The 136,283-nt window shown below is 45.8% G+C and overlaps 2 protein-coding genes across 2 annotated transcripts in view; one reads left to right on the forward strand and one right to left on the reverse strand.

Annotated features, from left to right (window-relative positions):
- Window positions 1-17,707: 17,707 nt before the first annotated feature.
- LOC115474358 (rho GTPase-activating protein 20-like) lies at window positions 17,708-107,143 on the forward strand. Its single transcript, XM_030209803.1, has 15 exons — window positions 17,708-17,806; window positions 24,151-24,233; window positions 42,247-42,417; window positions 43,078-43,227; window positions 47,333-47,374; window positions 51,638-51,722; window positions 54,777-54,854; window positions 56,880-56,946; window positions 71,428-71,616; window positions 76,688-76,863; window positions 83,045-83,206; window positions 88,866-88,975; window positions 94,088-94,277; window positions 97,331-97,448; window positions 104,887-107,143. Exons 1-15 carry the CDS (start codon window positions 17,708-17,710, stop codon window positions 106,605-106,607), a joined length of 3,441 nt encoding a protein of 1,146 aa, XP_030065663.1. The 3' UTR covers window positions 106,608-107,143.
- A 23,870-nt stretch (window positions 107,144-131,013) lies between these two features.
- Window positions 131,014-136,283, reverse strand: part of LOC115473715 (adrenodoxin-like) — a 21,690-nt gene continuing 16,420 nt past the window's right edge. The window contains exons 3-4 of the mRNA XM_030208761.1: window positions 135,437-135,566; window positions 131,014-132,260 (exon numbers count right to left, since the gene is read on the reverse strand). Of these exons, the coding sequence (XP_030064621.1) occupies window positions 132,140-132,260; window positions 135,437-135,566 (251 nt within the window). The 3' untranslated portion in view covers window positions 131,014-132,139. The remainder of the gene's footprint in view (window positions 132,261-135,436; window positions 135,567-136,283) is intronic.

Here is a 136,283-nt window from a genome sequence, read left to right on the forward strand (position 1 = left end):
CTACTACTACTACTACTATTTAGCATTTCTATAGCGCTACAAGGCGTACGCAGCGCTGCACAAACATAGAAGAAAGACAGTCCCTGCTCAAAGAGCTTACAATCTAATAGACAAAAAAGTAAATAAAGTAAGCAAATACAAATCACTACACTACTACTACTTAACATTTCTAGAGCGCTACTAGGGTTACGCAGCGCTGTACATTTTAACAAAGAAGGCCAGTCCCTGCTCAAAGGAGCTTACAATCTAAAGGACGAAATGTCAAGTTGGGGCAGTCTAGATTTCCTGAATAGAGGTGTAGTGGTTAGGTGCCGAAGGCGACATTGAAGAGGTGGGCTTTGAGCAAGGATTTGAAGATGGGTAGGGAGGGGGCCTGGAGTATGGGCTCGGGGAGTTTATACAAATCACTACACACATCTACCTTCACATACCTCTGCACAAAATCATGGATTAAAATACCGAATGCTATAAAAACAACGCAAGACTTGACAACCTTCCGGAAGTTATTGAAGACGCACCTGTTCGAAGAGACTTACAATAAAAATCCTCCTTAATGACTTGATTCCATTCTACATCTCAACCAACTAATACTGATCCCTTCTACTTTGATTATGTTAATCACATTATCACTATTGGTCATTATATCTTACCTGTTTTGTTTTGTGTTATGTAAATAATTCTACTGACCTACCTACCTAATTTCTTACACAGTAATATGTTAAATTAGACCAAACCTCTTACTCTGTTTATGATCATACCTTTTGCAACATAGTGTAAGCCACGTTGAGCCTGCAAATAGGTGGGAAAATGTGGGGTACAAATGCAGCAAATAAATATTAACTAATGTAAATGCAGCAAATATATTAACTAATGTAATGAATTCTGGAGTGAACTGGTGAAGAAATGAGTTTTTTGCAATTTTCGGAATTCTAATGTCGGAATTCCAACATTATCACTGGCTAGCAGAAGTCTGCTAAAGCCAGGGCATTTTTTTTTAGGGGGTACTCGGGGGTATTGAGTGCCGGCACCTTTTCCAGTGTCTGCTAAAATTGACCCATGGACCACAAGTTTTAATGAAAGAGCTCAGGCTCTACACACCAATTCTACCTTGTCATAGATTCTGTGACTGGTTGCAGGGGGCCTGGCTATTGTGGAGTGAGTCCCTCAGTGATCACCCCACCCCTGAAGGGTAGCCTAGCATTTGAGTACCGGCACCTTTTTCGCTAGAAAAAAACACGCTGCTCTTTAGGATTCCAGAATCTTGCTATTCTTTGGGGTTCTACTTGGAATGTTGCTGCTGTTTGAGATTCTGCATGGAATCTTGTCACTCTTTAGAATGGCTTTTTTTGAGGGGGTACTTGGGGGTACTGAGTACTGGCACCTTTTCCATTGTCTGCTAAAATTGACCCATGGACCCTAAGTTTTAATGAAAGAGCTCAGGCTCTACACACCAATTCTACCTTGTCATAGATTCTGTGACTGGTTGCAGGGGGCCTGGCTATTGTGGAGTGAGTCCCTCAGTGATCACCCCACCCCTGAAGGGTAGCCTAGCATTTGAGTACCGGCACCTTTTTCGCTAGAAAAAAACACGCTGCTCTTTAGGATTCCAGAATCTTGCTATTCTTTGGGGTTCTACTTGGAATGTTGCTGCTGTTTGAGATTCTGCATGGAATCTTGTCACTCTTTAGAAGGGCTTTTTTTGAGGGGGTACTTGGGGGTACTGAGTACTGGCACCTTTTCCATTGTCTGCTAAAATTGACCCATGGACCCTAAGTTTTAATGAAAGAGCTCAGGCTCTACACACCAATTCTACCTTGTCATAGATTCTGTGACTGGTTGCAGGGGGCCTGGCTATTGTGGAGTGAGTCCCTCAGTGATCACCCCACCCCTGAAGGGTAGCCTAGCATTTGAGTACCGGCACCTTTTTCGCTAGAAAAAAACACGCTGCTCTTTAGGATTCCAGAATCTTGCTATTCTTTGGGGTTCTACTTGGAATGTTGCTGCTGTTTGAGATTCTGCATGGAATCTTGTCACTCTTTAGAAGGGCTTTTTTTGAGGGGGTACTTGGGGGTACTGAGTACTGGCACCTTTTCCATTGTCTGCTAAAATTGACCCATGGACCCTAAGTTTTAATGAAAGAGCTCAGGCTCTACACACCAATTCTACCTTGTCATAGATTCTGTGACTGGTTGCAGGGGGCCTGGCTATTGTGGAGTGAGTCCCTCAGTGATCACCCCACCCCTGAAGGGTAGCCTAGCATTTGAGTACCGGCACCTTTTTCGCTAGAAAAAAACACGCTGCTCTTTAGGATTCCAGAATCTTGCTATTCTTTGGGGTTCTACTTGGAATGTTGCTGCTGTTTGAGATTCTGCATGGAATCTTGTCACTCTTTAGAATGGCTTTTTTTGAGGGGGTACTTGGGGGTACTGAGTACTGGCACCTTTTCCATTGTCTGCTAAAATTGACCCATGGACCCTAAGTTTTAATGAAAGAGCTCAGGCTCTACACACCAATTCTACCTTGTCATAGATTCTGTGACTGGTTGCAGGGGGCCTGGCTATTGTGGAGTGAGTCCCTCAGTGATCACCCCACCCCTGAAGGGTAGCCTAGCATTTGAGTACCGGCACCTTTTTCGCTAGAAAAAAACACGCTGCTCTTTAGGATTCCAGAATCTTGCTATTCTTTGGGGTTCTACTTGGAATGTTGCTGCTGTTTGAGATTCTGCATGGAATCTTGTCACTCTTTAGAAGGGCTTTTTTTGAGGGGGTACTGGGGGTACTGAGTACTGGCACCTTTTCCATTGTCTGCTAAAATTGACCCATGGACCCTAAGTTTTAATGAAAGAGCTCAGGCTCTACACACCAATTCTACCTTGTCATAGATTCTGTGACTGGTTGCAGGGGGCCTGGCTATTGTGGAGTGAGTCCCTCAGTGATCACCCCACCCCTGAAGGGTAGCCTAGCATTTGAGTACCGGCACCTTTTTCGCTAGAAAAAAACACGCTGCTCTTTAGGATTCCAGAATCTTGCTATTCTTTGGGGTTCTACTTGGAATGTTGCTGCTGTTTGAGATTCTGCATGGAATCTTGTCACTCTTTAGAATGGCTTTTTTTGAGGGGGTACTTGGGGGTACTGAGTACTGGCACCTTTTCCATTGTCTGCTAAAATTGACCCATGGACCCTAAGTTTTAATGAAAGAGCTCAGGCTCTACACACCAATTCTACCTTGTCATAGATTCTGTGACTGGTTGCAGGGGGCCTGGCTATTGTGGAGTGAGTCCCTCAGTGATCACCCCACCCCTGAAGGGTAGCCTAGCATTTGAGTACCGGCACCTTTTTCGCTAGAAAAAAACACGCTGCTCTTTAGGATTCCAGAATCTTGCTATTCTTTGGGGTTCTACTTGGAATGTTGCTGCTGTTTGAGATTCTGCATGGAATCTTGTCACTCTTTAGAAGGGCTTTTTTTGAGGGGGTACTTGGGGGTACTGAGTACTGGCACCTTTTCCATTGTCTGCTAAAATTGACCCATGGACCCTAAGTTTTAATGAAAGAGCTCAGGCTCTACACACCAATTCTACCTTGTCATAGATTCTGTGACTGGTTGCAGGGGGCCTGGCTATTGTGGAGTGAGTCCCTCAGTGATCACCCCACCCCTGAAGGGTAGCCTAGCATTTGAGTACCGGCACCTTTTTCGCTAGAAAAAAACACGCTGCTCTTTAGGATTCCAGAATCTTGCTATTCTTTGGGGTTCTACTTGGAATGTTGCTGCTGTTTGAGATTCTGCATGGAATCTTGTCACTCTTTAGAAGGGCTTTTTTTGAGGGGGTACTTGGGGGTACTGAGTACTGGCACCTTTTCCATTGTCTGCTAAAATTGACCCATGGACCCTAAGTTTTAATGAAAGAGCTCAGGCTCTACACACCAATTCTACCTTGTCATAGATTCTGTGACTGGTTGCAGGGGGCCTGGCTATTGTGGAGTGAGTCCCTCAGTGATCACCCCACCCCTGAAGGGTAGCCTAGCATTTGAGTACCGGCACCTTTTTCGCTAGAAAAAAACACGCTGCTCTTTAGGATTCCAGAATCTTGCTATTCTTTGGGGTTCTACTTGGAATGTTGCTGCTGTTTGAGATTCTGCATGGAATCTTGTCACTCTTTAGAAGGGCTTTTTTTGAGGGGGTACTTGGGGGTACTGAGTACTGGCACCTTTTCCATTGTCTGCTAAAATTGACCCATGGACCCTAAGTTTTAATGAAAGAGCTCAGGCTCTACACACCAATTCTACCTTGTCATAGATTCTGTGACTGGTTGCAGGGGGCCTGGCTATTGTGGAGTGAGTCCCTCAGTGATCACCCCACCCCTGAAGGGTAGCCTAGCATTTGAGTACCGGCACCTTTTTCGCTAGAAAAAAACACGCTGCTCTTTAGGATTCCAGAATCTTGCTATTCTTTGGGGTTCTACTTGGAATGTTGCTGCTGTTTGAGATTCTGCATGGAATCTTGTCACTCTTTAGAATGGCTTTTTTTGAGGGGGTACTTGGGGGTACTGAGTACTGGCACCTTTTCCATTGTCTGCTAAAATTGACCCATGGACCCTAAGTTTTAATGAAAGAGCTCAGGCTCTACACACCAATTCTACCTTGTCATAGATTCTGTGACTGGTTGCAGGGGGCCTGGCTATTGTGGAGTGAGTCCCTCAGTGATCACCCCACCCCTGAAGGGTAGCCTAGCATTTGAGTACCGGCACCTTTTTCGCTAGAAAAAAACACGCTGCTCTTTAGGATTCCAGAATCTTGCTATTCTTTGGGGTTCTACTTGGAATGTTGCTGCTGTTTGAGATTCTGCATGGAATCTTGTCACTCTTTAGAAGGGCTTTTTTTGAGGGGGTACTTGGGGGTACTGAGTACTGGCACCTTTTCCATTGTCTGCTAAAATTGACCCATGGACCCTAAGTTTTAATGAAAGAGCTCAGGCTCTACACACCAATTCTACCTTGTCATAGATTCTGTGACTGGTTGCAGGGGGCCTGGCTATTGTGGAGTGAGTCCCTCAGTGATCACCCCACCCCTGAAGGGTAGCCTAGCATTTGAGTACCGGCACCTTTTTCGCTAGAAAAAAACACGCTGCTCTTTAGGATTCCAGAATCTTGCTATTCTTTGGGGTTCTACTTGGAATGTTGCTGCTGTTTGAGATTCTGCATGGAATCTTGTCACTCTTTAGAATGGCTTTTTTTGAGGGGGTACTTGGGGGTACTGAGTACTGGCACCTTTTCCATTGTCTGCTAAAATTGACCCATGGACCCTAAGTTTTAATGAAAGAGCTCAGGCTCTACACACCAATTCTACCTTGTCATAGATTCTGTGACTGGTTGCAGGGGGCCTGGCTATTGTGGAGTGAGTCCCTCAGTGATCACCCCACCCCTGAAGGGTAGCCTAGCATTTGAGTACCGGCACCTTTTTCGCTAGAAAAAAACACGCTGCTCTTTAGGATTCCAGAATCTTGCTATTCTTTGGGGTTCTACTTGGAATGTTGCTGCTGTTTGAGATTCTGCATGGAATCTTGTCACTCTTTAGAAGGGCTTTTTTTGAGGGGGTACTTGGGGGTACTGAGTACTGGCACCTTTTCCATTGTCTGCTAAAATTGACCCATGGACCCTAAGTTTTAATGAAAGAGCTCAGGCTCTACACACCAATTCTACCTTGTCATAGATTCTGTGACTGGTTGCAGGGGGCCTGGCTATTGTGGAGTGAGTCCCTCAGTGATCACCCCACCCCTGAAGGGTAGCCTAGCATTTGAGTACCGGCACCTTTTTCGCTAGAAAAAAACACGCTGCTCTTTAGGATTCCAGAATCTTGCTATTCTTTGGGGTTCTACTTGGAATGTTGCTGCTGTTTGAGATTCTGCATGGAATCTTGTCACTCTTTAGAAGGGCTTTTTTTGAGGGGGTACTTGGGGGTACTGAGTACTGGCACCTTTTCCATTGTCTGCTAAAATTGACCCATGGACCCTAAGTTTTAATGAAAGAGCTCAGGCTCTACACACCAATTCTACCTTGTCATAGATTCTGTGACTGGTTGCAGGGGGCCTGGCTATTGTGGAGTGAGTCCCTCAGTGATCACCCCACCCCTGAAGGGTAGCCTAGCATTTGAGTACCGGCACCTTTTTCGCTAGAAAAAAACACGCTGCTCTTTAGGATTCCAGAATCTTGCTATTCTTTGGGGTTCTACTTGGAATGTTGCTGCTGTTTGAGATTCTGCATGGAATCTTGTCACTCTTTAGAAGGGCTTTTTTTGAGGGGGTACTTGGGGGTACTGAGTACTGGCACCTTTTCCATTGTCTGCTAAAATTGACCCATGGACCCTAAGTTTTAATGAAAGAGCTCAGGCTCTACACACCAATTCTACCTTGTCATAGATTCTGTGACTGGTTGCAGGGGGCCTGGCTATTGTGGAGTGAGTCCCTCAGTGATCACCCCACCCCTGAAGGGTAGCCTAGCATTTGAGTACCGGCACCTTTTTCGCTAGAAAAAAACACGCTGCTCTTTAGGATTCCAGAATCTTGCTATTCTTTGGGGTTCTACTTGGAATGTTGCTGCTGTTTGAGATTCTGCATGGAATCTTGTCACTCTTTAGAATGGCTTTTTTTGAGGGGGTACTTGGGGGTACTGAGTACTGGCACCTTTTCCATTGTCTGCTAAAATTGACCCATGGACCCTAAGTTTTAATGAAAGAGCTCAGGCTCTACACACCAATTCTACCTTGTCATAGATTCTGTGACTGGTTGCAGGGGGCCTGGCTATTGTGGAGTGAGTCCCTCAGTGATCACCCCACCCCTGAAGGGTAGCCTAGCATTTGAGTACCGGCACCTTTTTCGCTAGAAAAAAACACGCTGCTCTTTAGGATTCCAGAATCTTGCTATTCTTTGGGGTTCTACTTGGAATGTTGCTGCTGTTTGAGATTCTGCATGGAATCTTGTCACTCTTTAGAAGGGCTTTTTTTGAGGGGGTACTTGGGGGTACTGAGTACTGGCACCTTTTCCATTGTCTGCTAAAATTGACCCATGGACCCTAAGTTTTAATGAAAGAGCTCAGGCTCTACACACCAATTCTACCTTGTCATAGATTCTGTGACTGGTTGCAGGGGGCCTGGCTATTGTGGAGTGAGTCCCTCAGTGATCACCCCACCCCTGAAGGGTAGCCTAGCATTTGAGTACCGGCACCTTTTTCGCTAGAAAAAAACACGCTGCTCTTTAGGATTCCAGAATCTTGCTATTCTTTGGGGTTCTACTTGGAATGTTGCTGCTGTTTGAGATTCTGCATGGAATCTTGTCACTCTTTAGAAGGGCTTTTTTTGAGGGGGTACTTGGGGGTACTGAGTACTGGCACCTTTTCCATTGTCTGCTAAAATTGACCCATGGACCCTAAGTTTTAATGAAAGAGCTCAGGCTCTACACACCAATTCTACCTTGTCATAGATTCTGTGACTGGTTGCAGGGGGCCTGGCTATTGTGGAGTGAGTCCCTCAGTGATCACCCCACCCCTGAAGGGTAGCCTAGCATTTGAGTACCGGCACCTTTTTCGCTAGAAAAAAACACGCTGCTCTTTAGGATTCCAGAATCTTGCTATTCTTTGGGGTTCTACTTGGAATGTTGCTGCTGTTTGAGATTCTGCATGGAATCTTGTCACTCTTTAGAATGGCTTTTTTTGAGGGGGTACTTGGGGGTACTGAGTACTGGCACCTTTTCCATTGTCTGCTAAAATTGACCCATGGACCCTAAGTTTTAATGAAAGAGCTCAGGCTCTACACACCAATTCTACCTTGTCATAGATTCTGTGACTGGTTGCAGGGGGCCTGGCTATTGTGGAGTGAGTCCCTCAGTGATCACCCCACCCCTGAAGGGTAGCCTAGCATTTGAGTACCGGCACCTTTTTCGCTAGAAAAAACACGCTGCTCTTTAGGATTCCAGAATCTTGCTATTCTTTGGGGTTCTACTTGGAATGTTGCTGCTGTTTGAGATTCTGCATGGAATCTTGTCACTCTTTAGAAGGGCTTTTTTTGAGGGGGTACTTGGGGGTACTGAGTACTGGCACCTTTTCCATTGTCTGCTAAAATTGACCCATGGACCCTAAGTTTTAATGAAAGAGCTCAGGCTCTACACACCAATTCTACCTTGTCATAGATTCTGTGACTGGTTGCAGGGGGCCTGGCTATTGTGGAGTGAGTCCCTCAGTGATCACCCCACCCCTGAAGGGTAGCCTAGCATTTGAGTACCGGCACCTTTTTCGCTAGAAAAAAACACGCTGCTCTTTAGGATTCCAGAATCTTGCTATTCTTTGGGGTTCTACTTGGAATGTTGCTGCTGTTTGAGATTCTGCATGGAATCTTGTCACTCTTTAGAAGGGCTTTTTTTGAGGGGGTACTTGGGGGTACTGAGTACTGGCACCTTTTCCATTGTCTGCTAAAATTGACCCATGGACCCTAAGTTTTAATGAAAGAGCTCAGGCTCTACACACCAATTCTACCTTGTCATAGATTCTGTGACTGGTTGCAGGGGGCCTGGCTATTGTGGAGTGAGTCCCTCAGTGATCACCCACCCCTGAAGGGTAGCCTAGCATTTGAGTACCGGCACCTTTTTCGCTAGAAAAAAACACGCTGCTCTTTAGGATTCCAGAATCTTGCTATTCTTTGGGGTTCTACTTGGAATGTTGCTGCTGTTTGAGATTCTGCATGGAATCTTGTCACTCTTTAGAATGGCTTTTTTTGAGGGGGTACTTGGGGGTACTGAGTACTGGCACCTTTTCCATTGTCTGCTAAAATTGACCCATGGACCCTAAGTTTTAATGAAAGAGCTCAGGCTCTACACACCAATTCTACCTTGTCATAGATTCTGTGACTGGTTGCAGGGGGCCTGGCTATTGTGGAGTGAGTCCCTCAGTGATCACCCCACCCCTGAAGGGTAGCCTAGCATTTGAGTACCGGCACCTTTTTCGCTAGAAAAAAACACGCTGCTCTTTAGGATTCCAGAATCTTGCTATTCTTTGGGGTTCTACTTGGAATGTTGCTGCTGTTTGAGATTCTGCATGGAATCTTGTCACTCTTTAGAAGGGCTTTTTTTGAGGGGGTACTTGGGGGTACTGAGTACTGGCACCTTTTCCATTGTCTGCTAAAATTGACCCATGGACCCTAAGTTTTAATGAAAGAGCTCAGGCTCTACACACCAATTCTACCTTGTCATAGATTCTGTGACTGGTTGCAGGGGGCCTGGCTATTGTGGAGTGAGTCCCTCAGTGATCACCCCACCCCTGAAGGGTAGCCTAGCATTTGAGTACCGGCACCTTTTTCGCTAGAAAAAAACACGCTGCTCTTTAGGATTCCAGAATCTTGCTATTCTTTGGGGTTCTACTTGGAATGTTGCTGCTGTTTGAGATTCTGCATGGAATCTTGTCACTCTTTAGAAGGGCTTTTTTGAGGGGGTACTTGGGGGTACTGAGTACTGGCACCTTTTCCATTGTCTGCTAAAATTGACCCATGGACCCTAAGTTTTAATGAAAGAGCTCAGGCTCTACACACCAATTCTACCTTGTCATAGATTCTGTGACTGGTTGCAGGGGGCCTGGCTATTGTGGAGTGAGTCCCTCAGTGATCACCCCACCCCTGAAGGGTAGCCTAGCATTTGAGTACCGGCACCTTTTTCGCTAGAAAAAAACACGCTGCTCTTTAGGATTCCAGAATCTTGCTATTCTTTGGGGTTCTACTTGGAATGTTGCTGCTGTTTGAGATTCTGCATGGAATCTTGTCACTCTTTAGAATGGCTTTTTTTGAGGGGGTACTTGGGGGTACTGAGTACTGGCACCTTTTCCATTGTCTGCTAAAATTGACCCATGGACCCTAAGTTTTAATGAAAGAGCTCAGGCTCTACACACCAATTCTACCTTGTCATAGATTCTGTGACTGGTTGCAGGGGGCCTGGCTATTGTGGAGTGAGTCCCTCAGTGATCACCCCACCCCTGAAGGGTAGCCTAGCATTTGAGTACCGGCACCTTTTTCGCTAGAAAAAAACACGCTGCTCTTTAGGATTCCAGAATCTTGCTATTCTTTGGGGTTCTACTTGGAATGTTGCTGCTGTTTGAGATTCTGCATGGAATCTTGTCACTCTTTAGAAGGGCTTTTTTTGAGGGGGTACTTGGGGGTACTGAGTACTGGCACCTTTTCCATTGTCTGCTAAAATTGACCCATGGACCCTAAGTTTTAATGAAAGAGCTCAGGCTCTACACACCAATTCTACCTTGTCATAGATTCTGTGACTGGTTGCAGGGGGCCTGGCTATTGTGGAGTGAGTCCCTCAGTGATCACCCCACCCCTGAAGGGTAGCCTAGCATTTGAGTACCGGCACCTTTTTCGCTAGAAAAAAACACGCTGCTCTTTAGGATTCCAGAATCTTGCTATTCTTTGGGGTTCTACTTGGAATGTTGCTGCTGTTTGAGATTCTGCATGGAATCTTGTCACTCTTTAGAAGGGCTTTTTTTGAGGGGGTACTTGGGGGTACTGAGTACTGGCACCTTTTCCATTGTCTGCTAAAATTGACCCATGGACCCTAAGTTTTAATGAAAGAGCTCAGGCTCTACACACCAATTCTACCTTGTCATAGATTCTGTGACTGGTTGCAGGGGGCCTGGCTATTGTGGAGTGAGTCCCTCAGTGATCACCCCACCCCTGAAGGGTAGCCTAGCATTTGAGTACCGGCACCTTTTTCGCTAGAAAAAAACACGCTGCTCTTTAGGATTCCAGAATCTTGCTATTCTTTGGGGTTCTACTTGGAATGTTGCTGCTGTTTGAGATTCTGCATGGAATCTTGTCACTCTTTAGAATGGCTTTTTTTGAGGGGGTACTTGGGGGTACTGAGTACTGGCACCTTTTCCATTGTCTGCTAAAATTGACCCATGGACCCTAAGTTTTAATGAAAGAGCTCAGGCTCTACACACCAATTCTACCTTGTCATAGATTCTGTGACTGGTTGCAGGGGGCCTGGCTATTGTGGAGTGAGTCCCTCAGTGATCACCCCACCCCTGAAGGGTAGCCTAGCATTTGAGTACCGGCACCTTTTTCGCTAGAAAAAAACACGCTGCTCTTTAGGATTCCAGAATCTTGCTATTCTTTGGGGTTCTACTTGGAATGTTGCTGCTGTTTGAGATTCTGCATGGAATCTTGTCACTCTTTAGAAGGGCTTTTTTTGAGGGGGTACTTGGGGGTACTGAGTACTGGCACCTTTTCCATTGTCTGCTAAAATTGACCCATGGACCCTAAGTTTTAATGAAAGAGCTCAGGCTCTACACACCAATTCTACCTTGTCATAGATTCTGTGACTGGTTGCAGGGGGCCTGGCTATTGTGGAGTGAGTCCCTCAGTGATCACCCCACCCCTGAAGGGTAGCCTAGCATTTGAGTACCGGCACCTTTTTCGCTAGAAAAAAACACGCTGCTCTTTAGGATTCCAGAATCTTGCTATTCTTTGGGGTTCTACTTGGAATGTTGCTGCTGTTTGAGATTCTGCATGGAATCTTGTCACTCTTTAGAATGGCTTTTTTTGAGGGGGTACTTGGGGGTACTGAGTACTGGCACCTTTTCCATTGTCTGCTAAAATTGACCCATGGACCCTAAGTTTTAATGAAAGAGCTCAGGCTCTACACACCAATTCTACCTTGTCATAGATTCTGTGACTGGTTGCAGGGGGCCTGGCTATTGTGGAGTGAGTCCCTCAGTGATCACCCCACCCCTGAAGGGTAGCCTAGCATTTGAGTACCGGCACCTTTTTCGCTAGAAAAAAACACGCTGCTCTTTAGGATTCCAGAATCTTGCTATTCTTTGGGGTTCTACTTGGAATGTTGCTGCTGTTTGAGATTCTGCATGGAATCTTGTCACTCTTTAGAAGGGCTTTTTTGAGGGGGTACTTGGGGGTACTGAGTACTGGCACCTTTTCCATTGTCTGCTAAAATTGACCCATGGACCCTAAGTTTTAATGAAAGAGCTCAGGCTCTACACACCAATTCTACCTTGTCATAGATTCTGTGACTGGTTGCAGGGGGCCTGGCTATTGTGGAGTGAGTCCCTCAGTGATCACCCCACCCCTGAAGGGTAGCCTAGCATTTGAGTACCGGCACCTTTTTCGCTAGAAAAAAACACGCTGCTCTTTAGGATTCCAGAATCTTGCTATTCTTTGGGGTTCTACTTGGAATGTTGCTGCTGTTTGAGATTCTGCATGGAATCTTGTCACTCTTTAGAAGGGCTTTTTTTGAGGGGGTACTTGGGGGTACTGAGTACTGGCACCTTTTCCATTGTCTGCTAAAATTGACCCATGGACCCTAAGTTTTAATGAAAGAGCTCAGGCTCTACACACCAATTCTACCTTGTCATAGATTCTGTGACTGGTTGCAGGGGGCCTGGCTATTGTGGAGTGAGTCCCTCAGTGATCACCCCACCCCTGGAGGGTGGCCTGGCATTTGAGTACCGGCACCTTTTTTGCTAGAAAAATTGCACTGGCTAAAGCCTCACAGCTTCAAAGATAAAAACTACTAGCTAAACTTTGTGCAGACGTGCCTTCGATTAAATGATCATTTATGTCTTTTAAAAAAGTTTGTGCAAAATCAATTTAATGAATTAACATGTTTGCAGTCAATGTATGGACATTAAAAAAGCTCAAACAGGTTTTAAAAGGTTTATTTACGTAAATATGTGAAATGAACCTCGAAAATCTACAAGAATCATCAGAAAAGTGACACCTCACTCTTCGCAAGGGCTGTTACTGGCATTTTCAGCACATGGATGACAGGGACGCACAGTGGGTTTTCATTTCCAGTTCAAAAAGTTTTATGTGCATCAAACATGTATACTGAATTGACTTTACATGCATAAACCCTCTAGATTAAAGAATGTGCAGCTTTCAATTTTCACACACATTAATTTCTGAAACGAACTGAAAAATACCTGAAAATTTGAGAAAAAATGACAAGGATCTGAAAATGAATCAAATCTTTTTTTTTTTTACCCTCTATGAAATCACATTTGAGGCTCCTTTATGAAAACCATTGGGCACCTGTGCATCTTATTATTTATGCAAAACAACTGGTGCGACTCTGTGTAGAATGCAATTTAGCAAATTCACTGAAATGCACCCGTCTGTGAAAATATGCAAATCAGCTGCCTGAGCATTTTTACTCACAAAATTTTCCACTGCCTCCGCAGCTTGGGTTGTAGGGAAGTTCAACTTCTCCTTCCCGGTTGGCTGCAGGAAGCAGTGAATGATACCACAACAGAAGAGAGGGGGTGGCTATGAGTACACAGATGAGACTGCATGTGAGTAAGGGTGGCACAGAGAGCAGGGCCAAGAGAAGGAATGTGGTAGTGGAACCGGGGGGGGGGGGGGGGGGGGGGGGGGGGGGGTGGCTAGCCATTTGGACAAAGGGTGCCAGAAAGGATGACCTAGGTCAGTGCTTCCCAATCTTTTTGCGGCCAAATAAAATTGTGGGCCCCTTTTACTAAGCCACGTAGGCCCAACACGCGCCAAAATAGACTTTCTGCCTGCTCTTGCAGTAATTTCATTTTTAACACACGTCCACTATGCGCATCTGAAAAATAATTTTTATTTTGGGGAGCGCGTAGCGGATGCACGCCAAGTGGCATTACCACCCAAATTCTTTACCGCTAGGTCTATGGCTGGTTGTAAGGTCAGAGATCCAAAATGGATGCGCGGCAATTTTGATTTTGCCGCACGTCCATTTTGGGGGGAAATAAAAAAGAGGCCTTTTTTTCAGGCGCGCTGAAAAATGATTCTGCGCGCGCCCCAAACCCACACCTACACTACCGCAAGCCACTTTTCAGTGCACCTTTGTAAAAGGACCCCTGTGTGACCCCCCCCCCCCCCTGGAGGTGCAGAATAATGATGCACCTATGGAAAGCCCACCTAGATTGTGACCCCCAAAAGCAAGTTTTATGACCCCATTTGGGGTTCCGATCCACAGTTTGGACAGCTAGCCTGGGAAAATACACACATCCAAAAACAACCAACACCTGAAATTTCAATCTAACAAAATAGTTTCATTGGAAGGCCTGAAAAGACATCAGTCTCTGAACCAACAAACTTGGCATGTTTCATTATACAGGAAAACAAAAGGAAAGCAGCCTGCAGAACAGAGCAGAGTCCAGAGCAGCCAGACCTGTTGTTCCTTCAGAGAAAGTTACATGCACTCTCTCTTATAATATTACCTATCTACACATCCCCATTACTCTGCTAAACTTAGCCTGTTTTTCTCTGCATTATACTTTGTAATCCTACTACTACGTAAGCCGCATTGAACCTGCTATGAGTAGGAAAGTGCGGGGTACAAATGTAACATATAAATACATAAATAATACACACTGTAACTTAGACCAGTTCTTTATCTCTTGCTTAACTATACAAAGAACTTGCCTTGATTTTAGATAACAATCAAACTATCCCAATCTGACTCTGGTACCACTCATCTTGTTCCCATCATATATCTGCTCTTGGTCCCTCAGCCATATGGTAAGCCATATTGTAGAAAATCTTTAGCATCATATCTATGTTAGTTGAATGTTCTAATGCTGCTTATTAGGTGTATCATTAGTATTATGCTAAACATTGTATTATCTCTCTGGTATTTGAATTCCAGTGCTGTTAAATGTGTATATTTTTGATCAGTGGCATAGCTACGAGGGTCACAGGGGCCTGCCCTCCCCCCATATTGGCTCTGGGGCCCCTGGTATGGCTGGTGGGGGTCCCCAACCCCCGACAGCTGTAACGTTTGTCCAGCACTGGTCTCCGCCACATTGCCTGCCCTGCTCTTCCCCTTACGTCGTGTGCATGCTCGTTTTAGTGAAACGAGTGTGCCATTAAAACGAGCGTGCATGCGATGCGAGGGGAAGAGCCGGGCAGGCAATGCGGCGGAGACCAACCCTAAACCAAGGCTTCAGCTTTGGTTTAGGACCCCCACCAGCCAAGGTATGTGAGGAGGCGGGCCGAAATGTGCCCCTCCACTTTGGGCTCTGGACCCCCCTCGACATCGAGGTCTGGCTACACCGTTGCTTTTGATACTGTTTCACAGTAGCTCTATTATTAGGTTTCAATTTACTGTTTTCAAGTTTATCTCATTTATTGTATTTATGTTTATTCTTGGTTATTTTACTATTGTTATGCAGTTAACAAAATTATAAGTTTTGTGTTAAACTGTGTACACCGCCTTGAATGAATCTCTTCATAAAGGCGGTTAGTAAATCCCAATAAATAAATAAATATACAGATCAGCTTGTCTCAAAGCAAAACGGAATAAGGAGTCACCCAGCAGTTCAAGACTTACAGGCTACGGGCCTAGTTCGAACCACCCAGCTCTGTCCCTGGCTGGCAGCAGCGCTGTCCAAAAGATACACCCCTAGGTGTACAGTAGCCGCAGACAGGATCCTCAGTCAGAGAACTACAGGTCAGTTCAACTTGCAGACTCTAGTCTGGGGTGGTATTTTTGCCTGGAGTTCTTTCTTTTTTTTTTTTTTTTAATCATTTATTTATAATTTTTTCATTTTACAAGGATCACTTGCAAAACAGTAAAACAGAGATGATTGTACATTAAACCAATATTAGAAGAAAACAATCTCAACAAGATAAATGGATTTTATACAATCTTTCTCTTTCTTAGACCACAAAATAAATAGGGAGAGTGAAACAAGACAAGGAGATCAATTTAAGCAACAGCAAACAAAGAAAACGTGGTATTAACCCGATTATCCCCGGTTATTATTTATCTAAATCATTATTCCACATTGATCATCTAGTTGGTTTCTTGAAGACCATAACGGTGCATAGTCCATCAATTTCATTGGAAACATACTTATTGTCCAATATTAGTGAAAGTAATACACCTGATTTCATTTTTTTCCCCTTTTAAAACCAGAAATTGTTTAACAATACAAACCCTTGAATCTCCAATCCAATTCCCGCTGATTAAAGTAATCCCAGTTTCACAGGCTTCACTCCTTTTGAATTAATATATTAAGAGGAATCATTTCAGAGGAAAAAAAAACATTAGGAGTCATACCCGGAACTCTGGGAAAACAACAATCTCGATATTAATCATCTGTAACAATATTCATTTTGTTCAAATTTTTCTGGTCTTTTATCATTTTCAAATCTTAACCGTTTCCCACTTCAGTAGAACTTCATTTGCTGTATATTCTCAAAGGATTCGATTAGATTATCCATGTGGCTCATTAACAAGACTATATCTGAAGCAAAGTCATTCTCTACCACCGCAAGGTCCTGGAGCACCCTCCAGATGACATTCAATGCAACCTCCACGGGAGCCAAAAACTCCAAGTTGATAACTCTTAAGGGTTTAGGAGTAGCACCGCCGACACGGGTTCAGCTGTAAACGACTTCCGTTTCAGCATACACTCCTGACTCACTCCACCACTCCTTTGGGCATGGTGGTTAAATGATTTTTGAGTGATGAAGTTGTTTCCAGGTCCAAGAGCATCGACGCTCCTTTTTCGACGCTAATCAAAGGACTCATCAACCCAGTCATCTATGGGCAGCTCGTCACACAGCGGTCCCACACTTGCTGCACAGGGGACAAAACGCTGGTCATCGGCAGTTGACCCCCCATTGTCCCCTTCCTCTGTTAAGGCAACTGCAATGCAGAGAGGAAATTTCAAGTGAACAAAAACTGAACTTCAAAGTACAGCTGGGCCGTTGAGTGTACGAGTTTCAGGTCACCATCTTTCCCTTCTCCCTAATTTGGGACACTCTTTGTCTGGTTTCTCCTCAGAGGCCTGTCTGATATGGGTAACCCTTCAGCATAGCCCTCTGAGTCATTGAAACACGGAAGCCCCTCCACCACTTACAAGGTGGTGTCCCTTCGGAGGGGGAGTTCTTTCGTTTTTGACTTATCTTTTCCGCAGCCTGTGGCAGTGCTTTAACACCTACACAGCAAACTGACGTATACTGCTCGTAGCTGGAGTTTAGAGACTGTTGAGGGAAGAGAAGCCTTCTAGGTCACTTTTCTTCCTCCCTTGTACTCTGACAACAATGTGATTTGCCCATCAATCTGCCATTTGATGAAGCATAAGATTTTATAGTTGATCCAGACAGGATATGGAACCAATTTTGGAGCTCCCACCTGCAGAAAGATATAAACAGGATGGAGTTGGTCCAGAGGGTGGCTACTGCAATGGTCAGTGGTCTTCATCATAAAGCTTATGGGACAGACTTAAAGATCTCAATACAGTAGAGTCTCAATTATCTGATGTAAAAGGGACTGACAGATGCTCAGATAAATGAAAAGTCAGATACTGTAGAAAAAGTGGATGAGGGATAAAAGAGACGCCTCTACTACTACTACTACTTATCATTTCTAAAGTGCTACTAGATGTATGCAGCGCTGTACACTTGAACATGAAGACAGTCCCTGCTCGACAGAGCTTACAATCTAATTAGGCCAGACAAACAGGACAAATAAGGGATAAGGGAATATTAAAGTGAGGATGATAAAATAAGGGTTCTGAACAAGTGAGTAAGGGTTAGGAGTTAAAAGCAGCATCAAAAAGGTGGGCTTTTAGCTTAGATTTGGAGCTTGACGTACCGGCTCAGCAAGTCTATTCCAGGCATATGGTGCAGCAAGATAAAAGGAACGGAGTCTGGAGTTAGCAATGGAGGAGAAGGGTGCAAGCTTACAAACACCTGCCCGAGAATCTTACATAGCACTGCTGTCTTTAAATGCGACGCCAGGAGACAGAGAAGAGAAACAGGTATGCATCTAAATGACAATGCCATGATGTCACCTAGGTATCGTTTATTGTTTATCGTTTATTTATTTACTATACCGTTTCTTATTGCATTCGCAAAACAACGGTTTACATCATAAAAACTAAAATTTATATTAAAAAACATAAAAAAATCCATTAATTTGATAGGAAAGCACCGCAAAACACTGACATTCATACTAAAAATATATAGACAATAAACAACCATCCATGCCAAAAATATAATTAAGCATATTACTTATTAAAACGTATTCATTCTGTCTGTTTTTTTCCCTTTCATCCCAGATTATTATCGAACGTATTTTGAAACAAATATGTTTTCAGGAGCTTACGGAAATGAGTATAAGACTCTTCTCTTCTAATAATTTTTGGAAAGACAGTTCCAGAGTGAAGGGGCTAGAAAAAAGAAAGCTGAAGTTCTTGTGGACTCCCACCTAGCCTTTTGGGGTGACGGAATTACTAATCTATTATCTGTAAGGGATCGAAGTGTCCGTATGGGAGAGTATGCTATAATAAGATTAGCTAAGTATGATGGAGTCAGTAAATGTAAGGCTTTATGTGTCAATACAAGAATCTCATGTCACATAATTGGATAAGCGAGGTAGAGGATGTGAAGATAAGAAGACGGGAGAGTGGTAAAATACCACAGGAGCTACGCTGCAGGTTGCAAACGTTGCAAGGAAACATCTGCCTGCCTTCACGACACATACATCTGCCGGCACTCGAAATTTAGAGGCGAGGAAAAGGACGGATCCTAATCTACCATTAAAATCCGCTGAGGTTCAGAAGCTTTTTTGAAGGGAGAGAATGGAAAGAGGGGGAATACTTCCTTTGTGAGAGGATGAACCCCACCAAAAGTGCGGAGCCCCCAAAGCCAGTGTTAGGTTCAGATTCTGACTGTTGTCTAGTCCCAGTGACATCACCAGGGTTGTGGAAAGTCCTAACGATGTACCATATCATACGAGGTCAATGGAAGTTAGCTTGGCTGCAATTCAGGTATCAAACCCAGTATATGGAGTATTAGAGTCATTAATCCCCCCAGAGATGTGCTGAGGTTTTCCCTTCTAAGAACTAAATATCGTCTCATTTATTAATCCCCAGCGTTGCAACTTTTTTTGAGATAACTTTAACTTGCTTCCATTTTCCCTTCTTAAGGGCATTTCTGTCCCATCAGGTCATCTCTTGAGAATCCAGATGTTCCCTTCAAGTGTTCCTTTTCTAAACAAATAAGGTTACACCAATGTTATTTTTAGCAATCCCCCCTTTCTATAACGAGGGCTGAAAGCGATATTGTCCTGTGTGCAAGCACAGATCTCATGCACATTCTGATTCATTTAAGCACACCAGGAGCAATCGCATTAGATCAGCACAAAATGTACTCAATGGTGTCCTTCATCTGCAGCTAAAATAATAAACCCGACCCCGACAGACTGCACCTCCCAGCTTCTAACAACAGAGGGTCCCCCCACCAATTCCTTTACTATTATGTCAGCATTTACAGAGCACCCTAATCCGGGGGCTTCAGTATAAATTACTGATGTGGAAAACCAGTTCCTGCCCCAAAGAGAAACTAATAGACATTAGGGAACTTAATGGAGGAACCTAGGAATGATGATTGCATGTGGACTGGGAGAGGGGTAAGGGTCCAGAGCCCAAGTTGTCGTATTGAATGTGAGGAGAGAGGGAGGAAGGAAAAAAAAAAACCTTTGGTGTTCCCATCTTCCCCAAGTCCCCAGAGCCACAGCTAGGTAGTAACATAGTAGATGACGGCAGCGAAAGACCTGTACGGTCCATCCAGTCTGCCCAACAAGATAAGCTCATATGTGCTACTTTATGTGTATACCTGACCTTGATTTGTATCTAGTCACAAAACAGAGGGAAAACAGCATACAAAAGCAACCAAACAAACAGAAAAAGTAAACACTGGGCCTTCAGGAATGAGAAAAATGCAATCCTTTATTAATGATGAATACCCGACACGGGCCGTGTTTCGGCGTACAAACGCCTGCATCAGGGGTCTTTCCTTTAACAGCACTTCCACCAGCTCTGTCACTTGCAAGGCTGGTAGCACACCTCCCTCTTGATTTGTATCTGCCATTTTCAGGGCACAGCACTAGCCCCGCCCCCACCACCGGCTCTGCCACCCAATCTCGTCTAAGCTTCTGAGGATCCCTTCCTTCTGAACATGATTCCTTTATGTTTATCCCACGCATTTTTGAATTCTGTTACCGTTTTCATCTCCACCACCTCCGGCGGGTGGTACATCTTTTCCAGTAGATGTCCAGTTCCTCACCACATTCGATTGAACACTATTTCTTTAGCTGCTCCTGCTCATCCGGGTTTTTTCTAGGCTTGGGTGCATCCGCAGCTGTGACAAGTTTGACACTGTATAGAAGTAACTGGGGTGCTATCAAACATAAATTGCCTAATTCTAATGAGCAGGAGTGAGGACCTAACATGTCCTGCCAAAGCAATACAACAATGAACAATAGAGGTGGCTCTCTAACATCATTCAACTGTCCTCTACTCATTAATAGTCAGAACAAAAGAACATCGATGTTGGGGGATGGGTGGGATCAAAAAATGCTGTCAGGTACCGAAGAGAACTGGCTCGGGCCCTGGCAATCATTTAAATCGTGCCCCACTGCCACTGAGGATATGCTCTGCCCCCTTCTCAACCTCGCTCCAATCATCAAGTGAATCCCCAATGATGCAGTGGCTGTGTCATTGGCTCAGGCCTGGAGCAAGGGGCGGAGAAAAGAAGCTGAGGGATTGAGTGCAACAGCCACCAGAGCGCTCGCAGGCCGCCATGTCTAAATAATTCCTTACATGTTTGCTCGACTGCCGCTCACATTGAGCTAAAGATTTCAAAATATTATTCACAAGGGCCCCAAAATCTTTTTCCTGGTGGTGGCTTAATATGAAACCTTGCTATGGTTTACTGTTGTTCTTTCGAGTTCATCTAATTAGGTTGAAACTCAGAATTGTGTACCTGTAGACAGGATTGTTTTTCATTCTATATATCACTTTGCACTTCGCCACATTAAATTTCTTTTGCCATTCAGATAGTCGGTTCTCCAGTCTGGCAAAGTCCTTCTGCTGTTCCTCACAGTCTGCTTGTTTTTAAATATGTTGAATATTTTTGTGTCATCAGCAAATTTGATCAATTCCAGATATTAAGGAATATGTTAACACCCATCCCTGCACAGATTCTGCAGCCCTCCACCATTTACCCCTTTCCATTGGGAAAACTGAGCATTTAGTCCTACTGTTCGCTTCCTATGACTTTTTAATTTCCTAAGGAGTCATGGGGGACTTTATGAAATGTCTTCTGAAAATCCAAATGTACAGCATTAACTGGTTAACTTTTACCAGCAGGCTTATTCTCACATTCGAAACATTTTAATAGATTAGTAAGAAATAACCTTGTTTTCTAAATCCATTCTGGCTTTTCTGATTAAGCCATGTTGACATCAGCATCTCCTTCCCTTTGGCTCCTGCGGTCACCTCCACTTTGACCAGCTCAGACCGCATTCACATACATCTAGGGGAAGGGACTCAACCCACTTGCCTTACTTTTCCTGTTGCCTCTTCCTCCCCCCCCCCCCCCCCAACCTGGTTCCCCAGGCAAGTGTCCATTCCGTCTGGCCATACCAACAACCTTTATTCTATAGGAAGCTGAGCACTGCCCTAGGGCAGGATATCTCAACCCAGTCCTAGCCAGTCAGGTTTTCAGGATGCCCCCAATGAATATGCATGAGATAAATTTGCATGTATTACCTCCATTCTTTGGGGGTATCATGAAAAGCTGACTGGCTAGGTGTGGCCTGAGGACTGGTGTGAGAACCCCTGTTGTAGGGTCAGTGATCAAGTACTGAGTAGCAACATAAATGGATAGAATTCAGCCATGGGAAGCAACAATTTAAATACCTGTGTGGCATAAATGCGTAGGAGATGGGTCTCTTTCAACTGAAAGGAAGCTCTGGAGTGAGGGGACCTTCTTTATATCAGGGGAGAGAGGAAGAGGGATTAAGATCTTGGGAGAGGGGCACCCGTAAAGAAATATGGAACAGAAACAGATCATCTCGTAATTATATGAATCTTCATTATCCCAGTTGTATTGGTCTTAAATACAAAACCACCTACGTGTCTAATTTCTCCTACTTAGGAACGCAGATGTGGAATGCATTACCGAACTGTGTGAAAACGCTGCATGATCATCAAGACTTTAGGCGCTCTTTAAAGACCTATCCATTGTGTAAGGCCTACCCTACAATAGACTCTACATTAAATTGCCTCAAAGGACCATTTTATTCCTTATTATTTTGTACCTTATTTTACACATGTACCCCTCCCTTACCTGACCCTATTTCTTATTGACTTGTAAGCCACATTGAGCCTGCTTGTGTGTGGGAAAATGTGGGATACAAATGCTGCAAATAAATAAATAAATAAATAAAAAAGTTGATGTTGAAATATGAAAGTTAACCGAGCACCAGCCTTTTTGCTATCCTAACTTTAGCCGTTACTTAACCGGTTAGAGGTCTGAATATGGCTGTTCCCATGCTCCGCCCATAGACCAGCCTGGCACTAACCGATCAGTGGAGGGGAGTTTTGTGGGCATATTCAGTGGCATCGTCTGGTTAACAGCTGCAGAATATCAACACTTACGTGGTCTCTAGTGATTCGACCTAGCAGCCTCTCCTGTCCAGTTACATTGCTTTAAATAGCAGATGGATATTTTCTCCGATTTGTTTTAAATGTATTACTTAGTGACTTAATGGTGTGTCCCCCTAGTCTTTGTACTTTATGAAAGAGTAAACAATCGATTCACATTTACCCATTCTACTCCACTTAGTATATTACACCTCCCCAATTGCAGAGGTCTCAAATACAAAACCTACTACGCATCCAATTTCTCCGTTATAGGCAGCCAACTCTGGAACGCCATACGAAGACACATCCGAACAACCAACAAACACCTACCATTCCGAAAGCTGCTGAAAACTTACCTCTTCAAACAAGCCTATCCTAACGACCCAACTTAATTTACGATCCAAATCACACCACTAATATTACCCATACTTCAATCTTGCCACCCACATCTCTTCCTCTTGTTCTACTCTATACAACGATGTTATCTTTGTGATACTTTGTACCCATACATTGTAAGCCGCACTGAACCTGCTATCGAGCGGGAAAGAGGGGGTATAAATGATACAAATAAATAAATATTATAGACCTCTTATCATATCTCCCCTCAGCCATCTGTTCTCTAAGCTGAACAGCACTAACCTCTTAAGCCTTTCCTCATATGAGAATTGGTCCATCCTCTTACTCATTTTGGTCACCCTTCTCTGCATGGGTATAGTTTGGGGGGGAGGCGAGGGGGGACGCTGCTGGACCGGGTGCATCCCTCATTTTCGCCTTCCCCAGGTGCCCCAGCATAAGTCCTTCTTTCTTCTCTCTTTTCTCTTTTCCTGTCAGCACTATCCCTTCTGGCTCCCCCCACCTCTCGCAGCCCGCTCCTCTCTCCCCCCTCCCCTGCTTCAAATCCGTGACTTTCCCGCAGCGGTTCTGAGCTCTAAAAAGAAAAAAGAGCTGCCAGAACAGCCAGCCAGGCTCTGCCGGAACCTCCCCCTGTGACGGCAATTCCTGCTGCTATGGGGGAGGTTCCGGCAGAGCCTGGCTTTCAGTGTTCCACAAGGTGGCGCTGTACTGGTAGCTGTTTTTGTTTTTAAAGCTCAGAACTGCTGCGGAAGGAGCTGAGGGTTTGAAGCGAGGGGCAGGGGGAGACGGACTGCGGGGGGGCGAGGGAGAGGTGGACCACAGGGGGGAAGATGGACCGCAGGGGGGGGAGACAGATTGCGGGAAGTGACGGACCGCGGGAGGTGGGGGAGCCAGAAGGCATAGTGCTGACAGGAAAAGAGAGGAGAAAGAGGGATTTATGCTGGGGCACATGGGGAAGGGGAGAGACACTGGACCAGTGGAGGTAGGGAGACAGAGATGCCAGATCACGGGGGTCAGGGTTGGAGGTGAAGGAGGAAGGGGAGCTACAGATGCTGAACCTTGGGGGAGGGAAGCAGAGAGAGCCAGACACCTAAGCAAAGGGGAGGGGGCAAGAGCTTTGACCTGGGGAGGTGAACGCAGAGGACCCCTTTATCTGTGCCAAGTTAATTGGTTGTTTCATGTTATTACTAACTCCCAGAAGAGAAGACAAGGGCTGATGCCCAGGTAACTAAGGTCTCTCACTCTTGTAAGCATCTACAGATAAATTAAGCACCCAGCTTACTGTAAAAGTCTTAATGATTGCCACTTTTCTCCCACAGAAGATGAAGACCACTGTCCAGCAAAGATGCTCAACTCCTTCGGCCATCACCAAAGCTCTCGCCAAATCCAAAGCCCACTCGAGGTAAGGGCGGTTCTTTCAATCTCACTGGCTCATTGCTTATCATTTTCTTTTTTTTTTTTGCTGAATTCAAATATACTCAGGTCAATATTTTAACTCAGCAGCAGCTGGCATTTCTTTTAAATGTTGGTTGCGGTGTTTAGAGCATCCCCCAGTACCTCTTGCACCACTTTCAACAGTTCTCAAGACGGCCTGCATGTGCCAGTTTCTAGCGGCTGGAAGAAAAACGAGAAAGAAGGAACCACTAGGCCAGAAACTGTAGAATTTTGAAATAATCTTGGGATTCATAGGTGGTCTGTGAACTCTCCACTCTTGAGTTGGTTTGAGTTAAGGATATCATTGGCCTGGTTTCTGGATCCAGATCCAAATATTTTGACACCCACCAGACAGGACTTAACAAAGATCTGGGTTTTTCTAGCCTATTATAAACCATAATTCTGTTACCCGGAAATGGCAACCGCCGTTACGGCAAATGTAAGCCACATTGAGCCTGCAAATTGGTGGGGAAATGTGGGATACAAATGCTACAAAGAAATAAATAAATAAAATTGTACTGCTTTGTCACCCTCCTGTCTCCATGCATATCTCCCTGTCCCTCATCCACCCAGCTCTATCTATCTATCTATCTATCTATCTATCTATCTATCTACTTATCATTTCTATAGTGCTACAAGGCATACACAGCGCTGTACACCATACACAAAAGACAGTCCCTGCTCAAAGAGCTTACAATCTAGATAAGACAGTTAAACAGACAGAACAATTAAGGGTAAGGGAATAAAGAGGTGAGGATAAAGGACAGGGTAAGTGAGTTAGGAGTCAAAAGCAGTGGTAAAGAGGTGGGTTTGAGTTTGGACTTGAAAATGGCTAACGACAGGGCTAGACGTACAGAGTCAGGAAGTCTATTATGTATCTGAATTTAGCTCCCACCTTTCCCCGTTGTAACTGTAGCTCAAGGTGAGTTGCATTCGGCTATAGTGGGTATTTTCCTGTCTCCAGAGTTTCTGCCTGAGGCAATGGAGGGTTAAATCACTTGCCTAAGGTCACAAGGAACTGGGGGCAGAACAGGAGAAATGCTTCAATTATATACATGTAGTATTTCCTCAGATTACTCCTGAGTCTCTTCTCTCTCACCTTCATCCTATGCCCCCTCATGCCAGAGTTTCCTTTAAATTGAGACTCATCTTCTGTACATTTATGTCACGGAGGTATTTAAACATCTCTATAATATCTCCACTCATTTCTTGTGACCAAATCTCCCACTCTTGTCCATGTAGGCCTGTATGGAGAAAGTCTTTGCAAACAAATCAGAGAAAATATTTCTTCACTCAACATGTAATTAAACTGTGGAATTCATTGCCATAGAATGTGGTAAGCAGTTAGCTTAGCGAGGTTTAAAAAAGGTTTGGCTAGCTTCCTAAAAGAAAAGTCCATAAACCATTATTAAAATGGAGTTGGGAAAATCCACTGCTTATTTTTTGCATAAGCAGCATAAAATGTATTGTACTGTTTTGGGATCTTGCCAGGTACTTGTGACCTGGATTGGCCACTGTTGGAACCAGGAAACTGGGCTTGATGGACCTTCGATCTGTCCCAGTATGGCAACACTTATGTACTTATAAGAATATTTCCCATGTTTCTGGTGCTCCTGGCCTCAGTATCTGAACTATTTTCAGCAATATCTGAAACAGGGAATCGTGCAAGGCAGTGTATCTTGTGATATGTATAACATGATGATACTCTTGGAGACCAAATAGCTTGCGTCACATCAGTAGAGGTCAAATGTAGACTGAGGTGCAAAGGAGGAAGCGAACATACATCTCCCTTCCCTGCAGGTTGCGTGTTTGCTGATATTAAGCTGACACATTCAGTTCTTGGATGCTGCTATCTAAGCAAGGCTCAGGATCAAAGCAGAAGTGGGTCTAAAACAAGGAAGTACCATCTACACCAGTGACGGGCAAGAAATACAGATCTTAGAGCAGGAACAGACCTCAAAGCAAATAGTGTGACCACCTGAACTGACTTTGGTTCTTCTAGTCTGGCTGTCTGATGACACAGTTTATTCCCACTTGGAATCTCTTTCAGTGGGTGACGGTCACTGAAGAGTTAAATTGGACTTTGGAGAGCCAGAGGGAGTGTTTCGTCCAAGTTTTGGCCCAGAATAGGAATCTTTTCATGAGAAAAAAAAACCTAGGTGTAAAGAGTAAGATAAGAACATTAGCATTATCATAATGGGACAGACCGCGAAGGTCCATCAAGTGCAGCGTCCTGTTTCCAACAGTGGCCAAAAGCAGATCACAAGTACCTGGCAAGATCCCAGTAAAACAGATTTTGTGCTGCTTATCCTAAGCAGTGGATTTTCCCATCCTAATAATAGCTTATGGACTTTTCTTTTAGGAAATTATCCAAACCTTTTTTTTTTAAACCCTGCAAAGCTAACTGCTTTTACCACATTCTCTGGCTACGAAATCCAGAGTTTAATTAGTCATTGAGTGAAGAAATAATTTCTCTGGTTTGTTTTAAATTTGCTACTTAGTAGCTTCATTACGTGCTCCCTAGTCCTAATACTTTTGGAAAGACTAAACAAGCGATTCATGTCTACCCACTCCACTCAACATTCTTTAGTCCTCTATCATCTCTCCCCTCAGTCGTCTCTTCTCCAAGCTACAATGTGAGACATCCTTTGTAATGCCCTAAGATCTGAAGACCCACCAGAACTAGAACTAAAGCTAGACAATATGTAAAAGTTATATAAATACATAAATAAATGTATAAAATATATGTGTAAGGATGGAAGCAAAGAGGAATTCCATTCCTCATCAGGCAAGGATAGGCAGTAGTGCCTTGGAAAACACCAAGCAGAGGGTGTCTGCCTCGGCTGAGATCGGCCGGACTCAAACATCTGGCATCTCTAGATCAGGTCAGTCAACTCAATTGGTTCATTTCCCTCCCCCGTCTTGTCAGCAGGTGGTTAATTCATCTTTCGCTGTCTTATTTAACTTTATCTGCCTCAGGTTTCTCCATTAGTCTCTTCCTACCCCTGTTTCCCCGAAAGTAAGACATCCCCCGAAAATAAGACCTAGTAGAGGTTTTCCTGAACTGGTAGATATAAGGCCTCCCCCGAAAGTAAGACCTAGCAAATTTTTGTTTGAAAGCAGGGCCGCCGAGAGCCGGACAAGGCCGCCCCCACAACCGAGGTCGCCGGGCCCCCCCTCCACCCACCCTCTGTCGCTCCCGGAACTAACCTTAAACGCCTCCTTTCACCTTTGCAGCAAGCAGCAGCAGGGCAGACCTCTCCTTCCTTCCGTGCCCCGCCCTGGCGGACGTTACGTCAGGCGAGGGCGGGACACGGAAGGAAGGAGTGGCCTGCCCTGCTGCTGCTTGCTGCGAAGGTGAAAGGAGGCGTTTAAGGTTAGTTCCGGGAGCGACGGAGGGCAGACGGGCCAACCCCTATCCAACCCCGATGTTTCCCCGAAAAATAAGACAGCCCCTGAAAATAAGACCTAGCACATTTTGGGGGGCAAAACGTAATATAAGACAGTGTCTTATTTTCGGGGAAACACGGTATTGTGCTGTGGAAGCCTGGAAGAGGTGATATGGTAGATAAGCTCTTCCTGGTTTGGAGATGCCCTGGGACTTTTCCAAAGGTCTGCTGTTTTTTCCCTTTCCTGACGTGGCCAAGCGCTGACCCAGGGTGTCTCTTGGAATAGTGCTTGTATGATAGGGGAAGAGGCGTTCCGGGGGTCTTTTACAAAGGGCCGCTAGTGGTTTTTAGTGCACACTAAACGCTAGAGATGATCATAGAAATACATGAATATACAAAAGGCACCAAATATTATTACAATTGAAGGGAGCTCACAGTCACTTAATTCAAAATACGCTCTGCTTCATCATATTAACCGCAAACATTCAAAAGGTCAATTGAGTCAAGTAGTAGGATCTCTCAAACCAGCGTTTCTTTCAAGAGTAGTATCGCAATCCTCATCAATCCTGAGATGTAACTCTTTATGCTTATCATGTTTTAGTACTCTTTAGCATTTTCAGCCTTTTACTTTCAATTTTTTTTCAAAGGAGGAGTGGCCTAGTGGTTAGGGTGGTGGTCTTTGGTCCTGGGGAACTGAGAAACTGAGTTTGATTCCCACTTCAGGCACAGGCAGCTCCTTGTGACTCTGGGCAAGTCACTTAACCCTCCATTGCCCCATGTAAGCCGCATTGAGCCTGCCATGAGTGGGAAAGCGCAGGGTACAAATGTAACAAAAATAAAATAGATACTATTGGAGATTCTACATGGAATGTTGCTACTATTGGAGATTCTACATGGAATGTTGCTATTCCACTAGCAACATTCCATGTACAAGGCTGCACAGACTTCTGTTTCTGTGAGTCTGACGTCCTGCACGTACGTGCAGGACGTCAGACTCACAGAAGCAGAAGCCTGCGCGACCACATTGCTGATCTGCAAGGGCCAACTTCTACATGGAGAATCTCAAATAGTAGCAACAGTGGAGGAGTGTCCTAGTCGTTAGGGTGGTGGACTTTGGTCCTGAGGAACTGAGTTCGATTCCCACTTCAGGCACAGGCAGCTCCTTGTGACTCTGGGCAAGTCACTTAACCCTCCATTGCCCCATGTAAGCCGCGTTGAGCCTGCCATGAGTGGGAAAGCGCAGGGTACAAATGTAACAAAAATAAAACAGATACTATTGGAGATTCTACATGGAATGTTGCTATTCCATTTAGAAGGCTGCGCAGGCTTCTGTTTCTGTGAGTCTGACATCCTGCACATACGTGCAGGACGTCAGACTCGCAGAAGCCTGCGTGGCCACATTGGTGAACTGCAAGGGCCGACTTCTACATGGAATGTTGCTAGTGGAATAGCAACATTCCATGTAGAATCTCAAATAGTAGCAACAGTGGAGGAGTGGCCTAGTGGTTAGGGTGGTGGACTTTGGTCCTGAGGAACTGAGTTCGATTCCCACTTCAGGCACAGGCAGCTCCTTGTGACTCTGGGCAAGTCACTTAACCCTCCAAAGCCACATTGAACCTGCCATGAGTGGGAAAGTGCGGGGTACAAATGTAACAAATATATATATATACTATATCCATATAAGGATTTCATAGTGATACTTAGCTTTTACTAAGTTCTCAATATTGGAGACAAGTTGTCACCTTTTTTGTCACCATAGAAATATAAGCTCTATTGAGCAGGGACTGTCTCTCTGTGTCAGGTGTTCAGCGCTGCGTGCGTCTGGTAGCGCTATACAAATGCTAATAATAATAATAAATATATGGGCATCTCTGATGTTTAGCATGTGCTTATTTTTAGCATGCGCTAAAAACGCTAGCGTGCCTTTGTAGAAGGACCTCGTCATCTTTAAAAATAAATTAATCATCTCTATGCAACAACTTTAGGGCAGAATTCTAGAAAAAGGACGGGCTCGGCTTGTGCCAATTCTGCTGCCCAACTGGCACATACTGAGGGCCAGTTCTGCAACGGGACCTTGGTACCAAGATTCCATTATAGAATACTAATGCAAGCCAACATCGTCACACCAAAACGTAATGTGTTATCCATAGACATGCAGGCTTATTTTCGAAAGAGAAAGACGCCCATATTTCGACCCAAATCGGGAGATGGGCGCCTTTCTCTCATGGGCGCCCAAATTGGTATAATCAAAAGCCGATTTTGGGCACCTCCAACTGCAGTCTGTCGTGGGAACGAAGTTGACGGGGGGGGGGTGTCGGAGGCATAGTGAAGGCGGGACTGGGGCGTGTTTATCAGCCGAGGAGAGATGGGTGCGCTTGGTCGATAATGGAAAAAAGAAGGGCACCAGAAGCGAGAATTTGGGTCACTTTTTTATGGACTCTTTTTTCTCACGAACAAGTCCCCAAAAAGTGCCCCAACTGCCCAGATGACCACTGGAGGGAATCAGGGATTACCTCCCCTGACTCCCCCAGTGGTCACTAACCCCCTCCCAGCATAAAAAAACACAACTTTTTTTTGCCAGCCTCAAATGTCATACCCAGCTCCATCACAGCAGTATGTAGGTCCCTGGAGCAGTTGTTAGTGGCTGCAGTGGACTTCAGGCAAGTGGACCCAGGCCCATCCCCCCCCCCCCCCCACCTGTTACACGTGCTGGTAAATGGGAGCCCTTCAAACTGCCCCCAAAACCCACTGTACTCACATCTAGGTGCCCCCCTTCACCCATAAGTGCTATGGTAATAGTGTAGAGTTGTGGGGAGTGGGTTTTGAGGGGGATTTGGGGGGCTCAGCACCCAAGGTAAGGGAGCTATGGACTTGGGAGGTATTTTAATTTTTTTTTTAATTGTTACAGGTGCCCCCTAGGGTGCCTGGTTGCTGTCCTGGCCCCTCCCACGACCCAGTGCCTTGGATTTGTTTGTTTTTGAGCTGGGCGCCTTCGGTTTCCGTTATCGCTGAAAACCGATACCGCCCAGCTCAAATCCGCCCAAATGCGATGCATTTGCCCGGCACAAACTGTATTATTGAAACAAAAGATGGATGCCCATCTTTTTTGAAAATACGATCTGGCCCGCCCCTTCGCGGACCCGTCCTCGGAGATAAACGCCCATAGAGATGGACATTCGCGTTCGATTATGCCCCTCATGGTGTATCCGTTGTCACATACCCCCATATTCTATAAATAGTGCTCAAAATTGCGTACACAATTTAATTGAATGACGAGCCGTTTAGTGTCAATATTTGGGTACTAACAATCAATTATTGGCATTAATTGACAACAATTTGAATTTACGCTATTACGCTATTCTATACAGATGTGCACATACATTCTTTAGTGGAAAGGGAGGTGTGACCATGGGAGGGGCATGAGCGGATCAGGGGCATTCAGTTAAGATGCATGCACTATTACAGAATTTGGGGGATTCACTCCTAATTCAGGTGTGAGGATTTACACCAGGGTTCTGTTGGTGTAAATCAGGTTTGTCCAATTTATGACCTGGGGTCCAGAACCCGGCCCACCAAGTGCTTTTTTCTGGCCCTTGGAAGCTTGGCAGTTCTTGTGCTGCTTACATTCAGGATTCCTGCTCCCCACCATGACTCGACTCTCTGTAAGCAAGAGCTGCGCAGTGCCTGACGTTCGGGTTGAACCTCTTATAGCGCGCAACTATTTCAAGCCCAAGTCCCCAATAATGTTTTTAAATCATTTGTCATTCTTTCACTATACTACTATGAACTGCTACTACTGTCTCAACTAGACTACTGCAATGCAGCTTATGCTGGGTGCAAAGAAAACACATTAAGATCGCTGCAGACCATTCAGAACACAGCAGCAAGACTGATATTCCAAAAATCAAAATGCGAAAGAGTGACATTACTACTCAAAAAGCTACACTGGCTCCCAATCAAGGCAAGATTATTTTTCAAAACCAGCACTCTTATATTCAAAATACTGTTTGGCATGTCGCCGAATTACATGCTAGACCTGACTGAACTATCCCCAAAAAATGCAAACCCAGGTACCAGAAGCTACTCGACACTTCACCTACCAAACTGCGGAAACATAATATACAAATACAAAACACGACTGGTTTTAGTTATCTGGGTTCAGGGGCATAGCCAGACTTTGGCGGGAGGGGAGTCCAGAGCCTGAGGTGAGGGGGCACATTTTAGCCCCCCCTGGCTCCGCCAATCCCCCCCCATTACCGACCCCCCCCCCCCCCCACCGCCACCACTACCACCAATTTTGATGACCCCTGCCGACGACCCTCTCGACCCCCCCCTCTCGCCGCCAACCCCCCCCCCCCCCCCACCGTCGCCTACCTTTGCCGGTGGGGGACCCCAATCCCCGCCAGCCGAGGTCCTCTTCCCGTGAAGGCTTCGTTCTGTTTCTGACGTGCAGGACGTCAGACTCACAGAAACAGAACGAAGCCTTGCAGATCAGCCAGCGAGGTCCTCTTCTTCCGGCGCAAGGCTTCGTTCTGTTTCTGTGAGTCTGACGTCCTGCACGTACAACCGGTTTCGGTTATGGCAGTTAGAGATAGTATTCAGTGACACTGGCCGGGGAAAGTGCAGTTGTCTATTCCCTCAGGTCTCACTCAGGGCCAGATGCACTAAAGTTAAGGAGCCAGCAACGTGGTTTTTAAACTGGTTCTAGCCAGTTTAACGCTCAAGTAGTAAACCAGAACATGCACAAAAGGGCATTGTCCTGTCACGGTAGCAGCTAACGAAAATGGAATGCAGACGAGCAAATTCGTATTATAATGTGTATAATTCGTTTTCCAATCCCCTTACCGTGGAAAACCTAACGGGAGGTCTGCACCTCTCGTTGGGGCTGCTGTGAGGGAATCGGAAGGCGCAGCTCGCAGGACTGCTCTCTACTCTATAGGGATAGGCGGTGGGGTGTGTGTTTATATTTCATACCTTTAAAAATGGCAGCAAAGTGGGTAAAAAAAACGTTATAAAAAAAACGGGGAGACATTAAAACGTAAGTGGAAAGGAAGAAGTGAGCTATGTGAGGAGGAAAGGCAGAGCCGGAGGGAGACGGATGGCGCACCGCTTGTCTGCAGGATCTCGCTGTGCAGGCCGCCCGTGTCCTCGATCAGCTCCTGCAGGCCGCGCTCGCACTGCTGCCCGTAGCCGCTGAATTTCTGCAGCACTTTCTCCAGCTCCCGCTCCGTCGTCACGCACTGATCCATGGCCGCCACCGCTGCAGCCTCTTCTTCCTTGGCCTTCTCGCAGCTGCCGAGCACCTACCCTTCACCGCGGCCGCACAGGACCCCAGCCCCGCCACTGCCACGCAAATCCACTGCTGCCACAGCTGTTTTTGGGCTAGTTTTTAACGAAGCTAAAGGACGACCATGCTCAGCTGGCCAGCTGGCTTGGAAGGAAATCCCATGCAAATGAGCTAGCAGCGACCAGCTCATTTGCATGCGATTTCCTTGATGCATGCCCGTTTCTTACCGATTCGCTAAGGAATCGGGAAGGGAAGGGCTTTAACGTTTTGGTTAGTGCATCTACCCCTCAGTGCCAGATAACTGGACACGAGGCTCCCTTTGCTGATTAACTGACTTTGAACATCGACCCCTAAAATATTCTGGGATTTTCAGTTGACAAGGACAGGACAGGAGCCTGTAAGAGCTCACAAGCCTATACTGAAAGTCTCCACGGATGTCCCCTTCTCTAGAAACTTCATACTGTTGTGCAATATTTACAGACAGAGAGATTCATAAGATGATTCTCTTTTTTTTTAAATTTGACTTTGCAGTTTCGGGCTTCCAGCTCATTTGAAACCACAGCTACAATCTGGCATCATAAGCTTCCATTTATAACTACTCAGGGATTTTCCTGCTATTTTTATATCCCCTCCCAGCCTTTGTAGTGACAGTGCTCAACTTGAAGCAGGATCTCATGCTCCGGGGCTCCTTCTAGGACCCTGCAATCACAGATACTGCATATGCATGGAATTTGACTTTCATCAGCTAATGGCAGTGAGCATCTGAGCATCGCCTCTGCAGCGGAACAGAAGATCTGAAGCAAGAACTGAGCCCAAGGCCCTGTGCAGTAACACCACTGAGCTACAAGGCCCATCTAGTACACTGACCAGATGACTCAGCAGCAGCGAGCTGTCTGACCCAAACCTTGGCATTCACAGGCAGGAGGTCCAGTCATGGTTGGCTACAGGGCACATGAGCACCAGGCTCGGAAAGGAGTTGCATCTGTGACTCTTGGTCAAGCTGGAGTAAAGGAGGGGGTCTGATCAGGCTGACGTTCCTAGTTGTCCCGTCTAGATTTGGATTTAGCTCTGGCCAAGTCACTTAACCCTCCAATGCCCCACGTGCAAATAAGTACCTGTATATACTATGTAAACCGCTTTGAGTGTAGTTGCAAAAACCACAGAAAGGCAGTCTATCAAGTCCCAGTTCCCTTTCCCTATTTGAGATTCTAGATGGAATGTTGCTACTATTGAGATTCTGTTGCTACTATTTGAGATTCTACATGGAATGTTGCTATTCCACTAGTAGGTGCAGGACGTCAGACTCACAGAAACAGAAGCCTGCGCGGCCGCGTTGCTCATCTGCAAGGGCAGGCTTCTACATGGAATGTTGCTAGTGCAGGAGTAGCCTAGTGGTTAGTGCAGCGGACCTTGATCCTGGGTTCCATTCCCACTACAGTTCCTTGTGACTCTGGGTAAGTCACTTAACCCTCCATTGCCCCAGGTACAACTAAGTACCTGTATATACTATGTAAATTGCTTTGAACGGAATTGCAAAAACCCAAGAAAGGTGGTATATCAAGTCTCATTTCCCTTATGCCCTTCCAGTAGGTCAAGGTCAATGTGAGTTACAGTTGGTATTTCTCTGCCCTTGGATGGCTCATGGTCTAAGTTTGTACCTAAGGCAATAGAGAGTTAAGTGACTTGCCCCCAGATCACAAGCAGCAGGAGTGGGATTTGAACCCTGGCTTCTCCAAGTCTCAGCCCACTATTGTAACCGTTAGGCTACTCCTTCACTCCTGTGACCCCTCAGCCCAGGGTCAGTGTTAAACAAGCTGTGCTTTCTTCAGCTTCAGGCAGGCTGCTGCCTGGGCTGCACCCCTTCAACACCAGCCCTGCTCTTACCCTGGTTATGAATGGAGGAGGAGTGGCCTAGTGGTTAGAGCAGTGGAACATCCAACGTTGCTACTATTTGAGATTCTAGATGGAATGTTGCTATTATTGGTGATTCTACATGGAATGTTGCTGAGTGGAGGAGTGGCCCAGTGGTTAGAGCACCGGTCTTTCAATCCAGAGGTGGCCGGTTCAAATCCCACTGCTGCTCCTTGTGATCTTGGGCAAGTCACTTAACCCTCCATTGCCTCAGGTACAAACTTAGATTGTGAGCCCTCCTGGGACAGAGAAATATCCAGAGTACCTGAATGTAACTCACTTTCAGCTACTACTGAAAAAGGTAAGAGGAAAATCTAAATGAATAAATAAAGATTCTAGAATTCTAAAAGAATAACAAGATTCCATGCGGAATTTCAAAGTGTAGCAACATTCCATGTAGAACCCCAAAGAGTAACAAGATTCTTTGGGGTGGAGGAGTGGCCTAGTGGGTAGAGCAGGGGTCTTGCAATCCAGAGGCGGCCAGTTCAAATCCCACTGCTGCTCCTTGTGATCTTGGGCAAATCACTTAACCCTCCATTGCCTCAGGTACAAACTTAGATTGTGAGCCCTCCTGGGATAGAGAAATATTCAATACAACTTACCTTGAGCTATTACTGAAAAAGGTGTAAGCAAAAATTTAAATAATAGCAGGAGGATTCCAAGCCTAGTAGAGGAAAAAATTGAACCAGACCAGAACTCTTAGTGTCCCTTAAATTTGAAAGCTGTTCTGTACATCTGTATCAAATCTGTTACTTTTACAAGGCCACAGCTTGTGGGTAAGGGTGGACAGTTTCAGCGCAGCTCAGGAATCTTTGTGAGATAGCTCTGAGCTGCAGAATTGGCACGTGGTATCTCTCCTGCCGCGCTGTAATGTTTTTCGACTGTTAAGTTATTCTAATGCTTGTGTAAATCATTGGCCTGTAATGGTTTATTTAGTTTTTTTTTTTTTAAATAAGAAATAAGGTTAAGTGACTTGAGCTTTGAAGCAAACAAACCCTCTTGTTTATCTCTGGGTCAGAAGCAGTGCAGAAATCTCTCACCAAATTGTCAACTCTGGGCGTAAGCCAAGAGCAGTCCGAGTTTTCTAAAACATTACTTCACATTGTATAAAAATGTACTAATGACTTGAAGCAGCGATGCTGGCAAAATTAGCCTTCAGTAAGTGAGTCCATAAAACTGACAAACTCGAGAAGACAATTCTCTTCATCTTTCTAAGGTGATTCACCTCCTGAAAAAGAGTGGGTTGAAGGTTTTCCAGCTTTCCTCTGGCTTAGATACTTGAGGCATTGTAGAGCAGTCGGCAGGGTGCTACTGTGCTGCTTGTCATTAGAGTTGATATCCTGCACCTACATTGCTAAATGTTTGCGACAGATATCAGTGCGCTGCAATCTTTGTCCCTGCTATTTGTGTAACTGGGGGTCCAGGGACGAAACTGCTATTCGGATGTCGAGCTCAGCGTTTGTTTTAAATGTCGACTGCCACAGTTAAGTCAGGGCCAATATCCGGAATTAACTGCCAGAGCCAGGAGGTACCGGGAGACTGACAGTGTTCAGCACTGTTACCCGGGTACCATTCCGAATAACCTAGAGCTGCTCTCCGGGTAACTCCCAGCTCCTCCCCTGGACCACCTAGCCACTATCTGGAGAGAACCAGGGTGGTCTGTAGAGATCTCCAACAGCATTATCTGGCCAATGCCACTGAAGGTCCAGCCCCGGTCAGTGACGTCTCGTCCCAGGATAGATCCCACTGAATATCAGGTGCTACATGTATATAATTGAAGCGTGCCTGTTCTGCCCCCATATTCATAAAGGGAAAGGGAAAGGGAAATTGGACTTGATATACCGCCTTTCTGTGGTTTTCGCAACTACTTTCAAAGCAGTTACATAATATGTACAGGCAACGGAGGGTTAAGTGATTTGCCCAGAGTCACAAGGAGCTGCAGTGGGAATTGAACCCAGTTCCCCAGAATCAGAGTCCCTGCACTAACCTCTAGGCTACTCCTCCACTAGCAACATGTAGAAGCCTGCCCTTGCAGATCAGCAACGCGGCCACGCAGGCTTCTGTTTCTGTGAGTCTGACGTCCTGCACATACGTGAAGGACGTCAGACTCACAGACACAGAAGCCTGCCCTTGCAGATCAGCAACGCGGCCACGCAGGCTTCTGTTTCTGTGAGTCTGACGTCCTGCACATACGTGGGCTTCTGTTTCTGTGAGTCTGACATCCTGCACATACGTGAAGGACGTCAGACTCACAGACACAGAAGCCTGCCCTTGCAGATCAGCAACGCGGCCGCGCAGGCTTCTGTTTCTTTCTGTTTCCGATGCAGCGCGAACCCCCTCGTCACCCCCCCACCCCGGCGAAAGAACCCCCCCCCGGGTGCACGCCGCTGGGGGGGGGGGGGGTGCCGCGCGCCAGTCAGCTTCGTTGTTTCCATGCTCCCTCTGCCCCCGAACAGGAAGTAACCTGTTCCAGGGCAGAGGGAGCATGGAAACAACGAAGCTGACCAGCGCGCGGCACCCCCCCAGTGGCATGCACCCGGGGCGGGCCGCACCCACCGCCCCCCCCCCTTAGTACGCCACTGGGAGGAACACAAGGACTGAGAAAGTTACACTGCCACTCTCACACTGTCTGAAATGCAAAAAAAGGCCTGAGTGACCAGCTGAATCTTCACGGCTGACCAAAACTTTTTATAGGATGATTCCACTGGAAGCAGTAGGGGGGTGGGGAGGGGGGAGTGAATTCCAGAGGGCCGGTGCAGTGAAAAAGAAATCACTGTGTCTGGTGGACTTCAACGTATACGTGAAACCTGTGGGATGGCCACATGAAGCCCCTGTGATGCACAAAGCCAGAGGGCAGGAATACAGAGTCCCCGAGTACGGTCCTTTGTGAACAACTGTTCTGGCTTTTCCCTTAACCCCTCAGCAGAATCTACCTCCACCTCCTCTCCCAGGCTGGGCAGTGGGGTGCCTGCCAATACAGCAGCAGTCACCTTCCTTCCCTGTCATCCCAGATCTGTGCTGCTTCCAGAACACAGGCTCCGAACCTGTCTGTCCTACCCTGCATTGCTTGATGGAGCTAGCCCTTCGTGATTAATTTAATGTACCATGGCATATTTATTTTTGTTACATTTGTACCCCGCGTTTTCCCACTCATGGCAGGCTCAATGCGGCTTACATGGGGCAATGGAGGGTTAAGTGACTTGCCCAGAGTCACAAGGAGCTGCCTGTGCCTGAAGTGGGAATCGAACTCAGTTCCTCAGGACCAAAGTCCACCACCCTAACCACTAGGCCACTCCTCCACTTGAGGTTCTACATGGAATGTTGCTATTCCACTAGAGAAGTCGGCCCTTGCAGATCACCAATGTGGCCGCGCAGGCTTCTACATGGAATGTTGCTAGTGGAATAGCAACATTCCATGTAGAATCTCCAATAGTATCTATTTTATTTTTGTGACATTTGTACCCTGCGCTTTCCCACTCATGGCAGGCTCGATGCGGCTTACATGGGGCAATGGAGGGTTAAGTGACTTGCCCAGAGTCACAAGGAGCTGCCTGTGCCTGAAGTGGGAATCCAACTCAGTTCCTCAGGACCAAAGTCCACCACCCTAACCACTAGGCCACTCCTCCACTGTTGCTACTATTTGAGATTCTACATGGAATGTTGCTATTCCACCCGAAACCTCCGTTCACAGGACAAATCCCTCCTCTCAGTACCCTTCTCCACCACCGCCAACTCCAGGCTCCGCTCATTCTGCCTCGCCTCACCCCATGCTTGGAACAACCTTCCTGAGCCCTTACGCCAAGCCCCCTCCCTACCCATCTTCAAGTCTTTGCTTAAAGCCCACCTCTTCAATGCCGCATTCGGCACCTAACTCTTACCGTTCAGTAATCCAGACTGCCCCAATTTGACTGCCCCTTTCGGACTGACTGTTCACTTGTCTCTTAGATTGTTAGCTCCTTGAGCAGGGACCGTCCCTCTATGTTAAATTGTACAGCACTGCGTAACCCTAGTAGCGCTTTAGAAATGTTAAGTAGTAGTAGTAGTAGTACATGGGGCAATGGAGGGTTAAGTGACTTGCCCAAAGTCACAAGGAGCTGCCTGTGCCTGAAGTGGGAATCAAACTCAGTTCTTCAGTTCCCCAGGACCAAAGTGCTCCATTGCCTCAGTCACATTCCAGCTGATATTAATACCTCCTGATTTCAAGGATGCAGAGGACAACTGCTGCTCTTTCCTCTTAGTGCAGAGTCTCAACCTGAAGGAAACAATACTTCAGCCAGCTGTGATTTCCTGCCCAGTCCCTTCCCCAAGCTGCCCTGTCTTCAGCCAGTAATAGTTTCGGAAGACTGGCAGTAGTATAGACATATCACGCGTCTCCTGAGGAGCTATTCTCTAGCAAGGCCTACCATTTGCATATAAGTACGTAAGTGTTGCCATACTGGGACAGACCAAAGGTCCATCAGGCCCAGCATCCTGTTTCCAACAGTGGCCAATCCACCTGGCAAGGTCCCAAAAATGTACAAAACATTTTATGCTGCTCATCCCAGAAATAGTGGATTTTCCCCAAGTCCAATTTAATAATGGTCTATAGACTTTTCCTTTAGGAACCCGTCCAAACCTTTTTTTTTTTAAACTCTACTAAGCTAACCACTTTTACCACATTCTCTGGCAACGAATTCCAGTTTAACCTAAGCTGTGCTTTCTAACCATCCCAGAGCATTCTCTGTTAGAAGGACAACATTAGTCTCTTCCTACAAAATGCAGCTCTCAAGCATCTCTTCCGATCACAGCCCCAGCCTAACGGCTGCTCTTTTCTTAATGGTTTCTTTTATTTGGCTACTGCAAGTCCAAAATTTGATGAGACTCTCCAAGAGGACTAGTAAATAATGAAAGATTCTGGAGGCTTGAGAAATTATAACATTCCCGGATGGAGATCAACGATGGAAACACAACCCGTGTAGGGTGCTGAGAAATGTTGGTCCCTGTTTGATGCTAAATTAGCATTGTTGGTATTTTCACGCTTTCTTGTGGGCTTATGATGAGTGAATTAATGTGTGCCAGACCAAATGTGTGTATCTATTTATAATATATTAATTGCTGTGCGAGTCGAAAGGATGGAAGTTGCAGATTTCAAATCTAAAATAGGATTACAGTTTCAGAACATCTGGAGCCCATTTCTTAATACACTGTCCCCGAATGCTAGGAGCAGACTGTTGAACTTCTAATGGGACCTATATGGCTGGACTCAGAAAGACTGGAAGGGGGGAGGAAATTGGAGAGGGGGGGAAATGGGGGGGGAGATTTCTCAGGGGGGGAAGGGAAGGGGGGATGGGAGGGAGGAGGAAGGTTGGGGGGGGTATTAATCGAAATAAGTTTTGGTCATTATGTTTCTGTATTTACAATGTTCTCTTTATTCAATAAAAAAGATTAAAGATAATATATTAATTGCATTTTAAAATATGGTGATGTTCAAAAAACAGGGACCAATAATTAAATCCTTGGCTGTGTGAAGTTTCTCACTTATGTCCTTTGTATGATGAATTGTACATCTTTTTTTTTCTGAAATATTGAAACTCTTGGTGCTGCCCTTTTGTGTTTGTGTCTTTGATTAACATTTTTGTACGTTCTCAAATGGAGAGTCTTTCCTGTGTGTGCTATCACGGGCCTCCGAGAGATGCACCAGCTAATTTTGACCTTAACCACAGAAAGGTCACTCTGTAGCGCTGACCATGCATGATCTGCTGAGATAATACGCTTGAGGCCAGCGCAAAGAGAAAAGCATCCACTGGTGACATGCAAAGAGTTTCACAATGATCTGCACCACAGCAGCCATGGAAAAATCCACTTTGAGCCTGGTTGCATTTTTATGGTCAGTCGTGACAATGTCTTTTTTTTCAGACCAGCAAGAGGAACTGTCCCTCAAAACAGGAACAACCTTTGTGCTGTGCCACAGATAACAGTCAGTGTATTGGAGACAAAGACCACTTCCTTCCCGGTTAAAAGCCAGCTGCACTGCAGGCTTCATGAAGAAAACCCCAGCCCTGACAAAACTGAAGGATCCACCTCCATCACCATTCACATGGTTTTGGAGACTCCTGCTGGTCAAAATGCTAAGCCTCAATGTCTGCTTTTATTCTAGTCCCAGCTTGTGAGGAACTTTAGAGAGAAGAAATCAAAGAACCAGGTGGAGAAGGTTGGAATGATAGAAAGGATGATGGATGGATGGATAGATTATGAAAGAAAGAAAGGATAAGCCCTTCTCAACCAGCTGGCCATTGCCCTCAATATTACTGTCCTTGACAAGTCCAGTCTGTGCACTTTGTCTGTCAGCTAGTCTACCACAGTGGCGTAGCCAAAGGTGGGCCAGGGCCCACCCATTTAGTGCTCAGGCCAACCTAACAGTAGCACACATTTAGCGGTAGCTGATGGGGATCTCAAGCTCGGCCAGCTGAAGAGTTCCCCCTGATGGTAACAAAAACGCTACTCTCCACAATACTGGCAACTGCACACGCACAGTTTTCAGCGCATGCCTGCTGCATACTGCCAAAGTGGAAAGAAGCATTTTCCTGCCAGCTGAAATATTTTTTGGGGTGGTGGTTGGAAGGGGGGAGAACACTTGGTGCCCACCCACTTCTTGCCTAGGCCCACACAAAATTTGATATCTGGCTACACCCCTGGACTACCATGGTCAGTCAACCAGTCTCCTCCCATCTTCCCTATTGCTTAGAATCTCTCCCAGTGCAGCTGCTGCAACCGTGATGCCTCCTGGCACCATGAACCCAAGTAAATTTAGATATTTAGCACCAGGCAGCTCAAATTTGCAGAGAGGCAAGCAATGCAGAACTCATCGGTTGTTTCAAAAGCATCTCTGGGAGATACTGCAAGCAGAAGAGGAAGGTAGGAGGCATCGGAAAAGGCCAAGCTACAATATTTATTAGTTGGAGCAATTTAACGTCCAGGGATTTTCGTGACTTCTAACCAAGATAGGGACTTTCTATTAGCACTAATATTTCAGTGTTAAGGAAAAAATAAGACATTTATTAACATACCTATTAAAACCTATGAAGCAGAGTGGGCCATAGGCAAGATGTCATTTTTATGGACCCTGCTAGCATAAAGAGAGGTACCCCGGGCAACTGGGATGTGAGGTGTATTGTCTTCTGTTTGTTCAGTACCCTTATTTTACCATCCTCACTTTAATATTCCCTTATCTCTTATTTGTCCTGTTTGTCTGTCCTAATTAGATTGTAAGCTCCGTCGAGCAGGGACTGTCTCTTCATGTTCAAGTGTACAGCGCTGTGTACGTCTAGTAGCGCTTTAGAAATTATAAGTAGTAGTAATATGTAATCATTCTACCTCTGAGTTACAGAACTTGGTTTCTGATTTGCATTTTCTAGGGAGGTCACACTTTTCCCAGCTAATCCAGGGAATGGAGTTTTAGTGGGGGCTTTCTGCAGCCCCAATTCGGTGTTTATCTTGGACGAACGGGTGCAACTGACCATGGGGCTGCAAACTCAGGAGAGACATCTGTTCCTGTTTAGTGACACACTCATCATCGCCAAGACCAGGTAAGGAGACCATCCCCCAGATATCAGCTCTGAGGCCAACCCATGAGCAAGTATTAGATGGTCCAAAGTCTCTTCCTCCCAGGCTTTTAGAGGGGAGTTGGACCAGGCAATGATCTTGCTAAGTTGACTAAGGGCTAGCTCTAGACAGTGCCTGCCTTCTTAGCATTGGGGACCTGGCTACATTGACATATAATTAACAAGCCATCACAGAGGTGAACTTACAGTGTTCTGGGCCCTCAGGCAATAAGAGCCATGGGCCCCTAACCACCTATCAAAGTGATTACATTAGATGGAAGCAAGGGACGAATGGGCTCCTTACTGATCTGGGCCCTCAGACACTGTCCTATAATTCCAATGGTCAGTCTACCCCTGGGCTATCATTTGGATGTACACCTGAGGTTTTACTGCTGTTCAATTAGGAAAGGCCTTCAATAGGAGCAAACCTAAATCGTTGTGTTTCATTCATTGTTCAGCTGTTATTCAAGAAAGTTCTATCCCAGTCAGAAGTTCCTCCAGTTTGAGGTCTTATGTTGACATTTTACAATCTGCTGTCGAATCTGTCAAATTCATACATACTGAATGTTCCCATTAAGAAAAATGCCAACACTCGTGTTGCACAGCCTTGAAAACACATATGGTGACTGTGTATTTGAATGCCAGGGCCTCCTCCAGTTTGAAGTTCAAGAAACAAGTACGGCTGTCTGAAATGTGGACTGCTTCCTGTATCGAGGAGGTGACAGAGAAACGAATAAATACACAGAACTCTTTTGTCATTGGCTGGCCAGTAACCAATTACGTCGTTACCTTCAGGTATGTCATACAGAATACAACAAAGAGTAGCCCCTGAAGGGCTCCTTCACAAAGACGGGCCTCATTATGAACAATGTGAAGGTAGATTTTGCTTAGGGCGTTTAGATCAGAAAAGGGACAGCCAGGTTGGGACGCTCACAATTTCCCAGTCACTAGTGAAAGGACAGGCAGGAGTATCTGTTTATTTCACGGTATGATTAGTGGGAGCAGCCAGTTTACCAAAAAAACGTGTCCAAGAAAGAGCAGCATCCCTTGGGCGTCTGTGCACGTAAGTGCTATGTTTTCAACTGACGCATTTGGGCATGGCTTTACACAGCAGTGAGATAAACACAACCCGCCCCTCAATGACTGGTACCAGTCCCAGGACCAAACCAGCACTTAGTTGACCCAAATGTCTGTTTCAGTGCCGATATCCTCACTTTTAAATATGTATGTGGAGGAGTGGTTAGAGCACCAGTCTTGACATCCAGAGGTAGCCGGTTCAAATCCCACTGCTGCTCCTTGTGACCTTGGGCAAGTCACTTAACCCTCCATTGCCTCAGGTACAAACTTAGATTGTGAGCCCTCCTGGGACAGAGAAATATCCAGAGTACCTAAATGTAACTCACCTTGAGCTGCACCTGAAAAAGGTGTGAGCAAAACCCAAATAAATAAAATAAGTGAATACTCCTGTTATAACATCTGAGATATATTCCTACTTTTAATTCCTGCCAAGATTATGTGCCCTATGGCTTTTGCGTTGTAACTTAATTGTATTTTAATTTGAAAATATTTCTATTCCACCTGTTCACTCAGTGGAGGGTACAGAGTGGATTATAAGAAATATGAACATTCATAATAGGTTATACAATCATGAAACAATTAAAATAAAATAAAAACTAAAAAAAAAAAAGCCCTCTGTAATCTAACAAGTCGGTGAACCCCATCTATCCAGGAAACTAGTTGAAGAATGATGGGTAGATGGCAGCTTTACAAAATAGCCATTTCTATGCACTGCTCCCATGTGTACAAACCACACAAGGGCTTCCAAAATGGCCTCCTGAGGTTCTTCCCATTCTTGATGCCTCTTATTCATCTCTGAGTCCATCGAGTCAGCCCCAGCCCAAACTGAAAGTGATGGGGCATCGGCCTCAGCTGATTGGCATTGGCTGATCACTGTGAGCCACCTTGATCCTAAGTCGCTTATTAACTATAAACAACATGGCTAAAACCAGCAGGACATCTGGAAGTGGGGTAGTGCCCTTGATGGCAGCCCTGGGAGAGAGGCCATTAAGGTTGACAAGGACAGGCTATTAGGGGTTAGGTCCCATTGGAATGTAATCAAAAATCCCACAGCCTGCTCACCATCTTTTAATATCCACAGCTCTTTTTTGGGCAGGTTTCATGTATTTTTTTTATTTAGATTTTGCTCATACCTTTTTCAGTAGTAGCTGAAGTTGAGTTACATTCAGGTACGCTGGATATTTCTCTGTCCCAGGAGGGCTGACGATCTAAGTTTGTACCTGAGGCAATAGAGGGTTAAGTGACTTGCCCAAGGTCACAAGGAGCAGCAGTAGGATTTGAACGGGCCACCTCTGGATTGCAAGACCAGTGCTCTAACCACTAGGCCACTCCTCCACCCCAAAGAATCTTGTTACTCTTTGGGGTTCTACATGGAATGTTGCTACGCTTTGAAATTCTGCACGGAATCTTGTTATTCTTTAGAATTCTAGAATCTTTATTTATTTAGATTTTGCTCACACCTTTTTCAGTAGTAGCTCAAGGTGAGTTACCTTCAGGTACTCTGGATATTTCTCTGTCTCAGGAGGGCTCACAATCTAAGTTTGTACCTGAGGCAATGGAGGGTTAAGTGACTTGCCCAAGGTCACAAGGAGCAGCAGTGGGGTTTGAACCAGCCACCTCTGGATTGTAAGACCGGTGCTCTAACCACTAGGCCACTCCTCCAATATCTCAGCACTGTTCCATTCTTTTTTTAGAAGTACAAACTGATATGATTTCTGGCATCTCAATGAAGTTTGGCATAGTTTAATTTGACAGAAATCTTGGATTGGGCACTAATGGAAAAGTAATTGATATAATGATAATGTATTATTATCATTATTAGTAGTATGCAATGGTGCATCACAGAGATTTGTCTGTATCACTGGAGAACTTGAGCTTCACCCAGAATTGGAAATTATCCAGGTATCATCACAAAATATAGCTTGAACCCAACAAAACTGTTTGTTTGTTTTTTTTTGTTTTATAAATCCACTGTTGTCAAATCTGAAATTTCAAGGTTTTGTAGAAATTTGTCCAGCCTTGGTGTAACCCTGCCTAAGGTTCCTACAGTAGGGATAACCCACCATGGCTTATCATTTTTATTATTATGATCATTACTTGAATTTAGCTCCGGGAGAGGGAAGATGCTGGATGGAAGGGCAGTCAGGAAGAAAGAGAGATTTTGGACCAGGGGATGAGAAGGAGAAATGTTGGATCTGGGGACCAGCAGGAGGGAAGGATAGATGCTAGATCATGGGGTGAAAGGAGGGAAGAACAGCAGAAAAGAGAGTGGGAGCAATGTTGGACCATGAGGACAAGGAGAGAGAGAAGGTGAGATGATGGACTGCGGGAGGATGGATAGGAGGGAAGAGAGATGAGACAGGAAGATGGTGGAGGGAAAAGGACAGGGAGATGTCAGGCCATGAGAGGGAGAAGAAGAGGAGCTGCTGGGCTACAAGAATGGAGGGAGGGGATATACTGGAAATTGTGGAATCATGTGGGAAAGGCCGGGGGGTTAAGGAGATGAATGAGAGGAGGATAGTAAGTACAGTGATAGAAATGTGGTGAGGAGTAGATGAAAGATAGAAGGGAATAGGAGCCTGGGGAAGGAGTGAGATGGGAAATGGACGAACTAGAGCATGAGAAAGGGAGATGGAAAGTTGGTAGGTAGCTGAAAAGTAAAAAGAAGAAGAAAGGTGAGAAAAGGGTGAAATATGAGTGAGCCGAGAGGCAGAGAAGAAAAAAGGGAGGGAAGAGCTGAAAGGAAAGATCAGTATATCAGTGACAAGTGTAGTGGCTCAATGAAACAAGACAGGAAAGAGAAGAAAAGACAAATGGACAGCAACCACTGGAAAGGGAATTATCAGAAGACATAGGAAAGCAGAAGAGACAAAATAAGACCAACATGATGGAAAAATAAAATGTCCAGACAACAAAGGTAGAAAAAAGTGTTTTATTTTTAATTTATTAGCTGGAATATGTTAGCTTTGGGATACATGCATCACAAATTTTTGTATTGTGTTCAGTAGCTTAGCCAGACAGCTGATGGAGGGAGGGGGAGGGAGGGGGCAGTGGCCCTGAGCAAAGTGGGTGGGCCCCAAATAGCGCTCCAAATCCATTATTCGGCCGAATAGTGATTTAAATTTGAATATGAATAATCCAGGACTCTACTGTGCTAAATCCTACTGAAATAAACACTTGATCTCTGACTTCACGTTGCTTCTTTTCATATTCGGCTGAATAATATTTTTCATTATTTGTATTCAGCCGAATGGTAAAATATGCTTTTCAGTACAGCTCTAGTTGTAAATATCGGCGTTGGATTCATTTTGATCCAGCTCCTTTTCCTGCTGTACAGAAAGGGGGCATTAGATAGATTTCCCCTTGATATGGAAGCGCTGGTCCACAGAAAGTTCCAAAACGTTATCTAGCTCATGTCCCTGCACGTTTTTACAGCTGATTCCTGTCAACAACCGAACCAACCAGATCTACAGATAGCCAAGCCTCAGAGGTAGGGCTTCACCAGCAGTAAACTCCGGAAGGAAGCAGGAGGAGAGTGAAAATAGCAATTAAAGGTCATTAGGAAAAAAAGAGAAAATTGTTGCGTCCAAGGGCAGAAAGATATTCTGGCCTTATCTGAATGTTTTCAGCTTCGGAGCCAGGAAATCCAGCTTGGGAGCTGTTAAAATAGAACACAAGCAGGAAAGGATGTTTGCATTTGTTCAGGGCCTACAGGCAGGTCGGCAGGAACCTGGATTTACAGCTAAATATAAGAGAAGACTCCTGGTTGTCAGAGGTCACTCCTCACTTATCCCTTCCTGGGTCTCCCTCTTTTTTTTTCCAGTTCCTCGGAAGTAAAAGAGAAGTGGTTTTCGGCATTACAATGGTGAGATCCACTTTATGTTTCTTCATATTGTATTTTTCACTCTCTTTCTCTCTCTTTCCACTGGAAGAAGACAAATCCATGTGCAATTCTCAGAAATAAAAGGCCGTTTGTAATGCACTTTTGGGAACAAATGTAATTACATTGGGCCAGGTCTACCAAGCATTTCCCCGCAGACACAAGACAGAAGAAAACCTTACATAAATCAGTCTCATAGATTTGAGACAAAATTTTGGCAGGTGTTCATGAGGGCTTGATGTCTAATGTCTAATGTCTATGGCAGTCAAGCTTAATTCACTATCACACTTATTTTCGAAAGAGAAGGACGCCCATCTTTCGACACAAATCGGGAGATGGGCGTCCTTCTCGCAAGGTCATCCAAATCGGCCTAATCGAAAGCCGATTTTTTGACACCCTCAACTGCTTTCCGTTGCGGGGACGACCACGGGGGCGTGTCGGCAGGGTAGTGAAGGCGGGACTGGGGCGTGATTAGGAGATGGTCGTCCTCGGCCGATAATAAAAAAAAGAAGGGCGTCCCTGACAGGCCAACTTTACTTGGTCCATTGTTTTTCACGACCAAGCCTCAAAAAGGTGCCCCAACTGACCAGATGACCACCAGAGGGAATCGGGGATGACCTCCCCTTACTCTCCCAGTGGTCACTAACCCCCTCCCACCATAAAAAACAAGTTTAAAAATACCTTTTTGCCAGCCTCTATGCCAGCCTCAAATGCCATACTCAGGTCCATCGCAGCAGTATACAGGTCCCTGGAGCAGTTGTAGTGGGTGCAGTGTACTTCAGGCAGGTGGACCTGGGGGGGGGGGGTTGGGGGGCTCAGCACCCAAGGTAAGGGAGCTAAGCACCTGGGAGCAATTTCTGAAGTCCACTGCAGTGCCCCCTAGGGTGCCTGGTTGGTGTCCTGGCATGTCAGGGGGACCAGTGCACTACAAATGCTGGCTCCTCCCACAACCAAAGGGCTTGGATTTGGACGTTTTTGAGATAGACGTCTTTGGTTTCCATTATTGCCGAAAACCAGGGATGACCATCTCTAAGGTCGACCTAAATGTCAAGATTTGGGCGTCCCCGACCGTATTATCGAAATGAAAGATGGACGTCCATCTTGTTTCGATAATACGTGTTGCCCCGCTCCTTCACGGCACCATCCTTTGAGTTGGGCGTCCTTAGAGATGGTCATCCCCTTTCGAAAATGCCCCTCCACGGGGTCCTTTTACTAAGGTGTGCTGAAAAATGGCCTGCGGTAGTGTAGGTGCGTGTTTTGGGCGTGCGCAGATCCATTTTTCAGCGTGCCTGCAAAAAAATGCATTTTTTTATTTTTGCTGAAAATGGACACGCGGCAAAATCAAAATGGGCGTGTGTCCATTTTGGGTCTGAGACCTTACCGCCAGCCATTGACCTAGTGGTAAAGTCTCATATGGTAACCGGGCAGTAATGACCTACGTGTGTCAAATGCTACATGGCCTGCGTCCAATACGCGCGTCCAAAAATAAAAATTACTTTTTGGACGCGCATGTCGGATGCGCGCCAAAAATGAAATTACCGCAAGAGCCATGTGGTAGCTGGGTGGTAACTCCATTTTGACGCACGTTGGGTGCGCATAGACGCATGCTTACGCGGCTTAGTAAAAGGGCCCCTATATCACGGTATCCAGCCATATGTTTCTTAAAACTTCAAAATCAAATCAAAACAGATCTTATATACTGCCAAACTCCCCTTTCCATAGTTCAGTGCAGTTTACAACATATATAATAAAACAACAAATAAACAATTCATTGAACAATTAAAAACCATCACATATCACTCCTCAGAAACAAAAAAGTTTATTCTAAAACTAAGATAATTATTATCCAACCTAATGACAAGGAGCAGTGAATTCCATAAGGAAACTCCTAAAACAGAAAATATAGAATTAAGGGGTCCTTTTACTAAGCTGTGGGTCGAGGGCCCTGCAGTATTGGTGGGGGCCATTTTTTCCACGCACCAGGGTCCTTTTATCCACAGCGGGTAAAAAGCCCCCCTAAAAAATGGCTATGCAGCAAGATAACTCTGAGGTGGCAGTAAGGAGTTGGGGCATAGCGGCACTATTAAAAAGATTTCCGTCGCGCTGAAAATGGCGCACGCTTGAGCCAGAACTACCGCCGTCAGCTGCACTGGGCTAGCGGTAGTCCCAAGTTAACGTGCAGTAAGCCCGTGTTGGGCTTACCGACGCTTTGTAAAAAAAAAGCCCCGAAATATCTTCTGAAACCAAACTCTCTTATAAAAAGGCGGAGATAAAACCAATTGTTCTCGCAGTCGATCAGATCGGCCAGTGAGTAATGATACAATATTGCTCAGCAATTGAGATGTAGAACCATAGAAAATTTGAAGAAAAACAAACAGGCAGCTTTAAACTGAATTCTTTCGGCTATACGAAGCCAGTGCAATTGGATGAGGCATGACGAAACACTGCCATATCTATTCCGTTTAAAAAATCAGGCTTTCTGCTGTGTTCTGTATTAGTTGCCATTTCTCCTGGTATTTTTTTCATAATCCCCAGGGCCGTGCCCACGCCGTAAGCGAGGTAAGCATGGCAGGAGGGTGCCATCCTCTGGGGGGCGCCCCGCCGCACCATGCTTACCTCGCCCTCTTCTCCCCAGATCCTTTTTTTTTTTGTTTAAATTTACCTCTCCGGCGCGCGGCAGCGTTAGTGAGAAGGAGGTGGCGCTCCCCCGGCCACCCCAACGTGTCTTCCCTTCGCTCGGTTCCGCCTTCTTCTGGCGTCATTTCTGATGTCAGAAGAAGGCGGGACATAGCGAAGGCAAGACACGTCGGGGCGGGGGGCGGGAGCGCCGCCTCCTTCTCACTAACGCTGCCTACGCTGCCGCGCGCCGGAGAGGTAAATTTAAACAAAAAAAAAAGGATCTAGGGAGAAGAGCGCGGGTAGTGTAGCGCTCGTTTTTGGGGGGGGGGGGCGCCGGAGAGGCCAACTGCAGGGGGGTGCCGGAGACCCTAGGCACGGCCCTGATAATCCCCACAACAAGGGGATAAAGTTGTACTACCAGAGTCTGTATTTCAGAACTTCATTCATAAAGACTCCAGAATGTTAAATTGTATCAAAACATGACTTTTAATTACATCAATGTGCCTATACTAAACATACAACACATATAAACAATTAAACTATTCATTCATCACCATTCACACGCCACTCACCCATTTCTGCCTGAACGGTGGTTTTTTGCGATTTCTGCCTGAACGGTGGTTTGTTTTTTTTTTTTGCGCCCCCCCCCCCCCCTCCTCACCCAGTGTCTGCAAGTTGATTAAGGCTAACGCAATTCAGCAGCGTGGTTTGGGGATAAACAACAGCATTCAGTTTGAATACACGCAGCGTTGTATCATCAGTGGAGCCTGGAACGGGCTGAACAACGTGAGATAAGTTGCTTGGACAAGTTCGATCTCCCGTAACCGTGAATAAGATCTGTTCAAAGAGACCATTACAGGCTAACAAGAAGCGTGTTGAAAGTTCGTTGTTACATATTGGGTGATTTATAACTACAACAGCACACGCACTTTTCTGTACACGATCTGATAAGCTTGTATATGCCGTATTATGTTCAAGAGTCAGAAGCAATGGGTGAGTGGTGTGTGAATGGTGATGAATGAGTAGTTTAATTGTTTATATGTGTTGTATGTTTAGTATAGGCACATTGATGTAATAAAAAGTCATGTTTTGATACAATTTAACATTCTGGAGTCTTTATGAATGAACTTTTTTTCATAATACCAAAAACTGAAACATTACAATAATCTAAGGGGGTCTTTTACTAAGCCGTGGCGTTTTTTTAGCTCACGGTAGAAATCAGCTTTTGGTAAACGCCGAGATGCTCTTAGTAATATAATGGGCGTCTCGGTGTTTTCTACCAAGCTGAAGTACTACTACTACTACTTAGCATTTCTATAGCGCTGCCAGGGTTATGCAGTGCTGTACAAGTTTAAACATGGGGAAGGACAGTCCCTGCTCAAGAGACCTTACAATCTAAAGGTTACAAACTATGTAGTCAGTGTAGGTAACATGAATGGGGAGGGTGGTTAGGCACCAAAAGCAAGGGAGAAGAGATGGGCTTTGAGTAAGGACTTGAAAATGGGCAGGGACATAGTCAGACGTACTGTTGCCCCTGAAGCACAAGGCCAACAGTTTCTTTCTTCTTGTTTAGAAACAGATCAGGAATGTGATTTCTAAGCCTTTCTGTGTTTGTCTCTTGCTCTCTAGGCAGATTGGCGCAATGAAAAAAGAGGAGTTCCCCATCAATCTGCCAATGACCATTCTGTTCCTGGAAGCCAACGGATACACTTCGGTCAGTCTGGCTTGTGCCGCCCCTCTCTTCCTCTTCAGGGCATAACCCACTAAGAATTTTCTATAGGCAGCTGTTCTTCTCATCACGAAGGCTCTCCCTTAACCCTTCACACACCCTAGTGGATTGAGGAAGACTTCAGACTTTATCCTGGGCACGGCAGCGATGATAGCCTGCTGCTCTGAGTCCTGAACCTGTATATTTAAATGTATAGTACAAGCATTCCACTAACAACAGTGTAACATGTCCAGACCCCAAGGATTCCCTACCTTTTCCCTCTTATTCAATCCTCCCTCTCATCAGGAATTATACCCTCCTCTTGGAAACACGCCTTGGTCCTCCCCTTGCTAAAGAAACCTAATCTTGATCCCTCTTTATCTTCTAACTTCCGTCCCATCTCTAACCTCCCTTTTTTGGGGGGAAAATTACTACTATTACTACTACTATTTAGCATTTCTATAGCGCTACAAGGCATACGCAGCGCTGTATCAAAATTCTTGATAAACTCATCCTCTGCCAACTTGAAACCTTTCTCGATCAGACTAATATTCTTCATCCATATCAAGCCGGTTTTTGTTTCAATCATAGCACTGAAACTCTACTTGTCTCTTTATACGACACCATTTGGGTGGCCCTTGATCAACGTTCTGCTGAAATTATTGTTTCGCTAGATTTATCGACCACTTTTGACCTGCTAGACCATTCACTTCTCCTCGAACGTCTTCATACTATTGGGATCTGTGGTTCTGTCCATTCCTGGTTCCCCAGTTATCTTACCGGCTGTTCCTATCAACTCACTCACTCTGACTCATGCTCAGCCATCCTCCCAATTATTTTCAGTATCCCCCAAAGTTCAATTCTCTCCCCCCACTCTGTTTAGAATATTTCTTGCCCTTTTGATAACCATTATTCGAGAGTAAGGATGTCAGCCGTTTGCTATGCAGGTGACATCCAGATCCGTTACCACACTACTGACCTCTCCTCTGCCCCTGATGTCTTGAAACCTCATCACTGTTTCTACATGGCTGAAAGATTATGGCCATAGGTGGTCGGTGGCCCAACTGTTTGGGGAGGCTAAAGGGGGGCGGGGGTTAGGGGTGGGGCCAGGGGTGGGGCCAGGGGTGGAGCTTAAATCCATAATTGTCTGATAACACACAGAAAAAATAAATAAATAAAAATAAAAGTCACAATTAATACCTTTTATTAAATTTAGATATTAGATATGTATCATATGTCAAAGAATAAAGTGGTTGCTCAAAGCATATTCTAAGCACAATCGCTCAACTGCAAAACACTATGCACAACTTTGTGCAAAAACACACTCAGAACCTTACTGTACCATAAATATTACACTAGGCAGAACCTAATACACCAATATACCACCCATACGGAAAATGCAGACCGTCAACAATATGAAACAAGGGATCATAATATCACAATTCTCATGTAGAGCCACAAAACATCCTAATTCATGTTTAATGTGGGATAAAATGCCATACATAAGTAAATAAATATAAACTTTTAATGTTGAGCACCTGATTCTCAAAGTGGACATATTCCAAACACTATAATGAAAATAAAATGATCTTTTCTACCTTTGTTGTCTGGTGACTTTTTCTGATCATGCTGGCCCGGTATCCGATTCTGCTGCTATCTGTCCTCAGTGCAGATCAGGAAGCCATCCTCCTTAAATATCTCCCTGGCAACCCAGGACACCTCCAGCCAACCCCCCCCCCCCCCCCCCCTCCTCTCCCAGCAGTAAGGTAATCAAACTATAAACCAATTTATACAACTGGTTACACAACTACTACAAGGCTAGAGGGCTTTCACTGCAGCTCCTGCTGTGAGGATGAAGGTAAATCAACAATTTGAACCCCTCAGATCACAGCAGGGGAGGCTTAGCCTCTCCAAGCCTCTTATACCGGGCGCCTATGATTATGGCCACTTTCTTAACCAGACTAAATGTGAATCCATCGCCTTCACTGGACCCAGTTGTCCCTTACCCCCTGCTCCAGTTTTGGATAACATTCGGCTTGCCTAGAAAGACTGTGTTAGAATCCTGGGTGTCATATTTGATTCGAAACTTACCTTCAAGAAACAAGTAGATAAGGTGGTTAAGTCCTCCTTTTTTGCTTTACATTGCATTCGTTCTGGTCACCCTTTTCTCTCCCCTCAATCCATCCCTCATTTTGACCTTGGTCATCACTCGCATAGATTATTGCAACTCTTTACATGCTGACCATCCACTATCCTCTTTAAAACACCTACGATTAGTTCAGTCTACGGCAGTTAAACATTCATCGTGCGCACCATTTTGATCATGTATCCCCTCTTCTTCGTCTAAAGCACTGGCTCCCCGTCTCATACCACATCTGTTATAAACTACTCGTGCTTACTTTCAAGGGCCGTGCACCCAATGCTCCTGCCTGTTTGCACAGACTTCTAGTTCCTTACTCTCCCTCCACAATTCTTCGATCATCTTCTGATAATCTTCTACGTCTACCTTCCCCCTTCTACCCTTCATCTCACACTCTCACATGACATAGCGTTTAGCTACACGGGCCCCAAGTTGTGGAGTGACCTGCCTTCATCTCTCAGAGTTGCTATGCTTCGTCCTTCATTCAAGACTCTTTTGAAAACCTTTCTATTCTTCTTTTTCCTGCTGCCAACCAGCTGGTCCCCTCCCCTCCATGTCACACTCCAACCCTTTCCCCTTCTTCCCCCGTCCTCAGTACAGACCTTAGTTTGCCTATAAAGGATTAATTTGCAGCATATCAAATGCCTGGAATAAATAATTAAATAGAATACAGTACACTGGGAGAGGAAAATAACATAGGGGGAAACTCCCCGATAATCTACAAGTGAAGGCTTAGGATGCCAGATTGCAGCCCTCCTTGAAGCCCAAAGGAGCAGGAGGTTGAACAATATGGATAGCAATTCGCAAAGACTGGCAAATAATAAAAATGCCTACACAATGTAGAACATACACCCATTAAACTGATACTGAAGCCACTGTTCCATCAGTTCTCTTGACACATGTCTGTTTTCTTCCCCTAGACTACCACGATCAACGTTTCCAATACAGAAACAGTGGAAAAGGTCATCAAGATGGCGGTTCCACAGCTTGGAATTCTTGTAAGCCTGGCGGTGCGACACCAGCCCAAAACCCTACTTGTTCAATGGTGTAGTGCATCTGATTGTTACTGAAAACCTATAGCAGCTGCTTGTTGTATTTTGTAAGACAAAGAAAGACCCCAGGGTCAGCTGAGTTTTATACTTAAAGAGTAATTCTATAACAAACTGCTTACATTTACATGCCAGCTGTCTACGGCGGTTATTTTCGAAGGCCTATTTACGTTTGAGATGTGCATAAATTGGTAATGAAAAGTTTATCTTGCATAAATGTCCAAGTTCCCATTTTATAAAGCCGGGATATGTACGCTGCACGTCTGAAACTCAAGTATGTGCAGATGGAAAGGGGGCGTGTCTTGGGTGTGACTAGGTCATGTCCAGAAGATAAATGTTTATTCCCCATTTCAGAAGGGGAATAAATATTGATGACTTCACAGAACTGGATTTATACCTGCTACCAAGCAAGTACTCCGATTGAGTAGCACTTCACTGGATGAATTAGGGGAGGATTCTCCCTTAATCCCCCAGTGGCAGAGGTGGACTGACAATATGAGCAACCAGGCACTCCCCGAGGGCCCAAGAGCTGAAGGGGGCTCAGTGCCTCTCTCTAACAAACTTTGGCAGTACCTGTCAGTGTCCTGATTCCCTCTGTACTCTCCGGTGGGCGGCCCATACAGAAGAAAATGATCCCCTGGATACCTTTTGGCCAGTACCGCCCTTAAGTGTGTGTCAGAGGGAGGCGGGACCTTCCGAGTTATGCAGAGCACTTGCACGGCTGGCTCAGTGACCGTTTTCTTCTGTCTGAGCCACCCATGGGAGAGAACGGAGGGGATCGGAACACTGACGGGTACTGCCACGGTTTGTTAGTTGAAATCTGGGATGGGGGGGACCAATGACTTTTACTGCCTGGGGGCCCCTGATCACTGTCAGTCCGCCTCGCCCAGTGGCTTTTATCCCCCCAAAAGCCAAATTAGCAAGGGATTCCAATCTCTGTGACAGTATCAGGTAGATACATGTTTATATTTCTAAACTGGCTTAAATTAACATGTGTGTTCTGGTACCTGTGTATTTATGTGCTGGTTTTTAACCCTTTGAACTTCCTGTGTGTCTTTTTTCTGAAATGATGTTCATGCTAGATAGAATATAAATGGAGTCACGATTTTCATATGCGCGATTGCATGTCTTGTATGCTTGTACGTTTACACTTCTCGAGCAGGCACACCCCCCCTCCCCCCCCCGGATTATGTAAAGGTCACCCAAATTTGGGCGTGGCTCCAAGTTCCACACGCTAATTACTTAACAAACTATTAATCAATTATTGGCATCAATTGGGGCTAATTTGGACTTGTGTGTGGATCTACCCTACATGTGCCCAAAATGTCTCACGGTCAACCCAAAAGGGGACGTGGCCGTGAGAGGGGCATGGGCAGATCAGGGCAATTCCAAATATTTCAGCACAGTGTTTCAGAATATCGGGGCTATTTGCCTAACTTGCGCACCATGATCTATGCCAGGTTTCAGCGGGCGTAAGTCCTCGCAGCCAAATTTGAGCGCAGAAATCCACCCTAAGCACCTCAGCCTGGAGCACCCTTTATAAAGCGTTTCGCCCCAATTTTTCCCAACGCCTAACTTTGAGTGCCGTTTACTGACTCTGGCCCATAATGTCTACATCTTTCAAGCTTTCTGCAGGATTTATGATAGTATTTTATACAAACCCACAGGTACTTACTTATCTTTCTAAAATCAGCGCCTTCCTGTCCTATTAATGACTTTCTTATTGACCTGGAGCTTATCTCTCTTTCCACTTTCCGTACAGCTAATCCATTCTGCCCCTCTGTCCTTGCATTTTATTTCCTGACCCGCGAAAGGCAGAGGCGCTTTCCAATGCTAGTCAAAGTTTGTTCAGTAAAGCTATAGCCTACCACTTTGAACTTTATTTCTACAACTTCAGCTGAATTAACATGGCGACCACAATATTTTCTATGGAAAAATATCTTTTTTTTTGCCCTTTCTTTTCTTCACCTGTAGGGCAGAGCAAGTGACTACCACCTCTGGGCAATCTCAGGAAAGAATGAGTCCCCTTACGCCCTTATCGGTAAGAGCCACGTCATTCATCTATGCAATCCTTTCCAGTTCCGGAATTTACCGGTGGCAGTTCAGCTGAGAAGAACTGAGCTAAGTTGGTACTTGTTTGTTTCTTTGGTTTTCGAATATCCCTCTTCAATCAATCACTGTTCCCTCTAAGCTGCCAGTGGGGGGGGGGGGGGGGGGGTGCTGTTTCACTATGACTTTTTCAATAGTGATAGACAGGCAAGCTCTGTAGGATTCCAGCAAACCTGCTTAGCCCTAGCAATTGAAAACACAATATTGAAGCACTGCCCCCTACTGACAGAAATGCTGTTGGAGGACTCCCGCTCAGCTTAGAGGGAACAGTACGATCAATGGCAGTGCAGTTTAGAACATAAAACAACACAAAGAAAAGAAAATAAGATGATACCTTTTTTTTATTGGACTTATAATGCATTTTTGATTAGCTTTCAAAGGTAGCCCAGAATAAACAGGAAACAAGTAAAAGAAAGATAATGACACAACGATTCAACAGTACAAACAAAGAACAGAACAGCAAATGAAAGGTGGTTAAAGTTACAAAAGACATACTAAGAAATAAAGTAGAGACATGGCTGCCGAGAGGTGGGGGCAGGGGGGACAAAATTCCCCAGGCCCGGGCCTCCAGGGGGGGCCTGGCGCCGCAGTCCCACCCGCCCTCCGTCGTCGACCGTCTGCCACCGGGCCGGGTCCCCTGCATTGAAATCACAGCACCTGTCACCTCCGTGTGAAAGCGCTGCAGGCAGCAGGGTAGCAGATCGCCTCCCTTCAGGCCTCCTTCCCTCCCTGTGTCCCGCCCTCGTCTGACGTAACTTCCGCGAGGGCGGGACACAGGGAGGGAAAGAGGCCCGAAGGGAGGCGATCGGCTGCCCTGCTGCCTGCAGCGCTTTCACACGGAGGTGAGAGGGGCTTTGATTTCAATGCAGGGGGCCCGGCCCGGTGGCGGATGGTGGGGGGGAGCGGCAGCGGCAACCTCAGGGAACGGCCTTGCCCCGGGCCTGGCCCAGTCTCTTGGCGGCCCTGAGTGGAGACACAGGGGAGGGCAAGCAAGATCATTAGCACCAAAGCTAGAAATTCTTCACAACCCAAGGCCTACCCAAGTTCAGAAAAGACTTGGGCCACAAAGTATTTTTTAAAAGCTTGCCTTGAATTTAGGATAAGACGTGTCTAAGCAGAGTGAGAACATTGATATATCCCATAAAGAAGGAGCTAAGAAAGAGAAGGTGGAGGGACACATGCCTCTGAGTAGGCTGAGGTAATAGATGAAACTGTTAATACATTATGATTCTGGGAATGCAGAGAACGAGATGGGCAGATGGGAATAAGATAACTTGAAAGATACTGAGGAACATCTGTCTGCAGTATCTGAAAAGGAGTGGCCTAGTGGTTAGGGTCATGGACTTTGGTCCTGGGGAACTGAGGAACTGAGTTCAATTCCCGGCACAGGCAGCTCCTTGTGACTCTGGGCAAGTAACTTAACCCTCCATTGCCTGCCGCATAGAGCCTGCCATGAGTGGGAAAGTGCGGGGTACAAATGTAACAAAAATAAAAGCAGGATCTTATACTTCAACCTGCAAGCAATGGGCAACCAACCTTGATGTTTGAGCAATGGTGAGCATTATAAATTAATTTACAACATAAGAATAGCCATACTGGGTCAGACCAATGGTCTATCCAGCCCAGTATCTTGTTTCCAACAGTGGCCAGTCCAGGCCACAAGTACCTGGCAGAAAGCCAATTAGTAGCAACATTCCATGCTGCCAATTCCAGGGCAAGCAATGGCTTCCCCTGTGTCCATCTCAATAACAGACTATGGACTTTTCCTCCGGGAACTTGTCCAAACCTTTTTTAAACCCAGATACGCTAACCATAGAATAGCGTTGTTGTATACAAAACTAATTGAAGACAATGAATGGAAGATCACTTAAGACCATTATATAATGAATTGCAATAATCTAATCAGTGCTACTCAATGTAATGTCATCAGCATATGAATAATGTAACATATAGTAACATAGTAGATGACAGAAGAAAAAGACCTGCACGGTCCATCCAGTCTGCCCAACAAGACAATTCGTATGTGCTACGTTTTGTGTATACCCTACTTTGATTTGTACCTGTGCTCTTCAGGGCACAGACCGTATAAGTCTGCCCAGCACTATCCCCGCCTCCCAACCACCAGCCCCGCCTCCCAACCAACGGCTCTGGCACAGACCGTATGTCTGCCCAGCACTATCCCCGCCTCCCAACCACCAGCCCCGCCTCCCAACCACCGGCTCTGGCACAGACCGTATAAGTCTGCCCAGCACTATCCCCGCCTCCCAACCACCGGCCCTGGCACAGACCGTATAAGTCTGCCCAGCACTATCCTCTAGATATTGTATACTCTCAACTGATATTATACATATATTGAATAAAATCAGGGAAAGTTGGAATTCCTAAGGAACTCCACATAAATGATTCCAAGTAAATGATAAAGAATCATTCATTTTAACTTGATAGGATCTGTTAACTATGAATTTCCTAAACCACTCCTGAAATGCCCAAACAGCTTAAGTTGTATATCTTCAATTCATGGAACCTGGAAGAATCCTTAACGTGTCTCTGTTTTACGTTTGCATCAGCAAAATAGTTTTAGGGTTTTTTCTTGCTGTTCTATGCTATTCCTTCCTATTATTTATTTATTTTTTTAGTATGGCTCTGCCCGGTTACCAATGGGTTAGCACAGGAGCCCTTTCCGCCACCTCAATAGGTCTTTTTCCTCCTTGCATAATAAGTGGGCGTGCCACCATACTGATTTCACTGTATTTTTGTGGGTTTCACATTATTTGATTAGTGAATCTGATCTGCGTGTAATTCTTACCTTATGTATTTAAAAAAGGTTTGGACAACTTCTTGGAGGAAAAGTCCATAGTCTGCAATTGAAACAGATATGGGGGAAGCCACTGCTTGCCCTGGGATCGATAACATGGAATCTTGTTACTCTTTGGAATTCTGGAATCTTTCTTCTCTTTGGGGTTCTGGAATTTTGCCGTTCTTTGGAATTCCAGAATCTTCTACTCTTTGGGGTTCCGGAATCTGCCAGGTACTTGAGACCTGGATTGGTCACTGTTGGAAACAGTATTCTGGGCCAGTATGGTTATTCTTACGTTCTTATTTTCTGCCTGAGATGGTGACCGTTATCTCTATAGCGTCCTTGTTCACTGGGAAAACAGGAAATTGTTTAGGAAAAGCTACGTATACAAGTTATACAGGCGTAACTTTATGTGCAGATTGGGCATGAAGTTGCATCAGCCTATTTCCTTACACACAGAAATGGCTTTTAAAATTGGCTTTTCAAAAATAGATCCAATTAGTTCTAAGGCAAAAAGAACCACATCATTTGTTGTCCTGTGTTTCTGAAATAGCCTGTACCATATGAGGGGGTGATTAGACATAAGCATCGCCACACTGGGACAGACCAAAGGTTCATCTAGCCCAGCATCCTGTCTCCGAGAGTGGCCCATCCAGGTCACAATCACCCGACAAGATCCACGGAGCAAAGCATTTTGTACTGCTTGTCCCAGGAATAGTGGATTTTTCCCTACGTCCATTTAATAACATTCTATGGCCTTTTCCTTCAGGAAGCCGTCCAAACCTTTCTTAAACTCTGCTAAGCTAACCGCCTTAACCACATTCTCTGGCAATGAATTCCAGAGTCGAATTACGCGCTGAGTAAAGAAACATTTTCTCTTATTTGTTTTAAACTTACTGCACTCCAGCTTCATCGCATGCCCCCTTGTCCTAGTAATTTTGAAAAGCGTAAACAGACGCTCCACATCTATCTTTTCCACTCCACTCATTATTTTCCCCTCAGCCGCCTTTTCTCCAAGCTGAAGAGCCCTAGCCGCTTTAGCCTTTCCTCATAGGAAAGTCATCCCATCCCCTTAATACTTCATGCTTCATACTCATTGGTATAAAAAGCGTCTTAAGAAAATGCATTGTCCATATTATGAAAAACTTTAGTAATCAAGAAAAATCAAAATATCTAACTCCTCTCCTGTAACTGATCTCCTGACTAATTCAGCAAGGTTAAAATAAAAGTGCGTTGTCTATCAGGCACCTAAGAGAAATACAGCACTTAACCTTTTCATGGCGCATGAACCAGTCCAATATTCTTGTAACCTCAGAGTTTGTGTTTGAAGACTAGACAGTTATGTGGATAAAATGTTGGATCTACCTCAAGTCATTCCTAATGACGATGTAAAACATGCATCTTTCAAACCAAAATGGACATGTTTAGTTAACATAAGAACCCAATAGTGGCCATACTAGGTCAGAACAATGGTCCATCTAGCTCAGCATCTTGTTTTCCAAACAGTGGCCAAGCCAGGTCACAAGTACCTGGCAGAAACCCAAAGAGTAGCAACATTCCATATAGAACCCCAAAGAATAGCAAGATTCCAGAATCCTAAAGAGTAGCAAGATTCCATGTAGAATCCCAAAGAATAGCAAGATTCCAGAATCCTAAAGAGTAGCAACGTTCCATATAGAGTGAACTAACACGGCTACCACACCTCTCTACATATAGAACCCCAAAGAATAGCAAGATTCCAGAATCCTAAAGAGTAGCAAGATTCCATGTAGAACCCTAAAGAATAGCAAGATTCCAGACTCCTAAACAGTAGCAAGATTCCATGTAGAATCCCAAAGAATAGCAAGATTCTGGAATCCTAATGAGTGACAAGATTCCGTGCAGAATCTCAAAGAGTAGCAAGATTCCATGTAGAACCCTAAAGAATAGCAAGATTCCAGAATCCTAAAAAGTAGCAACATTCCATATAGAACCCGAACGAATAGCAAGATTCCAGAATCCTAAAGAGTAGCAAGATTCCATGTAGAACCCTAAAGAATGGCAAGATTCCAGAATCCTAAAGAGTAGCAAGATTCCATGTAGAATCCCAAAGAATAGCAAGATTCTGGAATCCTAAAGAGTGACAAGATTTCATGCAGAAAGAATAGCAACATTCCATGCTACCAATCCCAGGGCAAGCAGTTGCTTCCCATGTCTGTCTCAATAGCAGACTATGGACTTTTCCTCCAGGAATTTGTCCAAACCATTTTTAAACCCAGATACGCTAACCGCTGTTAACACATCCTCCGGCAAAGAGTTCTAAAACTTAACTATTCATTGAATGAAAAAAAATATTTCCTCCTATTTGTTTTTAAAGTGTTTCCATGTAAATTTTCAAACCTGCACTTAGAATGTTTATTTTTTCAGTGCAGATGAGAGTGTAGATGTTGTGAAAGTCTAGGCATACTTTCAGCCCATTGAAAATCCAGCCCCGTATTTCTTGACCTTACAAACGTGCAATTTGACCCCGACTAAGCCTTTGAAAGCGTTTCCTAAAGGGTTTGTGTTCTGTTTTCTTAGCCGGATTGCCACTGCCTCCAGTTCACAGCTCCAGTGAGCGTCAGAGCTAGAAGAGGTTGCGTGTTCTACCAATTCATACATGACCAGCAACACGTCACAGAATGGAGCCAGACTCCATGAACTGTACAATGCCAGGGAGTTTGGCTATTTATCTTGGCAAAGCACATTGAACATTCTTCCCTCATCGTTCCCATAGTAATCCATAACTGTTTTTTTTTATTTGTTTTGTTTTTTACTTTGGATATTTTCATGTAGTCATGTTGCAGAGCAGAGATACTGTATACTGCTAAGATTCAGTCCAAGCACCAGACTTATATTTTTCCCATGGAGATGGTCTTGCTGAACCGAGGTTTTCCCACAGGCGTGACATGCAGAAACTCTTGAGTGAAGCCTCAGAATATGGGTATTAGACTAAAATAACAGCATTCAAGAGTCAGGAGGGGCCTTTGGGGTCTGGTTGTGGCTTATGGACTAGATGGAGTTCTGCCTCTGATCTTGACCCAGTTGCTGTGGTTCTGGTTCTGGCTTGATTGGTTACGCTCTGAGATTTTGTGTTTTAGTACTGATAGAACCTCCTTTTAGGTAAACTTCCTATTTGCAACCCTATGGACCCAGATCTGCACGATAACAGCCCAGAGATCTAGGTTTGCATGGGAGGGTCTGTGTCACTGTAGGTCAGGTCCAGTCACTTCATCAGTCTCAGTCATGGGGTGATTAATGTTGTTTTATTGGGTTTGAAGTATATGGATGTACAAGCCGATAATATTCAGACAGTGGCATAGGTAGTTAAACTCTGGAATTCGTTGCCAGAGAATGTGGTAAAGGCAGTTAGCTTAGCGGAGTTTAAAAAAGGTTTGGACGGCTTCCTACAGGAAAAGTCCATAGACCGTTATTAAATGGACTTGGGGAAAATCCACTATTTCCGGGATAAGCAGTATAAAATGTTTTGTACATTTTTGGGATCTTGCCGGGTATTTGTGACCTGGATTGGCCACTGTTGGAAACAGGATGCTGGACTCAATGGACCTTTGGTCTTTCCCAGTATGGCAATACTTATGTACTTACGTACTAAGTAATGCTCGTATTTAAATATTTTAAAATCAGAGTCATACGTTAGCAGTATCTGGGGATATATAATGTTGAGAACCATACTTGTGATGGCCTTCTGAGCCCCTATGAGGAATTCTGCCAACGCTAAAGGGACAGCTGGTGGGTGACCATATCTAGATATGTACCTTCCTGAACATTTTACCCTGACACACGTGGAGGGACATTGCATCATTATGATAGCGAAAAAAGATGTACTGTGGTAGAACCAGAGGCAATGAAAATAGCACAACCCCAGAAACATCCCCCAACTAATGACAGAATTGTGAAAAGCAGAAAATTATTACTGCTCGGAGGCTCCATTATCAGAGGCATTAACTTAGGAGCACAGTTCAGGGGTTCCAACGTAGTGAAATGTCTTCCAGGATCTTCAGCTACAAGATGTACAGACCAAATACTGAAAGTGATCCAAGAACAGAGCAAGGCTTCAAACGCTGATGTTGTAATTCACCTGGGGACAAATGACCTGGCCAACAATAGCAAGTTTACAGCACAGAGAGCGTTCCAGAAGCTTGGGGAGGGACTGAAATCTTTGGTTTGAACTGTGGCTTTTTCTGAAGTAATTCCCACATGGGGGAAGGGAGAAGAAAGACTACGCAAAACAGTGGCTTTCAATAAGTGGCTTGAGTCTTGGTGTAAAGAAGAAGATTTCAGATTCATAGGAGAATGGGGTAATACGTGGAAAAATAACAGGCTGTATTGTAATAATGGGCTACATCTTTCTGTGATGAGAAAAAGGATCCTTGGGGAGAAATTCAGACAGTATGTTTCTAGACGAAAGGAAACAGGGGATTTCGGAAAGTCACCCCCAGAATAAACATGATGGCAGAGGGAAAGGTCATGTAAATACAAAAAACACCCAAACTCACTAAGCACATGGAAAGCTATGTACACAAATGCTCATAGTCTAAGTAAAAATGTTCAAGACTTGTAAGCCCTGATGTTTGAAGAAAACTTGGATATTGTTGCTATTATGGAGACCTGGTTCAACGATTCTCATGAATGGGATGTGACCATACCGGGCTATAATCTTTTTAGGAAGGTTAGAGAGGGCCGAAGAGGTGGAGGAGTGGCTCTGCATGTGAGAGAGAATATCAGAGCGGCTGAAATGCAGGGAACCTGGGGAAAAGAAGAAGCTTTATGGATCGTCCTGGAAAGAAAAGATGGAACCTGTATCCACACGGGAGATATCTACAGACCTCCTGCTCAAACGGAGAAATTAGACAAGGATCTGATAGAAGATATTCAAAAGATTGGTATGAAAGGGGAGGTGCTACTGTTGGGAGATTTCAATTTGTTTGACGTGGATTGGAACGTCCCGTCTGTGGAATCGGAATGAAGTAGAGAGATTGTGGACGCCTGTCAAAGTGCCTTGCTCAGACAAATGGTGACGGAACCCACGAGGGAAGGGTCGATGCTGGATCTAGTGCTCACTAATGGAGGTAGTGTTTCCAATATCCGGGTGGGTGCCCACCTATGTAATAATGATCATCACACCGTATGGTTTGATATAAGGGCAAAGGTGGAGTGCGGACACACAAAACTCAAAGTACTGGATTTCAGACGTACTGATTTTGATAAAATGGAGGAATACCTGAAGAAGGAGCTGTTGGCGTGGGAAGGCATAGGAGTGGAAAAACAGTGGTCCAAGCTAAAGGCTGCTATAAATATGGCGACTGTTCTTTTTGTGAGGAAAGTAAACAAAAACAAGAGAAGCAGGAAGCCTATATGGTTCTCAAAACAAGTAGCTGAAAAAATAAGAACAAAAGAGGCTTTGTTCAAGAAATACCAAAGAACGCAACGAGAGGATCACGGAAAATATTATCGGATTAATCTGAAAGAAGCGAAGAGGGAAATACGGCTAGCGAAAGCGCAAGTGGAAGAAAAAAATGGCTAAAGATGTAAAGAGAGGTGACAAGACTTTTTTCAGATATATTGGAGAAAGGAGAAGAGATAGGAATGGAATTGCGAGACTGAAAGATAATGAGAATGGCTTTGTAGAGAGTGATGAAGATAAAGCGAACGTGCTAAACAATTATTTCTCTTCAGTGTTCACGGAGGAAAATCCTGGAGAAGGACTGCGGTTGGCTGCCGAGGGAACGTCTGGGAATGGAGCGGATACTGCGTCGTTTACGGAAGAAAGAGTTTATAAACAGCTAGAAAATCTGAAGGTGAACAAAGCAATGGGGCCGGATGGGATACTGAAGGAGCTCAGAGAGGTCCTGGCGGAACCTCTTAAAGATTTATTTAATAGATCTTTAGAGACGGGAGATGTTCCGCGAGATTGGAGACAAGTGGATGTGGTCCCTTTTCACAAAAGTGAAGACAGGGAAGAAGTGGGAAACTACAGACTGGTAAGTCTCACATCGGTGGTAGAAAAAATAATGGCGTCACTGCTGAAAGAAAGGAGAGTTAACTTTCTAGAAACCGACAGGTTACAGGACCCGAGGCAACATGGCTTTACCAAAGGAAAATCCTGCCAAACTAATCTTATTGACTTTTTTGACTGGGTAACCAAAGAACTGGATGAGGGACGTGCACTAGATGTAATCTACTTGGACTTCAGCAAAGCCTTTGATACGGTCTCCCACAGAAGACTCATGAATAAGCTGAAAGGGTTGAACTTAGGACCGAAAATGGTGAACTGGATAAGAAACTGGTTGACCGACAGGTGGCAGAGGGTGGTGGTAAATGGAATCCGCTCGAGGGAAAGGAAGGTGAGCAGAGGAGTTCCTCAGGGGTCGGTGCTGGGGCCTATTCTGTTTAATATATTTGTGGGAGATATTCCTGAAGGGTTGAAAGGAAAGGTGTGCCTTTTTGCGGATGACACGAAAATAGCCAATAGAGTGGATACTCTGGAGGGAGTAGAAACTATGAGAAGGGATCTCCGAACGTTAGTAGAATGGTCGAGGGTCTGGCAGTTTTTTGGAATGCTGATCTGGGAGGGGATAATATCCCGAGCCAGGTATGCTCAAGAAGTGTATTATGCAAAATATGTTGAATGAACAACAGTACCATGAGGAATAATTAGAAGTTATGAAATAAGTTGAGAAAATAAAAGAGTTAGTTAAAAGCTCAGATACATTTGAGAAACTTGAAGCTGAATAACACGAGAATCTTTTGCAGAGACTAAAAGTTCTCCTGATGATGTAAGGACACTGGCGAAACACAGCTAGTATTTAAAGTTCTCTTCATGATACCATGACACCGGCAAAGCTAGTGTTGAGAACAAAGAGAACAGAAAAATCGGGTGATTGTAATAAAAATAAAGACGATGATTTAAATGAGGAGAATTTCACGAGCACATCACTGTCAGCTGTTACAAAGGGAGAAAAGGCGGAACCAGCGTCAACACGAGATAACACTGCAGCCATAAGATAAGTGAATATAGTAGACATAGAGGAAGTCCTCCGTTACTAAATAACATGCATAGTTGTGAGAATCAAAGGAGGGAGGTAGGGCAGCAGTGTTATGATGTCTGGTACACACCATTACTAGGAAAAGCCTTTCCATTGTAACAGGTGATAACTGAGCACTGCACATTAAAAATATTTTAAGTAAATAATCACACATAAAGTTTATTATATGAAAAGAGCAAATAAAAAAAAACAAAAATAGGTTTCAGTGTGATACTGAGAAATAAATAAAAGTGAAACCAGAACAAACAGTTAACCCAGAATAAAATAGAGTTAAAATTTAATGCCAAGAAGTGTAGAGTGATGCACTTGGGGTGCGGAAACCCAAAAGAGAGATACCGGATAGGAGGGGAGAGATTAGTAAGCTCAACTCAGGAGAGAGACCTTGGGGTGTTGGTGTCGGAGGATCTGAAGGTGAAGAAACAATGCGACAAGGCGACGGCCATGGCCAGAAAGATGCTAGGCTGCGTAGAGAGGGGCGTAACCAGCGGAAGAAAGGAGGTTGGTGAGGCCCCACTTGGAGTATTGTGTTCAGTTTTGGAGGCCATATCTTGCTAAAGATGTAAAAAGACTGGAAGTGGTGCAAAGAAAAGCTACGAAAATGGTATGGGATTTGCGTTGCAAACCGTACGAGGAGAGACTTGATGACCTGAACATGTATACCTTGGAGGAAAGGAGAAATAGGGGTGACATGATACAGATGTTCAAATATTTGAAAGGTATTAATCCGCAAACGAACCTTTTCCAGAGGCGAGAAGGCGGTAGAACTAGAGGACATGAATTGAGGTTGAAGGGGGCAGACTCAGGACTAATGTCAGGAAGTATTTTTTCAAGGAGAGGTTGGTGGATATGTGGAATGCCCTCCCGTGGGAGGTGGTGGAGATGAAAATGGTAATGGAATTCAAACATGCGTGGGATAAACACAAAGGAATCCTGTTTAGAAGGAATGGTTCCGTGGAATCTTAGTGGAGTTTAGGCAGCGACGCCGGTAATTGGAAACAAAACGGGAGCTGGGCAGACGTCTACGGTCTACGCCCTGATCGTGACTGAAAAGATAGGGATGGGCTGGAGTGTAAATTTTAAGGGGCTTTGACGTTAGCTTCAGAACTTAGTACAAGAACAATTCTGGGCAGACTTCTACAGTCTGTGCCCTGAGAAAGGCAAGGACAAATCAAACTCGGGTATACTGTACATATAAAGTATCACATACCATGTAAAATGAGTTTATCTTGTTGGGCAGACTGGATGGGCCGTACAGGTCTTTATCTGCCATCATTTACTATGTTACTATGTTAATGGCAAGCACGTGTGCTACAGGGACATTCGGTACCTCTTCAAATCCCTTCTTCTTTGCTTCGAACTCAAAGCTGGTTGAATTTTCGTCTGGCTTTGACAATTGCACAGGCAAAGAGTATGAAAGTTCTTATCTGCAATTAAGTTCCTCTCCCTTGGTTTTAAGAGGTTTTTTCAAACGACAGATTTCGTTTCAGTGAGTCCAGAGGATGCTAAGTGAGGAGAAGGAATGAATTATGTTTATGCTGTGGCTAATTGATTTTAGTTTTGTTCTGCTACTTAGTACTGGTTGTCTGAACCAGTCTATTGTCTGGTGAATGGCGGTATGCCAAATGATCTAAATAAAATAAATTAATGAACTAGGCAAAACCCAAGTACCAAGTGGAGGAGATTCCTGGTCTCGGAAGGACAGAACCATGATTGTTGCCCACCTAACCTCAAAACTGTAAACATAACAATAAAACAAAAACATGTCCTCCTGGTGGTCGGGTGGGTAAAATGACAATTGGAATCTGTGATTATTGTTGCTCTGCTGTATTTTTTATTCGATCTGTATTGCATTTCCTCTTCTCCTTTATACGCCTTCAATTTTTCTCATGAAAATCAAAAAAGCACAGGACTACACAGGTGTCAGAAAGCAACGCCAGACGTAATCTGTACTTGTGACCTGGACTGGCCACTGTTGGAAGCAGGATACTGGGCTATATGGACGCATTGATCTGACCCAGAATGGCTATTCTTATGTAGGGTGCAGCAACTATAAGGGACAAAGATTCAATGGCAGCACAAAGCAGAAACTCTCCAGGCCAATTCCATTGCTTTAATTTGCATGTTATTGCTGTTGCAACACAGCTGCAAATAAATGTGAACAATTTGCAGATGGCTGTTTCAGGAAGTGTGATCGTGACTCTCTAAGACAGGGCTGCACAAGTTCAGTCCTCGAAGGTTCCAAACAATCCAGGTTTTCAGGATATCCCCAATGAATATGCAGGAAATAGATCTGCCTCCCTCCACTGTCTGCAAATCCATCTCATGCATATTCGTTAATATGATACTAAATGAGTTATCGTACCCAAACTGTGCATACAATTTATATCTTACTTCTAATGCCAGTCAGAAAATCACAAATTTCATTAAACTTTTATAATATTTTCCTCTTTACTGAAATATTTTATGCAATAAACACTTCCTGAGTATACTGCATAGGAGCCTACAAGATTGCACTGCTCACAGATAAAACTGTTTGGGATTACAAATGCAGCACTGTTTTTCAGAAGACTCTTTGCTAATTTAAAAGTGTAACTTTGTTACAGATTGGTTCAGGACATTTGTTTATGCTTAGGATGGTTTTTTGTATTGCATTTGTATTTTGAGTAGAGGAGTGTGGTAGCCGTGTTAGTCCACTCTTAAGGTTATCAACAGAAATCAAACAAAATAAAACATGGAAAAGAAAATAAGATGATACCTTTTTTATTGGACATAACTTAATACATTTCTTGATTAGCTTTCGAAGGTTGCCCTTCTTCCTCAGATCGGAAATAAGCAAATGTGCTAGCTGACAGTGTATATAAGTGAAAACATTCAAGCATTACTATGACAGTAAAATAGATACTATTGGAGATTCTACATGGAATGTTGCTACTATTGGAGATTCTACATGGAATGTTGCTATTCCAGTAGCAACATTCCATGTAGAAGGCTGCGCAGGCTTCTGTTTCTATGAGTCTGACGTCCTGCACGTACGTGCAGGACGTCAGACTCACAGAAGCAGAAGCCTGCGCGGCCACATTGCTGATCTACAAGGGCCGACTTCTACATGGAATGTTGCTAGTGGAATAGCAACATTCCATGTAGAATCTATAGAAATCAAACAAAATAAAACATGGAAAAGAAAATAAGATGATACCTTTTTTATTGGGCATAACTTAATACATTTCTTGATTAGCTTTCGAAGGTTGCCCTTCTTCGTCAGATATTTTGAGTATAAAAGAGTGGTGGCAATGAGCTCCATTGACGTATGAAGGGTGGTATGCAGTAAGTATGATGTTATAACATACATATGTAGGTTGATTTGTGTCTATGCAGTATAAACAGGAAATATTTCCACAAGAAAGTGTTTATTGCATAAAATATTTCAGTTAAGAGGAAAATATTATAACAGTTTAAAGAAATTTGTGATTTTCTGACTGGCATTAGAAGTAAGATGCGTATTCATTAAAGGACATCCTGGCTTGAACTGAATTTGTGCATTGCATGTAAGAGCTCAGCAACCATCCAAACTGAAAGAAGAGCAGGGGAGAAACAGAGGTGAAATGCAGACAAGAGCTACATCCAGTCTTTCTGTTTATTTATAGAATTTGCATCAAAGATTTGATATACCAGTTCCCCAGCCAACAACTGACTGTCCCACATGGCGAACAAACTATAGCCAGCAATACAAAGTTAAAACACAAAATTTAATACAATGAAAACAGAAACGACAGCCAACCAGCAGCAATCACAACCCTGCCCTCCCCACCCCATCATCCTTCCGCCAGCAGCCAGCACACTATACCGATCTTCCCTCTCTCCCCACCACTTCCATTCATCCAACATGGCGTCATCACCCACCCCACCCTACCTCCCAACCAGCATCTGTTTCTCTCCACTACTCAACCATCAATTATTACAACACAGGAAATAGCCATGACTGTACCCTTCCCACAGAACTGTAGATAGTTTAACTCTGCTGTAATATCCGAGGCAAGGCTATTCCATAAAGATGATCCAGCCATTGAAAATGTTCGAACCCTGAGTTCTAAAGCCTTTTTTCATGCATAGAAGAAGCTAGCACTCCTACCCACTGACTTGAGCACTGCCCCCAACCAGGAACACTGATCTGAACTAGTTGGTCCTCTGGGCCATGACTATGCAAGGTACGAACAATTAGCATCAGTAACGGAAAGGGTGGGGAATTTGTGGAACGGCCTCCTGGTGGAAATGAAGGAGATGAAAACAGAATCTGAATCCAAGAGAGTTTGGGACAAGTATGTAGGATCTCTAAGGGAGTGTTAGGAAGAGCAGATGGCATGGATGGGCAGACTGGATAGGCCATATGGTCTTTATCTACCTATATTTTTCTGTGTTTCTAAACTTCTCCCTTGCCACTGTTTAAAGTCAGTGGAGGGCATGGAGCTGTTGACCTCAGTCGTTCTCCCTCCTCACAGTCTCTTTACTTTTTTTCTTCCACCCTCCCCCCCAGGCCATGAACAGCCCTTCAGCATAATACTGAACAGCCTCCGAGACTCAGCAGCCCAGACCCCAGGAACCAATAACAACATTCTCCTGACCGATGGACTGGAGATCTCTCTCTTGGAGCAGCTGCCTAAGGAAAGACAATGCCAGTTCATCCTGAAAGCAAGGCCCCAAGCCACTGTGCAGCTGAGGAGAGGTAAAATCCCAGTAACCACGGTAACCCTCTGGGGGCCTCTAGACACCAAGGCTTTGGAGACTTTCCTCATAGTTTGTAATAGTATTTATTTATTTGTTGCATTTGTATCCCACACTTTCCCACCTATTTGCAGGCTCAATGTGGCTTACATAGTACCGTAAAGGCGTTCGCCAATTCCAGTATAAACAGTTACATAGTGATGTTATGGTAGAATAAGGTCCATGTGGAACAAACATAATTAGGGAATCGTATAGAGGAGGAGTTAAGTTATATCCATTACGTTCTTGGTTTTGTAGTGTTGCAGGGTTCAGGTATTTAAGTAGGGTCGGTAGGGTCTGCCTTTTTGAACAGGTAAGTTTTTAGTGATTTCCGGAAGTTTAGGTGGTTATACGTTGTTTTCACGGCTTTTGGTAGTGCGTTCCAAAGTTGTGTGCTTATGTAGGAAAAGCTGGATGCATAAGTTGATTTGTATTTGAGTCCTTTGCAGCTTGGGTAGTGGAGGTTTAGATATGTTCGTGTTGATCCGGTTGTATTTCTGATTGGTAGGTCGATGAGGTCTGTCATGTATCCCAGGGCCTCACCATAGATAATCTTATGAACCAGGGTGCAGATTTTGAAAGCAGTATGTTCTCTGATTGGGAGCCTGTGCAATTTTTCACGGAGGGGCTTGGCGCTTTTGAATCGCGTTTTTCCAAATATAAGCCTGGCTGCCGTGGTTTGAGCAGTCTGAAGTTTCTTTATGAGTGGTTCTTTGCATCCCACATAAATGCCATTGCAGTAATCTAGGTGGTTTAGTACCACTGATTGTATCAGGTTCTGAAATGTTTCCCTCGGGAAGAATGGTTTCACAGATTTGAGTTTCCACATTGAGTGGAACATTTTCTTAGTTAGTGGAACATTTTCTTAGTTGTGGATTTCACGTGGCTCTCTAGTGTTAGGTTGCGGTCGATTGTAACACTGAGGGGTTTCAGGCTGTCTGAGATGGGGAGTGTGTAATCTGGGGTGTTTATATTTATGGGGTTGTTCACATTGTATTGGGATGAGAGGATGAGGTAGTGTGTTTTATCTGTATTGAGTTTTAGTTGAAATGCATTTGCCCATGAGTCCATGATGTTCAAGCCGAGCTTAATTTTGTTGGTGATTTCTGTCGGATCGTGTTTGTAAGGAATGTATATTGTGACATCGTCCACATAAATGAAAGGGTTAAGACCTTGGTCGGATAAGGACTTGGCGAGTGGGGTCATCATTAGGTTGAAGAGAATCGGTGATAGTGGTGATCCTTGAGGTACTCCGCAGTCTGCTTTCCACGGTGATGATATGTTTGAATTTGATTTCACTTGATATGTTCTAGTGGTTAGGAAACCCTTGATCCGTCTAGGTATATTTCCTCCGATCCTTAAGTAGTCTAGGAGCCTTAGTAGTGTATTATAGTTTACCATGTCGAATGCACTGGACATGTCGAATTGGGGGAGGAGCATGCTATTACCTATTGCTATTTCTTGCTTGAATTTCACTAAGAGAGTGATTAGTACTGTTTCAGTGCTATGGAGGGGGCGAAATCCTGATTGTGATTCATGTAATATTGAGAATTTGTTTAGGTAGTCAGTAAGTTGCTTGGTTACCATGCTTTCTGTCAATTTGATGACCAGTATTACATTTCTCTCAATATTACTGTTACAAATCTGATAAAATGATGTTTTCTTCCACATAACACGAGAAGAAAAGGATCAGTATTAGTAATTCTATATAGTGCACCATGAGTTAGGCGCTAATTAGGCACCCAATTGGGGTAAACAGCAGTTAGACGCGTAACTGTACTTAAGTGCTATTCTATAAGTTAGCGCTTGAGGGGGTATTGCATGTGAGCAGGACATGGGTGGATCACACCTGTAGCATACCAAGGGCAGGGCAATGGGTGCAGGCTGCAAGGGGCCACACCGAAGAGGTGCATGGCTGTCAACTCCGACAGTTCCCTACCCCAGAACAGGAAGTTGATGTCAGAGGGGGCAGGGACTGGCAGAGCCGACAGCCGTGTGCCTGCTCAGCGCACCCTCTTGCTCGGAGGAGGGGAGTGCTCTGCCCCTGTGGCCACTGGATCACACACTCAGGCACCAAATTTTCAGAATACTGTATGTTCCATGCCGAGGTTCCAACCTTTACATGGTGACGTGTTGTGGTGCACACAAATGCCAACTATGATGGCATCTGGAATGCCATCTTAGCGCACAGATTTTGGGCACCTGCCGGCTGATATTCAAAGCGAGTTAACTGGCTGGGAACGGCCACCAACCGGTTAACTCTGTTGTTCACGGCTATCCAGTCATTTTCAGTGGTACTTTCCTTTTTTACTTAAATTAGTCATCTTACTCTCTAACACAATTCTGGAACACACTGCCGCGCAGCCTGAAAACGTCCACAAACTACTGAAGACCCATCTTTTCAACAAGGCATAGCACAAAGATCAACAAATGTAAACTCTTACGCATATATCCAGAACTGTCTTATAATTTTGCTTGCTACATTACTATCATGCTACCCAATATCCTTATGTAATACTAAATGTATATTCTCTTATATACATTCCACTTTTCATGATGTATTGTAAGCCACATTGAGCCTGCAAAGAGGTGGGAAAATGTGGGATACAAATGCAACAAATAAATAAAATAAATAACACTTCTTACTCCCTTACCTATCTATATGTTCCATCTTTGCTTTACCCTTCACTATCGATTAAAATGTTCTAGTACATATTGTGTTGAAATCGTAAGTAGTGTATTATGCCATACTTTGTATTGTTATTTGAATATTTTTTACTGCTGTAATTGCCTATTTCTCATATTTGAGCTATTCTTACCGTATACCGCCTAGAGTGAATTCCTTCAAAAAGGTGGTAAATAAATCCTAATAAATAAATACTTAAGTTAAGTACAAGCCTGAATCTTGAAATAGAACACTTGAATGAATTGATTCGAAGACACTTCACATAGCGGTTTTTGGACTTGCTTTTGAATGTCTTTAAGAAGAAGGTTTTTAAGCCTACGATGAGGACAGATCATATTGACCACAAGTCAGGTTGCATTGATCACCAGTAGCCTGCTAGACCTTTATGGTCAGGAGCTCCTTGAGGCTTTTTCTTCTCTGTAAGAAGACATCTGTTGTTTTCACTTATACCCATTTCTTGAGCAGAGTAGGTCATTTTGTTTTGTTACTTGGGTTTTGAGCTCTGCGACTCCACCTCCACCTTTTTTGAGTTATACAGAGGATTATAAATAAATACTTAACCAGTAAGAGCTGCTGAAAATGACCAGTTAGTGCTGAACTTCAAGCCAGCCATGTTGGGGGCATCCCGGGGGGTGGAGTCCAGTTACGTCCCGATATTCAGACGTAACAAGCCAGGTTTAGCGGATAAATAAGTGGAGGAGTGGCCTAGTGGTGAGGGTGGTGGACTTTGGTCAAGTGAAACTGGGGAACCGAGTTTGATTCCCACTTCAGGCACAGGCAGCTCCTTGTGACTCTGGCCAAGTCACTTAACCCTCCATTGCCCCATGTAAGCCGCATTGAGCCTGCCATGAGTGGGAAAGCGCGGGGTACAAATGTAACAAAAATAAAATAGATACTATTGGAGATTCTACATGGAATGCTGCTATTCAACTAGCAACATTCCATGTAGAATCTCAAATAGTAGCAACAGTGGAGGAGTGGCCTAGTGGTTAGGGTGGTGGACTTTGGTCAAGTGAAACTGGGGAACCGAGTTTGATTCCCACTTCAGGCACAGGCAGCTCCTTGTGACTCTGGCCAAGTCACTTAACCCTCCATTGCCCCATGTAAGCCGCATTGAGCCTGCCATGAGTGGGAAAGCGCGGGGTACAAATGTAACAAAAATAAAATAGATACTATTGGAGATTCTACATGGAATGCTGCTATTCAACTAGCAACATTCCATGTAGAAGGCTGCGCAGGCTTCTGTTTCTGTGAGTCTGACGTGCTGGATGTCAGACTCACAGAAGCAGAAGCCTGCGCGGCCACATTGGTGATCTGCAAGGGCCGACTTCTAGTGGAATAGCAACATTCCATGTAGAATCTCAAATAGTAGCAACAGTGGAGGAGTGGCCTAGTGGTTAGGGTGGTGGACTTTGGTCCTGGGGAACTGAGTTGGATTCCCACTTCAGGCACAGGCAGCTCCTTGTGACTCTGGACAAGTCACTTAACCTTCCATTGCCCCATGTAAGCCGCATTGAGCCTGCCATGAGTGGGAAAGTGTGTGGTACAAATGTAACAAAAAAAAAAAAATAAGCCCACATAGATAGCTGTCCTGTCTTTATCTACTAACTTATGGCCGATTACGTCTGCTGCCAGCCGAATATCAGGGGGGCGAGTTTTAGTGCCCCTTCTAGAATTTTCCCCTAAAGGGTAATTCAGCCAAGATTACTACTACTACTTATTTCTATAGCGCTTCTAGACGTACGCAGCACTGAACACTTGAACATGAAGAGACAGTCCCTGCTCCACAGAGCTTACAATCTAATTAGGACAAACAAACAAGAGATAAGGGAATATTAAAGTGAGGATGATAAAATAAGGGTTCTGAACAAGTGAATAATAATCATTTGTATAGCGCTACTAGACGTACACTGCGGTGTACACATTACATACAGGTACTTTCTCTGTCCATAAAGGGCTCACAGTCTAAAGGCTTCTTTTATTAAGGCACGCTCACGTTTTTACTGCGTGCTAAAATTGTGGGCGCGCTAAACATTACAGACGCTCATAGGAATGCATTGGTGTTTAGCGTGCCTACAATTTTAGCATTTGCGAAAAACGTGAGTGCACCTTAGTAAAAGCCCCCCTAAGTTTTTGTAAAAAAAAACGAACTGGAGGCTTAAGTGACTTGTCCAAGGTCACAAGGAGCTGTAGTGAGAGTTGAACCCAGGTTGCCAGGATCAAGCCCACTGCACTGACCATTAGGTCACTCCTCCGCTCCTTGTCTCAGTTTGCTTTGACTCTGCCGCCTTCGCCATGTTCGATAAAAGAGGAACCAAGACTAAAAGCTAATCTCATTCTCTCTCAGAAGCCATGCAGAAACGGACGAAGAGGAAGAAGTCCCTGATTGACTGGGCCCTGCGTCGGACCGGGAGCACTCCTACAGTCAGCACATCTTCAGAGTCGCCCACGACACCTAGGAAACTGTTTGGCTTGTCCCTGTCCTCGGTGTGCCCCAATGGCATCCTTCCCAAGCCGATTATGGTATGATGAAACATGCTTATAGGCTGCTCATTAACTGCATGAATGCCAGGAGTTTCCAGGTTATGAAGCCACATAAGTGATTATAACATGTTACTGTACTTCTTCTACTACTACTACTACTTATCACTTCTATAGCACTACAAGGCATACGCAGCGCTGTACACCATACATGAAAAGACATGCTCAAAGAGTTCACAATCTAAAAATGGAATGTTGCTAGTGGAATAGCAACAGAAAACGAATTCACAATATCAATGTCTCTGGTAACATTCAACAGCTTGTATACACAAACCAGGACTCATAGCCACCAACTTCAAGAAAGTGCTATAAAACAGTTCACACCAGCATGATATGGTAAATATATAATTTGTATGTATAGAGTACCCTCAGATATAAACCACTGTAACTGCAGTCAATAATGCTGCTAAAAAGTGGCATGTACGTGCAGGACGTCAGACTCACAGAAACAGAAGCCTGCGCGGCTGCGTTGCTGATCTGCAAGGGCAGGCTTCTACATTACTACTACTACTACTACTACTACTTATCACTTCTATAGCACTACAAGGCATACGCAGCGCTGTACACCATACATGAAAAGACATGCTCAAAGAGTTCACAATCTAAAAATGGAATGTTGCTAGTGGAATAGCAACATTCCATGTAGAATCTCAACTAGTAGCAACAGAATTTCAAATAGTAGCAACATTCCAAAATCTCCAATAGTAGCAACATTCCATGTTCCATTGCACTAACCACTAGGCTACTCCTCCACTAGCAACATTCCATCTAGAAGCCTGCCCTTGCAGATCAGCAACACGGCCGCGCAGGCTTCTGTTTCTGTGAGTCTGACGTCCTGCACGCTCACAGAAACAGAAGCCTGCGCGGCTGCGTTGCTGATCTGCAAGGGCAGGCTTCTACATTACTACTACTACTACTACTACTACTACTTATCACTTCTATAGCGCTACAAGGCCTACCCAGCGCTGTACACCATACATGAAAAGACAGTCCCTGCTCAAAGAGCTCACAATCTAAATAGGACAGGCAAACAGGCAGAACAACTAAGAGGTAAGGGAATTAAAGAGGTGGGGATAAAGGGTACAGGGCAAGTGAGTAGTGGTTAGGAGTCAAAAGCAGCGTTAAAGGGGTGGGCTTTTAGCCTGGATTTGAAAACAACCAAAGACGGGGCTAGGCGTACAGGCTCGGGAAGTCTATTCCAGGCGCGAGGTGCAGCGAGATAAAAGGAACGGAGTCTGGAATTAGCAGTAGAGGAGAAGGGGACAGACGAGAGATTTGTCCACAGAATGGGGTACTCGAGGTGGGGCGTAGGGAGAGACAAGAGTAGTTTTCTTGTGCAAAGCAAGTATTTTAACTCTGTTTATTGTCCTCAGAAATAATTAGCCTCAGTTCTATTGCGCAGGACTGAAGTATTTCAGGAAGGAGAAAAATCATCAGAAAGACTTGGGCAACTGCTTTCACTAGCTCAGTTTTCCTTGCCATTTGTACCTTTCCCAAAAAACAAAAACAAATGGTCAGTACAGAACTGGTGCCAGTCAGTGCTTTCATAAATGCTGACCACAGCCAGCTGATTTAGGCCCACAACGAATGACAGTAGAGCCAACATTCAGTGCCATAAATTGTGAGAGTCCTATCTATCAGTGGCGTAGCCACAGGTGGGCCTGGGTGGGCCGGGGCCCACCCATTTAGGGTTCATGCCCGCCCATCAGTAGCACATGTTTAGCAGTAGCTGGTGGGGATCCCAAGCTCCGCCAGCTGAAGACTTCCCTCTGATGGTAATGAAAACACTACTCTCCATGATACTGGCACTTGCACATGCTCAGTTTTCAGCGAATGCCTGCTGCAGACGGCCAAGGTGGAAAGAAGTGTTTTTCCACCAGCTGAGATATTTTTTTCATGGTGGTGGGGGAGGGAGAACACTTGGTGCCCACCCACTTCTTGCCCAGGCCCACCCAAAATCTGTTGTCTGGCTACGCCTCTGCTATCTACAGTGGGGGAAATAAGTATTTGATCCCTTGCTGATTTTGTAAGTTTGCCCACTGACAAAGACATGAGCAGCCCATAATTGAAGGGTAGGTTATTGGTAACAGTGAGAGATAGCACATCACAAATTAAATCCGGAAAATCACATTGTGGAAAGTATATGAATTTATTTGCATTCTGCAGAGGGAAATAAGTATTTAATCCCTCTGGCAAACAAGACCTAATACTTGGTGGCAAAACCCTTGTTGGCAAGCACAGCGGTCAGACGTCTTCTGTAGTTGATGATGAGGTTTGCACACATGTCAGGAGGAATTTTGGTCCACTCCTCTTTGCAGATCATCTCTAAATCATTAAGAGTTCTGGGCTGTCGCTTGGCAACTCGCAGCTTCAGCTCCCTCCATAAGTTTTCAATGGGATTAAGGTCTGGTGACTGGCTAGGCCACTCCATGACCCTAATGTGCTTCTTCCTGAGCCACTCCTTTGTTGCCTTGGCTGTATGTTTTGGGTCATTGTCGTGCTGGAAGACCCAGCCACGACCCATTTTTAAGGCCCTGGCGGAGGGAAGGAGGTTGTCACTCAGAATTGTACGATACATGGCCCCATCCATTCTCCCATTGATGCGGTGAAGTAGTCCTGTGCCCTTAGCAGAGAAACACCCCCAAAACATAACATTTCCACCTCCATGCTTGACAGTGGGGACGGTGTTCTTTGGGTCATAGGCAGCATTTCTCTTCCTCCAAACACGGCGAGTTGAGTTCATGCCAAAGAGCTCAATTTTTGTCTCATCTGACCACAGCACCTTCTCCCAATCACTCTCGGCATCATCCAGGTGTTCACTGGCAAACTTCAGATGGGCCGTCACATGTGCCTTCCGGAGCAGGGGGACCTTGCGGGCACTGCAGGATTGCAATCCGTTATGTCGTAATGTGTTACCAATGGTTTTCGTGGTGACAGTGGTCCCAGCTGCCTTGAGATCATTGACAAGTTCCCCCCTTGTAGTTGTAGGCTGATTTCTAACCTTCCTCATGATCAAGGATACCCCACGAGGTGAGATTTTGCGTGGAGCCCCAGATCTTTGTCGATTGACAGTCATTTTGTACTTCTTCCATTTTCTTACTATGGCACCAACAGTTGTCTCCTTCTCGCCCAGCGTCTTACTGATGGTTTTGTAGCCCATTCCAGCCTTGTGCAGGTGTATGATCTTGTCCCTGACATCCTTAGACAGCTCCTTGCTCTTGGCCATTTTGTAGAGGTTAGAGTCTGACTGATTCACTGAGTCTGTGGACAGGTGTCTTTCATACAGGTGACCATTGCCGACAGCTGTCTGTCATGCAGGTAACGAGTTGATTTGGAGCATCTACCTGGTCTGTAGGGGCCAGATCTCTTACTGGTTGGTGGGGGATCAAATACTTATTTCCCTCTGCAGAATGCAAATAAATTCATATACTTTCCACAATGTGATTTTCCGGATTTAATTTGTGATGTGCTATCTCTCACTGTTACCAATAACCTACCCTTCAATTATGGGCTGCTCATGTCTTTGTCAGTGGGCAAACTTACAAAATCAGCAAGGGATCAAATACTTATTTCCCCCACTGTATGCCTGGTTAGCTAGTTAAATGGGCCTTCTTGCCTAGTTAGCTATAAGGACACTGGCACTGAATGTCGCTGGTGCCTGTGCAGCTCCTGGCTCCACCTAAACTCCACCCCCAGACCACCCCAGCACTGCCCAGACAGTGCTGTGGCAGCCTGTGATGCAGGGGCGTAGCCAGACTTCGGCGGGAGGGGGGTCCAGAGCCTGAGGTGAGGGGGCACATTTTAGCCCCCACCCCGGTGCCGCTGTCCCCCCCACCCCCCGCCATTGCTGACCCCCTCCCCACAACCACCACCACCAACAACAACTTTGACCCCCCCCAGCCGACGACCCTCTCGACCCCCCTCCTGCCGTCGCTATCGCCTACCTTTGCTGGCGGGGGACCCCAACCCCCGCCAGCCGAGGTCCTCTTCTTCCAGCGCAAAGCTTCGTTCTGTTTCTGTGAGTCTGCCGTCCTGCACGTACAACGTGCAGGATGTCAGTCTCACAGAAACAGAACGAAGCCTTGCGCTGGAAGAAGAGGACCTCGCTGGCTGATCTGCAAGGATTCGTTCTGTTTCTGTGAGTCTGACATCAGACTCACAGAAACAGAAGCCTGCGTGGCCGCGTTGCTGATCTGCAAGGGCAGGCTTCTACCTGGAATGTTGCTAGTGGAATAGCAACATTCCAGGTAGAATCTCCAATAGTAGCAACATTCCATCTAGAATCTCAAATAGGGAAAGGGAACTGGGACTTGATATACCGCCTTTCTGAGGTTTTTTGCAACTACATTCAAAGCGGTTTACATATATTCAGGTACTTATTTTGTACCAGGGGCAATGGAGGGTTAAGTGACTTGCCCAGAGTCACAAGGAGCTGCAATGGGAATTGAACTCAGTTCCCCAGGATCAAAGTCCACTGCACTAACCACTAGGCTACTCCTCCACTCATTCCACCAATAAGAGCCAACCTCATCAGTGATGTCACAATGGCTTGATTGCCTGATAGGCTCACTTCTGATATTGTGATGTCATAAGGGAAAGGGGAAGGAGGGAAAGGGAAGTGGGACTTGATATACTGCCTTTCTGAAGTTTTTGCAACTACATTAAAAGTGGTTTACATATATTCAGGTACTTATTTTGTACCAGGGGCAATGGAGGATTAAGTGACTTGCCCAGAGTCACAAGGAGCTGCAGTGGGAATCAAACTCAGTTCCCCAAGATCAAAGTCCACTGCATTAACCACTAGGCTACTCCTCCACTCATATAGTTTGAAGTGCCTGGAGTTGGATTGCAAGAAACTGTTTGATGTTATTGCTGTTGCAGAATTGGAGAATAAAGGTTTGAGTTTTGCATAAACTGCTGCCTACGCTATGCTCATTGGGGATAGAGAGTCTAGAGAGCTTGAATGCCTCTCAAACCCCCAGATCACAATTCCGGAACTTTAACCCACTCCCAGCTTGTCATGAGTGTGGACTAAAAATTTTAAAAAGAGTTGTATAATCAAGTGCAAGGGCTAGTGGAATCATCCCTGTCTGCCTGGGTCACGAGGGAACTGAGGCTGGTCTGGGGGTGAGACCCAGGCTATATAAGACTGGCGCCCAAGGTGGGACCTTGGGGATGGAGTGTAAAAGATTTAAAAAAAGAGAGACTGAGATCAAATTCATGTTTTCCCTGTGACTCAGGTCGGACCGGAACCAGCCCAAAAGGGGAGACGCCTGGGTTACACTTAGTTTGAACCGATACACACATATCACCCCTCTCCTCAAGTCACTTCATTGGCTTCCGATCAGATACCGCATTCAATTCAAGCTTCTGCTACTAACCTACAAATGTACTCGATCTGCAGCCCCTCCTTACCTCTCAACCCTCATCTCCCCTTACGTTCCTACCCGTAACCTCCGCTCTCAAGACAAATCCCTCCTTTCAGTACCCTTCTCCACCACCGCCAACTCCAGGCTCCGCCCTTTCTGCCTCACCTCACCCCACGCGTGGAACAAACTCCCCAAGCCCATACGCCAGGCCCCCTCCCTGCCCATCTTCAAATCTCTGCTTAAAGCCCACCTCTTCAATGTCACCTTCGGCACCTAACCTCTACACCTCTACCCAGGAAATCCTGACTGCCCCAACTTGACATTTCGTTCTTTAGATTGTAAGCTCCTTTGAGCAGGGACCGTCCTTCTTTGTTTATTTTGTACAGCGCTGCGTAACACTAGTAGCGCTCTAGAAATGTTAAGTAGTAGTAGTTTGCCCCTTCTCCTCAAACCAAGACTTTCCTTGACTCCCCATTCCACGTTATTCTTGGACTGCTGCCTCCTTTCTCTTCACTTCTGTCACGCTTAACTTCTGTTGCACTGCAGCTCCTAGGATAGCATAGTACAGAAATTTGGATCTGTGGATTATGTTCTAAATCTTTACTCAACTCTCTTGGCCATCTAGCTTCCTTCCTTACATCTGTAGGTTGTTATGTACGCTAATGGAACTATTTATAAAGGAAATAATACTTTGCAATACAGTGGCACTTGGCTTTTATCCTTTCTAAGGTTCAGATTGTGCAATTCTACACGTCCTTTGACTTTCTTTTGCTCCTCACTGGCTTCTTCTCCAGGACATGCTGCTGCTGCTCTACCAGCAAGGCCCATCCACTAAGGGCATCTTCAGACGGTCAGCAAATGCCAAAATCTGTAAGGAGCTGAAGGAGAAACTTAATTCAGGCGATGAGGTGCAGATGTCTGGAGAGTCGGTCTTTGTGGCTGCTGCAGTTATCACAGTAAGTGGGCTGATATTATACCTGGAAGTATAACCAGGAGCTCGTAAGTGGGGTGGGTGCCAAAGTAGAAGTACCCCATAGTTAGCGCACTAGCCTGTGAATCGGGAGGTATCCTGGGATGGCTCCTAGCGTCATCTCTTGTCATTTTCTGCCTCTGAAGTAGAGGCACATCCTAACTGGTAGAGCAGCAGGATGAGAGTCAGGGAACAACTCAAAGGGGGGAAAAAAAAAAGAGAAAATATATATATTGAGAATTTGGGAAGCCAGATTCAAATTCCACTGCCACTACTTGTGATCATAGGCAAGACACTTAACTACCCATTGCCTCAGGTACAAAAGCAGATTGTAATCCCTCCAGGGAGTAGGGAAATACGTGGAGGGGCATTTTCGAACGGGGACGACCATCTCTAAGGGTGCCAATCTCTGAGGACGTCCCCGCGAAGGGGCGGGGCATCCCGTATTATCGAAACAAGATGGGCGTCCATCTTTCGTTTCGATAATACGGTCGGGGACGCCCAAATCTCAACATTTAGGTCGACCAATGTTGAGATGGTCGACCTTAGAGATGGGCGACCTCGGTTTTCGGCGATAATGGAAACCGAGGACACCCATCTCAAAAACGACCAAATCCAAGGCATTTGGTCGTGGGAGGAGCCAGCATTCGTAGTGCACTGGTCCCCTGACATGCCAGGACACCAACCGGGCACCCTAGGGGGCACTGCAGTGGACTTCACAAATTGCTCCCAGGTGCATAGCTCCCTAACCTTGGGTGCTGAGCCCCCCAACCCCCCCTCAAAACCCACTCCCCACAACTGTACACCACTACCATAGCCCTTAGGGATGAAGGGGGGCACCTACAAGTGGGTACAGTGGGTTTCGGGTGGGTTTTGGAGGACTCACATTTACTACCACAAGTGTAACAGGTAGGGGGGGATGGGCCTGGGTCCGCCTGCCTGAAGTGCACTGCACCCACTAAAAACTGCTCCAGGGACCTGCATACTGCTGTGATGGAGCTGGGTATGTCATTTGAGGCTGGCATAGAGGCTGGAAAAACATTTTTTTTGGGGGTGGGAGGGGGTTGCTGACCACTGGGGGAGTAAGAGGAGGTCATCCCCGATTCCCTCCGGTGGTGATCTGGTCAGTTCGGGCACCTTTTTGAGACTTGGTCCTGAAAAAAAGGGACCAAGTAAAGTTGGTCAAATGCTTGTCAGGGACGCCCTTCTTTTTTCCTAAACTCAGGTGTGACCATAGCGCTTAAGCGAACTTTAGGCATGGTTTATAGAACACTGCTTAAGCGGGGTTTTTTCAGCAACAATTTTTTTGGCTCCATTTACTGAATCTAACCCTGTGTGTGTGTGACTAGCTAGTTAGTTGCTTCTTCCATTAAAGATGTAAGAAACAGACAAACTTTCACCTGCTTCCTGAAGTACAGATAGTCTTGTGTTAAGCCAAGCCTTTCAGAGAGTGCATTCCAGAGCATGGGGGCTACTCTAGAGAAGGCTCACCTAACTTATATGCACATGCACCCCCCCCCCCCCGGCAGCGCACACCCCCTCCTCCAAGCAAGGGAATGCACAGAGCAGATGTGTACTGTCGGCTCTGCTGTTCCCCTACCCCCTCTGATGTCAACTTCCTGTTCCAGGGAAGGGGACCGGCAGAGCCGACAGCTTGTGCCTGCTTCACTTACCCCCTCGCTGTCAGAACCTGGAGCGGACCACCCCCACTGCCCCGCCCTGTCCTAGGTACGATAGAGCTGACAGGTGTCACATCATATGAATTTTTTTTTTTTTTGGGAGAGTGTGCAATTAGGGATAATCCATGGGAGGAGCTTTAGAAACTTTGGAGGTTCCTAGAGAGGGATCGTGTTCTTTAAGTTCTCTGCCCTCTTTCCTCTATGGGTCTTGAAGCTCAGTCACTTTTAAATTTAGCCCTGTATTATACTGGTAGCCAGTGAAGTTTTTGCAAAAATGGTGTGATGTAGAGAAAAGACGGCTGAGGGGAGATATGATAGAGATCTATAAAATAATGAGTGGACTGCAACAGGTAGACGTGAATCATGTTTACTCTTCCCACAAATGCTAGGACTAGGGGGCACACAATGAAGCTACAAAGTAGTAAACAATTTGGAGAAAATTTTTCTTCACTGAACGTGTAATTAAACTCTAGAATTCATTGGCAGAGAATACAGTAAAAGCAGTTAGCTTAGCGGGGTTTTAAAAAGGTTTGGATAGCTTCCTAAAAGAAAAGTCCATAAGCCATTATTAAGATGGACTTGGGGAAAATCCACTCCTTATTTCTGGGATAAGCAGCATAAAATGTATTGAGTTTTTCTGGGATCTTGCCAGGTATTTGTGACCTGGATTGGCCACTGCTGGAAACAGGATGCTGGGCTTGATGGACCTTCAGTCTGTCCCAGTATGGCAACACTTATGTACTTGGGATTCTGAATGGAATCTTGCTACTCTTTGGGGTTCTACATGGAATGTTGTTACACTTTGAAATTCTGCATGGAATCTTGTTATTCTTTAGAATTCTAGAATCTTGTTACTCTTTGGGGTTCTACATGGAATGTTGCTACTATTTGAGTTTCTGCCAGGTACTTGTGACCTGGATTGGCCACTGTTGGAAACAGGATGATGGGCTTGATGGGCCTTTGGTCTGTCCCAGTGTGGCAACACTTATGTACTTATTCTGAATCATTTGGAGCTGTTGAAACCCTTTGTAATCAGACCAGTGTACAGTACATTTCAGTTATCATAGCATGAACCATTGTAACAAGACTTGTCTTCTCAATGTATGGAGAGAGGAGCATAGTTGTTGCAGATGATAGAGGCTTCTCCTCAGGGTTCCTTGGATGTGGAGAATCAACAGGAGTCTTGAGTCTGGCTTTTCCCCCGAGGTTCCTGACCTGTGATTTAAGGGGAAGTGTGTAGCTTCCAAAATGTCAGGTAGCTAACATTTATTCCAAAAAAATGTCCAAGGGGTCCTTTTACCAAGCTGCGGGAAAGAGGGCCCTGCGCTAGAGGCGGGGGCTGTTTTCCCCACACGCCAGGGCCCTTTTTACCGCAGTGGGTAATAAGACCTCAGGCACACATGACCGTGCGGTACGAGAATTCTTACCGCATGGCCATGAGACAAGGAGCCCTTACTGCCACCCACTGAGACGGAGTAACCGGGCAGCAGGCAGCGATTCCTGATTACCTACTACTACTACTACTATTTAGCATTTCTATAGCGCTACAAGGCGTACGCAGCGCTGCACAAACATAGAAGAAAGACAGTCCCTGCTCAAAGAGCAGGGTTACTGCTGCACAAGCCATTTCTGGGGCTTTTCTTCCCCCCCTCCCCCCCCCCCCGAAATGATGCATTCTCAGGACGGGATTACCACCAGTGGCCGCGTTGGGCCAGCGGTAGTCCCGGAAGAGTGAGCGGTAAGCCCCTGTTGGGCTTACCGCCGCTCTGTAAAAGGGCCCCTGAGAGAGGAATAGAGTGCGACTTTTTCTAATAGTGCCAGATATTCCCCTTCTGAAGTAGATAATGAAGCTCAGATGTTTTGTGACCATAAAGGGAAATATTCCGCAGACTGGTACAATCAATGGTGTTAAGCCACCTAGATTACTGCAATGCCATCTATGCCGGATGCAAAGAACAAATCATTACGAAACACCAAACTGCCCAAAACACAGCAGCTAGACTCATATTTGGAAAAATGAAATACGAAAGCGCCAACCCCCTAAGAGAAAAACTACACTGGCTCCCAATAAAAGAATGAATTGCGTTCAAAGTTTGCACCCTGGTCCATAAAATCGTCCATGGTGAGGCCCAGGTCTATATGTCAGACCTCATAGACTCGCCAACAAGAAACACAAAAAGGTCAACACGCACATTCTTGAATCTTCACTGCCCCACTTGCAAAGGACTTAAATATAAATCAACTTAAATATAAATCAATTCGGTAAGGCGAAATATGAGAGCGCCAAACCTCTTAGAGAAAAATTGCATTGGCTTCCACTAAAGGATCGTATTGCCTTCAAAATTTGCACCTTGACCCATAAAATCATCCATAGAGAAGCTCCTTCATACATGTCAGACCTAATTGACTTACCGGCACGAAACATCAACAGTTCGTCAACGTACCTTCCTGAACCTCCACTACCCTAATTGTAGAGGACTCAAATACAAATCAATACATGCGTCTACCTTCACATACCTCTGCACAAAAGCATGGAACAAACTACCAAACACTATAAAAATAACACGTAACTTAACAAACTTCAGGAAATTACTGAAAACACACTTGTTTGAAAAAACTTACAATAAGAATCCTCCTTAGAACTTGATTATTCTATATCTAAACCAACCTCCTACTAATCCCTATTAGCCATATTATCATATTTTTTTCTTTTTCATTATGTGTTATGTAAATTATTCCACAGACATATCTTCCTTAATTCTTACATAGTAATATGTTAATTTAGAACAAACCTCTTACTCTGTTCATAACTATATCTTTTGCAATATAATGTAAGCCACATTGAGCCTGCAAATAGGTGGGGAAATGTGGGGTACACATGTAGCAAATAAATAAACCTACGCATCTAGCTTCTCCTACATAAGTGCGCAACTATGGAACGCACTACCAAATGTCATAAAAACAGTGCACGACCTAACAATCTTCCGAAAATCACTGAAAACCAACCTGTTCGAAAAGGCACACCACCATGGTCCATCCTAAGCACTACCACTTATGAACTTTCAATATCTAATTGTCTAACCTACTCTATAATTTTCTCTACTGTTTATAAACTCTAACGTAATACCACTCTGTAATCTATTTTATCATCTATGAACCTTAATGAAGTATCACTTTGTATTTCTCAATCCGGAAATGGCGATCGCCATCACGGCATAATGTAAGCCACATTGAGCCTGCAAATAGGTGGGAAAATGTGGGATACAAATATAATAAATAAATAAAGCGTTATTATGGTATGTATTCCAAACAGAACAAACATACCATAAATGTACTAAATAGTACACTGAAAACAAATAAGATTTTAAAAAATGTAATATTGAGCTACTACTGAAAAAGTTGTGAGCAAAATCTAAATAAATAAATTGAATGTTTTTTAAGCCACTGCTCGTCCTTGGGATTCTTCCAGGTGTTTGTGACCTGGATTAGCCACTGTTGGAAACAGGAAACAGGGCTGGACGGACCATTGGTCTGACTCAGTATGGCTACTCTTACAGTATGTTCTTACATTCTGCTCTGTGGTGGACCCATATAGGATTCTCTGAATCACAGCAGAGCTTTTAAATAAATTCCACTGAATCATTCCAAGCTGGTTCAGAGGGGTTTTCTCTCTGCTTTCAGAATTCTCCTCATGGATCACGTTTCATGCTAGCTGAGCTCAACAGCCTAGGGAGGGTGCATTAAAGAGGGAAGCAATTGAAATTTCCACTGTATGTGTCATAAGAAGGGCATTGTAGGCCCCGTTCGCTGCATGTGAAACCCTGTTTGTCCGAGATGAATCAGTGTTTGCAAAAGTGTTATGTGTAACCTGATGTCAAGAAAGCAGGAGAACTGATTTTCAGACATGTATCCGAACAAGAAGCAAGCTGACCTAACTTCTGCACATTTACTGTGGTTTTCCTTCAGGATTTCCTGCGCAATATACCCGACAGTGTTCTGTCCTCAGAGCTGTACGGTTTATGGATGGAGGCGGCAGAGATGGAACACCAGGAGTGTAAGATTGAAGCCATGAAAAGGTTAGCAAGGCTCAATTTGTTATGGGGAAGAGGGAGGGGAGGGTGTGGAAAGAGGCATTATCTCTAGGAAAAGTGTTCTACCCACTGGTAGCATCAGGAGCGGACTGACAGTGGTCAGGTCCCCCGGACAATAAAGGTCATTGGGGCCCCCCTGGCCACTGCCCGCCGCCGCCCCCCCCCCCCCCCCACACATTACAGTCCTTCGGCCACAGTTGCCTTCCCCCTCCCACACACTACAGACCCCCCTGCCTGAGCCAAAGTGGATCCTTGTTAGTCTAGACGTGAGCCCTTGGACCTAGGCCGAGGCCTAGTATAGCTTTTAGGCCAAGGCCTAGGATGGACTGAACAGGTACTATACACGACCCCAGCTATCAATCCCTGCACACACACACACACAACCAATCTGACACTTCCAGAAAGGGGAAGATAGGGCATTCAGGTGGGCCTCACGGCCTATCTGGCACCAATACACTCAGAACTCAAGCATGCGGGCCTCACGGCCTACCTGGAACCGAGTCATACTTAGGGAGGGGAGAAAGAGACTAAGTGAGGTGTCCCCCTCCGGGGACCGGAGCACCAGCAACACCCTCAGTGCTGGCAGTCAAGGAGAAAAGGTAGCATATTTTTTTGTTACATTTGTACCCCACGCTTTCCCACTCATGGCAGGCTCAATGCGGCTTACATGGGGCAATGGAGGGTTAAGTGACTTGCCCAGAGTCACAAGGAGCTGCCTGTGCCTGAAGTGGGAATCAAACTCAGTTCCTCAGGACCAAAGTCCACCACCCTAACCACTAGGCCACTCTTCCACAGGAACACAACAAGTGAGGGACTGAGATACGATACTGTAGGCAGAGGCCCTCAGCAAAATAGGGAATGGACAGTGCTCAGTAAACAGAAGGCAGTACAGTAAAGGAAGTACTGCAACAGTCACCAAGGGAAGACTGCATAAAACAGATAAGCTCTGCAGACAAAGGGTTAAACCCAGCTCAGCACACAAACAGAAACCAGAGGCAGGGAATATTGCAGACAAGGGGTTAATCGGGAGCACAAAGAAAAACAAACAAACAACCCCCACCGAGAGCAGTGTTGCCAGGTGGGCGGTTTTACCACCCAATTGGGCGGTTTTCCGCGACCCGCCGCGGGTAATTTTTGCCCGCGGCGGGTTGCGGTTTTTTGGGCTGTTTTTTGGGCTTCAGGGTGGTTTTTTGTGCGGCTTTTTCGGCCGCGGGGGGCGGGGTTAGTGACGTTTTTGGGCGGGGTTAGTGACGTGGGAGGCGGGGCCGATGACGTGGGAGGGGGGGCCGATGACGGGGGAGGCGGGGCCGGCGGGGGCGGGGGCGGGGTTGATGACGGCGGGGGCGGGGGTGATGACGCGGGGGTGGGGGTGTCAGGGGCGGGGTTTGAGTTTGGGCGGGTTTTGGGCAGTTTTTGTGCTGGATTGGGTGGGGAAAAAAATTTCCACCTGGCAACACTGACCGAGAGAAACAAGGAGAGAAACAAAGACAGGACCTGACAGGCAGAAACAAACACAGCACGAAGGGAACTCTGAAGGAAGGGTAGCAAACAAGAAACTAGAACAGAAAGAGAGGTAACTTACCACTCGGCACCAAGATCGCCAGGTGTAGGGAGAGGGGTAATTAGACACACGCAGACAGAGACAGAGCAATAGAAACTGCAGCCAGGAGAGGAGTAACAACTCCACACAAGCAGAGAGCTAACAGCTCACACAGAGCAAAAGGAAGGCTTCAGCAGATTTGGAGTAAACGCCAAAGCAGGGGTTGACGGGAGAGGTGAGTTTAAATAGACAGACTGACATCAGCTCAGCCCCTGACGGACCAATCAGGAGCGGTTTCAAGCTTTCCCCTGTCTGACTAGCAGGATTCTAACAGAATCATAACAGTCCTAAAGGTCCCTGGTGGTCTAGTGGCTTCTTCGGGGGCAGGAAAGAATCCCAGTGTTTCCTGCCTGCTGTCTGTACTGTGCCCAGGGCCAGTGCCGCCGTGTTTTCAAAATGGCTGCCGAGACTTCCCGTGGCAGTGAGAGTGCTACAGGAAGTCTCAGCAGCCATTTATAAAAACACAGTGGCGCCAAGCAGAGTAAGCGGGATTCTTTCCTGCCCCTGCAGAGGCCGCTAGAGCACCAGGGCTCTTCAAGGTAGGACTGCCAGAGAGGGCTGTAATGTGCATTGGTGGTGGGCAACCAGGTAGAGCCTCTGGGTCCACTGCCCGGTTGCCCGAATAGTCAGTTTGCCCCTGGGTGGCGTGCAGCAATTGAATACAGAACGGAATACGCTATCGAGTGTCCTGTGGTATTAAACTGAGTTAGTGGAATAATACTGTAAAAAATATGTTGGTATTTCCAAAAACACTGATACAAAAATGACTTGTGCTGTATTTCCACAGCCTGTGAATAACTCCTAGTTACACCATGCCAAGATTCGGAGGAACTGGTGCTGAGGTGGCGACCCTACTGTGACTCTATTCAAATAAATCATTGGGCTTAGCCACCCAGGGTTCAAAATTCAGCGCTAGTTAAGATGGTAGGAGAGGATCCTCCCCTGTTAACTAGCGCAGGCTGCGTGATACCTAGATTATCAGCGGCGCATAAAAGAACAAAATCAAGGCTGACTGATCCACCGTTATCTGGTTAATGCCAGGGCGGGGTGGAGCCGGGAGTGATCCCAGGCTACTGCTGGTATCCAGCTACCCCCTTAATTTAAGACAGGAAAAAGGCTGAATCTCGGCGATACCCAGATAACTCCTGGTAGGCCTCCAATACCTGGATATTCTGTGCCGGCGCAGTTCAGCTGGTGGCGGCCAGCGTTTTCATAAGTACTGGGGCTGACGTGCAGACCGTGGGAGGTAGCCGGGCCATTTTTCCAGACTCAAGAAAAATGTCAGGAAGTATTTTTTCACGGAGAGAGTAGTGGATACTTGGAATGCCCTCCCGCGGGAGGTGGTGGAAATGAAAACGGTAACAGAATTCAGACACGCGTGGGATAAACATAAAGGAATCCTATTCAGAAGGAATGGATCCTAAGGAGCTTAGCCGAGATTGGGTGGCAGAGCCGGTGGTGGGAGGCGGGACTGGTGGTTGGGAGGAGGGGATAGTGCTGGGCAGACTTATACGGTCTGTGCCCTGAAGAGCACAGGTACAAATCAAAGTAGGGTATACACAAAAAGTAGCACATATGAGTTTGTCTTGTTGGGCAGACTGGATGGACCGTACAGGGCTTTCTGTGCCGTCATCTACTATGTTACTAAATTCAGCACTGGCCAGTTAAGTTGAAACCAACCAAAAATAGGCCTGCTATTTCAGCGGCCTAATTCGGCCGCCAGCTTAGCCAATATTCAATGGCAGATAGCCAGCAATCTCCCAATGATTATCACCGGGTAGCCGATTAAGTACCGTTTAACCAGCCAGGAGTCGTTTAACCAGCTAGTTTATAATCATTGCACCTGAAACCCTCCTTAGTCTGTCTCCATCCTTCCCTCAGCGATGACTTGCTATTTTTTATAGACATGCGATTTTACCAGAAGTGGGTGTGAAGGTTGTTCGCACGTATTGTATAACAGAGCACATTACTAGACACAAAACATTTATTTTTATTTAGATTTTGCTCACACCTTTTCAGTAGTAGCTCAAGGTACCATTCAGGTACTCTGGATATTTCTCTGTCCCAGGAGGGCTCATAATCTAAGTTTGTACCTGAGGCAGTGGAGGATTAAGTGACTTGCCCAAGATCACAAGGAGCAGAGGTGGGATTTGAACTGACCTAGGCCACTCCTCCACCCCAAAGAATCTGGTTACTCTTTGGGGTTCTACATGGAATGTTGTTGCTACACTTTGAAATTCTGCATGGAATCTTGTTATTCTTTAGAATTCTAGAATCTTTATTTATTTATTTAGATTTTGCTCACACCTTTTTCAGTAGTAGCTCAAGGTGAGTTATATTCAGGTACCGTACTCTGGATATTTCTCTGCCCAGGAGGGCTCACAATCTAAGTTTGTACCTGAGGCAATGGAGGGTTAAGTGACTTGCCCAAGCTCACGGGGAGCAGTGGTGGGATTTGAACTGGCCACCTCTGGATTGCAAAACCAGTGTTCTAACCTCTAGGCCACTCCTCCACCCCAAAGAATCTTGTTACTCTTTGGTGTTCTACATGGAATGTTGCTACTCTTTGAAATTCTGCATGGAATCTTGTTATTCTTTAGAATTCTAGAATCTATTTATTTATTTAGATTTTGCTCACACCTTTTTCAGTAGTAGCTGAAGGTGAGTTACATTCAGGTACTCCGCATATTGCTCTGTCCCAGGAGGGCTCACAATCTAAGTTTGGACATAGGACATAAGACGATAGAAAGAGCAGGCTTGCCCAAGTTCAGTCTTCGAGGGCTGCAAACAGGCCAGGTTTTCAAGATATCCTTAATGAATATGCTTGAGAGATATTTACTTAGAATGGAGGCAGTGGGCATGCAAATCTCTCGCATGCATATTCATTAAGGATATCCTGAAAATCTGGCCTGTTTGGAGCCCTCAAGGACTGAACTTGGATGAAGCTGTCATAGAGGAATCTCTATATGAGCACTTCTACGACAGGCTTTCAAAGTGTCTGGCACAGTGCTGGAGGGAGCTCTTGGAGGCCCCTAGTTAAGTTTTCCTATGAAAGTGAGATGTATCATCCCTTGAGGAACAGCAGTGACAGAACCAGTGTGGGGTGTTTTCTAGCAAAAAAAGGTGCTTGTACTCAAATGCCAGGCCACCCTTCATGGGTGGGGTGATCACTGAGGGACCCACCCCACAATAGCCAGGCCCCCTGCAACCAGTCACAGGATCTATGACTAGGCAGAATTTGTATGTAGAGCCTGAGCTCTTTCATTAAAACTTGAGGACCATGGGTCAATTTTAGCAGCCAATGGAAAAGGTGCAGGTACTCAGTACCCCCTCAAAAAAAGCCCTAGACAGAACTCTTAGGTAAGAATTAGTAGCGCCTCCTGGCCTGCAATTCCAGGTGCTAAGTGAAGAGCGAGTGTTGGAAATCGAACTCTGATGCAATGGCAACCACTTTGACCCGCTGGATTTCTGATGTTGGTTTCCGATGTCCTCCTTAGGTTAGTGGAGCAGCTCCCAGAGGCCAACTCCATTTTGCTCAGGCACCTGTTTGGAGTCTTGCACCACATTGAGGAGAATTCTGAAGAGAACCAGATGACCGCCTTCAACCTCGCTCTCTGCATCGCTCCAAACATGCTGTGGCGTCCCACCACGACCAGCCCCGAGGAGGAAAGCAGGTCCATGAGAAAGGTAGAACCTCCCCTGTCTGCTTAAGTCCTGCAGAACCAGCGAGTGCTCCTCAGCCTTTTGCCTGAGACCATGGCCAAGAGTCTGAACTAGGACGCTGAGATGGTCCCATCTGACTGTGTGGCTGAGGTGGTGAAGGTTAATGCCCTGCCACTTGGCTGGGGGTGTAAAACTGGATCCTGGTCAGCTCGGGAGGACTAAACATCCTGACAAAAAATAAATTGGTGGTGAGAATCAAAATGTCGCTCTCTTAATGACACAGCTCAGGGAAGACACTGGGCCTGCACCAGTTCAGTCCTCAAGGGCTGCAAACAGGCCAGGTTTTCAGGATATCCTTCATGAATATGCATGAAACAGATCTGCATGCATACTACCACCATTATCTAATATAATAAAACGCACTGTGAACGTTCTAATGAGGACAACGTTCTGAAGCCATCTGACGTCACTCCCTGGCTGTAGGGTTCGTGGCGTTCGTGGTGTGAAGCCACCCAGCCGTCTCTGCCCCGCCCTCGCGTCTAAACAAACAAATCCGGAAGCGAAGCGTCAGGGAAGGAGGCGGCGCTCCCGACGTCTAGCCTTCCCTTCGCTGTGTTCCGCCTTCAAAAAAAGGCAGAACACAGCGAAGGGAAAGCTAGACGTCGGGAGCGCCGCCTCCTTCCCTGACGCTTCGCTGCCAAAAACGCTACGGAGGTAAAGTTAAAAAGAATTAAAAAAACAAAAAAGGGATGCATGGATGTGAAGGGGGGGGGGCATGGATGCGAAGGGGGGGGGAGAAGAGGGCGGGCCAGGCTGGGACATGGGAGAGAGAGGAGCATGGATGCGAGGGGGGGCCATGGAAGGGAGAGAGGGGACTTGCTGGAAAAGGATGAATGGAGGCAGCAGGGGACAGAGGAGCATGGATTGGGAGGGCAGGGCTCAGGGAAAGAGGGAAATTGCTGGATAGGGATGAATAGAGGGGACAGATGGGCATGGATGGATATGGATTGCAGGGCAGGCCTCAGGCAGAGAGGGCAATTGCTGGATAGGGATGAATGGAGGGGCCAGGTGACAGAGGAGCATGGATGGGCATGGATTGGAAGGGCAGGACTCAGGGAGAGGGGAATTGCTGGATAGGGATGAATGGAGGGGACAGATGGGCATGGATGGATATGGATTGCAGGGCAGGCCTCAGGCAGAGAGGGGAAATGCTGGATAGGGATGAATGGAGGGGGCAGTGCCCATGGAGAGAGGGGAATTGCTGGAAATGGATGAATGGAGGGGGCAGGGGACAGAGGAGCATGGATGGGCATGGATTGGGAGGGCAGGACTCAGGGAGAGAGGGAAATTGCTGGATAGGGATGAATAGAGGGGACAGATGGGCATGGATGGATATGGATTGCAGGGCAGGCCTAAGGGAGAGAGGGCAATTGCTGGATAGTGATGAATGGAGGGGCCAGGTGACAGAGGAGCATGGATGGGCATGGATTGGAAGGGCAGGACTCAGGGAGAGGGGAATTGCTGGATAGGGATGAATGGAGGGGACAGATGGGCATGGATGGATATGGATTGCAGGGCAGGCCTCAGGCAGAGAGAGGAAATGCAGGATAGGGATGAATGGAGGGGGCAGGTGACAGAGAAACATGGATGGCCATGGATTGGGAGGGCAGGGCTCAGGGAGAGACTCACTCTCTCTCTCACACACTCACACTTTCACTCTGACTCTCAAACAGTCACTCTCACATACACTCTCCCAAACATACACACTCCGAGGAAAACCTTGCTAGCGCCCGTTTCATTTGTGTCAGAAACGGGCCTTTTTTACTAGTATGCAAATATAGCCATGCATATTCATTAGGGATATCTTGAAAACCTGGCCAAGGACTGAACATACATGATAATGAAATCCAGTCTTTACACAGTGCACTCGACTGCTCCTCCTATCCAAGTCATTATTCAGGTGGTCTGTAGTGTTGGGTGTGAATGATGATTTCACTCTGAATAACCATAACTCAGGGGCAGAATATGCAGAAGTCTACACAGCTCACATTAGTCTACAACCCTGAATTTTATTTTGTCTTATGGCTTAATAATCAGTAGAGACAATGAACCATCTCTGTAGAGGGACCCGGGTTCCATTCCTGACTTAGGCCTGCAGTCATGGCAGGAGACACTGCAGAGGGAGTATTTGCTGCCCTTGAGTGAGAGGGATTCTGGGGACAAAACTCTGGTGCAGAGCCACCAGCTAAGGACTGTCACTGCATTGACTGGGCTAAGTGAGCCAGGAGAGGGTAGGGAAAATGAAAGAAAATACCCAGCCAAATTCCAGCCCTGGTTACAATTAGGCTAGAAGCTCAAAGGAACTCCTCAATTTTCCCTTCCCCCCCCCCCCCCCCCCCCCCCCCCCCCCCCCGCAGTGGCATAGCTACTAGTGGGCCTGGGTGCACTGTAGGACCACACTTCTCTCTCCTCCGCAGCGTCCTGGCATCTGCACTCCGGTCTCTGAATCTCTTCCCTCCCCAGTGTCGGTACAGGCATCCTTGGCGCATGCAGCAATTCATTCTTGCTGCGTGCGCCAGCCTCACAGGCTTCCATCTGCCATGTTACGCCAGACAGGAAACAGGCAATGACATCAGCGAGGGCGGGACATGGCGGATGGAAGCCTGCGGGGCCGGCGCAAGCAGTGAGAATCGCTGCAGGCGTCGAGGACGCCTGTACTGACACCGGGAAGGGACGGAGTTCAGAGAGAGGAGCACAGATGCCGGGAGGCTGTGGAAGAGAGGGATAAGATGTGGGGTAGGTGGGGAAAAAAACATATTCTTAAAAAATATCTCAGGGAAGATATTTGAGGTGTGTGCTTGGGGGGGGGAGGGGCATGAGCGCATTGAAGGGCCCATCCAATTTACCTCTGTTCCCATCCAAAATACTGAGTCTGGTCACGCCTCTGCCTCCCCCTAAAACATGAGTTTAGGTTACAGTGAAACAATGATTGTTCTAACAAACAATAGACAGATACTTTGTAACTAGCATTGTTTGTAGTTGTATGTTGTAACCCCACTACTATATCAATTTGCCAGGTGGCCATGCTGGTACAGTTTCTCATTGAAAACTATGGCAAAATCTTTGGAGAGGATACCGCATCATTGTTTCGAACCTCAGAGGAAGAGCAATTAGTGAGCACAGAAGACTTAATGGGTAAGTAATTAACCTTCCAGGGGTGCCAGAGGTCCACACTGATTGCTCAGATGCCTGACACAGTCTTCTCATTGATTTTTTTTTTTTGTTACATTTGTACCCCGCGCTTTCCCACTCATGGCAGGCTCAATGCGGCTTACATGGGGCAATGGAGGGTTAAGTGACTTGCCCAGAGTCACAAGGAGCTGCCTGTGCCTGAAGTGGGAATCCAACTCAGTTCCTCAGGACCAAAGTCCACCACCCTAACCACTAGGCCACTCCTCCACTGTTGCTACTATTTGAGATTCTACATGGAATGTTGCTATTCCACTAGCAACATTCCACTAGAAGTCGGCCCTTGCAGATCACCAATGTGGCCGCGCAGGCTTCTGCTTCTGTGAGTCAGACTCACAGAAACAGAAGCCTGCGCAGCCTTCTACATGGAATGTTGCTAGTGGAATAGCAACATTCCATGTAGAATCTCCAATAGTAGCAACATTCCATGTAGAATTTCCAATAGTATCTATTTTATTTTTGTTACATTTGTACCCCGCGCTTTCCCACTCATGGCAGGCTCAAAGCGGCTTACATGGGGCAATGGAGGGTTAAGTGACTTGCCCAGAGTCACAAGGAGCTGCCTGTGCCTGAAGTGGGAATCCAACTCAGTTCCTCAGGACCAAAGTCCACCACCCTAACCACTAGGCCACTCCTCCACTGTTGCTACTATTTGAGATTCTACATGGAATGTTGCTATTCCACTAGCAACATTCCACTAGAAGTCGGCCCTTGCAGATCACCAATGTGGCCGCGCAGGCTTCTGCTTCTGTGAGTCAGACTCACAGAAACAGAAGCCTGCGCAGCCTTCTACATGGAATGTTGCTAGTGGAATAGCAACATTCCATGTAGAATCTCCAATAGTAGCAACATTCCATGTAGAATCTCCAATAGTATCTATGTTATTTTTGTTACATTTGTACCTTGCGCTTTCCCACTCATGGCAGGCTCAATGTGGCTTACATGGGGCAATGGAGGGTTAAGCGACTTGCCCAGAGTCACAAGGAGCTGCATGTGCCGGGAATCAAACTCAGTTCCTCAGTTCCCCAGGACCAAAGTCCACCACCCTAACCGGCTTGTTTGGACATTTTATTCTTCGATTAGGAACACCCATATCGAAGAGGACTCTGAGAACTGTTGAAGTAGATGTAACAGAAGCATTTCTAACTCTACAGAACAACGCGAATGAGGCAGCATCCATTTCCCAGTGTGCACACACGGTTTAATTAGGCCAGTTTGGGTTGCGGTCATTTAAGTACTCAAGAAAGCAAAAAAAAAAAAAAAACCTTGTGAGGTCTTGCCCACCTTCACAGCTGAGGGACAAACAGCATCTGTACTCATTGGGAATCTTCTGAGGTTCTGGTATCTGTGGAGGAGTAAACATTCAGCCGGCAGTGCTTAACAATTTTTTCATCGCCACCGGCTTAATCCTTGGATATTTAACGCTGCTAGGTCATGTTCGGCTACTGGCATTCAATATCCAGCTATACGCGGAGTTGGTAGTTAACCGGTTAAGTGCCGATATTCAACCTTAACTGGTTATGTTCACTTGGTCAAAAATAGGATTGCTATTTATGTGGTCATATTTAGCTGGCTTTCTTAACTGGTTAACGGCTGAATATTCGCACTTAACCAGATTAGTGCCAGCTCTGCCCTGACTCCACCCCTGGAATAGCCAGTTTTGGCGTAGGCTGTTCGTGCTGATAGTCAACCAAAAAAAGTGAGGAAAATATAGGGAGGATTCCAAAACAATGGAATTTTATTGTAAAAGTCATATAGAGCGACCCAACAATCATATAGAATGTTGTAAAATCAGTTAGCTTAGCGGAGTTTAAAAAAGGTTTGGATGGCTTCCTAAAGGAAAAGTCCATAGACCATTATTAAAATGGACTTGGCGAAAATCCACTATTTCTAGAATAAGCAGCATAAAACGTATTGTACTGTTTTGGGATCATGCCAGGTTTTTGTAACCTGGATTGTCCACTGTTGGAAACAGGATGCTGGGCTTGATGGACCTTTGGTCTGTTCCAGTATGGCAATATTTATGTACTTATGTAGAACGACCTGACACGGCCGTGTTTCGGCATGTAGGCCTGCCTCAGTGGTCAATGGACCAATTATATTTGGGTAGCCTCGGTCCCGTAGGTGTCAGAATCCATTGCTTTAAGAAATCTCTGTTCTGAGATAAAGAACAAATGTGACAGCTCGGTGCCAACAACTCTGCAAAAACAATTCTCAGGGAAACCAGTGAGATAGTATATGCAAGTCACCAGCACAATCTGGTTAAGTGTCACAGAGCGTCAGTGGATGGGTCCTGCACATGTGATTTAACCTGGCGGGAGGGTCTCTCTTGCCTGGTTAAATCGCTTTGAATATTGACCCCAAAGTTTTCACTTCAGGTATAGATTTTTAATTTTGAACATCTTTACAAACATTCCGAGCAACCATTAAAGAGGAATTAGTTGACACCATTTCTTCTGCTCTTTCCACACAGAACCATATGAGTGAACATCTTGTAGGTTAGTGCAGTGGGTCCCAGACCTGGTCCTGGAGGTGCCCCAGCCAGTCAGGTTTTCAGGATATCCACAATGAATATTCATGAGAGAGCTCTTCATGCACTGCCTCCACAACATGCAAATCTCTCTCATGAATATTCATTGTGGATATCCTGAAAACCTGACTGGCTGGGGCACCTCCAGGACCAGGTTTGGGAACCACTGGGTTAGAGTAAAGGTAATTAGTCAATTGTGTTCAGTACTGGTCTCCGTATCTCAAAAAAGATATAGTAGAATTGGAAAAGGTACAGCGAAGGGCGACGAAAATGATAGTGGGGATGGGACGACTTTCCTATGAAGAGAGGCTGAGAAGGCTAGGGCTTTTCAGCTTGGAGAAGAGACGGCTGAGGGGAGATATGATAGAAGTGTATAAAATAATGAGTGGAATGGATCGGGTGGATGTGAAGCGACTGTTCACGCTATCCAAAAATACTAGGAGGGCATGAGTTGAAGCTACAGTGTGGTAAATTTAAAACGAATCGGAGAAAATTTTTCTTCACCCAACGTGTAATTAGACTCTGGAATTCGTTGCCGGAGAACATGGTACGGGTGGTTAGCTTGACGGAGTTTAAAAAGGGGTTAGATAGATTCCTAAAGGACAAGTCCATAGACCGCTATTAAATGGACTTGGAAAAATTCCGCATTTTTAGGTATAACTTGTCTGGAATGTTTTTACGTTTGGGGAGCGTGCCAGGTGCCCTTGACCTGGATTGGCCACTGTCGGTGACAGGATGCTGGGCTAGATGGACCTTTGGTCTTTCCCAGTATGGCACTACTTATGTACTTATGTACTTATGTACTAATACCTCACCTGTAAAAGGGTTGGGTCATGGATTTTAAAGCTCTCTTTAAAGAGAGAGGGTGGTGGATGCTTGGAATGCCCTCCCGCGGGAGGTGGTGGAGATGAAAACGGTAACGGAATTCAAACATTTGTGGGATAAACATAAAGGAATCCTGTTCAGAAGGAATGGATCCTCAGAAGCTTAGCCGAGATTGGGTGGCAGAGCCGGTGGTTGGGAGGCGGGGCTAGTGGTTGGGAGGTGGGGCTAGTGCTGGGCAGACTTCTACAGTCTGTGCCCTGAAAATGGCAGATGCAAATCAAGGTCAGGTATACACAAAAAGTAGCACATATGAGTTTATCTTGTTGGGCAGACTGGATGGACCGTGCAGGTCTTTCTCTGCCATTATCTACTATGTTACTATCCTGCTTATTTTCGAAGGAGAAAGCTGGCCATCTTCTGACACAAATCGGGAGATGGCCGGCCTTCACCTAATGCCGCCAAATCGGTATAATCGAAAGCCGATTTTGGCCGGTTTAACTGCTTTCCGTCGCAGGGCCGTCCAAAGTTCAAGGGGGCGTGTCTGCAGTGTACCGAAGGCGGGATGGGGGCGTGATTAACTGATGGCCGGCCTTGGCCGATAATGGAAAAAAGAAGGCCGGCCCTGACTAGCATTTGGCCGACTTTACTTGGTCCCTTTTTGTTCACGACCAAGCCTCGAAAAGGTGCCCAAACTGACCAGATGACCACCGGAGGAAATCGGGGATCACCTCCCCTTATTCCCCCAGTGGTCACCAACCCCCTCCCACCCAAAAGAAAAATTTAAATACATTTTTTTGCCAGCCTCAAATGTCATACCCAGCTCCATCACAGCAGTATGCAGGTCTCTGTTGCAGTTTTTAGTGGGTACAGCACTGCACTTCAGGCAGGTGGACCCAGGCCTATCCCCCCCCCCCCCCACCTGTTACACTTGTGGTGGTAAATGGGAGCCCTCCAAAACCCACCCGAAACCCACTGTACCCACATGTAGGTGCCCCCCGTTACCTTTTAAGGGCTATGGTAGTGTTGTACAGTTGTGGGGAGTGGGTTTTAGGGGGGGGGTTGGGGGGCTCAGCACCCAAGGTAAGGGAGCTATGCACCTGGGATCAATTTGTGAAGTCCACTGTAGTGCCCCCTAGGGTGCCCGACTGGTGTCCTGGCATGTGAGGGGGACCAGTGCACTACAAATGCTGGCTCCTCCCATGACCAAATGCCTTGGATTTGGCCGGGTTTGAGATGGCCGCCATTAGTTTCCATAGCGGCCATCTCTAACACCGGCGATCTCTAAGGGCAACCCAAATGTTGAGATTTGGCCGGCCCCAGCCGTATTATCGAAACGAAAGATGGCCGGCCATCTTGTTTTGATAATACAGTTGGGTACGCCGCTTGACGGGGCCGTTGTTAGATATGGCCGCCCTTATAGATGGTCGGCCCCGTTTGATTATGCCCCTCCATGTTACTATGTTACTCTTTAAAAGGCTCGTACACTGGGGGGGGGGGGGTCTTTTACTAAAGATTAGTTTGAGTTATCTGCAGCAGAGCCCATAGGAATAAAATGGGACCTACAGCAGATAACTCAAGCTAACCTTTAGTAAAAGACTCCCTAGTTTACTTTTCAATGTTGATTAGGACATGCTTTAAAAAATATATTGTTATAGTTTCACCTTGTCTTATCCCTCTTCCCAATTAATAGTATAGTGAAGTACATAAGTACATAAGTACATAAGTAATGCCATACTGGGAAAAGACCAAGGGTACATCGAGCCCAGCATCCTGTCCACGACAGCGGCCAATCCAGGCCAAGGGCACCTGGCAAGCTTCCCAAACGTACAAACATTCTATACATGTTATTCCTGGAATTTGGGATTTTTCCAAGTCCGTTTAGTAGCGGTTTATGGACTTGTCCTTTAGGAAACCGTCCAACCCCTTTTTAAACTCTGCTAAGCTAACCGCCTTCACCACTTTCTCCAGCAACGAATTCCAGAGTTTAATTACACGGGTGAAGAAACATTTTCTCCGATTTGTTTTAAATTTACTACACTGTAGTTTCATCGCATGCCCCCTAGTCCTAGTATTTTGGAAAGCGTGAACAGAAGCTTCACATCCACCTGTTCCACTCCACTCATTATTTTATATACCTCTATCATGTCTCCCCTCAGCCGTCTCTTCTCCAAGCTGTATAGCCCTAGCCTCCTTAGTCTTTCTTCATAGGGAAGTCGTCCCATCCCCGCTATCATTTTAGTCGCCCTTCGCTGCACCTTTTCCAATTCTACTATATCTTTCTTGAGATGCGGCGACCAGAATTGAACACAATACTCAAGGTGCGGTCGCACCATGGAGCAATACAACGGCATTATAACATCCTCACACCTGTTTTCCATACCTTTCCTAATAATACCCAACATTCTATTCGCTTTCTTAGCCGCAGCAGCACACTGAGCAGAAGGTTTCAGTGTGTTATCGACGACGACACCCAGATCCCTTTCTTGGTCCGTAACTCCTAACGTGGAACCTTGCATGACGTAGCTATAATTCGGGTTCTTTTTTCCCACATGCATCACCTTGCACTTGCTCACATTAAACATCATCTGCCATTTAGCCGCCCAGTCTCCCAGTCTCGTAAGGTCCTCTTGTAATTTTTCACAATCCTGTCGTGATTTAACAACTTTGAATAACTTTGTGTCATCAGCAAATTTAATTACCTCGCTAGTTACTCCCATCTCTAAATCATTTATAAATATATTAAAAAGCAGCGGTCCTAGCACGGACCCCTGAGGAACCCCACTAACTACCCTTCTCCATTGTGAATACTGCCCATTTAACCCCACTCTCTGTTTCCTATCCTTCAACCAGTTTTTAATCCACAATAGGACATTTCCTCCTATCCCATGACCCTCCAATTTCCTCTGTAGCCTTTCATGAGGTACCTTGTCAAACGCCTTTTGAAAATCAGTTACAATACTCACAACAAGAGAAAGGTCATGAGACCGTTTTAGCCATGATAAGAATTTTTCATTTAGCCGTATCAAGATCTCTTGTGCTTAAATAATTAACCGCCTTGAGTGAATTCCTTCAAAAAGGCAGTAATTAAATCCTAATAAATAAATATAATAATAACTAAATAGGGCTGTCCATCGATTAAAATTTTTAATCGCAGGATTAATCACATGATCCAAATGTAAAAGAGTTGAAATAAATTTATCATGTACAGTGGAGGCGTATTTTCAAAGTTACGGTAACCTATGGAACTTTGTAAGTCTACGTGCTTTGAAAATCAGCCCCACAGATTACTTTTTTTTTTAATTGATCCTAAACATTCAACCAATAACTTTGATTCCATCTCCTCCCATCTCCCTCTCCTCCCTTGCCTTCCCTTCCTTCCATCCATGATTACCATTTTTTCCTTCTTGCCACCACTGCAGCCACTGCTACCCCTCCCCCGCATCACTCGCTGTTCACCTCTTTCTCCCACCATTGCCCCCCCCCTGCTCCCCCGCATCTCTGGCTCTTCTCTTTCTGCTGCTACCGCGCACCCCCCCCCCCACACACACACACACACACGGTCTGTATCTTTCTCCCTTTTTTTTCTACTGGCAGTGCAAATTCTTCTTACCTCTCCAGTAACCCCCTCTCCTCTGCAACTCCGTCTTCATGCTCCTCACAGCCGCTGCAGTGAAAGCACACTGTTGTATTGCCAGTGCCAAAGCCTCTCTGTAACAGGAAGTTCCACCTCCTCTGGCAGAACTTCCTGTTTCAGAAAGAGGCTTGGAGCCAGGTGACACGCAGCGTGCTTTGAGTGCAGCAGCCATGAGAAGTAGGGAGAAGGAGCTGCAGTGTGCCGGACAAGAAAGAACAATGCTGGATGTTTACAGGTGGGGGAGAGAGAGGCATTAACTTGCATTAAAAATGTTAACGAATTAATGACGTTATTAACGCGTTAAATGTAAAACCCAATAAATAAATAATGAATCAAGGATTTGGGAACTATGTACTAAATGCACTTTTCATTCCCTCTCTATCCATCTCTTGCAGATATGAATTTGACACAGCACAGCAATGATTCCTCAGATGAACTGGAATTCGCCTCTTTAGATTTAGATGGACCAAAGCATCAGCTGATGAAAGATGTAGATGAACTCTTTGGGGTCTCCAGTGGTTCGCTGCTGATGGAAGAGATGGCAGAGGACTGGGACCTCTACAGTGAGATCGCTGCGTGCTGCCAGAGCACAGTCAGAAAGAACAACAGGACAGATGGCTTTGAGGAGGACTCCTTCCCATCCATTGGCTCAGTGGGTTCACTAAGTCCAGCTCGAGACCGGTGCTCTTCGGAACCAAGCGTCTGTGTCAGCTCACGACTTCCCGCTTTGAGCCACGAACCAGTTGCCCGGCAATCCAGCTGTGATGCAACCATCATGCATAGCCACATTGATTACATTCAGCGAATCAAACAACTGCAAACTGAAAGCCAAAGATTGATAGATGGAGGTCTCAGTCCCAGTATGAGCAAAGCAAGACGTGATCTTTGGAGATCACCTCAGAGCAGCTCCAGAATGAAACCACTTGGTCTTCAAAAAACAGCTGTTTCCAACAGATCAAGTTTCTCCAGCCTGTCTTCTACCACCACGTCTCCATCTGCTTCATCTTTAAGCTCTTTAGACAGTGCCTTCTCCTACTGCTCTGAATCATCAGTCTTTAGTCCCTCCTCTGATGTCTCTTCTCTGCCCTTCATGTTTGGTACATCAACTAGACTGCATGCCGTTTCACCAGAGAGCTCAAAGAAGACTTTGAAAGAGTGGCACATGACTACACCACCTTCTTTCAACTGCAATCCTTGTGACCTCAATGCATTCAACGAGTTTGATCAAAAGGTTGAGGAGAAGAGTAGTAGAATCATCGAAGTACGAGGTCACAGACAAGTCAATGGGGCTCCACAGGACTGTCATCTCGTTGAACGTAAGAAGGAGGTGAAGTGTGTAGGTGGCTCGGCAGGTGGAGAAAGTCTCAGTTATGGACAAAGAACAAAGCATAAAGTAGATCACACCTCTTTCCGAGCCAGCGAGACCTCGGAGGACAGCCGAGAGCTCTACAAAGAGACCTCTGTAAAGCATATAGAGATTAAAAGTCCTGAAAGTACCCCTCCAAGTCTGGATAATCTCAAGCGCACAAAGATCACATTATATGTGGCCAAAAGCACATTAAGCACAAGCTCTCCGGACGAACAGGAAAATCTGGGATTTTCACCGAGTGGCAGTCCTAATTCCAACAGCAACCGCGAAGGCACAAAGACCCAGAGCCCAGAGACTATGAAGGTTCATATACCGCAGACTGTGTTTTATGGACAGAACACTCCCCTGGTTCTCCACTCTGTCTCCAGGAGACATCACTCTGATGAATCCAGCCCTGAGCGGCAGACTCAGTGGAAGTGCACACTGCAAGCGTCTCCCACTGAGGAGAAACCAGTGGACATTGCTCGTGAGTCAGCCAACAGTGGTCAAGAACCTCTAACTGTTAAAAGCCACAACAAGGCGATCAGTAGCATCAGCCACACGATTCGCATAATCTTGCCTGCATCCGTAAGGAACACTGTGAAGGAATATTTCAAGCACGGTGAGCCGAAGACCTGCTGCCCGGAGGCAGAGGCAGTGGAAAGTGAACTCCTCAGAAATCAAACTGAGTGGCATACCAAGCCCTGCATGGGCACGGCCAGCGAAGACCTAGAAAACGTTCCCCTTACAGAGGAGTCATTTGTCTAGCAGCCCCATGGGTTCGAAGGCAGAATCCACTTGAATGTAGGGTACACAAATGTTAGAACCCAAATATGGCTGGGAAGTGAAATGCGGCAGAGTGGTGGGGATTGATGCAGGTGCAATGCAGAATCACAAGAAAGTGGTGCTGGGCAAGTTGGCATGATATGCCTCGGTTCCCAGTGAAACCCATTTCTTCTGATTGCCTCTCTGTGTGATGATGAGCCGGGTTTTGTTTTGTTTTTAGCTCCCAATATCTTTTCCTTCTTTACTCCATTCTGAACAGTTTCACCAGGCCACTACTTTCCTTGGGACCCTTAAAGACTGGAAACAGATGATTCCAAAAAGCTCAGGGCTGGCTCAACCTTCAGGCAACGCTAGGCAGGCCACCTAGGATACCAGCATCTGAGGGGTGGCAAATAGCAGCCACAGTCAAAGCAGAATGGTGGATCTTTTATCTGCAGGGACAGTGGCCAATTTCCAAGTAGCCCGTTTACCTGGATAAAAGATATTTGGAAATTGGCCTCATCACACACACACACACACACACACAAAAATACAAAGTTCAGTTCTTAAAATGATGTCTAGTTACACAACTTGATACAGATAATACTGGACAAAAATTCAGCGAAAGAGGAATTAACTATAGTGCTAGAAATGAGCTGAAATGAGCTTAACTAACTAGCTTAACTAACCCAATCATTAAAGAGTGTGTGGTATCAAGTACGTAGCTTTTTTTTTTTTCTGTTTAAAGCGGAGAAAAGGACCTCAGTAGTCACCGCATGGCAGCAGTGTACTGGATGCACTCGAATGCCAGCGTAGTTTTGACTCCGTTTTCACTGCCGGTGTCACATGAGTGGTGGACGCCATTTTGTAAGGCATCGTGATTTGCCACCAGTTACTTGGCCCCCTGAGGAAGCTTACATTGTATAGTGTGGAGGAGTAGCCTAGTGGTTAGTGCAGTGGACTTTGATCCTGGGGAACTGGGTTCGATTCCCACTGCAGCTCCTTGTGACTCTGGGCAAGTCACTTAACCCTCCATTGCCCCTGGTACAAAAGAAGTACCTGAATATATGTAAACCACTTTGAATGTAGTTGCAAAATACCACAGAAAGGCAGTATATCAAGTCCCATTTCCCTTTCCCCCTTTCCCTTATGACATCACAATATCAGAAGTGAGCCAAGTATCAGGCAATCAAGCCATTGTGACATCACTGATGAGGTTGGCTCTTATTGGTGGAATGAGTGGAGGAGTAGCCTAGTGGTTAGTGCAATGGACTTTAAGCCATTGTGACATCACTGATGAGGTTGGCTCTTATTGGTGGAATGAGTGGAGGAGTAGCCTAGTGGTTAGTGCAGTGGACTTTGATCCTGGGGAACTGAGTTTGATTCCCACTGCAGCTCCTTGTGACTCTGGGTAAGTCACTTAACCCTCCATTGCCCCTGGTGCAAATAAGTATCTGTATATGTCATGTAAACCGCTTTGAAGATAGTTGCAAAAACCACAGAAAGGCAGTATATCAAGTCCCATTTCCCTTCCCTTCCCTATAGAGAAACGGTGAGCCCCGTTGGGCAAGATTGAAAAAGCTAAGTAACATTATTATTTGTTTCAGCAACTGTTTAGCATCACGATTCAGATCATTGCTTACAGGGTATAAGTGAACCCTTCATGTAGCCTTTATTTACAAACTAGTGGAGTTTTTTGACCAGTGATAAAAACGGAGTCAAAACTACGCTGGCATTTGAGTGCATCCAGTACACTGCTGCCATGCGGTGACTACTGAGGTCCTTTTCTCCACTTTAAACAGAAAAAAGAAAGCTACGCAGTGGCGTAGCAAGGGGGGGGCGGTCCGCCCCGGGTGTCAGCTCGGGGGGGGGGGTGCTCCCTGCCAGCTCCCTCCCCCCCTCGGCGCATCAACACCCCCCCCTGACCAGCTCCCGCACCCTACCTTTAAAAAGAATGTCGGAATCCGAGGCGAGGCGCAGCCCCTCGCGCCTGCCCTGCACGTAAAAGAAATGTGGACCGTCGGGCCTTCCCTCGCTCTATCTGTCCCGCCCTCCGCTGACGCAACTTCCTATTTCCGCAAGGGCGGGACAGACAGAGCAAGAGAAGGCCCGATGGTCCACATTTCTTTTACGTGCAGGGCAGGCGCGAGGGGCTGTGCCTCGCCTCGGATTCCGACATTCTTTTTAAAGGTAGGGTGCGGGAGCTGGTCGGGGGGGTGTTGATGCGCCGAGGGGGGGGATGTCATCGTTTTGCACCCAGGGGGGTGCAACAGCGAACCGCCCTGCCCCGGGTGGCAGCCTCCCCCCCCCCCCCCGCTACGCCACTGAAGCTACGTACTTGATACCACACACTCTTTAATGATTGGGTTAGTTAAGCTAGTTAGTTAAGCTCATTTCAGCTCATTACTAGTACTATAGTTACACATCTTTACAGGATTGCTGTAGGAGGAGGAGTGGAAGGATCATGACTGTTGAATTTAATTAGCAAAATCTTTGCGGGAGGGGGATCTAGAGGTCTGAAGGTGATGGATGCCCCTTGCACCAGCCCTGCTTCTCTCAAAAGCAGATGCAGGTATTTCTCTTTTCATGCCAAAATTTGCAGCTTAAACACACACAAAAAATCCCTAGGATGTGTATAATTTTATGAATATGAAGCAGTGCTCTTTTTATGTTGCAGATTGCTAGACTCTGGGAGTGATTTTAAAAGCCATTTCCATGGGTAAAGCAGTGTTTTACACACATGAATAGTCTTCCAAAGGCCGTCTAGAACATATGCACGCAAAGGTTTGCACGAACAGTCTGTATGTACATAAATGTAGCCACCTGAGTGGAGGGATTCTGAGGAAGGAATTAGCACTGAGGAACAGACTGTAAAAAATACACTTTTACAAGTGCAAAATAAAGCAGAAGATTTGTGCATCTAAAAAGCCAGGCAGAAGCTTGCATCACTTTCCAGGGAGTAATTTTCCAAGGGAAAATATTTATTTTATTTATTTAGATTTTGCTCACACCTTTTTTAGTAGTAGCTCAAGGTGAGTTACATTCAGGTACTCTGGATATTTCTCTGTCCCAGGAGGGCTCACAATCTAAGTTTGTAGCTGAGGCAATGGAGGGTTAAGTGACTTGCCCAAGATGGCAAGGAGCAGCAGTGGGATTTGAACTGGCCACCTCTGGATTGCAAGACTGGCGCTCCTCCTTATACATCTTATACACCAGGGGCGTAGCCAGACTTTGGCGGGAGGGGGATCCAGAGCCCGAGGTGAGGGGGCACAATTTAGCCCCGGCGCCGCCAACCCCCTCTGCCATTGCCGACACCCCCCCCCCCCCACCGCCGCCACCACCACCACCAACAACAACAACTTTGCCCCCCCCGCCGATGACCCTCTCGACCCCCCCTCCCGCTGCCAACCCTCCCCTGCCGCCGCCGTCGCCTACCTTTGCTGGCGGGGGACCCCAACCGCCGCCAGCCGAGGTCCTCTTCTTCCGGCGCAAGGCTTCATTCTGTTTCTGTGAGTCTGACGTCCTGCACGATCCTGCATTATAATTACAGCAATGACATATAACAAGGTATTCAAATTCTGGAGGCACCTCAATAATAGCAACAAAATCCCATCACTGCCAGGTACTTTGTGAAGTAACACTAAATCCTGCAAAGTGGCTTCTTAGAGCCTATGTTGCAAACCTTAACACCAGTTCGGGGATAGTGCTGGGCAGACTTAAACGGTCTGTGCCAGAGCCGGTGGTTGGGAGGCAGGACTGGAGGTTGGGAGGCAGGGATAGTGCTGGGCAGACTTATAAGGTCTGTGCCAGAGCCAGTGGTGGGAGGCGGGACTGGAGGTTGGGAGGCAGGGATAGTGCTGGGCAGACTTATACGGTCTGTGCCAGAGCCGGTGGTGGGAGGCAGGGATAGTGCTGGGCAGACTTATATGGTCTGTGCCAGAGCCGGTGGTGGGAGGCGGGGATAGTGCTGGGCAGACTTATACGGTCTGTGTCCTGAAGAGCACAGGTACAAATCAAAGTAGGGTACACACAAAAAGTAGCACATATGAGTTATCTTGTTGGGCAGACTGGATGGACCCTACAGGTCTTTTTCTGCCGTCATCTACTATGTTACTATGTTACAAAGGCAGCAGTATACACAAGAGCACTATGCATTCCACTGGAAAAGTCAGACAAGTCAGACACATAGATCCCCACACAAACCACATGCCAGCAGAATTTCTCACCTACTCAGTCACATGTAGAACACAGACCAACCCTCATCAATTACAAAATGACCAAAAACTAGAAATTGTCCTGTAACTCAGCATCAGCACTTACCTTCCCTTCATTACCCCCCCCCCCCCCCCCCCCATCCATCCCCATAGCCTGGTATCAGCCCTTCCCTTCCACACCATCCATCCCATAGCTAGGCATCAGCTCCTCCCTGTAGCCAAGCGTCAGCCCTGTCCTACCTCTTACCCATCCCTGCCCCCATGATCTGGCATCTTCTTCCCCCACCTTGAGGGACACCAGTTTTATAAATGATAAAGGTCTTATATATAATGCTTTTTTTTTTAATGTCCTGGGCACTACAGAGCCCACCTTCACCCAGAAACCTGCCTACATTAGATTTAAAACTTTTTTAAAAATTTTAACCCAGGCACTGCAGAGACCATCCCCACTCAAAAATCCACCAAGGCACCAAATATGCAACCTTTTTACAATTTTAACTTGGGTACTATTAAAATTTATTGATGGTGGGTCTGGGTGGGGTGGGTGGGCTCCTCAATGCCTAGGGGAAAAAAAGTATATTTAATGACTAAATATACATTTTTTGGCCATAGGCAGTGAGGAGCCCACCCAGAAGCCCACGACCAGCCAGCATTACGTTGACTGGTCACTGTACATGTTAAAATAAAAAAATATATATGTTCATTTTACCTGGGCAGCTGGGCTTCGGTGGTGGCATTCACCGTGCTCTGCTCCGTGTGTGCTCAGCTATTGTGGGGCCGTGGGGAGCGCTGAGGCCTGGGAGGGGTTGGAACACGCTAATCTTGATCCAGCAGAGCACATGGTGAAAGAACCGCAGTCCACGAGCACTGCGGCGCCATCGTGCAAGCAAGGGAAGCAAGCAAGACATAGCAGCAGAGCAGAGTGAATCTGGACAGGGAATAAGTGCCGGAGTAGGAGCACCGGCAAACAGCGCTGCGATGGCCTACACTTCCGCTTCAGGACTCGACCCGGCCCACTGAAGAGCGGCCGACTCCCTGGGTGGGCCTGAGCCGAGGTCCACCCGTAGCTACATACCAACTTCCGCTTCGGGACCCGGCCCGCATTAAAAAAGAAAAATAATAATGTAAGCAGGTTGGAGGAAGAGGACCGAGAGCTGCTGGCTGCCTGGGCAGGCCTGAACCGAGATTAGGTGGGCCTGGGCCCACCATAGCTACGCCCCTGGGAAAAAGTGGTTAAGGCGGTTAACTTAGCAGACTTCAAAAAAGAGTTGGACGGCTTCCTGGAGGAAAAAGCCATAGAATGTTATTGAATGGATGAGGGAATAATACAGTATTTCTAGGATGGGCGGGACAAATTGCTTGTTCTTTTGGATGCTGTCGGTGACAGGGTGCTGGGCTCCATGGACCCTTGGTCTCTCCCAGCATGGCGATGCTTATGTACTTATGTACTAATCTGTTCACTTCATTGAAGTGATACATTGAAGCGACTCGCGCACCACGGAGATCATCTTTGGTAGAGATATCGGACAATAGCCGTATCTGATATAACATCATCATATAACAGATAATTGAATATACCCAATCAGCTATACATTATAAGACTCCTAATGAAGGCACATTTTAGCGCCGAAACACAGATGTGTCGAGTCAGAGTCAAGTGTGTCAGTGTTTTTCTTGGAATAAAGATTTGATTTTCTACATACGTCTTCTCCGGTTTCTTGGAAAAGCCTCCTTTTCCTACTCCCTGCTTTGTTCACTTCAAGCTGCATCAGGGAAGCGTAAACTGCAAATGGAAAAGTAAAATAAAATATCATTATAGTCAATAAAAAGTTTTTTTTTCAAAATACAGTCAGTAAATGGTCCTCACAACGTAAAGCTTCACAAGCGATTTGTGCTTATGTTCTGATGGTCCTTTGGAACTGGATTCAGAATATAAACTCGTGACATACTAAATACAGAGTATTGCAATAGACCAGTCCTGTTAACACTACAGTTCCACTGTATGAAAATGTGACTAAAATATCCTCAGCGGCCCATTTACTAAGCCATGTAAGGGTCTACGTGCGCCCAACATGCGCCAAAATGGAGTTACCACCTGACCACCTGGCTCTTGTAGTAATTTCATTTTTGTCATGCGTCTGAACATTTTTGGGGGATGTGCGCCAAGTGGCATTTGACGCGCGTAGGTCATTACCGCCCGGTTACCGCATGAGTCTTTACTGCTAGGTCAATGGCTGGCGGTAAGGTCTCAGACCCAAAATGGGCAAACGGCAATTTTCTTTTTGCTGTACGTCCATTTTCAGCAAAAAAAATTTTAAAAGGCCTTTTTTTTTATAGGCGCACTGAAAAGTTGATCAGCGCGCACCCAAAACCCGCGCTTACACTATTTCAAGCCATTTTTCAGCGCGCCTTTGCAAAAGAACCCCTCAGCCTCCCAACCATCCATAATTTATAGAATGCCAACACATTCATTTTCATCTCATGGAATCATCTTTAGAAACTGCGTTCCTGGAAATAGTCCCTCCTACTGCAGGGTACATAACAGCCAACTTCTGGGTCATTAAGGGTCCATAAAGGCACATTAAAATATATATCGGTGGGGGGAAGGGGTTCACGGGGAATTAAAGATGGAGAGACTCCTGGTGGAGAAATTCTGGAAGAAGCAAAATGAAGCAGGAAGGAGTGAAAGAAATGGGGAGGTGAATGGAGATAGATAAAGAACGAGGCACGTGAGTTGGGAAGGAAAAGGAGGGGGAATGGGCAGCGGCGTAGCAAGGGCGGGGTGGTGGGGGTGGTCCGCCCCGGGTGCACGCCGCTGGAGGGGTGCAAAGAGCAGCCGCACGCCTGTCGGCTCCGCTGTTTCCCTGCTCCCTGTTACTTCCTGTTCCGGGGCAGAGAGAGCAGGGAGCCAGCGGAGCCGAGAGCTGCGCGGCTGCTCCCAGCAGCCAAGAATGCACCTGGGGGGACGCATCGGTGATCCGCCCCGGGTGGCAGCCAACCCAGGATCGTCACTGGGAATGGGGAGTGAATGTGGGGGTAACAGATGAATGACAGGGAAAGAAGAAAGGTGGTTGGAGAAGCATGAAAAGAGAAGAGATGTTGATGGAAGGACAGTCAGAACTGAAGAGAAACTAGAAATAAAATACAAGGGAAACACAGGGGTCCTTTTACTAAGGTGCGCCAAAAAAGGGCCTACGCTGTTCTAGGCGCATGTATTGGACGCGTGCACATCCATTTTTCACTGCGCCTGCAAAAAAGGCTCTTTTTTTGGGCTGAAAATGGACGTGCAGCAAAATAACAATTGGTGCTCACCCATTTTAGGCCTGAGACCTTAACACCACCCATTCACTTAGCGGTAAGGGACGCAATCACGTCATCAATAGCATGCACAGTTGCTCAATAGCGCACACTATTGCATTTATTACATAAGAATAACCATACTGGGTCAGACCGATGGTCCATCTAGTCCAGTATCCTGCTTCCAGCAGTGGCCAATCCAGGTCACAAGTACCTGGCAGAAACCAAAATCATTAATAGTGCACATATTGATAAACAGTGTTCACTATTGAGCAGTGGTGTGGTGTCACTACTTACCTTTCAGAAAATCGCTGAAGACCCATCTATTCAAAGAAGCCTATCCAAATGCCATGACCTAACCCTACGTACCCACCTTTTCATCACCTGGTCCTGCGACAACGGCATTGACTCAGACCATACCTCCTTTGCATACCCCGACCTTATCCCTTGATTTTCTCAATCTTGACTAAACTAGCACCTCCCCCTACTTCCTTTACCCCCGCTCCCTTTTAATATTACCTACCTACACATCTCCATTACTCTACTAGCTTAGCCTGTCTTCTCTGCACTATACTTTGTAATCCTACTACTACGTAAGCCGCATTGAACCTGCTATAAGTGGGAAAGTGCGGGGTACAAATGTAACAAATAAATAAATAACATACTGTCCTGTATGCCGCTATGACCTCTCGACTCTAAACGGCTAACAAAAAAAGAAACTAGAACATAACCCAGGATAACATTCATTATGACATCAAATATAAATCAATTACATATTATTACGTAATACAAATTTCCTGAATAACCAAGTTTTGATTCTCTTTCTAAAATTCAAGTACAAATGACAACTGTAATGCAGAATGTCTTCCCACAATTTCGCGAATTGAAATGTCCAAGATTATTGTTCTAATAGTCTCATACTTTCTTTCTCCTTTACGGATGAAAAACAAATTAAACTGGAATTTTGGAGTCCACGGTTTCTAGAAGAGGTAGCAAAAACCACATGTTGCTATAAATGAATGATAGTGCTCACTGTTGATGACTCCGGACAAAAAAATAAATCAAATGAAGTAGGAACTGAATGTAAAATCAATCATTCCCCCACAAAATATTCAGGAGTTACAGCAATACTAGAACAGGGGAATAAAACAAAAAATATGGAGACAAGACCTTAGTGAGACCTTAACAATGGAGCTCTATAGGATGAAAATTTTATCCAGAGCTTCAACGAGGAAAAAAACTTGTCATTTCAGGTTTTTTCCTGTCATATTGGATTAAAAATGATATGAAACAATATGGAAATATCATTGAATTTCTCATGTCATATCAGATGAATGCACATCCTTATTGCTCAGTTCATTACCTGCATGGTTGAATGTAATTAGTAGAACCAAATCAGCCCATAAGCTAAATATTGTGGAAGAGATTTGGGAATGCAAGGAGAAATACTGTGGTATATAAACACGAGCAATCTGTTTGTCTGTTTTTCTGGCCTGAATGTAGAAAGTCTGCCTGAATTTTAAAGTGTAATTGAAAGACTTAGGGCCCTGTTTACTAAAGTGTGCTAGCATTTTTAGCATGTGCTAAATGCTAGAGACACCCATATGTTCCTATGGGTGTCTGTAGCATCAGCGTATGCTAAAAACGCTAGCACACCTACAGCATGGCTTAGTAAAGAGGGCCCTTAGAAGATAGGTGACTGGATGGTTTCATGTTCACCTGGTCAGTTCTGGATGGTGATTTTTACTGTGAATACTTTAGGCTGGGAGTTTAAGATACGATGTAAATTATTGGTTCAGCTACGTTTCATCAGTTGACAGAGCAAATGAGATTTTGCACGTGCTGAGGATGATAACTAATCAGTCATGAAGGCAGACAGCCTGTCTGAAATAGATTTATGGGTGATTTGTCATATGAAGGTGTAACTCTTGCCAGTCTAGAGCGATTCTCACAGTGTAATTATACGTTGCGTGGCAGACTGGGGACAAACCTTCATGAGGGGCACTGGCTTACAAGGTTATTCTCGCTGGATGCTGTATTGTGGGTCCAGGTTGGAACCAGTAGAACTGGGGGGTGTTGGCAAAATTTATCCACACTCTGCGCTCTTCACCAGCACTCAGTAACTCAGTCCAGGCCACAACTGGGATTCTGAACCAAAGAGTTTCCTGAAAAACAAATAGTCTTTAAGTAAAAAGGACAAGCTTCAGAACAATATCAGTAGGCAAAGAGCAAAAATAACCTTGAAATACTTATGGTCCCTCACTTCTTCCAGGACTCTCCAATTCCCAAAAGACTCTTCTTTCTAGGGTCAATGTTAAACATGCTGAGGCCCCAAAGCCCACCAGCAGGCTACACCTCCTTCAGCTTCAAGCTGGCTTAGGGGGGCCTCTCTGCAATTGCCCTGTTTGCTCCTCCTTCTCTTGAAGACCTCTCAGAGCTGGACTGAACTCTGCTGTGGTCATAGATGCCGTTTCCACTGGCTGCTTGGCCCCACCTTCTCAGATTCAAGGGATCTCATGCTTTTACAGGACCAGGGCTCCCAGATTCTCTCCTGTAATCCAGAGCTGCTTAATTTCTTTCTTTCTCTGTAGAAGCAGTGGTGTGCTAGTGCAGTTAAGAACAGCACACTTTCAGGGACATGTAGAGGCCTAAGCAACTCCCATCACCTCTCACTACCCCTCTGCTCCTTCTGGTACAATGCCTGGGCTAGCCAAAGACCTTGATTCCGTTACAGAGTGATGTAATGACTGGGGATCCACAAACCAGAGACAAGGATTCCAAATGGGGCTGGGGTTTTATACCAGTCCCAATTTCTCTCCAAAAGGGGTCTCCTTCTACCATTACCTCACAGGTCAGAAGAAGCTGCAGGGGTATACACAGGTCACAGCACAATAATTTAGTACAGCCACTAGAGGTCTCTACTGTCCACCTAAAGCAGAACTTTAGGGTCTCTGCAAAGGTTTTAAGAAGGGGGTGTTCAAGTGGTTGGATCTACGGGACTACCACTGGAGATGTCATTACTTTAATTCCAGAGAGAGTCCCAGAGAAGCCACAGTGCGTAAAACATCACTTGTCATATTCCATCCCCCCCTCCCCCCCCCAAAATCAGCAAGACTGATGAAAAGAGGGCAGACATTGCTAGGCCTGGCCAGGGAGCTTCAGGCACACAACCAAAAGCACATTGGCTCAGGCAAATGAGACATGTTGTAATAGCCAAGAAAAGCATCAGTTAAAGGAGATGCATCAGACCTTGTGCCATTGATGTATGAATAGTTCTGGACTTCAATTATGAAAGAATTCCACCAGCGCCACCGAACCCTCTGATTTTGTGCCAGAAAGCATGTCCCCTTTGATATCCTTGGTTTAGAGATCCAAAACTCAAGAGATAAAGACTATGACACCAACGGTGCAACAGCGAGTTCCCTGGTGATAGTAGACCAACTCCTCGTTGGCGCTCTAAGATTAATAATGTAGAATGCCTTGATTCGTTAATCACATCATTCGCACTAGCACTGTCTTACAATACCTTCATGAGCTTACAGAACAAACTCTGACAGCCAATCAAATTATCTCTGTAGTGGGGGTGTGGAATATTCCATCACTTTAATTTGGGAGAGATCCCTTTCCACTGGTGTACAATGACTCCCACCTTGAAGTGGGATATAGGGGCAGGAGCACCTGTATCAAACCCCAGGGTACACCGAATTGTCATGTAACTTTCTCCATGTGATCCTTTTCGCACTGCTACACTGTTACAGATGTACATAATTGTATTTTTAACCATGTCCCATTGTCCTGTCACAGGTAAAACACACGAGAGGCATCACAAATTCTTTCTCTTGTCTTTCCTCCCAAGCTATGGTTGTAACTATTTCAATAAATGTTAAACCAATTCATAAGGTTCCATCATTGCTCCCTTTCTAACTTTCTAGTAAAGTGAATTTCTTGTTTTATTTGTATGTGTGCAATATAGAGTGAGGGACATTAATAAAATGTTGGGAAGAGGTCAATCTCACAAGATTCAAATCAGGAGGCCTGTGTGACTCTTTGCCATACTCTGACACTATTACACCAGGCTTCTGATCGGTGAATCACTGTGTTAGAACCAGCTCGCACGGGGCCATGTGGTCGGGAGCAGGTACCAGATCCATTCTTTTCAGTACCTGGAATGGGTCAAGCACCGGGTTTTCTTCTGTGTAAAATAAAATCACAAATACTGTTGTCGACCTGAAAATGAGGAGAAAAAAATGCAAAAGTTAGGGTTTTTTTGTACACCGATAATAGTGCACCCTCTTTTGAAAGAGGGTCACTCTTTCCCGAGAGTGCACCATTGTGCATTCATAAACCATCACGCACGTACAAAGGCTGCACATGCTATCGGGAAAGGAATGTGCACTGTTTCCAAAAAATAAAATGCACCCACTTTCCAAAGAGTGCGCAGTCAACCAAATGGCCAACGCAAACGATCAGAATGAACATTCCTAGAAAAAACATGGGAAATGATACAAAATGAGAATTTTCTGGCTGCCTATCCCTAGGTTATACTAGCTGTGCCTAGGGCAGTGGCGTACCGAGGGTGGTCCACCCCGGGTGCACGCTGCTGGAGGGGTGCAGAGAGCAGCTGCGCACCTGTCAGCTCTGCTGGATCCCTGCTCCCTCTGCCCCGGAACAGGTTACTTACTGTTCCGGGGCAGAGGGAGCAGGGAACCAGCGGAACCGACAGCCACGCGGTTGCTCCCAACAGGTAAGAATGCACCCGGAAGGGGGGGGGCTTAGGTGATACGCCGGGGGGGGGGTGATGCACAGGGGGTGTTGTGCTGCACCTGGGGGGGGGGGGGACACCGCTACACCCAGTGGGGGGGGGTGTACAGTGGCAATCCGCCCTGGGTGGCAGCCGACCAAGGATCATCACTGGCCTCGGGTAGATTCTCCATGGAAAAGGTAATGGAGGCATGGAATGGCCTCCCGGTGGAGGTTGTGGAGTTCAGGACTGTGTTAGAATTTAAAAAGGCATGGGATAAGCATGTGGGATCGCTTAGGAAAAGGAAGAGTTAGGGGTTACAGAGGATGGGCAGACTGGATGGGCCATTTGGCCTTTATCTGCCGTCATGTTTCTCTGTTTCTAAACAGAATATAATTACCTACTCATAAGTGAGGCTACAATGAAAGCACCAATTCAGATTTGTACTTTCAGAGCTCAGAAAAGCACAGAAAGGTTTCTGGGCATGTGCGAGAGTTCTGGCCTCTGTATCAGCAGCTCCCTTTCCCTCTGGGTTTAAAAAAAGGTTTGGACAAATTCCTGGAGGAAAAGCCCATAGTCTGCTATTGAGACAGACATGGGAAGCAACTGCTTGCCCTGGGATTGGTAGCATGGAATGTTGCTACTCTTTGAGATTCTGCATGGAATCTTGTCACTCTTTAGGATTCCAGAATGTTGCTGTTCTTTGGGGTTCTACATGGAATGTTGCTAAATTCTGCATGGAATCTTGTCACTCTTTAGGATTCCGGAATGTTGCTGTTCTTTGGAGTTCTACATGGAATGTTGCTACTCTTTGAAATTCTGCATGGAATCTTGTCACTCTTTAGGATTCCAGAATCTTGCTATTCTTTGGGGTTCTACATGGAATCTTGTCACTCTTTAGGATTCTGGAATCTTGCTATTTTGGGGGGTTCTACATGGAATGTTGCCACAATTTGGGTTTCTGCTAGGTACTTGTGACCTGGCTTGGCCACTGTTTGGAAAACAGGATACTGGGCTAGATGGACCATTGGTCTGACTACTTTTATGTTCTTACTTTCTTTCCCCATTCCTTTAGCATCTCAAGGTAGACTCCCCATCATAATCTGGGCCAAATGTCTTCCCTGATCATACGATTCAAGCATAACAAGTTCCAAATCCATAGTCCCCCTCTCCCACAAGAGTTTGGGGACCTCCAAAGGAATATCTGGGGAATAGGATCAGTATGTTTATATTTTGTACTTGATACATCCCCTTTCAGGACATGAATCAAAATGGTTTATGATTCAAAGAAAACAAACATTAATAAGAAAGGAAAAGAGCCACAATGTACGACAGGACAGAAGGAGAGGACACATGAAAGCTCTGTGTCTGCTTGGGCACCCCAGCCATATTACGGGAATCCAGAGAAGATGAATTATCAAAGATGCCCTTTTGGTCACCCTTCTCTGAACCTTTTCTAATTCCGGTACATCTTTTTTGAGATGCAGCAACCTGAACTGCAAACTATACTCCAAGCAGTGGAGGGTTTATGATATTTCTTGTTTTATTTTTTTACTAGTAAAAAAGCCCCGTTTCTGATGCAAATGAAACGGGGGCTAGCAAGGTTTTCTTCTGTGTGCATGTGGGAGTGTGTGTGTCCCTGCCCTCTGCCCTCTCTCCCTTCCCCTGTGCTGTGTGTCCCCTCTGCTCTCTGTCCCATCCCCCCTTGGAGTCCAGTCCTTCAGTGTTAAGTTTCCTGCTGTGCTGTGTTTGTGTTACAGAGATAGTGAGGGCTTCTGCCCTCTCTCCCCTCCCCCCCCCCCCCCCCGAGTCCTTCACTGTTGCAGAGAGAGCGATTTGATTTCGTGCTTTGCTGTGTTTTCCTTCACTGTTTGTGTTACAGAGAGAACGAGGGCGGGGCAGACACTCATGGGGAAACCGGATATCTCTCCCCCTACACACTTCCGGCTGGAGGCTTCGTTTAGAACGTTGGTGGTGCCTTTTATATATAGAGATTCCTTTCCTAACAATTCCTAATGTTATGTTTGCTTTTTTTGACCACTGCCATACACGGAGCAGAAGATTTTAAATATCTCCACTGCTTAAATGCACAGGAGGCAGATCTCTTTCAACTCTGGAATGACAGGTCATAAGATGAAGTTAAATCAGGAGAGATTCAGAAGCAATCTAAGGAAATACTTTTTCAGGAAAAGGGTGGCGGATGCATGGAACAACCTCCAGTGAAGGTGGTGAGATGAGGATTGTATCTGAATTCAAGAAAGTGTGGGACAGGAATATGGGATCGCTTAGGGGGCGGAAGAGCAGGGCTTTTTTTTGAGGAGGTACTTGGGGGTACTGAGTACCGGCACCTTTTCCATTGTCTGCTAAAATTGACCCATGGACCTCATGTTTTAATGAAAGAGCTCACCAATTCTGTCTTGTCATAGGTTCCGTGACTGGTTGCAGGGGGCCTGGCTATTGTGGGATGAGTTCCTCAGTAATCATCCTACACCTGAAGGGTGGCCTATCATTTGAGTACCGGCACCTTTTTTGCTAGAAAAAACGAACTGAGGAAGAGATAGTGGATGATATGGATGAGCAGATTGGATGGGCCATATGGCCTTTATCTGTAGTCATTTTCTACTGTAGGTTTCTAAGATGCCTTGATCTTTTTCCTGGGTGGTGACTCCTCATGTGGAACCTAGCATTAGATACTGTAGCTAGAATTTGGATTATTTCTTCCCTACGTGCATCACTTTGCACTTGTCCACCTTACATTTCAGCTGCCACGTGGATGCCCAGTCTTCAAGCCCCCAAGGTCCCCCTGCAATTTCACACAATCCGCATGTGCTTTAACAACTTTGAATAGTTTTGTGTAACCTGAAAATCTGCTCACTTCACTCGTCATTCCCATTCCAAGATCATTTATAAATATAGTGAGAACCGGTCACAGTACAGATCATCATTCACCTTCCTCCATTGAGAGAAATTTCCATTTAACCCTACTCTCTGTTTTCTATCTTTTAACCAGTGCTTTTTCCATAACAGGATATTACCTCCTATCACATGGCTTTTTAATTTTTGCAGGAGTCTCTCATGAGGGACTTTATCAAAAGCTTTCTGAAAATATAGATACACTACATCCAGTATCACACCTTTACCCATATATTTATTCATACCTTCAAAACAACGTTACAGATTGGGAAGGTAAGACTTCCCTTGGCTAAATTCATGTTGATTCTATCCAATTAAACCATGTCTATCCATGTTTCCACAGCAGGAGAGAGCTGAGGTGCTGGCCGTTACCATCTCAGCCCTTGCTAGGGTGCAGGGTAAGCTCCAGCGCCTACCTTTCTCTCTAATTTCTTGAAGCTCAGAAGGCCTGATTCCTGCATCTACTCAGCTCTGGGTGCCTAATGTGGGCAGGAGCTATGCTCACCCCAATCTCTCCAGTACCCTCATTCTATTGCTGCTGCCTGGTCCCTGCCATGGAAGCTCTCTTTCTCCAGTCAAAGGCTGCCACCCTCCCTATCTTCTTCCTCCTTAATGGACTCACGCAGGGCTTTTTTTGAGGGGGTACTGAGTACCGGCACCTTTTCCGTTGTCTGCTAAAATTGACCCATGGACCCCACGTTTTAATGAAAGACCTGAGGCTCTACACACCAATTCTGCCTTGTCATACATTCTGTGACTGGTTGCAGGGGGCTTGGCTATTGTGGGATGGGTCCTTCAGTGATCACCCACCCCTGAAGAGTGGCCTAGCATTTGAGTACCGGCACCTTTTTTACTAGGAAATAAGCACTGGACTCACGCTTTGGTTTTTGGAACCATGATGCCACGTCAGCTCACTCGTCCTTCTCCCACACTAGTACAGGCCACTGATGCAGGTTGCTGCGTCTACTTGAGATCTGAAAGTGCATCAGAAACTCTGGAAGGAGACAGGAGAACTTAATGACTTACAGAGCTCCGCCCTGCTTCTACTACTGTGTAGTGGGGGCCCAAGACTGAAGAGCTGGTGATAAGTTCTTAAATTGGCACTGCAAATGTCTAGCAACACTATGGAAATAAGCAGTAGTAGTAAGTTACCATTCGCTGGCACAAGATGGCGCTGCTGAAGATGTACAACTGTTGGAGGAAGCAATCAGTCTCCCCAAGGAGGTTTTATGACAGGAGATGGCACGGAGTCAAAAAGGTGAAGCTGTCTTCCCCGTGCAGCCGCCATATTGTGTGACCCCAAAAATTTGCAGATGCTACTGAAAACGTTTATGATTGCCTGGGTGTGGGTTTTTTTTTTTTTTAATTTGACAGCTTTTTAATTTATTTGAAAGCTTCTTATATGAAACCCAAGGGGTTTTTTTCAATCTCTGAGGGGTGAGCTGTGGTCCCGCCATGAGTGTGGGCACTCCAGAGCAGCAGACTTGTTTTTGGAGCCGTGGGAGGCTCGATTTTTAAAGGGGACAACTTTAAGAAAGGCCCCAGCTGTGACTGAGCCTCGGTGTTGAGTTACGGGGACTCCTGCAGCTCCAAGAACAAGGCTGCTGCTTCAGAGCAGCCCCCCCCCCCCTCACCCATGACAAAAAAACAACTTTGGGTTACATATGGAAATCTTTCAAATAAATAAAAAAAAAAGCTGTCAAATTAAAAAGAAAAACAAAGGCAGTCATAAACCTCACAAGTTTGCTATCATTTTCAATAACATCTTTGAATGTTTGGGGTCAATCAATATGGCGGCAAGCTCCGCCCACTGGCTTCAGCCCACAGAATGGCCAGGTCGGCTCATGCCGTCTCCTGTCATAAAAGCTCCTTGGGTCTCATCAATGGTCCCAGAATCTGTGGGGTAACTAAATATCGAACCAGCAGCAGTCAGCAGTGTTTTGGCTGCTGGCATTATGCCCAGATATACAAGAACAGGCCACCTCTGGCCACTGGCACTGAACATTTGGGTTTACACAACTGGCTATCCCTTATCCAGTTAACTGCAATATTCAGCATTTAACTGCCTAAGTGAAACCAGATAAGGTTAGGACCGAGTTTTATGCTGTCCGGTTTGTCCAGTTAACTCAGGTGGGCACCTGACCTCATAAGTGCCAACTCCACACCCAGACCCACAAATGTGCCAGCTGTGGCTTTAGTGGTGCCGATATTCAGTGGCACTGACCAGTTGACTACTGCTGAACATCCCCCGACAGCCCCTCACAAATGATTTAACTGGCAGCAGCCTCTCCTGCCTGCTTAAATTTCTTTGAACATTGGCCCGTGTGGTTCTATGTGCCCTCTGTCAATGCACAGCCTGTCCCAATGCCACACAGGAAAAGAGAAGGTACTTTTTCCACCAGTGAAGGCCCTCACTGCTTCTTGGAGAAAACCAAAGGAGTAGGGAAGGCTTTTTAAAACTTGGCTTGTGATTTTCACAGTGTTTATTCAAGATTTCAAGTTACACAGTCGCTTATGTCTAATCTTAAGACTCCTGAGGCAGGCGTTTTAGTGCCGAAACACAGTGCCGTGTCGAGTCTTTAGGTATATTTGAATAAATACTGTGTACAAGAATGTTCCCATCTCCCTCGTGTTTATGGAAGGACCCTACTCCTCTGGATTGCTCCTGCTACGGTTCGTAGGCGTTCCTCCACCGTGAATGGCCATTTCCTCTCTCACTGCTTCTTTCCACACCCAGACTATCCCGGTCTCAGCACCACAGACATAGGCTCCTCCACCTTTGATTATCTTTCGAGCATCTCTGTGCCGAGATAACCGAGGTTACATTCCATGTCAACTGGGACTTGTTATCCTGGCTCTAAGTTGCCTTCGGGCTTCTTTATCTACAATATTAGCAAAATTCGCCCCTTCCTTTCTGAATACGCTGCCAAAACCCTTATCCACACCCTTGTCACCTCTCGCTTGGACTATTGCAATTTTCTTCTCACTGGTCTTCCGCTCAGCCATCTCTCTCCTCTCCAATCTGTCCAAAATTCTGCGGCACGACTTGTTTTCCGCCAGAATCGTTATACCCACACTAGCCCACTCCTCAAGTCACTTCACTGGCTCCCTGTCCGCTTCCGCATTCAGTTTAAACTTCTCGTACTGACCTTTAAATGCATTCACTCTGCAGCCCCCCCCCCCCCCCCCCCCATTACCTCTCCACTCTCATCTATGCTAATAATAATAATTCCTGAGTTTCTGGTTACCTGCCTAGCATGTGCGTGAATGCAAGGGGCTGCAGTTGTTGGTTTTTACACAGATCCTGTAACAGCCATCATTAATAAGGAGAGCAAATGCCTTTCCGGGAACCTTTCTTTGGCAGCTATACTGGGTCCGGGTCCAGGTCCATTCCAGGCCTGTCACCAGCTCATTACTCACAGACAGAGGTGTCTGTGTATGCGAGTATGTCACCTAACACATTGCTGGCTAGTGCTGACAGCTCAGGCCCACTAAGAGTGCAGGAATGCAGCGATGGGCTGTGGGAATGCCTTGTGCTCCAGCAAAGACAGCTTTAGCTATAATGTTAGCAGTCCGCCTGGAGGCTGTCCCATACACTCAGACAAAGCATTACAAGTGTCCAGAGGTTGCAATGGTCATTGAGCAGGAAGAGATGAGAAGGGAGGGGAGCAGATATTTCAGAGACATCAATGCATCAATATCCCCCTATCAAAAACTTGCAAATTAATTCAAAGCAAGGAGCAAGGCCAGCCTGGCTGTGATACAGCATAGTAACATAGTAGATGACGGAAGAAAAAGACCTGCACGGTCCTTCCAGTCTGCCCAACAAGATACCTCATATTTGCTACTTTTTGTGTATATAGTAATATTTTATATACATTAAGGCCCGAAAAAAAGAAATCAGCATATTACTTTTCCTCTCTCTTGCAACGCTATGTGCAAACCGATCACAGAGATTGGAGAGGTCTTTGCGCTGTCTGTCCCGGCATTACAGAGCAGCCGTTTTGAGAAAGTTCGGAAGAGCGCTTTGGCTATAGCAGGGCTAATGATGTGGAACTTGCTACCAGTTACAGATACAATGCGATTTAAGCAACTGCTAAAGCTCCTTCTTGTCCTAGACTATCATTTTTGTAAATGTTAAAGCAGCAGTTAATCAGGGGCGTAGCCACGGGTGGGCCTGGATGGGCCCAGGCCCACCCACTTTCTCTCCAGGCCCGCCCATCCACATTCTCGCTGGCTGCCTTTTCTCCCCAGGCTCCGCTCCGCTGCATCGCTCTGCATTCTTCTTCTCGCCTGTCACGCTGCACGGAGCGCTGCCATTCACACAGGCAGCTGCGCTCCCCCCTACCGCGTCTATCCGGTCCTAACAGGAAGTGCATCAGAGGACCGGATGGACGCGGCAAAGGGGAGCGCAGCTGCCTGTGTGAATGGCAGCGCTCCGTGCAGCGTGACAGGTGAGAATGCAGGGAGCGACGATCATGCAGCGAAGCAGAGCCTGGGGAGAAGTGCGCATAGCTACATTTTGGCCTCAGCCAAGGTACGGGCAGGCAGCAGAGCAGAGGGAGAAATCAGTTGTATATAGTGGGAGGAAAGGGAGAAATGCTGCCTGGAGGGAGGAGAAATGTTGCATGGAGGGGGAGGGAGAACACAGGGAGAAATGTTGGACAAACAGGTGAAGGGGAGAGAGAGATGGTGCATGAGGGTGGAGGGGAGGAAGGGAGAGAGAGACAAAGGGGTAGAGAGGGGCAAGAAAGGGAGAAATCTTGTATATGGGGGTGGAGGGGAGGGAGAGATGGTGCACGGAGAAGAGAGGGAGAAATGTTGGGCATGACAGTGGATGGGAGGAAGGGAGAGATGCTGTTTGGGAGGAGGAGAAAGAGATATTGGACCTGGGGCACAAGGGAGGGGGAGACAGAGATGGTGGACAGTGGGAGAGAGGCAGAAATGTTAGACATGGTGGAGGAAGGAAGAGAATGCTGCATGGGAGGGAGGGGGAAGACAGATATTGGATCTGGGGTACAAGGGAGGTGGAAAGATGCGGACAATGGGAGAGAGGGGGAGATGTAGGACATAGGGTTGGATGAGAGGCAGGGGAGATTCATGGGCGAGAGGGAGATATTGGATCCAGGAGCAAATGAGAATGATGGACAGATGCCAGACAATGGGAGTGAGGGAAGAGAGAGGGAGAAATGCTGGACCATGGGGGACAGGGGAGGAGAGAAGAGAAAGGACAGGGAGATGTTGGGCTACGAGAGCAGGGAGGGAAGAAAGAGGGAGTAGATACTGAGCTAGAAGGGTGGATGGAGGAAGATGCTGGGAATGGTGGAACCATGTGGAAGAGGGTGGCAAGGAAATGGATGAAAGGATAGTGATCACAGAGGATAGAAATATAGTAATGGGGAGTAGATTAAAGATGAAAGGGAATGGCTGGAGAAGGAGTGAGTTGGGTAATGGGAGAGCTAGTGGGTGAGAGAAGAAGACGACGATCTGATAGGCAGCTGTAAAGTAAAAAGAAGGAGAAAGGCGAGAAAGAGAGTAAAATTTGAGTTGACAGAGAGGCAGAAAATAAAAAAAAAAGAGGAAAGAGCTAAAAAGGAATGATCAGTATGTCGGAGGTAGATGTAGTGAGGGAATAGACAGTAGAGAGGAGAAAAGACAAATGGACAGCAGTCACTTGAAGGAGAATTAGTAGACGACAGACAGGAAATTAGAAGCAACATAATGGAAAAATAAAATGTCCAGACATCAAAGGTAGAAAAAAGCATTTTATTTTGAATGTTTAAAAGGAATATGTTAGCTTTGTGAAAAGTGCATAGCAAATGTCTTTGCATTGTGTTCAGTACAAAGGAAATGCATTTTTGTTTTTATTTCTTCAGGGTTGTAGTACATGTTAAGTTTAACTTCTTGGGGTTCTCAATTCAATTTTTGTGTAAATATTTTTATTTCTAACTTGTGATCCCTTGTTCTGTTTTTGGTGAGGGTCTGTCAGTGTGATAGTAATGGCAGGTACAGAAATCGGAAGAGAGGGGATTGGAGAGAGTGCCCTCCTTTATTTTCCTACCTGGGCCAGAGCATGTCTAACACTGGCCCTTACCCTTGCTTTATAGCTGATGGGGCTCCCCAAGCATCCATCCTCCAAAGGCAGTCAGAGCTCCCTTCTACCAAGCTCTGCAGTTGGCGACAGCATCTTTGAGTTACTGACAACTAAGGATGCAAGGGGTGCCAGCTTTGGTCGCTTAGGGATGTTGCTGCTGCCTGCCAAGCTTGATAAAGGGAAGTTCTGGCCACTTTCAGAGGAAGTCTTCAGCTGACAGAGTTTGAGGATCCTCATCAGCTAAAGTATTTATATTTTGAGGTGAAGGTAGGGCGAGGAAGAGAAACTTTTGTGCCACCCACTTTGGGCTCAGGCCCACCCAGAATTGGTTTTCTGGCTACGCCACTGATTTAAACTTATGGCAGCTAGCGCCAGGAATCATGAAATGGACAGAGGCATTTGCTGTATCTAGTTCACACTGCTGCATTTTTAATATTTGGGTTTTGTATAGAGCTTATTATCTGTTTTATGGATTATGTCTGGGGGGTTTTCTGTGCTCCACACTTCAATATAAGAATATAAGCAAATAAATTAAATAAAACAGAGGGATCGGTATTCAAAGTGATTAACTGGCTAGAAACGACTCTTGGACGGTTAAATCAGGGCTAACCACTAAATTTTCAGTGTCAATTAACCAGTCAGTGCTGCCGAAAATAACCAGTTAGCACTGAACTATAAACCGGGTATTTTGGGGGCATTCCAGGGGCTGGTTAAGTGCCAATATTCAGCGCTTAACTGGTGAAGTTAACCTCATACGTAGGACCTGATAAAAGTCAGTCCTATCTTTATGCAGTAACCCATAGCCAGTTAAACACCGAATATTGCACTGAACCAGCTATGTGTTACCTGGTAGCGAGAAACCCAGAAATTCAATGCTAGTGCCCAGGGCCGCCAAGAGGGAGGGCAGGGGGGGAAAAATTCCCCAGGCCTCCAAGGGGAGCCCGGCGCCGGGGTCAGGCCGCCTGCGCTGCAGTCCCTGGTCTCACCTGCCTGCCTCCTCGGCTCCAGGCCCCCTTCATTCTAAGCGGCAGTCGCAGATCGCGTCTCTTCTGGCCTTCCCTCGCGGAAATCAGAAGTTACATCAGACGAGGGAGGGAAGGCCAGAAGAGACGCGATCTGCGACTGCCGCTTAGAATGAAGGGGGCCCAGAGCCGTGGAGGCAGGCAGGTGAGACCACAGACTGCAGCGGTGGGGGGAGCGGAGGCGGGGCAGCCTTGCCCCAGGCCCAGCCATGTCTCTCGGCGGCCCTGCTAGTGCCCAGATGTGGTTGGCCTTGAATTGCCAGGTTTAACGCCACTGGTTGAATATTGAGCCAGCAGACAATCATGCGACCTTAGGAACAGCTATGCCGTAGCAGTGTTCTGTTTCCATAAAACCAATTTGTGACACAATCACGAAAGTCAGATCACACCAGATGCTAGGATCGCTCCTGCGGTTAGGCTGATGTTATAAGGCTTAGTTTCTAGAATGAGTGTTTAATCTAGTAACCCAGCTGCCAATCCCACTCTATTCCCTTATCTGATCCCCAGCATCACATACAACACAGGTTTCTAGACGAGACACTCGGGGGGGGGGTCATTTGACCCAGATTTTTCCAGTGTTTGTAGAGCCAGTTCTTCACACAGGTAAAGGCTTTCATGATATTGCATGACCACACACGTGTAAAGTCCATAAACACACAAAAGGACCATGCACAGGTGGCATCGATGTGGGTACAGTTCCATGGGTGGTTTGCATAGACGCATTTTATGAAATACATGTGGAAAAGCATGAAGTACAGACAAGTTTATACCTTTTTCAGAGCCAGTGTAAATATGGACCATTTGTGCATGACTGAGGCTGGATCTAGTGCGAGTCTCTATTTTATAAAAAGTTACATAAGCACTGCCACGCTGGGAAAAGACCAAAGGTCCATCAAGCCCAGCACTCTGTCTTCGACAGCGGCCAATCCAGGCCCCAAGAACCTGGCAAAAAACCCAAAATTTAATAACGATCAATGGACTTTTCCTTCAGAAATCTGTCCATACCCCCTTCAAACTCAGCAAGGCCAGCTGCCGTCACTACCTTCTCCGGCAATGAGTTCCAGAGTCTAACTACGCGCTGAGTAAAGAAAAACTTTCGCCAAGGTGTCTCTCCAGCTTCACCACTTCTCTGGCTCAGCTTCCCCACCCACTTGCTCCTGCAACACTGAGTCATTATAAGTACATAAGTGTTGCCATACTGGGACAGACCAAAGGTCCATCAAGCCCAGCATCCTGTTTCCAACAGTGGCCAATTCAGGTCACAAGTACCTGGCAAGATCCCAAAACAGTACAATACATTTTATGCTGCTTATCCTAGAAATAAGCAGTGGATTTTCCCCCAGTCCATTTTAATAATGTTCTATGGACTTTTCATTTAGGAAGCTGTCCAAACCTTTTTTAAACTCCGCTAAGCTAACCGCCTTTACCACATTCTCTGGCAACGCATTCCAGAGTTTAATTACACGTTGAGTGAAGAAACATTTCTCCGCTTCGTTTTAAATGTACTGCTTCATCCCATGCCCCCTAGTCCTAGTATTTTTGGAAAGAGAAAACAATTCACGTCTACGCATTCCACTCCACTCATTATTTTATAGACCTCTATCACATCTCCCCTCAGCCGCCTTTTCTCAATTAGGTTTAAGAGAGTCATGGCACATCCACCCATACTTTAGCAAAATGATATTTTGTTTCCTAACTATAGTATATCCTAAAATGAGGGACGGTGTTAAATTTCTGCCTCGGAAAACTCCCAGTACCTCTGCTTCCACACAGGCTGCAGTCCTGACCTTAACAAAAGGAAAAAGAAGTGCGTTTTCTCATTCTAGAAGGGGTTTAGCATCACATTCCAGGAGACTAAAGTTGAATCAGCCCTCACTTTCACAACATCCTGAAGATACCACAAAGGGCAGCACGACAGATTTCTACACTGTACTGTCACTGCAGTGTCCCCATCCCTGACCCGTCGCTCAGTGAAGGGGATGCTCTAGCTGCTGGACTGTGACTGCAAGCCACTGCGTAACTTATTAGACACCGTAAGCAAACTTTCAGCCTTGTGCCCTCCTCCCCTACCCCCAACATTTTCTTAATTAAATTCAGATCGTGAATATCTCAAATGCACAGATGGACATTACACTTTTAAATATTTACTTTGTTTAGGATACAGATACACAGTAAGGTCAATTTCACAAAGAGTTTTACCTAGTTAAATGGCTATTTCTGAAAGTAAATAGGCTACTTGAAAATCACTTAGCCTCCCTGCCAGGGGCAGTAGAATGTCTTTATCTTTAAGGAGGGCACGTTTTGCTCCAAACCCTAGCATCTCCCCTTCCCATGCCTCAAGCATCTCTCTCCTTCCCTATTTTCTAACCCCGCCCATTGTCCGGTGTCTCTCTGCAACTGCCCTTCTCCCCCCCCCCCCCCCCCCCCCCCCCCGCAAGGCATTTCTTTACCTCCCTGAACTGGCTATGACAAACCACATAATGAGAGGGACCGACTGATAAGGTCCTATTTCTGCAGTTACCTTGGCACGTTAAACGCTGAATAGCCACTGATTCTGCCCCCGCAATCCCATAAACTAGCCAGTTTCAAGTTGGGCAGGAACTGGACATTTTGCAGCAGGCCCAACCAGTTCAGTGCTGCTGAATGTGAGCGGTTAAGCCCGAGCAAGCGATTTAATCCAGATGATTAAACCAGTTTGAATATCGACCTCTTCAGTCTATGTCTTTAATAAAAAGCAGCTTTAGCACAGTTAGAGGGACAAAGCCAGAGAGCTCCAGGTTTGATGTGTTCAGATGGGACACACGGAGAACACCACCCCATACCACCCTCCTCTTCCTCCACCCACAGCGCACAAACCGGTTTGTTTTAAAATGGAAGTATGACTGAAAGTGCTAAAAGTCCCAGAGAGACCTTACACTCAGGCATATCAAAGATTTAAGCTGATGGATACTGTATGTTAGCATAGAAAAGCACAGGTACTTCCTAGGAACCAGAACAGGCCCTGGCAGAGATAGGACTGGGCTCACTGGACCCAGTAAGGCACACCTTGGTTCTATGTAGGTTCTAACAGCCACGTCAGTGCAGGGACACGGAGTAAAGCGTTGTGCCTACATAAACATTGCAGTTCCTTCCCAAACATGTAGATAAATGTGTCCCGTCTTAATACAGAGACTATTTCTTGCGTTAAAAAAAAAAGACTGTGGTAAGAAATGAATCAGAAGTCCCAGAATGCAGCAGGGGCTCTGTAGTGCTGATTACTGGCTGCCCTGCATCCCTTTTCCTGCATCTTTCCTGGCATCCGACACATCAATGGGTAGACGAGCCGTCAGTCCATCCATAGCCTTTGTGACACACACTTGGCAGCCAAGGCGAGACCTGAAAAAAAGAAAAGACAAGCCAACGGCTCAGCTTGGTAGAAAGAGGAAAGGCAGACACAGACACTGCCACTCGGGTCGACCAGTACAGGATCAGGCAGGGTATCGGGGGTTTTATCAGTGGGAGGGCTAAGTCACTGCAGTCTTGTGTTTGAAGTCTCAGAATGTATTGGTACAACACCAGACTTACTGGGGTACCAGGTTGATCTGCTTAACACAGGACCCTCTCTATCTTTATTTTAATTAATTAATTAAATGTATTTGTATCCCACATTTTCCCACCAATTTGCAGGCTCAATGTAGCTTACATTTGCCATAATGGCGGTTGCCATTTCCGGGTAGCAGAATTGCAAATGGTATTGCGTTAAGGTGCATACATACATGATAACATACATGGAACAGATCATACATAAGGTGCATACATACATGGTAAAGAGGAATAAATTATGGTATTGCATGAATTGTAACATACATTAGGTCATCGACTATAGAGAGACCCTATTCAACATAAGATTTAAAGTGGTATTGCTTGATCATTAATATCAAAGAGGTTAATCAGTCATGCGATAAGAGTTCGGTTTTGTATAGATCATGTACAGTGTTATTATTTAGTATTTAAGATGGATGTTTGTTGTATGCCTTCTTGAAAAGATCTGTTTTCAGTAGCCTTCGGAAGACGGTTATGTCTTGCGTTGTTTTTAATGGCCTTCGGTAGTGCGTTAAATAGCTGCGTGCTGATGTATGAGAAACTGGTCGCGTATGTGGATTTATATTTTAGCCCTTTACAGTTAGGATAATGGAGATTGGGGCACGATGATGGCATGGCAAATGAGGCCTAGACTTAGGAAGGCCCCCCCCACCAGACATCTCAGGCTAGGGAAACCGTGAAAGGAGAGGTTTTTTAACTCATGGAAGGATAGTGCCCTCTTGTGACCACTCAGCATTAAGCAAGATTGCCGAGCAGCCAGAACAGACACACACAACTGTAGGTGGGGAAGGAAGTTGGATATAGCTCACACCCTTCGCCAGCCTTCAAGGCAAGTAAAAGTAGGTACTTTCTTGTTCCTGGAGGGCTCCCAAATCTTGGGCTTGTGCCTGAGGCAACAGCATGTTGAGGGACTTACCTAACCTCCCAAAGGAGCAGTAGTGGATTTGAATCCAGACTTTCCCCGATTCTCAGCCAGTGCTCTAAACCTTAAAGCTACAACTCCACTCCAAAATAAACTGCAGCCTAACCCCCAACCTACTTCTGTTGCCTGGTCCACTTTCGATTTGAGCTCTCTCCTTTCCTGATCGTGTGCTGTTTTCTCGGTTTTGTGAAGGGTGGTACAGCAGTGATGGGGAGTGAAGGCGAGAACAGCAGGTTCTCTGGTGGTCTCCCTCCCAGAATGAGCAGGGCAGAGAACAAAGACCGCAACCTTGGCAGTGAAGCACCTTTCATTCACCAGCAGCAAAATTAAGCTCCAGTCACAGGTGCTGCACCGTCTCCCTGTTCTGATCTGCAAGGGCAGGCTTCTACATGGAATGTTGCTACTATTGAGATTCTGTTGCTACATGTTGCTATTCCACTAGCAACATTCCATGTAGAATGTACAAATAGTTTCAACATTCCATGTAGAATCTCAAATAGGGAAAGGGAACTGGGACTTGATATACCGCCTTTCTGAGGTTTTTGCAACTACATTCAAAGCAGTTTACATATATTCAGGTACTTATTTTGTACCAGGGGCAATGGAGGGTTAAGTGACTTGCCCAGAGTCACAAGGAGCTGCAGTGGGAATCGAACTCAATTCCCCAGGATCAAAAGTCCACTGCACTAACCAGTTGCTAATGAGCAGGGCAATGCATTACTTACACACAATGTTATGTTAAGATTACTGCACTGTTCAATGATGCTGTTTGTGTTTTAGATGGGAATGTGGAGGAGTGGCCTAGTGGTTAGGGTGGTGGACTTTGGTCCTGAGGAACTGAGTTTGATTCCCACTTCAGTCACAGGCAGCTCCTTGTGACTCTGGGCAAGTCACTTAACCCTCCATTGCCCCATGTAAGCCGCATTGAGCCTGCCATGAGTGGGAAAGTGCGGGGTACAAATGTAACAAACAACAATAAACCAGCCTTTAGCTGTTTCTATTGCATAAATGTCTAAACCCCAATTTTACAAAGCCAGGATACATAAGTCCAAAACTGCAAAATGTGCATACAGGCAGGGGGAGGGGGGAATGCAAATCTATATCCAAAACGATCAATGCCTGCTACCCAGTATGTCAGAAAAGAGCTTGTACCAGGCAGTACTCCATAGACCGTTATTAAATGGACTTGGGGAAAATCCACTATTTCTGGGATAAGCAGTATAAAATGTTTTGTACATTTTTGGAATCTTGCCGGGTATTTGTGACCTGGATTGGCCACTGTTGGAAACAGGATGCTGGGCTCGATGGACCTTTGGTCTTTCCCAGTATGGCAATACTTATGTACTTATGCACCTTTCAATGGTCAAAACAAATACTGAACGCTACACATTCCAACCTGGACATTTCAATTGTGATTTATGTCCTTTCTAAAGTGCGGTCTATTCGTGTCTCGGAAATGTGAAAACTAGCATTTAGATGTCCATATTGCAGAGACACCCAAATCACAAATATATAAACCCGGTCCATGTCAGAACAGGGCTATGTGTCAAGGTCTATAAAATACAGAGTGGAGTGGACTGGGCGGCAAAATAAAAATTGGTGCGGGTCCATTTTGGGTCTGAGACCTTATCACCAGCCATTGATTTAGCGGTAAGATCTTACATGTTAACTGGGCGGTAATGACCTACCTACATGTGCCAAACGCCACTTGGCGCATGCAGCGGACGTCCGCCAGAAAATAAAAATTATTTTTCAGATGAACGCATCGGAAACACTAAAAATGAAATTACCGCAAGCGCCACGTGGTAGCCAGGCAGTAACTCCAAATTGGCAAGCGTTGGGCCCGCGCGTAGAACACTTACGCGGCTTAGTAAAAAAAAACCTCAATGTGGCCTTGAGCTCAGACTGCTGGTAACAATACGTAAAAAGAGTTTTGGGCTACATTAGCCCCCAGCCATTTTCTAGAGCTCGGTAGCCTCAGGGCCACAGCTTCCCACGTGCAGAAAACCCTGAAGTCTAACTTTCTGAAAGCAATGCGGTAACTCACGTGTTAGTCAGTCCATATGCCAGGTCCAGCATGTCCATTTCCTCATCAGTGATGGAGCTGATCTGATCAAAAATCTTCTGCTCAAAGATGAGGTGGCAAGTAGAGCATGCGAGCGTTCCTTCACAGGCACCTGTCGGGCAGCAAAAGGACCAAAAATCAGTCCCCCCTCCCCAGTACAAAAGAAACAGCGACTGTGTGCCCTGAACACAAACATCTTCATTTCCTTTACGGTTTCGTACAAACGTTTAGCCACCCTGGTCAAACTATGTTTCAATGAATCTCTAAAGTGAGCAGAATCGGACACAACCTCTCAATGACAGAAAGTTAAAACATGACATCGGTCTGCAAGTTTTAATGCAAAATTAAAAAAATCAGCAGATAAATTTTGTAACAGAGCCAAAATAAGAAAACAGGGAATACTGCATGTGCAAAAGTTTGACCCGGGCGTGTTTTATTTTACGAATAAGGCACAAAAAGGTGCCCGAAATGACCAGATGACCACCAGAGGGAATCGGGGATGACCTCCCGTTACTCCCCCAGTGGTCACTAACCCCCTCCCACCATCAAAAAACATCTTTAAAAATATTTTGTGCCAGCCTCAGATGTCATAATCAGGTCCATGACAGCACATGAAGGTCCCAGGAACAGTTTTAGTGGGTACTGCAGTGCACTTCACAAAGGCGGACCCAGGCCCATACCTACCTGTTACATTTGTGGAGGAAACTGCAAGCTCTCCAAAACCCAGCACAAACTCACTGTACCCATACATAGGTGGCCCCCTTTACCCGTAAGGGCTATGGTAGTGGTGTACAGTTGTGGGTAGTGGGTTTTGGGGGAGGTCAGCACA

Source organism: Microcaecilia unicolor, chromosome 7, assembly GCF_901765095.1.
Source record: "Microcaecilia unicolor chromosome 7, aMicUni1.1, whole genome shotgun sequence".
Lineage (NCBI taxonomy): Eukaryota > Metazoa > Chordata > Amphibia > Gymnophiona > Siphonopidae > Microcaecilia > Microcaecilia unicolor.

Excerpts from the sequence above, each read along its gene's own strand:
- LOC115474358 (XM_030209803.1), top strand. The coding sequence starts at position 17,708 with ATGGAGGAGAAGGGTGCAAGCTTACAAACACCTGCCCGAGAATCTTAC. Across the intron at positions 56,947-71,427 it reads GTCCCCTTACGCCCTTATCG|GCCATGAACAGCCCTTCAGC; the intron begins GTAAGAGCCACG and ends CCTCCCCCCCAG. Across the intron at positions 97,449-104,886 it reads GAGCACAGAAGACTTAATGG|ATATGAATTTGACACAGCAC; the intron begins GTAAGTAATTAA and ends CATCTCTTGCAG.